We start from the raw sequence: 144,179 nt of genomic DNA, 5'->3' as shown, positions 1-144,179 counted from the left end.
GGGGTGGGCAGGGGTGGGCTAGGAGGTGGAGGAACGAGAAGATCAAAGTGGCGGAGGTTGAGAGTTGCCAACTTTAGTGATTACACCTCAAGGCAATTAAACGCGGCCTCGGTAGTGCAGGCAGAAAGAAGGAGAGAGAATATGAACGATGGAAGAATTTGACGAGAAAAAAAAATGAATTATGACTTTATTGGTGACCTGTGTCTGACCTCGTCTACTGATGATGGCTGTCTAGTGGGTCGAAAACTGTAAATATATAACCCCCCCTCACCCTCACTCCCTCACCCTCTCACTCCCTCATCCTCTCACTCCCCACCATCTCCCTCCTCACCCTCTCCTCCCTCATCCTCTCACCCCTCATCCTCTCACTCCCCTCATCACCCCTCACTCCCTCACACCCCTCTCACTCCCCATCACCCCTCACTCCCCATCCTCCCACTCCCCATCACCCCCTTCCCCTCACCCTCTCACCCTCCCCATCCTCCACTCCTCATCCCTCTCTCTCCCCACCTCCTTCACCTTCATTCTCCCACTCCCCTCACCCCTCTCAATTCTCATCCCTCCCTCCCCTCACCTCTCCTCCCTCACCCCTCTTATTCCCTCATCATCTCCTCCCTCACCCTCCCTCCTCACCCTCTCAATTCTCACCCTCTCTCCCTCTCACCCTCTCACTCCCTCACTAGTTCCCCATTTGAAGGTAGAGAGAGGAGAGAAAGAGACGAAGACAGCATTTGAAGAGCTGCATGTGTCCTGCAGTTCCTCCTGTACGTGGCCTTAAGTTCCTCCTGTACGTGTCCTTAAGTTCCTCCTGTACGTGGCCTTAAGTTCCTCCTGTACGTGGCCTTAAGTTCCTCCTGTACGTGGATGGTAATGGAGGAAGTATTTGTTCACATCATAACCTCAAGACAGTGTGCGACTGTGCGTGTGTGTGTGTGTTTGTGTGTGTGTGTGTGCATGTGTGCGTGTGTGTGTGGTTGTGCGTGTGTGTGTTTGCGTGTGTGTGCGTGTGTGTGTGTGTGCGTGTGTAGGAACATTGTATATGTATGTGGGTCTCAACTCTGTACCAACGAGCAGTATGACAAGTGGCTTCCCGCTCCTAATGACTTTAAATTCATTGCATGCATAAGTTGTAAGTTACCTCAGGATGATAGTTGGCCGCCTCCTTGCCACAGGTGTTGCCACAGGTGTTGCCACAGGTGTTGTAACGTTATTTGATATATGTTGCCATAAATTACATGTTCGGTAAATATTGATAATATATTCATAAGGTATAAATGATATCTCGTAGGTATAGAGGTTGCCATGGTTACTCCAGGTGTAGGTTGCCATGGTTACCACAGACGTCGGTTGCCATGGTTACCACAGATGTAGGTTGCCATGGTTACCACAGGCGTCGGTTGCCATGGTTACCACAGTGTTGCCATACACTGTTACATTTGTTGCCACCTCTATTAATGTCAGTGTGTGTGTGTAGAGGTAGGTGGGAGGAAGGGAGAGAAGGAGTGAGGGAGAAGGGAGAGAAGGAGTGAGGGAGGAGGGAGGGAGATCGACGGTGGGAAGGACTAAGGGCTGAGGTGGGGGATAGAGAGAGAGAGAGAGAGAGAGGGTAGGGGGGGCGTCGCATGGGACCACCAGATATGAGAAGTCGCTCCCATTGAGAGTTTCGTCAGGAGAGAGGCAACACCAAACTCTCTCTCCCAACAAAGTAAATAACCGGGAATTGCAAATGTGGATTTTATCAGTCGGCTGCCGGTGGTTTGTGTAGCTTATTGGACGACCTACTCAACACACACACATACACGCACACACACACACACACACACACACGTCGAGTGAACCAAAAGGAGACTATAGTGGTTAGTGAACAAGCATCAGTAAATAAACCCGCGCCAAACACAAGTACTGTAGTGTTATTAAATAGAGCCGAGAGAGAGAGAGAGAGAGAGAGAGAGAGAGAGAGAGAGAGAGAGAGAGAGAGAGAGAGAGCACCCACCTCATTATACACACTCGATGGAGCCTCTACGATCGCCCTTCAAGGTCATTAAATCCTTACTGCCGGGAGAAAGAACGAAAGAACGAAAGAAAGAAAACTAAGGAAAGGAAATAAGGAGCGAGCAATAACGAAACATAGGTAGATAATTAGTGATAATGGACAAATGATGGTGACGAAGAAGAGGAGGAGGAGGAAGAGGAAGAAGAACAAGAAGAGGAGGAGGAGACCTTGTTATTACACAAAGTGACTGTGGCATCGTCAGAATTAGTCCTCGGAGACGGACAGACAGACGGACAGACAGACAGACGGACAGACAGAGACGGACAGACAGACATACAAACAGACAGACGGACGGACAGACGGATGGGGAGGGGACAGAGCATGATGGCTGGCTATAGGTCACACACAAGTCAGGTAAGCACAGTATAGTTGGGTCATGTCAGGTCAGGTCAGGTTAGGTTAGATCAGGTCAGGTTAAGTTAGGTTAGGACAGGTCAGGTCAGGTTAGGTTAGGTTAGACTAGATTCTCAATGGGATATAGTTGGCGACTGAGCGGTTAGAGGAGACCTTATCCAGGGTTCTCATTAGATACACAGATGATCCAATTAGCTCACTCATTATATGGGCCTAATGAGGGGGAGGGTGAAGGGGAAGGGGGGGGGAGAGAAAGAGGGGAGGGGAGGGGGAAGGAGTAGCGGGAGGGACACCTATATTGGATTTTCAGGATATCGAAAAATATATATGTAAGTTAGCCTCTGTTTTTATTATTATTATTATTATTATTATTATATTATTATTATTATTATTATTATTACTCGTATTAATGATTACCAAGGTGTAGAAACGATCGCCAACACAATAACCACACCTTGAGTTAACGAGTTGTATGACCCAGTTGTATGACCCAGTTATATGACCCAAGAAGATAGGACATCTCACTAACTGCACTAGTTAACCATTACCCCGGAACACGACTCTGCCAACTATATATTAACACACACACACACACACACACACACACACACACACTCCGGGTTGTAGATTCCACTAAGCTCCTCGGCGTCACTATAGACAACAAACTAAATTGGAAACCACACGTCAGTGAAGTTGTCAAATCCTCCAGTTTCCGTCTTCACCTCCTCCGCCGACTCAAGTCCCTCGGAGTTCCTGCCCCCGAGCTCCTCAGTGTTTACTCAACATTCATACTTCCTAAGCTCACCTAAGCCTCCCCTACCTGGTCTTCCTCCCTAAATGCCACACAACGTAAACACCTAGAAAAAGTGAAAAAGAGGGCATGCAAGATTATTCTCTCCCCTTCCTACTCCACATATCAAGAAGCGCTCAACACACTGACCCTCTCGGCTCTCACTGACCATCACCACGACCTTGTCTGTAAATTTGTCGAGAAGCTTCTGCACCATCCTCGACACCGTCTCCTACTACCACCTGAGAGCCCTCGTCCGATAATTATAAAAATAATCAATAACTTGTAATCAACCAGTGTATTCACTCCCAGTCAATCTTACCTTTTGCACTGTCACTATGTTGAAATGCCCTGTAGTATGACCTTCTCCCCACCTAGTTATTATATATCATATTTGTATCACATATGTTACTTGTATATTGTTTGTAAATCAAGAGACCCATTCCCCTATTTTGTAACTGTATATTTTCAGCCTTCAGCCTGCCATGCTCTTTCAATAAACCGTTAAGTATTATTATTATTACACACACAGCTACTGCGGCCATCTAACATTCCACGCTTAATAAATGAAAGACATTATCCCCGGCATTAAAACCTTTTAAATAGAGTTTGGGATGTTGACCAAATAATACCACCATTGTTTACCCTCACACCATGTAAACAACAAATACCACCATTGTTTACCCTCACACCATAATCCGGGTTTAGACTATAGTGTATGTAAACAAATTTCCCTCTGTAATGTTTCACGAGTATTTGGTGAATATTTTGTATCAGTATTTTAAGCGGGGAATTATCGTCAACCATACACGTATATAGAGAGCTAGTTAGTGTTGGATTATGAGGGGAAAAAGTTGAGAATTGTGTTGCGTTTATTAGTGTTTTTTGTTGTTGTAATTGTTGATGTTATTTTATTGTTATTGTTGCTTTTATATTGGTATCATTATTATTATTATTAGTGTTATTATTATTATTATTATTATTATTATTATTATTATTATTATTATTATTATCATTGTTGTTGTTGTTGTTATTAACGTTCTTCTTGACTACCAGTGAGCTCATTAGCGTTCAAAGTTCATTCCCTCCCTCTATCTTCCTCTCCCCCTCCCACCCACCCCTCTTCTTCCTCCCTTCCTCCTTCCTTCCTGCTAGTAGTCACCACTCATCACCACCACCCCACTCACCACCGCCTCCCCACCACTCGTCACCACCACCTCACCACTCACCACCACCTCACCACTCACCACCACCTCACCACTCACCACCACTCACCACCACCTCACCACTCACCACCACCTCACCACTCACCACCACCTCACCACTCACCACTCCACCCACCCACCTCCCCATCCACTCGTCACCCCACCTCACCCTCACCACCACCTCACCCACTCACCACTCCACCACCTCACCACTCAACCACCACCTGACCACTCAACCACCCACTCCACCCCACTCCACCACACCACCCCACCACCACCACCACCCACCACCCACACCCCACCACCCCACCACCACCACCCCCCTCACCACCACCACCCCACCCCACCCACCACCCCACCACCACCACCACCTCACCACCACCACCACCCCCACTCCCACCACCCCTCCCACCACCCACCACCCACACCACCACCCCCACCACCACCCCACTCCCCACCTCCACCCCACACCACACCCACCACCACCCACCACCCACCACCACCTCACCACTCACCCACCACCACCACCACCCATACCCATATTTACCACACTTATATAAAAAAGTTTATCCTACTTATAAATGTATTTTTTTAGTGTAATAACGATAACCTTCAGCAAATTAATATTCATATAAAAAAAATCATATATTTGAGTTTCATTTTTATACTCTAGTTATCATAGAAAAATCCCCGTAGATTTTTTTTATATCCTTCAAGTTAAATAAAACTGGAAGAAGAGTTTTTATTTTTTTTCCTGTATTTAAATTACGATATGATGTAAACTTTTAATATTTTTTTAGGACAAGTGTAAAAAATAATTCCATATTCTAGAGGATTTTTTTGAGGATGTTCATTTGTTTTGTTCTATAAAATAAAAAGTTATGGTAATTTTCTGTTCATAAGGTTAATTTATATACTAGATTTAAATAATTAATGAGGTTTAGTTTAACCCTTTGAGTCCTGAGGGGTTAAATCATTGTCATTAAAGGGTTAGACTACCGTGATCATCGTCGTCAAAGGGTTAAAGGGCAGGGGTGGAAGTTGAAATTTTAGGGGTGTGGGTCGGTGTAAGTGTTGAAGAGTGTTGGTGTAAGTGTTGGTGAGAGTTAGTGTTGGTGAAAAGAGAGTGTGGTGTAAGTGAGTGTTGGTGTGAGTGTTGGTGAGAGTAGGTGTGGTGTGAGTGTTGGTGAGTGTTGGTGAGAGTGTTGGTGAGGTTGTGAGTGTTGTGGGAGAGTGGTGTAAGTGGGGAGGGTGTGGGGAGTAAGCTTTAATATTCAAGAGAAGACCGTCAAAGTTACCATCATTTATCATGGAGGGGAGGAGGAGGAGGAGGAGGAGGAAGAGGAGGAGGAAGAGGAGCTGCAGCTACCACCACAAATCACCTCCACCTCCCACCACCACCACCACTACCTCCACCTCCCTCCCACCACCACCACCACCACACTACCACCCTGTTTACCACCACTTGTTATGATGGCCCAGGCAGTCGTGTACCCTCACCCTCCCCTCCCTCCCTCCCTCCCTCTTCCTTTGATAAAACAACAAGAAACCAGCAACCATAATCTCAAACGTCCCAACTGAAGAAACATCGAACCAGCAACTTGAGAAAAACATCCCACATAAAACATGACAACATCTCAGGCAACATCCCACATAAAACATGACAACATCTCAGGCAACATACCACATAAACATGACAACATCTCAGGCAACATCCCACATAAAACATGACAACATCTCAGGCAACATACCACATAAAACATGACAACATCTCAGGCAACATACCACATAAACATGACAACATCTCAGGCAACATACCACATAAAACATGACAAATATCTCAGGCAACATACCACATAAAACATGACAACATCTCAGGCAACATCCCACATAAAACATGACAACATCTCAGGCAACATACCACATAAACATGACAACATCTCAGGCAAGGTTTGGGTGTTTGTTTTCTCTGATGTTAAGGAATAATAAGAGCAACATAATTATCTTACAAGGACCACAGGTGTATCGTCTAATGACTCAGGTAAATAAAGGTTGATGAGGGTTTGAAATGTGAGAAAGGGGATGGATGGATGGATGGATGGATGGATGGATGGATGGATGGTCGAGTGGATGGATGGATGGATGGATGGGTGGATGGTCGAGTGGATGGATGGATGGATGGATGGATGGTCGAGTGGATGGATGGATGGATGGATGGATGGATGGATGGATGGATGGATGGGTGGATGGTCGAGGATGGATGGATGATGGATGGATGGATGAATGGCGAGGGATGGCTGGATGGATGGATTGATTGAAGGGAGGAAAAAGGTAAGGATTTTAGTCCCTTTTCTTCCATATTCCCTACCATCCTGTTCCCTTTCTATTATACCTCTCCCTCCCTCACCTCCTCTCCCTCCTCCCTTCCTCCCCTCTCCCTCCCTCCCTGTCCGTCTTACTGAACACCACCCCATCCATCCTCCCTCCTACCACCACCCTCCTCCCTCCTACCACCCCCTCCCTCCTACCACCCCTCCTCCCTCCTACCACCACCCCCTCCTTCCCACCTCACCCCCCTCCCACCTGCCACCCTCCCCACCTACCACCCCCCTCCTCCCTCCTACCACCCCCTCCTCCCTCCTAACCACCCTCCTCCTACCACCACCCTCCCACCTACCACCCCCTCCTCCCTCCTACCACCCCCTCCTCCCACCTACCACCCCTCCCACCAACCACCCACCCCATCCCACCACCCTCCTCCCTCCTACCACCCCCCTCCCTCCTACCACCACCCCTCCCTCCCCTACCACCCCTCCCACCTCCCCTACCACCCCCTCCTCCCTCCTACCACCCTCCTCCCACCTACCACCCCCTCCCTCCCACCTACCACCCCCTCCTCCCCTCCTACCACCCCTCCCCACCTACCACCCCTCCCACCCCACCACCCCTCCCACCTACCACCCCCTCCTCCCACCTACCACCCTCCCCTACCCCCTCCCACCTCCATCGCCACGAGTGTGAGAGATGAAGTAGAGTTCATCCATCAGGTGAGGGGAAGGAGGGTGTTGCTCATACAGTGGAGCTTACACCCCATGATTTATCTTCCCTACCCCCACCACCTCAACCCCCCAGCCCCCACCTCCTCCCCCCACCTCCTCAACCCCCTCCCCCAGCCCCCCACCTCCTCACCCCCCACCCCCACCTCAACCCCCATCTCCTCACCCCACCTCCCTCAACCCCCACCTCAACCCCCACCTCCTCACCCCACCTCCTCAACCCCCTACCCCCAACTCCTTCCCTCTTCCCCCTTCCTCCTGCTCCTCTCCTTCTCTTCTCTTCCTCGTCCAAGAATAATTATAATGATCACTCCTTGACTATCAATCATCGTCGTCTGCAGGTGGAGTGTGTGAGGTGAGGAGGTGAGGTGAGGAGAAGTGAGGTGAGGTGAGGAGTGAGTGAGGTGAGGTGAGGAGAATGGGAGATGAGGTGGTGAGGAGGAGAAGTGAGATGAGGTGGGTGAGTGAAGGAGAAGTGAGATGAGGTGAGGTGAGGTGCAAAAATTATAAAAAGGAGGAAGAAAGAAACGAAGATAAAGGAAAAATCATAAAAAACTAAAAACTTCAACTATGAGTAACACACACACACACCCACACACACACACACACACACACACACACACACACACACACACACACACACACACACCACACACACACACACACACACACACACACACACACACACACACACCCACACACACACACACACACACAACACACACACCACACACACAACCACACACACACACACACACACACACACACACACACACACACACACACACACACACACACACACACACACACACACACACACACACACACACACACACCACACACACACACACACACACACACACACACACACACACACACACACACACACACACACACACACACACACACACACACCCACACACACACACACCACAACACACACACACACACACACACACACACACACACACACACACACACACACACACACACACACACACCCACACACACACACACACACACACACACACACACACACACACACACACACACACACACACCCACACACACACACACACACACACACACACACACACACACACACACACACACACACCCCACACACACACACACACACACACACCCAGATAATCTATATAAAGCGGAGGGAAGAAACAGACTGTCAGCATAAAGAAGAACCATCTCCGGGGCAAGACGGGGAGGAGGAGGAGGAGGAGAGGAAAGAGGAGGAGAGAGGAAGAAGAAGAAGAGGAAGAGAAGAAGAGAGGAAGGGGAGAGAAAGAGAGGGAAGGGGGAAAAGGAGAGAGGAAAAGAGAGGGACAGAAAGAGGTGAAGGAGAGGGAGGGAGAAAGAGAGGGAAGGGAGAGAGGAACTGTTCTCTGACCTTGTGTTACCCTGCAGTCGTGTAACTCTTTGGGGAGCCAGTGCTAAACCTCAGGGGAAGAGGGGTGGGGGGGAGAGGGGTGGGGGAAGAGGGGTGGGGGAAGAGGGAGGAGGAAAGAGGGGTGGGGGGAAGAGGAGGAGGAGGAAGAGGGGTGGGGGAAGAGGGGAGGAGGAGGGAAGAGGGGAGAAAGGAGGAGGAGGAAGAGGGGGGGTGGGGGGAAGAGGGGGGGGGAAGAGGAGAAAGGGAAACAGGAAAGAGGATGAGAGATGGGGCGTGGAGGAAGAGAGGAAGAGAGGGAGGAGAGAGAGAGAGAGAGAGGAGAGAGAGAGAGCATTACAATCAAAGGCTCCTGAAGGTGTGGGGGATGGTGGGGGTAATCAGGGAGTGTGTTCGGGGAGGTGGGAGTGTAGGGGTAGGGGTAGAGGCATGGAAGGGTAGGGGTAGGGGATGTGGTTGGGGAGGATAATGACATGCCTAATACCGTCATTAGTGATATAGAATAATAATGAGGCAGTTCTTTAAGGCGCCATTCTGTGTGTGTGTGTTTAGACTGACCAATAGGAAGCGAGTGATCAAGGGAGAGTGTGGGCAATTGTTCTTCCCTATTGCCTCTCTTCCCGTTGTTTCTCCCTCTTCCTCCGTCTCATCCGTCTTCCCTCCCTCTTCCTTCCATTCATTCTCTCCTCCCTCTTCCTCCAGTTTCAAATCTCCTCCCCTCTTCTCTTCCTCTTCCTCCCGTTCCATTCATCTCCTCCTCTCCTCCCTCTTCCTCGTCCCATTCATCTCCTCCCCTCTTCTCTCTCCCTCTTCCTCCCGTCCCATTCATCTCTCCCCTCTTCTCCTCCCTCTTCCTCCCCGTTCATCATCTCCTCCCTCTTCTCCTCCCTCTGCTCCATCTCATCTCCTCCCTCTTCTCCTCCCTCTTCTCCTGTCCCATTCATCTCCTCCTCTTCTCCTCCCTCTTCCTCCGTCCCATTCATCTCCCTCCCTCTTCTCTTCCTCTTCCTCCCGTTCATTCATCTCTCCCTTCTTCCCTCTTCTCCGTCCATTCATCTCCTCCCCTTCTCCTCCCCTCTTCTCCGTCCATTCATCTCCTCCCTCTCTCCTCCTCTTCCTCCCGTTCCATTCATCTCCTCCCCTCTTCTCCTCCTCTTCTCCTCTCCTCCGTCCCTTCCTCTCCTCCCCTCTTCCTCCCATCATTCTATCTCCTCCATCTTCCTATCCTCCCCTCTTCCTCCCCCACCATAGACTACTTCCTAAGTCACCAACACAAGCGCCACTAACACTTCGAGGACACACGCAACATAACACCAGGATACGTACTAACCACATAATAAATAAATAAATAAAATAAATAAATAAATAAACACTAAAATAAATAAAATACAATAACTAAATAAAAATACAATAAATAAATAAATTAAAAAACACACATTCATCTAGATTTGGTTCATAATGACTCTAAAAGGACACCATCATAAATATCATTATTTGGGTCGTATAAGACACTAATGGCCCCTAATACACCTGGCTAATTAACCTGGTGTGTTATAATTTGTCTTGTAGTTATGATTATTATTAGTCTTGAGAGTGAGTTATAGGTGTGGTGGACAGGTGTGGTGTACAGGTGTGGTGGAGGTGAGTTATAGGTTTGGTGGACAGGTGTGGTGAAGGTTTGGTGGACAGGTGTGGTGAAGGTGTGGTGATGTGGTGGACAGGTGTGGTGGAGTTGTCGTTATGTGTCACCCATACAGCCTACACTTTACCACACACACACACACACACACACACTCCCTACTTCTCTCTCCCACACTCAATTTCTCCTTCCTACTTCCTCCCCTCTCCCCCTCCCTCCCTACCCCAACTCTGTCAATAATCCCCTCCCCCTCCCTCCTCCCCCTTCCTCACTTCCCCTCCCTCCTCCCCCCACCCAACTCTGTCAATAATCCCCTCCCTCCTCCCTTCTTCCCCCTCCCTCTCCCTCATTCAATTGATGGTGGCCCCAGGTAACACACATATTTACATAATTATCTTACCTGCTCTGATAGGTCCTAAGTCAACTAATTAACGCCCATTGTTATTCTGGGCCAGAAGAAATCTAACAACAACAACAACAACAATAGCCTTATATAATAATATAATTATATAATAATATATAATAAACTTGGACGACCAAAACCAAGATGGTTGACGTACCCAATCGTTACACCGTCAATGATCCTCCTTCTCCTTCCTCTTCTCCTCCTCCTCCTCCTCCTCTTCCTCCTCCTCCTCCTCCTTCTCCTTCCTCTTCCTCCTCTCCTCCTCCCTCTCCTCTCTTCCCTCTCTCCCCCTTCTCTTCCCCCTCCCTTCTCTTCCTCTCCTCCTCCTCTTCCTCTTCCTCCCTCCTCCTCCTCCTCCTCTTCCTCTTCCCCCTCCTCCTCCTTCCTCTTCCTCCTCCTCCTCCTCTCCCTCTCCTCCTTCTCTTCCTCTCCTCCTTCTCCTTCTCTTCCTCCTCCTCTCCTCTTCTCTTCCTCTCTCCTCCTCTCTTCCTCTTCCTCTTCTCCTTCCTCTTCCTCCTTCTTCTCCTCCTCCTCCAAACATTATCATTCTCTTCTCTCTTATTACAACATGGCATAATATATACACAATCACATGAGGTGGAGTGTGAGAGCCATGCTAGAGGGGTGTGTGAGAGCCATGCTAGAGGGGTGTGTGAGGAAGCCATGCTAGAGGGTGTGTGAGAGCAAGCCACAGAGTGTGTGAGAGCCATGCTAGGGGTGTGGAGCCCAGAGGCAGGAAGCCTGCTAGAGGGGTGTGTGAGAGCCATGCTAGGTGGGAGAGCCATGCTAGAAGGGTGTGTGGAAGCCATGCTAGAGGGTGTGAGGAGCCATGCTGAGGGGTGTGTGAGAGCCATGTCAGAGGGGTGTGTGAGAGCCATGCTAGAGGGGTGTGGGGCCATGCTAGAGGTGTGTGGAGAGCCATGCTGGGGTGGGGTGGGAGAGCCATGCTAGAGGGTGTGTTGAGCCATGCTGGGGTGTGTGAGCCATGCAGAGGGGTGTGGTGGGAGGCCATGCTAGGGGTGCGGAGGAGAGCCATGCTAGAGGGTGTGTGAGAGCCATGCTGGGGTGTGTGGAGCCCATGCTAGGGGGTGTGGAGAGCCATGCTGGAGGGTGTGAGTGCTGGGGGTGTGGCAGAAGAGCCATGCTAGAGGGGTGCCATGCTGAGGGTGTGTAGAAGGCCATGCTGGGGTGTGGGAGCCAGTGCTAGAGGGTGGAGGCCATCAGAGGGTGTGTGAGCCACTGAGGGTGTGTGGAGCCATGCTAGAGGGTGTGTGGAGAGCCAGCTAGAGGGGTGTGTGAGGCCATGCTGGGGGTTGTGAGGAGCCATGCCTGGGGGTGGGAGAGCCATGCTGGGGGCGTGGAGCATACAGAGGTGGAGGAGAACCATGCTAGAGGTGTGGGAGAGCCATGCTAGAGGGTGTGGGAGAGCCACTAGAGGGTGTGAGAGCCATGCTAGAGTGTGGTAGAAACCATGCTAGAGGGTGTGGGAGGAGAGCCAGCTGAGGGTGGAGGAGAGCCATGCTAGAGGTGTGGTGAAGAGCCATGCTAGAGGGTGTGGTAGAAGAGCCATGCTGGGGGTGTGGTGAAGAGCCATGCTAGAGGTGTGGTAGAAGAGAGCCATGCTAGAGGGTGTGGTGAGGCACTGCTGGGGTGTGTAGAGAGCCATGCAGGGGTGTGTGGAAGAGCCATGCTAGGTGTGGTGGGAGAGCCATGCTGGGGTGTGGTGAAGCCATGCTGGGGTGTGGGAGGCCATGTGGAGTGAGGAGCCATGCTGGGGTGTGGGAGGCATGCACAGGGTGGGAGAGAAGCCATGCTAGAGGGTGTGGGAGGAGAGCCGCAAGTGTGGGAGAGAGCCTGCTAGAGGTGTGGGAGGCTTGTGCTGGGTGTGAAGGCTGCAGAGGAGGCATAGAGGGGTGTGGTAGGAGGCCTTCTAGAGGGTGTGTGAGAGCCATGCTAGAGTGTAGAAAGAGCCATGCTAGAGGGTGGTGGGAGAGCCATGCTGGGGTGTGGGAGGAGAGCCATGCTAGAGGGTGTGGTAGAAGAGCCATGCTAGAGGGTGGTGGGAGCCATGCGGGGTGTGTGAGAGCCATGCTGGGGGTGTGAGAGCCATGCTGGGGTGTGTGAGGCCATGCTGAGGGTGTGTGAGAGCCATGCTGGTGCTGTGGGAGGCCATGGGGTGTGTGAGAGCCATGCTAGAGGGTGTGAGAGCCATGCTAAGGGTGTGTGAGAGCCATGCTGGGGTGTGCAGAGCCATGCTGGGAAGGAGAGCCATGCTGTGGGGTGTGAGAGCCAGCCAGAGGGTGTGTGAGAGCCATGCTAGAGGGTGTGTGAGAGCCATGCTGAGGGTGTGTGAGAGCCATGCTAGAGGGTGTGTGAGAGCCATGCTAGAGGGTGTGTGGAGAGCCATGCAAGGTGGAGAGTAGAGGGGTGTGTGTGAGAGCCAGCAGGGATGTGTGGGAGCCATGCACAGGGTGTGGGAGGGAGCCATGCTGGGGTGTGTGAGAGCCATGCTAGAGGGTGTGGTAGAGAGCCATGCTAGAGGTGTGGGAGCCATGCTGGGGTGTGAGAGACCATGCTAGAGGGTGTGGTAGAAGAGCCATGCTGAGGGTGTGGTGGAGAAGAAGGGATGGTAAATGGAGGAAAGACAGAGATAAACAGAGAGGAGAGAGAGACAGCTATTTTATGGACGAAAATCTTCAGGGTGGATAGTGACGGCCAATTGACACTGGGGGACCGGTGGTACAGGGGAGGGAGGAGGTAGGGAGGTGGGGAGATAGATAAGGGAGGGGTGAGGAAAATAGCTCCCCCTACCTCATCTTCTCCTTAAAACTGGACCGGGATTTAACACTAAACAACCACACACACACACACACACACACACACACACACACACAGTCTGTGAGAGAGAAAACCGTACACCAGTTACTTCAAATATTTATTAAAACTTTCTTTAAATATTTCATCTCTCTCTCTCTTTCTCGTTTATTGGACATATATACATCTATGAAGTCTACGATCTATTCATAGATTTTATTATGACTTAGTAATGGTATGATATGAAGCCTAATAATAATAATATATAATAATAATAATAATAATAATATATAACATAATAACAACAATAATAATAATAATAATAATAATAATAACAATAATAACATTAAACATAATAATAATAATAATAATAATAATAATAATAATATAATAATAATAACAACAATAATAACAATAATAACAATAATATTTGTTTTATAACTTGTATATATTCCAGTTAAGTGGTTCAAGAGTGTACAGTGATGAATTTACTAATATTACAGAGGACCTTATGTGTGTGTGTGTGTGTGTGTGTGTGTGTGTGTGTGTGTGTGTGTGTGTGTGTGTGTGTGTGACTGTGTGTGTGTGTGTGTGTGTGTGTGTGTGTGGGTTTAAACTCCTCCAGCCAAGGGTCAAAGTTAGCCATTACTCATTCACATACTTTATTTTTTATGGGTCTGTGATCCCCTCCCTCCCTCCTCTCCAGTAGCCCGGGTGGGGTGAGAGGAGGGAAGGTGGAGGTGGAGGATAGAGGTGAAGGAGGTGGAGAGAGGGTGGAGGAGGAGGAAAGAGGTGAGGGAGGGAGGAGGAGGAGAGGTGGGAGAGAGAGGAGGAGGGCCTCAGCTGAGTTATACAAATACCTATAATAAAAAAAGTTATGGAGAACATTATATTAAATTATATTGTGGGTCCAGTCTATGTGGTAGTTAAGTGTCTCTCTCTCTCTCTCTCTCTCTCTGCCCAATTCCCCCACACACACACACGTCACTTCCTTCGCTTAGTAATTTGACGAACTGCCACAGTCCCATCAGTCGCTGCCAATGTCTTTGCATATGTGAAACTTGGCAATTATTCCTGAATCGTCACGTTGAGGACATCAACTCTTCATCACCTTCGTTCACATGGACGTGGAGGGGCGTTGCCTCTTCTGTCTAGATGACCTCGTCCGTCACGCCTGGGTGTGTGTTAGTCCCAGCAGATGAGGAAGCCTTATGGGGACGTGTTGTGACGGGCCCACCACGCCACACTGCTTCCATCATGTACTGTGTGGCATACCATCCACCTCGCTCACCACCACACACACTTATCAATCCTCATTACCACCTCAGCGTTGGGTACCCATATTATCAGGGGATTATAACGAAATTGACCCCACTGACATCCAGGACCAGCTGCTACTATCACAAGCTGTGAACACTGACTTAGCGGACCAGTACCAACCACCTCCAACCAATGCCTCCTATCAGGTGTAGCACACACCTATCAGTGCTCTGGTCTCTAGCTCCACTACCAGCCAGTGCAGAGACCAACATCAAGACCTACAGGCCGATATACTGACTACATGGGCAGTGGATAGTTCACCATCCCTGGACTGAAGTACTTAGTGTGGATAACGTGGACACCAAATGGATAAATTATACCAACACCACAGGAAGCTCACCACCACTTCTTCCCCGAGAAGTCCGTCAGATCCCACCCAGCTGACTTGCCCTGGATCACACCTCGGATCAAAAGACTTATGCAACAGAGAGACAGAGCCTTTTATCTCAATGACCACAACCACTACAGGTCCCTTCGCAACCAAGTCATCCGCGAAATACACACTACCAAGAAGTCCCACTACCCAACCAAGCTGCAGCACCTGAAGCAGACCAACAACAGTTAACGCAGCTGAGCAATCAAACAATTATTTCGCTACTATATGCCAGACGCTCCCCGGGCTTGACACAACCAGTCTCCCTGCTTACCTACTGGCCCTTTCCTGACTAGTAAAATTAAGAGCAAATCGCCTGGACAAACTGATGCTAAAGCCTTCCACCACTGTTAAATGCCAAGAAACATTAATATTTTACTTCAAATATTATCATGGTGGATTTGTTTCATAAATGGGATAAAAGACTGATTGTAAACAGCAAATATCGTAAGGTGGACGTGACGATAAACTGCTTCACTGTCCGTGCTGATACAACATTAACATTACTTTTGGGTTAAGATGGATATAAATTTTGGTGGGTTGACCCGAGGAAAAATACCTAAATCGTAACGCGGCCCATGACTGGTTTAGAACATGTCTTGTACTTACCCAGGAGTTATAATTACTGGCGCTGGGGTTATTAGTGAACAGGGTGATAATTTATGGAGCACTGGGGATAATTAGTGGTGCAGGTAACTAACATAGGAGGTCTCATTGATGCCGGGGGGGATGGGGGCTGGTGATAATTAATTAATGGTGCAGGAATGACTGGTGCCATTGTGGTGCAGGTGACCGCCATGATGGTATACGTGATTACGACAGCGACGCAAATTATTACCATAGTGGCACCACCGGGAGTTAAATTAATGGCACCACCCGGGGAGTTAAATTAATGGCACCACACCGGGAGTTAAATTAATGGCACACACCCGGGGAGTTAAATAGGCACCACACCGGGGAGTAAATTAACACACACCTAAAACACACACCGGAGAAACTGCACCACCCGGGAGAAATGCACCACAGGAAATTTGCCCGGGAGAAATTAATGGCACCAGGGAGAAATTAATGGCACCACACCCGGGGAACAATTGTGTGAGTCGAAATAAGGGCAAAATTTAATGGCGCTGTACCCTGACATGGGGAGAGAGGGAAGGGTAGGGGGGAGAAAAGAGGGAGGAGGTGGATAATTTAATGGCGCAGGTAGACGGTAATGACGTGTCCTGTGAAGACAATTAATGGAACAATAGTGAACTACTCAGGGTCATGTGTGTACTGGTGAGGGAGGGTGAGGAGGGAGGGAGGGAAGGTGAGAGGGGGAGGGTAAGGTGGGGCATAATGATGATCTGTCTAAGCCGTGGTAAAGCCAGGGTTTGGGCTTACTCTCTCATCCCTCTGAGACATGTGTGTGTGGGGTGGGCAGAGCATTAACCTCCAGCACCTATTCTTCTAACATAACCTAAACTAACAACCCTAAACCAAACAAAACCTATATCCTAGTCTTAAGCTAATCTAACCTAACCTAACGTAGCTCTAACATAACACCAAACCTGGACCTAACCTAACAAGCCTTAACCCTAACTCCAACCTAATTCCAAATAGCCTTAACCTCACAGAACAAGAGGAGACAATGGGAGGGGTTGTGGTAGAGGGGTGGAGGGTTAGAGGGAGGTGGGGGTTGTGTGGGAGGAGGTGGAGGTTGAGGTAGGGAGGAGGTGGAGGGTTGAGGTAGAGGGAGTGGGGGTTGTGGGTAGAGGGAGGGGAGGTTAGTAGAGGAGGTGGAGGTTGTAGTAGAGAGTGGGAGGGTTGTGTGGTAGGGAGGAGGTGGAGGAGGTTGAGGGTAGAGGAGGTGGAGGGTTGTGGTAGGGAGGGGGGGAGGTTGAGGTAGGAGGTGGAGGTTGAGGTAGAGGTGGGGGGTTGTGGTAGAGGTGGAGGGTTGTGGTAGAGAGTGGAGGGGTTGTGGTAGAGAGGGAGGTTGTGGTAGGGAGAGGGAGGCTGAGGAGAGGTGGGAGGTTGTGGTAGGGAGGAGGTGGGTGTGGTAGGGGAGGTGGAGGGTTGTGGTAGGGAGGAGGTGGAGGGTTGAGGTAGGGAGGTGGGGAGGGTTGAGGTAGAGGGAGGTGGGGGTTGTGGTGGGGAGGGTGGATGGTTGTGGTAGAGGGGTGGAGGGTTGTGGTAGAGGTGGAGGTTGTGTGGGGGGTGGAGGGTGTGTGGTAGAGGAGGTGGAGGGTTGTGGTAGAGGAGGTGGGGGTTAGAGGGGTAGAGTGTGTGGTAGGAGGGTAGGGATGGTGGGAGGCGTCATAGCTGCCTGTTGGAGATAAACGTTGGGTGAGGCTGTCTAGTGCCTGTACCGACAGACAATAACTACCCATGACACAACTAACACACTATTAAGCAATCACGCCCTCTTACATACATTTTAATTTCCAATTTACACTTCCTTCCCCACCTCTAATCTTCCTTCATTCATCCTTTCCTAAAAAAAAAAAAAACCGTTGGGGGTCCTGTGGACTGAGACAATTATACCAAGCTAACAGCAAAAGATAAGACGTAAACTTTGTCGTCAGGGTAAAATTGAATGTCAAGAGAGAGTGTATTAATAATAATAATAATAATAATAATAAATGATAATAATTAACGGTTTATTGAAAAAGTTCTGCAGCCCGAAGGCTGAAAATATACTTTACACAAAAATGACTTATTACAACAAAGACATGGGGTGGGTGGGTCGTTTAACAAAAGCTTACATTACTGAAAGGAGAAGGAACATGAATTGAACATTCAATTTATAGTTTACAGTTGATGGCCCGGGCCTGGGCTGGTCATGGAGCATCGTGTGGTGTGGTGTTCACGTGGTGCAGTAACTCATCCTCGGGTGTTGATATGAAGGACTTCACGTGGTCATGGAGACACCGTGTGGTGTGGTGTTCACGTAGTGCAGTAACTCATCCTCGGGTGTTGATATGAAGGACTTCACGTGGTCATGGAGACACCGTGTGGTGTGGTGTTCACGTAGTGCAGTAACTCATCCTCGGGTGTTGATATGAAGGACTTCACGTGGTCATGGAGACACCGGGTGGTGTGGTGTTCACGTGGTGTAGTAACTCGTCCTCGGGTGTTGATATGAAGGACATCACGTGGTCATGGAGACGCCAGGTGGTGTGGTGTTCACGTGGTGTAGTAACTCGTCCTCGGGTGTTGATATGAAGGACCTCACGTGGTCATGGAGACACCGGGTGGTGTGGTGTGGTGTCACAGTACCTCGCCCTGCTGGGTGGTGTTGTGTTATCTCGTAGTCGGCCGGCCCTCTGTTGTTCCCAGGGTGGACTGATTAGCACCTCCTGGTCAGCAGACAGTGGTCAGTTCCCAGGGGTGCTTATCTCACTGGTGGGTCACGGCTCTCACTGGTACTGTCTGGTGCTGAATTCACTGGCTTAAACACTGTTCATCACTGTTCAACACTGATCCCACTTCTTTCCGAAACGAAGTTGTCACTTTTGATTATGTAGATACCCCGGTGGTGAGGATGGGTCGGGGAGAGGGACTTGGGGAATGGGCCGAACATTGGCCAAGGGGGACAGCTGTTCAGCAGGAGCAGCGCCTGAATAGGTCTTGACCCTACGGTGGTCAAAGATGTAGTGTGTGTGTGTGTGTGTGTGTGTGTGTCAGAGAGGAGGAAGAACAGACGTCCCCTCTAACCATGTCTTTATATTATATCAAGGCAACAAATCATACAACCTGGACATGTCTGACCTCCCACACCAGCCATATACGGAATACATGTCAACAAACTCTCATGATGTAAACTTATGATGTAAACCTATGATGAAAACTCCCCGGACACTTATGGTAAATATTTCTACAACATCAGAATAATAATTAACATGGTGTAATAGTGTGTAAACTCGTAGATCATTCTGTGTAAACTTGTGAACTATTCTGTGTAAACTCATAGATCATTCTGTGTAAACTCGTGGACCATTCTGTGTAAACCATTTGGGCCTAAATTGAAAAACCAAAACAGTGTTAATTTTGGGGTAAACGAATAGTTAACATAACACATATTTGCCAACTCTAAAACATGAATATCATTACTTACATGTAAATAAATGGTTAGGGTACCACAAGGAAATACAAAATATCTATAAATCTGTTTATATATCGGTTATGGGTTGAAATATACAGCCAACTGCTAGAATATACTGAGTCCGGCTAATTTCCTTATTTTCATATTTGTGGAAGTACCAGTATGTTGGCGCCCAGATGAGAGAATACGTTTCATTTTCCGCCCAAATGAAATGCGCCCCAACAGTTATATATAAATGTAAATGAACGAACTGGACAATCTCTAAACCTAATTACTCCATAGGATTTATATTAATTATAGTGGGTCCCATAGGCCTGACAACCCGTGAGGAGCAATGTGGATGCAGCACACTGTATACTAAGACTTCGGTACACAAAGCGGTACGGTAGTGTGACCGGTAACTGTACTCGACCGCCTTCACTTTCCCAACTGTAAACCCAGGTACCCATTCACAGCTGGGCCAACTAAGAGTGCCCCTGGAGCGAACAAATAACCTCTCACATTGCTGCACCTCTAGAAAAAAAAACCGATTCTGTTGCTTTATATAAATTATAAGAATCTGCTACACTTTGACCATATAGGGGAAACATCCGAGGGCATGGTGTCAAAGTTCACACAAGGGGTAGAACTAAGCCCAGACGGTGGTAACATTTTGAAAAACCCTAAATTCAAGGGCAAATATCTATAGGAGCGTCCACAGTAACACCCTCCCCTCCCTCCCCCACCCCACTAGAAGAAAGCCAGGAGAAATTAGGGTATAAGTTGGGAGGAAGACTGAGGGGGACTGGAATATGGTCGAGGGGGGAGGGGAGAAACGTGAAGCATCTTTCAAAAGTTAAGCTGGACCCCCCTCCTCTCCTCCCCCTTAACACAACTTCAGTTACTCAGACAACGTAAATCAACACTTACTTTTATCCTGGTGGCCCTGAGATGGCAAGATCCCAGCCACTGAGGTGACAGGATCCTAGTCCCATTGAGATGACAGGATGCTGGTGCCATTCAGATGACAGAATCTTGGTGCCAGAATTTACTTGATCACAAAAAAGCATTCTTTCCTTATCCAGTAATTAGAGTAATTTACGACAACAGACAACACGAACCAATCAAATCTAGCGAACCTTGAGTAAGATTGGTTGGTTAGAGCGCCGTAGTCTGCCTCGTAAGGCGCCAACACTTCCCCTTAAAACTTTTTTTTTAAACTGAATAATGAAAGGAAAAAATAAACGTTAAGCTGGATAAAGGAAAGTTAAGCTTTACCTATATTTTTCTTAACTTGTTCTCTACAGCATAATAAACTGTCACTTTAATTCACTTATGTCATTTTATTTCACTTTGTCACTATAATTCACTTAACATCACTTATTGCACTTAATGTCACTTTAAATCACTTATTACCACTTTAATTGTATCACTGTCACTTTATTTCACTTTGTCACTTTAACTCAATGTCACTTTAAATCACTTTACCACTTTAAATCACTTAATGTCACTTCAGTTCATTGTCACATCACTTTATATCACTTTATCAATGTAATTACATCGTCACCTTAATTCATCTTATTACTTTGCTTCACTTTGTCACTTTATTTCACTTTGTCACTTGATGTAACTATATTTCAGTCACTTCACTTTATGCCACTTTACTTCACTTTCACTTCAATTTATATATCACTTTACTTCACCATACAATATTGTGATACTGATAGAGTATGGTGGAAGATGGGTAAAGGAATTGAAACTTTCCTACGTTTAGTTTTATAATGTGTTCAAGCTTAATATATTTCTCTGCCGCCATGAACTGTTTGTCATACACCCACCAAACAGTTTAAAAGAGAACATGATGGAATTACTGGAATGCGTTAGGTGTTTTATATAGTCAGCAGAAGAAGGGAGGCGAAGATGGTCGAACAGTACATATTTCCCAACAAAAATTAGTGAAAACCAAAAAAAAAAAAAAAATTATATAAGAAAACTGAACTTATCTACGTCCCATCACACTATATTAATTATCCATTTACTTCACTTAAACCTGACCTTCCTTTTACTGCACAATAGGTTAATTATCTTCACCTCACTTCACTGCTTCACCTCACTTCACTGCTTCACCTCACTTCACTTCCTCCTTCACGAGTAAGGGAAACACTGTGACACTGCCGGTTGTCGCAATAATTTTCCTTTTAATTAATCTTTTTAAATTACCAAAATCTAAAATATCATATTCAAGCTGATACAAATTTGTTAACTATATTCTAGAAGCAACTATAAGCTTGACATTTTTTGTAATTTATAGTTTATGGTCAAATTATAGGAGACAAGTAACTGGATGGTTTTAGTTCATGTAAACATAAATGCATTTCCCTGCACAAATTAAAAACGTTGCTTCATGGAAAAGGAAATTTAATAGGTCAATATATATGTGGGAAAAGGACTGCTGCATTAATTGTCGTTATTATCAATATTGTTATTATTATTATTATTATTATTATTATTATTATTATTATTATTATTATTATTATTATTATTATTATTGACAGTGGGTGATGGATAAATTATGAAAAATAAAGAACAGGAATGGAAAACAATAGTGTAGAGAGGTATAAAAGGAGACAGCAAAGACTGGAAGAACGGCCGAAATAGCCTAATGGTGAAGAGGCCAGTAATCCCCAACAACTTTGACTTTGACTGGAAGAACTGCAACACTCGAAACTTTGCACCGGACTGCCGAGTATTACCACGAAAACGATTCAGGAAAAAAAACTATAACTTTAATAAGAGGACGGTAACCAACACAACCTTTTCAACCTAACCAGAAAAAAATCTAGGGTCATTCAGCTGGGCTAGGTGAGGTTTAAGTTGTCTACTTAAAAAAAAATCATCTCGTCTGTATAGGCGTAAAGCGATGGTGCCTGTCTGCTTGTTGTTGAAATTAGCCAAAGATTCACGTTCAAAATTTAGTCAGATAAATAAATCTTCCTCAGTTTACCAGGGGACTTGACTCCCATCCCTTACCAAGGAACTCCCACCCAACAGCCCCACGGCAGCCACTCCTGGGGACACGGATTTTATTATTTGTTTAAGGTTCCATCCTTCCTACATCAAATTTTCCCCAGCTATCACTTACTCTGACAACACAACATACATGTACTTATAGTATATCGTTTCTCACTCGATCTTTTTCTCTTTTTTTTATTTATTTGTGGCTCTTTATTATTATTATTATTATTATTATTATTATTATTATTATTATTATTATTATTATTATCATATTAGCCCCCAGGCCCTGTTGTGGGTCAGTGACCTGTGCCCAGGTGGACTAATCCCCATAAAAAAAAAATAATAATCTGAGTGACTAGTTTGACATGCAGTTGAAAACACATGTTTAGTTTAAACCTTGGGTGTACTGGTAGACACATTACCTTCCACTGGGAGCACGAGGAGACGCACTAACTGCCACTGGGTGTAGGAGACATGATATATCTCCCGGGTCTATCAATACCCTTTGCCAGCATCACCCAGACCGTGTGATTGTTCTTTGTAAGGGTTTTTCCGCCCGAGGCGGCCACGACCACGGCTCAATTGTGAGAGGAGACATTGCTTTTCACGGCTACCGGATACGAAAGGCAGGCCGGAACGCTTTGGGCCAGATAATGACCAGCTACCAAGGCTGTCGTGAATGAAGTCCATTCCCGGCGATGTCCGGTGTGTTTACCCCGGCGGTGCTGTGCTTTGTTATTTGTGTTCATATTATTATTATTATTATTATTATTATGGATCTTCTGGAGTTTACTATGCGTGGCAAAAAAAAGGAGAGATTCACCCATACAACAACATACAGGTGTTTGCAAGTTGTCATAAACCAAATGAACAGAGGGAGCGCACTATTATTATTATATTAACCCATCATAATTTTTATCAGCATTAACTCATCATTCTTTTTGTAACTCAGCCACAGACAGTGGCGTAGCTAGAGTGTGTGCCGCCCGCTCGTGCCCCACAAAAAATACATATTGCACAGTGACTCACTCGTCGTCACGATGGAGACTTGTGCAGAACTGAAGTGAATTGCTTGTAACTGGTGGATTGGTCGGCTGTACATGAACTGATATGACCCGAGACTGCATGGTTTTGCAGTTACTTTTGACGTTAATCCTTCCCTTTGTATCGGCGGCAAGTTAATCCTCGTCGTGTCTGACCTAACACCTGACCCACACCACATGAGCTCACTGGCGTACTTGTTTGAAGTTGTTTCCTTAATCCTCAACAGGCTACAGGTTGTGTGTGTGGCGGGGGGGGGGGGGCGCATAGCAAGGGTGTAGCTCATGACGTGGCCGTGATGATGTGGGTCAGGTGTTAGGTCAGACACGACAAGGATTAACTTGCCGCCGATACAAAGGGATGGATTAACGTCTCCAGTAGCTGCAGATATGGGTGATGAGCAGACCCAAAAGTGCCGCCCCGCCGCCCCCCCTAGCTACGCTAGTGCCACAGAAGTACCCTGGGAGGCTGATGAAGGTACAACAGGAACGATCACACTCAACATCCTCCCTGTTCCCTAATCTCATGTCATAATATCCCTCAGCTTCGGACTAATCAAATGCCTCGCCTGACAGATTCTCTCAACTTGAGCAAATTGAATTATTAATCGAGTTTTGCCTTGAGGAAGAATTAGGTACTTTATGTTGAGGGAAGGTACTTTATGTTGAGGGAAGGTACTTTATGTTGAGGGAATGTACTTTTTGATGAGGGAAGGTACTTTATGTTGAGGGAAGGTACTTTATGTTGAGGGAAGGTACTTTATGTTGAGGGAAGGTACTTTATGTTGAGGGAAGGTACTTTATGTTGAGGGAAGGTACTTTATGTTGAGGGAAGGTACTTTATGTTGAGGGAATGTACTTTTTGATGAGGGTAGCCATGTGTTCTCTCACTCGTAATAATAAAACCCAAAACAATTCTTTAAACAATATTGCGGTACAAGTCACATGAGGATCTTATTATATACATGTTAACCAAATTCTTCAAGTAAATTAGCATTCCAGGTAAAAACCTCTTTTCCGGCCATTCAAATGAATTTCCAAAAGCTCGATTCATGCGCCAGTGTGTGTGTACATGTGCGTGGGATAGCTACTGTGCTTGGCTACTACTGTCACGTGATGCCTGTGACTGGCTGATGCATCTCCTAGTCTATCACCTCACACCCTAGCTGCATGATGCTATTAGTTCATAGTCTGCTGTCATTGTACACATTTGTTCACTTACTCTCTGTTGTTTTCATATATGATGTGTGTTTTTATACTGTACTGTACTGTACATTACTGTACCAAGATGAAATCAGCCAAGAATACAGGTCAATCAGTGTTAAGACAAAAAGTGATTACAGTTACTTATATTTTACTGTACATTCAATAAGTGAGACTACCGTACGTACTGTACTGCACTGCACTGTATGTACTGTACAGTACTTTACATAATGTACACCACTGTACAATCAAAATTCATATTTTTCATACCAAAGTGCTTTTCTGTGACTTGAGTTCAAAATATTTAATGCCGGAAGAATAACTATGATCTCTGAAGAATACATTACATGAAGTTACTGTACAGTATTGTAGTGTTAACACAGGAGATAACAAAATAATGTAGTTATTTATAAGAATTTATTATTTTCATCCAGGGTAATGTATCTATACACAAAGGTCTTTATACAAGTATAATGCATCAAAAAGAATATAGAAGAAATCTGATAGTACAAGGTTAGATTAACAATGAGTGAATTTTTGTCCTTGAAGTCTGAGACCCCATAAAACAGTGTTGGCTGAGGATACAAGATAGACTGAAATTATATACTATACATCAAAATGTGTAGAAAAATTGTCTTTAGAGAATGGCACTCATCATCTGCAAGTTACAGTGTTGAATATGGTCCTACCTGCTGCAATATCATGTTACACAAAAATAGATAAAACAGAATATGCAGTGATGCACACTTAAAATTATATGCTTAGCTTACTTATGAAGGAAGGAAGGAAGGAAGGAAGGGAGGGAGGGAGGGTAGCTGCTGAGCCCATTAGGAACAAATGCTCTATGTGGCCAGGTGTGTAACTGATGTATCATGGTCCTCCAGAAAGAAAACAAAAGTTTATGACTTCCATCAATCACACCTGTGCTATCTTTCATTCCAGTAAAACCTTCGTTAGATGGAGGGTTTCACATCTACCAGGCCCTTGATATAATGTACTTTCCTCTCCATATAGTTCATTAGATGGAGGTTTCACATCTACCAGGCCCTTAATATAATGGACTTTCCTCTCCATACAGTATAGTTCGTTAGATGAAAGGTTTCACATCTACCAGACCCTTGATATAATGGACTTTCCTCTCCATACAGTATAGTTCGTTAGATGAAAGGTTTCACATCTACCAGACCCTTGATATAATGGACTTTCCTCTCCATATAGTTCGTTAGATGGAGGTTACACTGAACTGTATACTGTCCACTCCCGAAACACCAAATCTACAGTTCTCTTCCAACAGGCCAAAATCCCTATATACAGTCTTCATCAACCTCATCAAGAAAAGGTATATAATTGAGATGGACTATATGCACATACACTGGTAAAGTACATCACACTACTGTACATAAAAAGATGAGAAACAATGCTATATACTTGACAATATAAAGAGGCTGATATGAATGGATGATCTTTATAAGTTTTTGCATTAGAATAATTTTAAAATCCATTGTTTCTCCATCTTGGCTAGAGAGTAATCCACCTTTATGCTACCACCTAAATTTGCATTAAAATTTAAACAAGATACTCAAATATTCTGGGGCATAACTAAATGCTGATTGAAACATATAAACATAAAATGTGAAACAAAAATCCTATACAGATTCATTTTAGTTAAAGTTTTAGAACCATCACTGATCCAGACCAACTGATCCCAGGGCTTGACATGATGCAAAAAACAATGAAATAAACTTTACAATTGAGGCACACAGAACCAATAAGTGCTGTAAATGAAAAACAGAGAAAAGATCAGTTAAAATTTACAAACCTTCAAATTACCATAAATTTTGAACCAGTGAAAGATATTGAAGTGATTCAAGTGACAGATTTTATCATTGTTAGTGCGGATATAATTGATACTAGTTCAAGACATCATACATATTGTCTTCAGGCATACCAGCGCTTGTCCTACTTTGGTTCTGTGCTCCTTAATTATTGCAGTATAACATATTTTAGTCAACTATGAGAAATTAATTATGAATCAAATCTGAGAGAAAATTTGAATAAAAATCTTACAAAATCACTTCATACATAGCTAACTTCTTTAGTAATGAGTGCCATCAATAAGAAATATATTTCCTTTATCTTGTTCCTGGAAATGTCTCAGACCTTTAATAATGTAAACTGGCACTGTAGTTAAAATATTCTATCTCTTAGTGATGGTGTGCAGAAAATCTATATGAATATACCTATACAGTACTGTACATACATGTATATACAATATGTACATACATACAGGTATATACTGTACTGTACACATAAATACAGGCATGCACACACACACACATACATACAGTACACTCTCACACACACTTAAAAAATGCAAGCCAATTTCAGCAGTCAAAAGCAGTTAAGACACAGTATCTTGCCCAAGTGGTTTAGTTACAGACCATCACCTTTACTCCAGCATTCAAATTAAATTTTTTTGTTTAAATATTGGTTTATACCGCCTAAGTGAAGGGAGCCACTACCTGCTAGAAAGAAGTAACAAATGATAGCACTGTGCAGTAGAGTGCAAGATAAATGTCACCTCACCAAGTGTATATTGGAGCAGGTGAAATGAATGCCTGGAAGCACAAGAACAGAGAGTAGATGAAATATGAGAAAAATATTGTTAAGTGGTAGCTTTAGAAATTTATGTGTGTGTGGTTTTGCAATTTGGTGCAAACGTTGAGTGAACAGAAATGCCAATCCCATTCATAAGGGCAAACAGAGCCAACCAAATGAGTAATTGCGATGGGTTTCCGCTGCTGAAGAGTGGTGTTGGGTTAAGCGAAGTGAGGTGACATGATGAATTATTTAGACCCCAAGAAGAATATCAAAGCAGAACACATTTATAACAGCTGTAACAATGATCAAATGTGTGCTTTTACTCTTGGTTCATCAGCCTGCATTAAGTGGGAAGAAATTTAAGCAGAAAAAGAAAGTCAAAGTAGCTCTTCTTGAGTAGAATATACTGTACTGTATAAAGTATTTCACGAATTATTGAGCCTTCATAATATCTTTCAGGAGGAATTATTTACAATTTATAATCTTTTATTACTTCTATTTTTGTTTCAATATACCAATAGTTTCTTAAGCAGCTCTCCCTCCCCATTAGATAACTCATCTAGGTGTACCATGCCAGGCCTCAGCTGTACTAGCTGTATACAATTCATAAATTTTGGTATGAACGACCAAACAGTTGTGCTGCACATGAATGTTGTAGCCACCAATACTTGTTAAAAAAAATCATGGACTCCATTTGCAATCATGTGATTTCTTTCTGTTGGGTGATAAATAGCATGATATGAAGTCACATGTAAAGAAATTCATCTTTTGTAATACTGTACAGTACACTTTATAGGTAATTTGGACCAATCAGGGTGCACCAAAATATTTGGGATTACCAAGTTTGAATTACTAGTAAAAATCCTTGACAAACAAATCACTCTGTAGTGTTTGATGCACTGTATACATAATACAGCACAGTACAGTATGAGCACAGTACTGCAGTGGATCTATGAGCTTTCTTTAACACATGACTTAATGATTTGTCTGAGCCAAGTCCTGGGTGACACATTCCAGTACTATGGTTGAGGCAGAGAACTAACCAAGGAGTGAGGCGGCCCACCAGGAAGTAGACAGTCTGTGTTCCCAACAAGATTTAGCCAACTGGTACAGTACTTTCAGTAAAGTAAGTATTATCTGTATGGTTTTTAAATGGACTCAAATAGATAACTGACTATATTTCATGAAAATACAAATACAGTATTAATTAATTTGGTAAAAGTGAAGGGACAACATAAAGTCTGAATAAAGTAAAGATGTGAGTTAGTGAGGGCCACACAGTTTGTATTACTGTGGTCGAACTGCCATAAATCTTTATGAAGGAGTTATCAAATTGGTAAATTTTTGTATTAAGTTGTAATGTTGTGTAGCGTCCATATTGATAATAACCAAGTACAGGTTGTACCTCTCTAGTCCGACAACCTCGGGACCTGACCGGTGCCGGACCATGGAAATTTCCGGACCATGAAAATTCACCCATTTCCTGGATAGATAGCGACTTTTGCTTACGCTTGGAAGCACTAGCACCACTTTCTCTGCTTCATGGTCTCTTTGAAGACATATTGAAGGGTTAAATGTCGTACAGTAGCTTCTGAAATTTCGCAAGTTTTTAATTCGACCTTTTCTATTTGAACACAAAAAAAAAAAATCAAAAATTTCGACGGCCCACCAACGTTCAGACGACGTGCACAATCGTGTAAACAGCGTCATTTCTCTTATGTACAAAAGATTCATTTTTGTTTATTACTGAAAGTCTTTTTGATTGAATTAATGTTTGTGTGTGCAAAATGAGCAATACAATTCATTAATAATACGTAGAATATTAAAACACGAGGAAATGAGACGGCATTGTTTTCGTTGATTACATAACCAGTGACTGACTGGTTCTACATATAAAACTGAAGAAAATAAGACCTTGGTTGTAGCTGTAGTAAAATTAATATGGTTGTTTTAAGTAATGTTATTTAATGTTTATAAATGGAACAAAAAAGTAGCTAACGATAATGGTAAAGAAAAAAAGAGAGATCGCGTATGAAAGTGAGCACACGTGAAAACATATCGTCATTACTTTAAAATAAGAATATGAAAGCAACACTTATTTACTGTTCATATATATTTTACTTGATGTTTCTGAATTTGTTTTTATTGAATTAATGTTTGTGTGTGCAAAATGAACAATACAATTTATTAATAATACGTAGAATATTAAAACACACAAGGAGACGAGACGGCTGGCGGCATTGTTTTTGTTTAAGCTTACAAAACCAGTGACTGATTGGTTCTACATATAAAACTGAAGAAAATAAGACCCTGATTGTAGATGTAGTAAAATTAATGTAAAAAAAATTAATATGGTTGTTTGAAGTAATGTTATTAATGTTAATAAATGGAACAATATAAGTAGCTAACCACTAATGGTAAAGAAAAAAAAGTGAGACTGCGCGTATGTAAGTGTGCACATGTGAAAACATATCGTCATTACTCTACATAAGAATATGAAAGCAACACTTATTTACTGCTCATATATATTGAAGGGTTAAATGTTGTACTCTGTATAGACAAGCAGAGAGAGAGAGAGCAGCCGAACTGCCGGATGTAAACAAACCTTAATTTCCCGCGGCTTTGGTGTTGTTGTTTTTTTACGGGGATTAGCCCACCCATGCATAGGTCACTGACCCACATTGGGGCCTGAGGGGGCAAAAATTTAATACTCCTGTAATAATAATAATAATTCAGATAAGTTAAAAAAAAAAAGCTGCCTATCTACCTATTGGGCAAACTAAAATCGTTCCGGACCACGGGAGTTTCCGGACCACAGAATGCCGGACTAGAGAGGTACAACTTGTACTGTACTATACAATTTGTTAAATGATAATTTTTAGCACAGTATATTTTCAGTTATGGCTTATGTAGTGTACACAGTACTTAGATTATTCTTATTTTATTATTTTCCTCTACTGTACAATATGTGTGTGACCTTGATGAGCACATCTGTCCATTACTGGAGCTCTTTTTGGGAACTATACAGAACAAGCTGAACACCTAACTGTCAGTTGTAGAGCCACATACAGTACACCCTTTCACCAATGAGTTTAAAATTTTGTGTTGTGCCAAGAATATTTAGTTTCAAGGAAATATTAAAAAAAATGTTTGTCTTATGAACCTGTACAACAACAATTATGCATAAATTCAAGAAATTTAAAACATAAAAAATGCAGTGCTGTACTAAGAGTCAGCTTAAGCAGAGTAATAATACTGGAAGGGAGATGTTGGTGCCATTCTTACCATCCTAAACAGTACTTGTACACTTAAACCTGCTTCACAACTAAGGCAAGATGTTGTACTGAACTATGTGCACAAATCTTAGATATCTATAAAAGCATAAGTACTGCCAACTGCTTTGAAATGTGGCACAGGTAGGAATAATTTAAACATAATTTAATCCACTACCTGTTGCAAGGGCCAGATGATGCTAAAAACAGGAACTTTTAAAATAAAGTTTCTCTGTATGTATATAAATGTTGTACCAATTTCTCTCATGACTGATAATCGTGTCAGTCACTTGGTACATTAAAGTTTAGACAGCCTGATGATAACTAGAATGACCTCAAGATGACAAGGTACTGTACATAGAACTAAACTTTTGTTATACTGTGACATGTTCATTAGTGACATATACTGTAAAGCGTGTATATAAATACAGGGCGTGTGTATGCATACACACACACTTTATTTACTTACTGTGTCAGGAATGACGACTTATATTATTATCACATTTTCCAGCTTTTCCTGTTTAATGCTGGCTGGCCAGAAACAAGAGCAAATACAGTACACACATTTCCTTCACTCTTATAGCAGTAAATCTGACTTATCCATCCCCGATTTCTCTGAATTTACCCCATATAGATTAAACAATGTATGACCATACACTTATCAAAACCAAATTAATACCATAAAATGGTTAAATATGTACAGTATACCTTAAATTTTTCAACATCTTGTTGTCTGATTTGAAACTGAACTGTAGCTTGCCAACTAATGTGCATGTGTGAATAGTTCACACTCAGGCTGTGCACTTTTTCCTTAATTGTTTACCATTTGGAGCTATCCAATCCTTTGCCATGCTGTGTCTTGAAGGCAAGCAAACTACGTCATTTCACATCAGCAATCATGTGGCAATGCCTGTGGAAGGTGCGAGCTTCCTTTCACAAAGAAAGAGAAGGAATCAAACAAAGATTACGAGGACAAAAGCAGAGAAAGTGGCAACGTGGAGTGTCATCAGTGGCTGTTGTATGATAAACACAAGAATCAGTGGCATTGCAACTTTTGCCATGTGAACTTGACAGATGAAAGGCAGCAACAATTGGGATTTGACGAGGGATCAAAACAGAGCGAAGGTAAACACAATCATCAGTGATTTGGTGAGTGGCACCTTGGAGTCTCTGATCATTTCAAACTTTGATCCCTACAAGGCAGTACTGTTCTGGTAGAATTCAAGAAAAGGAAACAAGATGCTTGAGTTTGGAGAAAAGAGAGCCAGCAACTGTAGTTCCAGAAGGACAAGTCAGCAGTAATTCAGAGTTTGATGTCAGGGAAGAAGACACTGAGGGGGGGATGTTGAAGAGGGGTGAGTTAGAGGACTTACTACTCTACCACATTCATTCGGTTTGCACAAGGATATTCTTTACAGAATGTCAGCCATTTTTGTTTCAAGCAGAACCTGTGTGAAGGTGTAGAAGATAAAATCTTTTAATGTAGTTGAAAAATAAAACAAGACAAAGATGATTAAGTCTTGCCTCAATAATAAAAACATGTTAAATATTGACAGGTTGTGGCAGTGATTATGTCTTGCCAGCCTACTTAAAGATCTAGTTAATTGGACTGGTGAACTGTACCGTCAGACGTGATGTAAAAATGATATTAAAACACTGACCAGTCATTTTTGGATCAATATTTTCCCACTCACTCACTCTCTCTCTCAACAAACATCATCACCAAATACAGAGACTATGAGACTCCAAATTCTTCAGCGCTTGATTCAGAAGAAAAGTAAAAAAAATTAGTAGAAAAGTGTAGGTGTACTGTACCAGAAGAATACTGTGATGTACCATAAGTAAGTAGAGCAGGGAGACAGGGTGAAGTAAATGTTATTTTAAATAGTGATCAAACAGAAGAAGTGAAGTGTTCCAAATATCTGATGCTAGGTTGTGTGAAGTTACAGTGTTAAACCAGATTTGGGGCCTTGTTGTGGAAGAGAATTATCATTGAAGAAGGCCGAGATGGTGAGAATATGGCCAGAGGATCAGAAACAGTTATTCAAGGAAATTGGCTTCAGTAACATTCCAGCAAAAGTGCTGAAGCTCTGAGAGTACCTGCAAGGAGTCATCCTTCATCTGCTGAGCATTTTTATGCTAGCAAGGGCTGGTTAAACAAGTCCAGGAATCTCCACAACATCAAAATGAAGGATGAAGCTGTCAGCGTTGACCACTGCTGTTGCTATACTGTATAATTGAAAGGACAACATTGTTAGAGACCCCAACTCTTACTATGTACCAATGCAGAATATTATTTCTAAGTGCCATCCTCTACTTGTTAAGCACTCCCATCTAGCATATTTTTCCAATTCATTGGAAAAATAACAAAAAGGCTACAGTACCTTTAAAACTCTTATGGTTGATATACTAACTAATTTGTGTATTAGTATCATGAAGCTAAGTCTAATACTGTACTACTTTTAAAGCATCTCTCTTCCTGGACAACATCCAGAGACACCCCACAAAACTGTCTGTTCCACATCCGATGTGGTCATTTTCTTATAGGTGGAAGCAACTGATGGACCAAATGGACCAGAGATTCAGGATTTTTGAAGCATATTTAACATGTACAGTATGCTATAAACATCATCAAGAGCATCTGGAATGATGTGAGAATCTCCACTGTGAATGCTTTGTGGAAAAGCCTTGTGGAAGGAGTGTGTGCACAACTTCATAGAACCTGTGAAGTTATTGTCACAGAAGTGCCCAAGATCAAGCTTGGCCAAAGGCAGATGTGAATGAGGTTATAGTCTCATAGATAGTAGTTATCACTTAGTACACCTAACAGAGAAGAGCTCGTCATTGTGGTAATGTGATGTATGAATGTGAAACTGTCTCAGTTCCTTAGGCACACTGATCAGCTGGTTAAGATACAGTAACTGTGGATATGGACCCAAATCTATAGTTTGGGAGGACACTGAACACTGTACCTTCATGGAGGGAGACACAGTGAGCTGTCAGGCAGTTACCTCCTCCATCAACAGTCATGTTTAGTCTTCTAAATTTCATCCTCCCTTCTAGCCCTCGATACCCACTGGTGTGTTAGCTTCTTGGAGCCAATCTGGTCTCCATTTGGCAGGAAGTTTATGTGCCTACCCAGTGTGTTGAGTCTGACCCAGACTCTCCTCACACCAACTAGGACTCCACCTTCTCCCAACACAAACAAGTTTGGTGTTTTATTGTCATTCCATTCAAGTGAATACACTAATTATCTTTGTGTTGTGCAATTTTATTTTACATAATATATACAGGTTTTACATATGAATTTGTGAAACAGGAGTGTGAATATTAGTACAGTATGCTGGGAGGGGGTCTGGATCATAACTCTCATTAAAGCTATGTTCCATCTGCATGTACTGTACTGTACTGTACTGTATATGCTTGCATTGCCTTTTCCAGAACCACAACTCATACAAAGTGAGAGTAAGGTGTATATATACATAGTGTAAACCCTAATTTCCTGTGGAGAAAGATGTGATCTCCATATAGAGAACTGAAGGAAAGTTGGCTTCACCTTAAACTGAAGAGAAACATTACTGTGAACTGCACATACTGGATGGGAGCCAGTCTGAATGAGTGATAGCAGTGCATATAATTGATAAACTCATAACTTATGATAAAAAAAAAGAAATTTTAAAGTTATAGAGGAAGTTAAACTGTGTAGTACTGCATGAACACTATAACTGGCACCTGTCACCTTCTAAATGTTGAGGCCCTACAATCATCACAAGCACACACACTACAAATATCAAATAAATGTACACTAGACAAAACAAGGAGCAAGATCTCTAATTACATTATCATGAGTCAATCATTGTCAAGTACATGCAGAAGGTCACATCTGGGATGGCTTTACCTAAATCACGAAAATTATGACGTATTAATGATGCTTCAATTACCACGATTTTTACATGTTTAGAGTTGCATATATTTTGTATCTGTAAATAAATAAATAAATAAAATCTCTTTAACTATAATATCCTTGAAATATAAAGAACAATATAACAGTTTCCATCCCTTAAACAATTACTCAAAGAGATAGTCCATAACCATTCTGTTAGCTTATTCTTAGTACAAAGTCTCTTCACTTTTCTCAAATTTCAATATTCAACATTTATCTCTTCTCTCTAACACACACACACACACTCACATACTTTCACACTTATATAACTAATGTCTAACAGCCATCTTCCCTTTACAAATTGAAACCCATTTCTGGATAATTTAGCATGGAGACCTTGCACTTTTGAATGATTTGTTTTTTCAAAATCCTGAGGTTGCATATTTATGTACAGTACATGATAAATTAGTACTCTCTAAAAGGCATTATTATTATTCAAAACTGGAGGGAAAAAAACTAAATACTGTGAAAAACACTAAAAAAAAATAACCAAAATTGTATATAATTATTTTTATTTAATTCCTCTCTTCCAAATACCATATTGCTTTCAACGTACGTGATATATGTCAACTATAAAGTACAGTGTATATGTACAGGTCACTCTACTGATGGCATAATGTAAGACTGATAGTGAAGAGGAGTCTTTCATGCAAACTGCTGAAAGGAAGAAGGTCTTTCCTGTCTGGGATTTAATCAAAGGACTAATGGTACATTTTTCTGACTCTATGTAAAATAAATAGTAAATGTATATATATAAATTAATGGTAAACAACTTGACATATTACATGAAGTTAATGCACTAAAAAGTTACCATTACCTCATTTTGAATTTTCCACAATAGTACAAGCTCTCATGGTTGTTGTAAGTGTTTCCCAGAGAAAGTCACGCTCAGAAATCTTGACATTACTTCTTAAAAGTTTGAAAAAGTCAAATAATTAGAAATATCGTATATTTGGGTATATAATCATATTAAAATAGATCGTCAATAACCTCGAGGAACATTTCTTAGAATAAGTGAAAATATCGCACAAGAGGGCACATGACTCATAACAAAGTATCAATTAAAACCTTTGTCATTACTGTATTTGATGCATGATCATTTTAAAAAAGCTAATCAGTGTAACTTTAAAACAAATCTGTATTAACCAAGATAAACAAATACTTGGAAGAAGTGACAAAAAATTTAATAAAAATTGCCCTAGAAAAACTTGACTACTGTATATGGAATAATAATCTCATCAATATATCCAGTCCAACCTTTTTATATGTCAACAAAACCAACCAAAGGAATAATGGGTCAACACGCTTAAACAAAAACAACAGCGAGAAATATAAACTGGAATGACTACATCAGATATTATGTGATCTCTACAAAAGCCAACAAGAAATTGTATAGATTATAGCTAGCTAAGCTGGTGTGCTAGTACAAGTCTGTAACAGAGAAAACTAGTCAACTTAATGTCATTAGTTTATGGGTAAATAGCTAAGTCAGTAACCCTAAGTTTTGAGAGGACATTACTCAGATTTTATAACATACTGTATAATAAACGACTTTTTAAATCTTTCTGGTGGCCCCAGAAGAGCACCAAACATATCTGTACAAATCTTAAAAGAAACAGGAATTGAGAGATAGAGAGAGAAGAGTAAAAATACCAAAACAGATAGACAGACAAAGAGACAAGGAAGTCTTTCAAGTTGTTGCAATAAGCAACCAAGACTTACAATTACTGATATCCCAAAGGTCTGTACCATTCATTCGTACATGGGTAATAACACCATTTATGAAATGTCTGTGTTGCTCTTAGTTGTGGCACTACAGCACAGCACGAGGCGGGTCACCACAGTGGGGAGAACAGGCCAGTGGTGCACTCTGAGGCATCACAAGCCTCTTAAAGTTTACTCTAAAAACATATTAATAAAACAAACCCCAAGACACCAGAAAATCACCCAGCCTAATGAAACAGATTTATTAGAATAGCAATATGAATATCAATATAAATCTAAATTGCATATTCGTGGTAATTTGCATTCCTCAAAACACCATTACTACTTCCATACACTGGTACAGCAGAGAGACTCGGAACCTGCAGTTTTGTGAGCACAAGTCCGTGAGCCCGTAATATGTGCAGGGATACATATATACAATATAAATATATATATATATATATATATATATATATATATATATATATATATATATATATATATATATATATATATATATATATATATATATATATATATATATATATATATATATATATACAGTGATCCCTCGGTTAACGAAATTTAGGTTAACAAATTACCTTCCTTAAGAATTTTCAACTAGATTAACAAACAAAAATTTGGTTAACGAAATCCCTACGAAATCGTGTCAACATGTTTTTGCTTGCTCACCAGCTGGGGTATTAGTCCGCCAATACAGTAATAGGTTCTAAGGCTTAAATTTGTTCTCATTTGAGTAAATATCAAGAAGGTTGTACTATTCAATAATTTTAAAAGTTTTATATTAAAATTTTTAGTCATTTTAAAAATTATTTAACATAATTGAAGTATAGGGAACTAGTTTTCAGAATGCCAAACAGCCACTTGACTCACCCAGAATGGCATCAGTTTGTGTCTCTGCTCAGTGGAGGAAGCATCTTGCTTGAGACTCTCTTGAACATAAACTATTTTTATGTTTTTACAGTACAATTATTGGTCATTCCAAAATTCATTTTACATATTGACAATATATAGTGCAGTGCAGTGTTGATTTAAAGAAAATAATCTTGAATAACACCAAGTGAACTTAAAATTTTATGGGTGAAATGGCGGCATGAAGCATGGGGTGAGTTCTCTTCCACCCCCACTTCCTTCTCTTCTCCCTTCTCCTCCACCCCCACTTCTAATTCCCATCATCATCAACCAGGAGCCTTCTACATGCACACCTCAAAGTAAGTGTACTTTACTGCATTTATTTTTAGTTTGTATGTAATTTTCGGTGAGCTGGAACCAATTACTCAAAATCCCATTGAAACAATGGTTTCGGTTAACGAAATTTTCGGTTAACGAACGACCTTCTGGAACGAATTGTGTTCGTTAACCGAGGGACCACTGTACACATAAATACACGAGTCTTTAATTATGTAATCAGATCTTATAAAACCTTATATTACACTACTCATAATAAACAGCCATTTCTCATTAACCTTTTTGCTAAGAATAAAGTATTAATAGCGAGCTCTGTGGTGGTGGTGTGGGCCTACGCTCAAGCCAAGAATGAGTAGTGTGATCCCCTGTACAAGAGACAGTAGAAAAGCTAGTAGTAACTCTGGCTTCCAAGTAGCAAAAAATATTACTTGAAGGTTATAAAACTATACACATAATAATATTAATAATAATAATAACAAGAATGCAGAGCTAGAAAAATTATCAATACCAGAGAGAAAAAAAATTGGTTGTACAAAGGTCTACATTCACCAACTTTCTGGTCTGAGAGACTCTTAGGTGACAAAAAAAAAATTACTCCCATTACATAAACTTAATAAATTCAACAGGAACATAACTCTCATTAAATTAAGCCTTTTCTGTTATATACTTAACTACTGTACTAAAAGTTCACAATATACATCTCTCTCAATTCATTTCTTACAAGTCATTCGCCTTTCATTAGTTTTATTTATGACTCACTTCTCCAGCTCTCCACACGGATACTTTGTAAGATTCATTATCATCAGGATCCCAAAATGGAATACACATTTGAGGGTTAGATTAATCATATATATTTTTTTTACCATCATATATTTGGTAAACAAACCTGTTTTAATTATGAAAAGTTAACAGCAATATATTGAAACAAAGCAAGTAAATCAATATCCAACTGAACATAACTAAAACAGGTCTTGTGAACCCTGTTACTGGGTCTTAAATTACCCTATCCCCATCCCCAACCTAACTGTGTCTACCTGGTACTGTATAGAGATTGATTGTCTACTACTGAGCGACTGGAACAGGCTCTTGTGTTACTGCCGACGAAGATTTAACTGGTTCCCGCTCGTCCACGTCCTCCTCCTCCTCCTCTGAAGGTAAACCTCCTTCAGCCTCTAAGAATTCTTCCTCGGGAGAATCAATACTGTTTGGAAGCTCCGTGGGTGGGGAGGGGAGCTTTGGGGTGGTGTCGTCATCGTCTATTGGCTAGAAAGTAAGGATGAAGAAAATAACAAAATTGATCTCACAAAACACAGGCATCCTCCCCATATACTTAATGTACAGATCCTAACAGAAAAAAAGGCAGGTGTACTTATATGGGTTCCTGCCTGCTATAACCTTAACAACAGTGTGTGTGTGTGTGTGTGTGTGTAGTGTGTATAGAGCCATATAAGCACCACACAGTGTATCAATAGAGCCATATAAACACCACACAGTGTATCTGTAGATCCTTGTCTACACTGCACATCATTGAGTATTTTTTCTTTTCTTTTTTTCTAAATTACTGTGCATTTTTCTGCCATAGATGATTTTCATAATTTTTATCAATATTTCCATTCTCCTAAAATATATGATACACTGTACTGTAATAATTTTTCTGATATGTTTATTTAATCAGTGAGACAAGTCTTTGCATAATTCTGTACAAATTAAAAGATAACTATATTTATGGAAAATTCGTGAGTGTTGGTGTCCTTTTTGTCCCTTTGAAATTCTTGAAATACATCTTGTATTTAGCTTTTAAAAATCATAGTTAATAAAGTATATCTAAGTTTCAAAAATAAGCATTATGAGTTTTACACCTCCAAATATGACAACAATACAGCACACAAGTCATAAATTAGACAAACACAAAGTGAACACAATTACACCCCCCCCCCCCACACACAAAAAAAGAAGCAACTTATAAATCTTATCTTACCTCTAATTCTGGTTCTGGCTGTGGAGGAGGGGCTATAAAGTGCTGTTGTCTAGCCTGGGGCTGTGGAGAGGGGTTTGTGGGTAGTTGTTCTGGGGCCTCTTCATGCATAGGAGACTGTGACTGTTGTGGGGATGGAGGCTCAGCGCCTGCAGCCGTCATTTGGGGAGACTGAAGAAAGATCAAGGAGAGAGATGCTGAGTTTCTATGTACAGTACTGTCAAACTTAAGCTTCTAACATTTTAAAACTGAAAACTTTTGGTTTAATCTTGAAATCATACCTTAAAAGTCAAGTACAGATGTAAACTTAATAATCCAACATTTAAAAAACTGACGACTTGAAACTGGTAATTTCTCGTTGGAAAATCTATCTCTCATATACAGTATACAGAACTTCCCATAAAACAGTAACTGTTAGTTGTGTACAGCTTACCTCTGCTTTATTTTATTTATATTACTTATTAATCATTATTATAATGTCTTCCAAAAGACCAAAATCAGAAATTTAAATTGGACAGCCAACAATACAAACATATATCACTCACCAATATAATATTAGATGTTAATTATTACATGTATCTCATTTTTGAAGTGAAAACAAGGGAGATCATTGGGTAAGTCAAAATTAAAACAATTATTTCACTGCACAACAATGTTTTACAGAACAAGAAGATGTATTGAGGTTACACCTGTAGTTAATGTGAACCTTTTCACACATATAGGAGACTGGTGCAGGGGCAACAGAGGCCCTGTACTGGGCATTCGAGGAGCATCAGAAAAATCAGAGAAGGGTTCATCATCATAATCAATGTTTTATGGCCACTTTCCACGCTTGCATGGGTTAGCCGTGATTACCTGATGGCAGCTCTCAACACTGTGCAGTTTCTTACAGTCTCTCTCATTGGGTTCTTCACTTACAAATTCTGGTGGCTGGCCCTGTGGGTGTGACTGTGGGAATTTGCTCTGTTGGTTGTTGAGTGACATCTGTTGAAGGGTCTGTTGTTGCGCCATTAGTTGCTGTTGTAAGGGGCGTCGTAACCGCTCCCCTTTGCGCCACAGTGTGATTTCCTGATAACAAGAAAAACTAATGTAACCGTTTTGCTGACATCTGACTTCTCCGTGTAGATAACCTCACACAGAATCATCTAAATGCAATACAGTGTGTTTCTAAAAGTTAAGCAACCAACATGTCTCAGGGTTGGCTGATTTAAACCAAATGGTTTTTTTAATCAATGCCTTTTTTTCTTCTATGTAACCCATTGCCTCTATTGAAGTTGTTAATTCAATACCATAGTAATGATAATATTGTCTACTATACATTATTATAGAGGTTCTTTGACTCTTTACCACCGACTAGTGTATTAAACTTCAGACTTTTATTCTGGCATCATTCTATTCAGCTGAAGGAAACATCCAGGAGCCAAAAAGTTAAACTGTTATATATTCATGATATAATTTTGTATCCTATTAGATTTATCTCATGTGAAACACTGGTACAGTATCTCAACAAATAATACACATCAGGAATTTAGTTACAGTTTGAAGAATACCTTAAATGGTGCATGCAAATGCCACTTGTACTGTACCCCACACACACACACACTGCTCACCTCACAACACTACAATTTGCCAGTTCATGGAAAGGATCAAATCTAGACCTACTGTAAGTGAAAAAATAAAATATAATAATAATAATAATTTTCATGTAAAAATCTGAATATAAGGAAAATAATTAAGAATGAAACAAGCTCACACCTTATCAGGCTACGAGGGGTCTCTCTGTGTTGAATAAAATTGACTGACGATTACCAAATTAAATATTAAATGTAACGTCCTGTAGTGAAGGGGTCTTACACACCCTATCAGTCACACACACACTTAAAGGCACAATATCTAACCTGTTGTTTGAAGTAGCGCCGTTCCTCTTCATCTACAAGGACCAGGTTCAAGTAGTATCTGACCGAGAACTTCTTGTTTATGTCCCTCATGGTAGGGGTGAGGTCATAGCCGGCCAAGAACACTCTGATGGGAATGCTCTCCCCACGTACAGGAGCTCCATCCATTATTTCATACTTGGCAATAGTTTCATTTTCATTGAAGGTGTTTGGTCCTGTTGACGAAACGTATGGTAAGAATCGCCGTTCTAGAGTGAAATAAACAATAGCTACCACGAATGAGTCAAAATCATCCCCGTGTTATCTAAATTTACTTCTTTTTTGGGGGGATCAGTTTTAATATATTTATGACAAGCATTTCATAAATTAGTATTGGTTTCTTTGATTAGTTGAGTATTGTATATATATTTAATCTGGTTAGTTTGGGTTGTGTAAGGTGCCTGAAATTCAACACAGATGCATTTCCCTCCATTTATATCACTATCGTATTTCTTTTTTTTACATTACACACAACTTCCACAAAACACATTACTGTACTGTCTTATAGTGAGAACTGCTGTAAAAAAAAAATCTAAATATGAAGTACTGTACAACTTTTAGACATTACATTTAGGTGTCATAGTAATTAATGACACAATAACATAAGAATTAACCATGGTAGTAACACAAGGCCTTCAACATGACCCATAGCTACACCAGGTCATCATATATAGTATTAATATATATGGACATCTCCCCTTACACACACCTGCTTCATTAACAGCACAATAAGTGTTAGATACCTGAGCCTGTGGTTTCCCTTTTAATGATAGCAATCTCCATGTGCTTGATCTTGATGCGTACTAACAGGAAATATATCTTGCCAACAATAACATCTTTTAAGTGGTATCTGAAATGACAGAGTAAAGGGGCACACATAGAGTAAACAGTTGCCTTTATATATGGATGAGGGCAAATCTAAAGTGACATGTAACAACAGTATGACCAACAACAATGGGGGAAGCTCTTAACATGTGCCTTGAACATGATACTGTACTGTACAGAATATATAAAAGCTTCTTAATGGGATATTCTACAAACATGATCATCTACCATACAGTGTTAGGCAGAGACTCAAGTTTAAGGACAAAGGATTTAAAAGCAACTATACAGAAGTTACTTTTTTTAGAGTAAAAAACTTTACACTTACTGTACTATCTTTGTATATAATAAGATGTAAGATGACAATGTCTAGTAATCCTGAGTAGTGTATATGTAATGCTACAATTTTAATATATTTATTTCGTATTGTACAAGTTTCTGAGTCATGAAATAATGCACATTAAGTCATAGTTATCACTGATACTTTTCACAGAGAACGACTTACTTGGATTTGTTGTATTCAAATTCAATGTGCAAGCAATCCTCAATACCAACTTCCATCTTAATGGAGTTGTTCATCTCGGGATAGGACGAGAGCGTGTGTACCAGCAGATCCATTTCTCGTGCAATGTCTGACAATCTTCTGACAATTGTTACTCTGAGGAAGTATCTGTAAAAGAAGTACAGTAAAGTCAATATTAAATAACTAAATCAACATTAGCTTCAAGTAAAAATGTTGAGGAAGACCGTGAGTACACTGGGTGGAGGTGACGGTACAGGTACTATATGGTAGTTTAGATGCTGCTGTAAACACAAACAAGTATACAGTAATATCTCCTTCCCGGAACACAATTACTCACCTTAGTCTAACATTTGTTCCAGAATAAGACTCATATGGTTTTTCCACTTGGTTAAATTCAAAATCAAAGGAAGTGTTGTGTGGGAGTTCTCCAGGCCTTGCTAACTCCTTCACCAGTGAGGTGAACTCGTGGTGATTCCCTCGGTCGTAGTAAAGTTCAATTTGACCGACGAATTCTATTTTGACACCTTGATGTTCTAGACGACTGCCAGGCTTTTTGAGATTGACGTTCACCTGTGAAAAGACTGCAGTTAACTTATGAATTATACAGTGTTCAGATATGAATGTCACACAGAGGCTGTACCATAAATAAATATGAATGTTGTCTCCTTAACAGCTGCCATTTCTTGCCATTATAGAAGTGCTCTAAGTACAGTATGTCTATTCTCATGTACAGTATACACAAGGATAAGGTCCCACCTTAGACACAAGTACACTCTCATTATTTCACCTTTCTTACATTTCATCTAAGAGATCTCACTTATGTTCCAAAAGTTTGTCCTTCTTTCCATAATCTTTCTCTCCAACTGTTCATATTAACTCAGGAATCACCTTCTACTTTACCTAACATTTAATAATATTTTTCCTACTTCTTTCTCAATTTTGCTCTTCATACATTTCCTACCATTTACTTTCCTCAAAAAATATATCAAGATTGTCTTCACACAATTAACACACACACACAGTTTCCTTTTGATTAACAGTAAGACACATGTGGTGCCCAGAGCTATTCAATGTACTGTATCAATGGCTATAATCAAGAACTCATGAGAAGGACTTATCAAGGTGTTCCAGGGATAAAAATTTGTCAGTGATGAGTACCTGGGAATATACTGCATCTTTCTCAGTTATCTCAGACACTGCCTGAGGGCGTACACTGCTGCATATATTTGTGCAGGTTTCTGTAAATTATTTCTTCCCTGTGGTGACTTAATGGCTGGCCAACCTCAATAATAAGGAGTGCAAAACTACTGACTGTCATCATCAATGTTTTACGGCCATTTTCTACACTTGTGTAGGTAAGCCACAATTACCAGACGGCAGCTGTTAAAACCACACCAAGATGACCCCCCCCCATCACGGCAAACCTAAGGTGCCAGCCCAGAACAGGGGATGGGCACTGCTCTGGTGAACCAGATGCCAACAGGCATGTTGAGTCAAGTTTTATAGCTGGATGACCTTCCTAACACCAACCCACAGGGTGGCAAGCCAGCAAGGCAGGGTCGCAACTCCTCAAGATAATCAAACACTACAAGTAATGATGTATATTAAGTGTTTTCCAAAAACCCTTCCTTGGGAAAGTGTAAGGAATTTAAGATGTACACTACAGTATTACAAATGGCAATACTGTACTGTACTGTTTTTATAGTGCAATAAGATTAAATTTTCCATGTTACCCTACCCTTTTAGTCACAAATATTTTGATAGTGCTAAATATTAATAAAATAATAATAGTAAGAAGAAACACTTCCCAGATTATTAAGATAATGAGTTCTAAGGCTATTTGGGTGTTATCATAAGTATACAATACATACAGTAGTGTACAGCACTTACACTCAACCCTAGCTAAAATACTAACTCTACAATACATAGTTAACCAAGTTACACACCTTGCCAGAAACACTTTCACCGTCATAGTACAGAAAATATCGCTCCTTCTTGCCATCTTCTGTCTTCATCTCTGCCATCTTTCGGGTGTCGGAACCGTCCAACTGTATTTCAATGTCGGCACTTTGGCCGAACCCAAAAAAGCTCTGAAATTAAAAATACAGTAGATGTGTAGACTATACAGGTAATGTATTATGAATGACAACAGTTTACTGCTGAGAATGTCTACTCTCCTCACATCAGGTGACAAGGATACTTACTCATGAAATTCCCATACAGTATGTTGTACTGAAAGGAAAGTTCATTAAAACTTACAATACTTAACACTGTAGCTGCTCATGTTGCTGGATAAAGTGTTAACAGCATCCACTCTTTCACCTGGACAAACTAGTACAGTTCTGTCAGCTGCAATTAAGCCCGATGTTATTGACAAATATGTGCAGTGAGTGTGGAAGGTGGGGAAAAAATGGTTGCAGTGTTGCAGATTGCAGGATGCTGCTGAACCTAGTTCAGTTGCAAAAGTTAGAAGTGGCTGGAAGTGTAGGAGTTGTTGCCTTAATTGATAGCAAGAGAAACTTCTGTTCACTTGAAAGGAAAACTACAGTAAAGTATATACAACTGGCATGAGGAGTGTGCTGTTTATGGCAGTGAAACACGACCAGTTAAAGAAGATGACATACACATGGGGAGATGGATGTGTAGTATGACAGTGTGACAATGAGAGATAAATCCTGTTGAGAGCTACAAGGGCAGCTGGGTATTGGTGAGGTTTTGTGTTGGGGTGGGCAGAAATGGCCTGGACATGTGGAGAGAATGAAGGAGACCAAATGAGTCAAGAGATAAGAGAGTTTGAGGGGAGAGTTGACCAAGAATGGTAGAGGGAAAGGTTGTGAGATATGACATCAGAGACAAGAACCCGACAAGAGAGGCTGTAAGAAAGTGTCCTTCAGGTAACCCACATAAGCAGGGAAAATGGCAGAGACACAGTGATGATTACTATGATTGTATTTTGACTGAAAAGTTTTACTTATGTAAATAAAAATAATATACTGTATTGTGGTTTGAGACAAAGGCAAACCCGATGAAAGTTAAGATCATTATTGTTATTTTTATTTTTCTGTTTTCATTCAGGAGTTTGAAATAAAAATGGCTTCTTAATTCTCGACTATATTTTAATACACAGGCAGCTCTCCAAGTACAGTATTGGCTCTTTGAGAAATGTTTAAATATATAAGAAGTTCTCTCTAGTTGTGTTCACCAATGTATTGTAAGTATTTGTTCTAAACACAATACCCTACTGTCCTGTATGTTTCAAGTACCAAGTATGAGATCCAATTACCCTGTACAGTACTAATTATCCTTAGACATGTTCAGTTGTAGTGTTAACAGGGTGAGCTGCAGGTACAGTACCTCTTACATTACCATACCGTACTGTACTGGTTTATCAGTATTGTTTGTTATCTGACACAGTCTATGTTTTCTGTATGCATGAATGTCTTATCTTATCAGTATCATACTGTACAGTATTAAATAACAATGAGTTCCTGATCCATGAGGAGTAAGTGCTTGTTCACTGGTTATTCTGACTGATTGAAAAATGGTGGAATGACCCTTGTGCTGTAATAATTAGCCAAGCAGCTCTCATAACACAGACTCACATACAACTGGGTCTTGACTCCACCAGATAAGATCTTCCAATGCCAACTTGGGTTAATCTGTTATTCCCTCGGCTAAGCTGATTACTGCTCCCTTACCCCAGTACTGTACGGTACCACCAAGTCCAGATAAGCAGGACATGAGACAACAGTTAATCCAGAGAGCTGAAGATCTAATCAATGCTGTGACAGCTAAACTACCATTCACTGGTCTTGACAATTTGTTTTGCATTACAAGTGAACTCTTGTCAAGTCAATCACTTTTACAGCAACCCAATGACCAGTAAACAGGAGACATTTCTGCTCCAGAGGTATGGTAGCCATCAGCCTATAGGGAGTCTTACAATCATCTACCATTGTAAGCCAGACAAACCTGAGGATAACACAGACAATAAATTCAAAAGGGATCAACATCCCATAGATTAAATAACACTTATATACTGTACTGTACTATCCTGTCCTGCACTGTATCCCCAAACAAACAACTGCCTGAAGGACCAATATTCTGGCAAGGAGCATTGAAGGAAGCTCATGACAGCTCTTGCAACAGAAAACATGTTCCTCATAATGTGAAGCTGTAAATGTAGTGTTCTCATATTAAGAGACTACCTAAAACAACCCCTAGGGATGTGAAAACTTAAAGATAAGACCACTCTCCCACTCCATCTTAATTTTAGTTAATTTAGGCTAAGTTAATTTTGTTCATGTTATTTTTCATAACTGTTTAGCCCTTTATTTACCTAATGACCACCCACTCAAGGTCGTCATGGTGAGGGAAAGAGGATAGTGGCCTGTGTAGGATCCCTTCATTTTTCTTGACAATTTTGTCGAGGGCAATTTTGAAGCCCGGTACTGTTCTTGATTCCAGAGCTTGGGCTGATACACTGTTCCATAGGTCTACTAATTTCTGTGTGAAGAAGTATTTCCTTACACTGCATTTGTTCTGCAGGATAACTGTGGTAACATTCTGATATGTTCTTATTACCACCATGCTATCTAATATACTGTACTATAGGAATAGCCGTGTATCTGTGTGTCTGTTCTGGGCAGCCGAAACGGCACAATCGTTTTTCATCAAACTTGGTGGAAAAATCGCAAAAAATTCGTAGAGTGGAGCAAACCTGGTCCCACGTCGATGGTTCCTTAAGGAAGGCATTAATTAACCATTTTATTTATGATGGAAAACGATGCAAGTCTACGGACTTGGCGCACCCTAATTAACCATGCAAGTCTACAGACTTGGCGCACTCTCATTCGCTGTACGCTAGCCAAGCATGAGCGTTCAAACTTTCACCGGGCATGAAGGTGCCCACGATCACTAGTGTACGTTCCAGATGATACAGTATATATCAGGTGCCTACAAGAGAGCTCAGGCTCTCAATTGGCTCAGCCAAGTTAATAGTGTTATTATTATTCACTCTGTATCTGTATTTTTCTTGCTAAATAAACTGTTTCAATATCAAATAAAGATAACTTGGCGAGCTTGTAGTTATATGCCCCCGTGTTGGTGGTGTGTGGCATCACAAACAAATGTCCAGGGATCATGTTTTCATCCCTTTCAGGATTTTGAATGTTTAATTGTGCCTTGTCTGAAGGATTGTTAGTCCTAAGGCCCTCAGTCCACTTGGGTAATCAAGATGACAGTTCCAGAATCATCTAAGTCACTTTGTGTTCCACATTTTCTCAGGATGTTAGGCCTTTCTGGAGGTAGGGTTTCCATGTCTGCATACAATAATCTAGACTGGGACGTACTTGACATTTGTACAGTTGAAGGAGTATTTTTCTATCTTTGTATTTGAGACCATTTGAACAGCTCATGCAGGTCTTTCTGCATTGTTGTGACATCACCTTGACTTGCTACCTTCCCAAACATCTTCGTGTCATCCACACCCTTGATAATGTGGTTCGATATACAGTATTTTCATCTAAGTCGTTACTGTTTAGGATGGTGATGACAGCTCGTGGTCAATACCCAGTTTGCACTTCTTATGTTGACAAGCACCTCCCAGCAACTGACCAAACACAGTACAGGGTATTATTTTAGTTTCAGTCATTCGGGGAATATGAGGAATTAATTATTGGAATCAGTAGTTTAGGCAATTCTAAGACACTTTTCTTTTATGACATTTCCTTCACAAATGACACATATGCTGGGGGGTCAATGGGGGAGAGCCCACGGTTAGGTTAGGTTAGGTCATTTCCAAGAGAAACATCATATTAGAAAAGTGACTTACAATTGTCTAAACTACTGATTCTAATAGTTAAATTCCTAAGATTTCCTCAGATGACTGAAACAAAAATTTTGTGCAGAACTTCCTAGTGACCTTTCCATACCTAACCTAACCTAACCATAATTCCATCCAAGGAGAGTTAAGTCAGGTTGGTTCATTCTATCTTACAACAAATTATATACTGGAAACATATCAACAAGGTGTCGACAGAAGGTAACACACTGACCCAGATTCGTGTTCAAGATGAAAACAGTTGCCAAAACAAGCAGTTAGAAATGTTGCAAAAGTTTCTGGTTACCACAAGTCTGTGTTGCAGAGTGTAGTGCCATCATGCGTCAACAACCGTAATCCTTGTACGTATTTAACATGATTCTCGGTTAAATTCCGGTTAATATTGACGAATGACCCGCGGACGAGTTTTTTGTTTTACATTTTCTTGCTTTATTTTCATCAATGAGTTGTGATATGATAATCATTTCTTGTGCAAATGCTTCGTTTGGTAGATAATTAGTTGCCTAGAACCGCACTACTTTGTCTTCTCGGCGGTAATGCAGAGGCGACGTATTTCAAAACACTCCGCTGCCTGGGCTTGAGCAACGCCGATGCTCAGTGTATGCTAAATATACCGAGCTAGGAAGTTAGGTAAGGTTAGGTTAGGTTTGTTTGGTTAGGTTAGGTTTGTTTGATTAGGTTAGGTTAGGTTTGTTAGGTTAGGTTGGTGAGGTCTTCTAACAATGCTTCTGCTACTTGTTATCATATTAACTTAGATTAGGTTAAGTTTAATTTAGAAATAACCACTTTTTTCACACATTTTTCACAAACTACAACAGTGTCCACTATAAAACTCGGCCACAAGTCAGTCATCAATAATTACCCACATTCAAACCATCTCTCAGTAGGCTCCCTCTCCTATCTCACCATTAACAATCACCATCTCATGTTCCTGTACAAAATATAGGAGTAAATGTGTTATAGATACTGACACTTATATCATCCCTCTAGTAACATATTATGCATTAAAATATACATCTGTAGTTATCTCATAATACATGTTAAAAATAAACCAATGGTCTTGTTTAATTTTTAGTAACAATTTACATAAAAAGATTTAAAACCAGAAATATATCTCATTAAATATAAAGACACAAGGACATTTATTAACTCAATAGAACATCAGAATAAAGAACAAACTTTTACTTGAATATTTATATAAAAATTAAGTATCATGTAATGTTGTAATATGTTCTCTCTGGCCCCCTGGCACTCTCATTATCTACTACCATAAAGTTACTACCCACTGCTACTTCCCTATAATACTTACAAGGGTTAATATATTATGTATGTAAAATAAACGAGGTTAGTATAAGTGAGAGAGGAGGAAGGGGGGAGGAGAGTCCATCACACTCCTAAATCAGTAACGGAAATTATCTCCTTTTAACCCTCCATTATCCCTTTATTTAACACTTAACTAAGAAAGAATCCATCTCCTGACTCACCATACACAGCCAAGACTCCTAAACAACTAATAATAAGTTTATACTCACCATTTCTCCAGGTGTGTTTGGACCAACTGGCAGCTCCCTCAACAATCATATGAAAGTATAGACGATGAAACCTGTTGATGTGTGAGTCCCTCCTCCCACCCGACTTGATCCTTTATCCGCGGGGTTTATTACCTTATAACTCTCTTTATTAGTATTGAATACCTTTTAACTCTTAGGTCACATATACCAGCAAAAGTATAGATGGAGAAACCTGTTGATGTGTGAGTCCCTCCTCCCGCCCGACTTGATCCTCTATCCGCGGGGTTTATTACCTTATAATTCTCTTTAGTACTATTGAATACCTTTTAACTCTCACTTACACCGGTATTCTAACCCTAAAGAAATACTCCTTTGATTTTATAGTAGAAATTAATGGTTTATATTCAATAATTAATGTAATAATCTGACTAAAATATATAAATTAACCCAAATGGCCAGACACTTGCCTCAACATGTCAACCCTAAAGGAATTGTCTCATTAAATATTACTCATAATAATATTAGTAAAATATAATATATCTATTATACTTATCCAATTAAATTAAAAATTATATTAATTCTATACGAGTAAATAAACATTTTTATTCTCATAGGTTAAATAAAAATAAAAATTGTAAACATAACCATTCAAGTTTACCATAAAGGTTAATTAATCTCTTATTAATATATTTCCAAAGGAGCATTAATTTATTTATAATAATTTAAAATACTATTTATCTATATTCTAAAGTAAAAAAATCATTTAGTTCATATAATTATAAAGAAGAAGTTACCAGCACCAAGCGGCCGCCACCACGCTCCCATACAAACGTTTGGCTCTACACTATATTCCTTCATATTTCTCTACATTCACCTTTTTCCTCGGCGTAAGATAACTTAATTTATATATGAGGTTATTATTTAGTGTTTAATTAACCTAGATATTACCGAATACTGTTAATAGAGTGGATATTCTAGGTGATGCTACTGTGTGTGTCATTATTTAAATTGTTCTCTGATATTTAATTCGACTATTATCCTTCTATATCATTATTACTCAGTATATTTTATTAATATTAATTGATAGTTTTGCTGTAGTTATTGGTTTGGTCCTTGTTATAGTGACCGGTATCCTGTATTATTGAGTTAACTAAATATTAACATGTTTAAGGTAATGTCTGAGACCACTGTTAAGTTTGGTTCATTTATTTCACTAATGTTCTTATTACAGTATTTTAAGAGGAAATATTTAATTGAACTTAATAGAATTGGACAGCCTTAGCCCCCCCCCCCCCCATGCCTGGTACATTAGAACTAACTGATGAAAATATTGTAAGAAAATAAACTAATTATAACTCACTCATGGGTTAGTTTTATATATTAACTCAATGTATGAATTTGAAGGACCAGGGATAGGTTCAGGGTCAACCTCCTCCTCCAGGTGGCACTGGTTTTTATCCTTTCTATATTTACAAGGCAACTTACAGTGCGGGCACCCAACAGACGTAGGGAGAACGCCGTGATTATGTAACAATTGGATAGAATGATCGTCTTTCTCGTAAAACTCGGCAATAGACTTGAAATAATCGTGGGACCGCGATTGACACCCAACCTCTACCACGGCCATTGTTACACTGGTCATTGAAATTTAAATCGGTACCCGGGCTGCTTCCTTTGAAAAAAATTAAAATGTGATTCGTCGAAGAAAAAAATCGCGGGATGGTATCGATACATCATTGGTCACGACTGGATGACGTCGGTCAGTATTGCGCCGAAAACATCTCCTTGCAGACGAAGACTGAAAGTACGGATAATCAATTAAATTCAATTGTGTCGCTATTATCCATTTCCACCTGGTATATGTGGGGTTCAAAATGTTCAGAATAGAGAGATGTAAATGTTTTAGTGGTTTATAACTTTGGGGTGCATTATGTCCTAAAGTAAAATAATACCAAGAAAACTCTGTATTGACCCTCTAGAAACTTCCATGGGGCAGCAGTGGTAGAAAATGGCAACGCAGAGCGAGGGAGATAAAGGGACGGCGGAAGAGGCAAGACGTTGACGGACGACTCCGTGGTGACGGGCTAATGAGTATTAACCGCACTGAGCCCACCCACGCTACCGTGCGTGTGGCGTGACACTGAAATAGTCATGCTGGAACCCGATAACCCGCGTTGGGCATTCAAACGATGCCGTGAAAAGGTGCACTTTCCGGAACGTCAACCAGGGCGCCCTAGATGATCGTTCAGGAACGAAAACCAGGGCGTAGGGGTTAAGGGAAGTTGTTGGGTGGGGGAAATCACAGAAACAGGTGATTTCCAATGGAGAACAAGGCCAAAATCCTTCAAAGGTCATCAAAAACCATAAGAAAAAACATATTTCTATTACCGAAAGAAATATAACCTAACTTAATGTACCCCATTTTCTGTGTAAAAAACCATAGAAAATCACCAAAAACCAACCAGACCTAACCTAACCTAATCAAGGGGGCAGACCCCATGTTCATGCCCCCACATCTTACCTTACTCTGAAGAAGAATCAGGTTCATCTGGGTCGTCAATGTTTAAATCGATGAATTGAAAGTGGTGCTCTGTGAGTCGGTCACTTTGAGGAGGGTACAGGCTGGCTGCTTGAATGCAAAACCTGTACAGCAAGTCATGTTTATTGTTTCAAACAAACAGATAATGTGCTAGATTCTGTTACAAATACTCTGCATAAATTCCAGGCCGTTTCACATAACCGTGTTTTCTAAAAACTACAATGGCCTCAGTATTTTTCTGATGGACATCGGCAATAGATGTAAAATAATCGCGTTGACAATGTCGGCACAGATCTTCCACCTATTCAGCCTGTCGGCACAGCTCTTCCACCTATTCAGCCATATCTGGTACTGAAATTCAACATTTCCCTCCCGACGCACCCACGCATTGCTCATTGGCTAAGACAAAAACCTCCTGCCCAATAATAAGTCTCCCGTCGCTCCCCAAAAATAACGTTAACCTCACCCTCTACTTACACTAGCCAATAAGAACTCCCACACCACCCCCACACATGCACTGTAGACGAAGAAGAAGCGAACAAACGAACACACAGGAGCAGGAACTGAGAGGGGAAAGAGCGTCTCCGCCCGACGTAAACAAGGAATGGGGTGACACAAAAGATAAATGATATTGGACAAGTAACATCTCGGTTATCCTTAATTTCTGACAAAAATATCATAGAAGAATAATGTCTTAGAATTGTCTAAACATTAAAAAAAAACGTATTTCTAACACAGAGATAGAACGGTGCACTAATATAAAAAGACCCTTATTTTTATATCTGGTACCAACAAAAGCAATTTTGTTGAATTGTCATGGTGTATTTGTGCGTTTTTTGGACGTGAGAGTACGCTCAGATCGAGCGGGTTGGTTGTAAACAAACTGAACATGCTGCACCGACAGATTTTTCGGAGGAGTATTTATGGTAAATAATTAATTTCTTTACAATACAAAGCTTGTAGAGGCATCATTTTTGTGTCATATGATCAGTTTTCACCGTGTTTTTACCCCACAATTTCCCTCATACTTCATGCCCTACCCACTACAGCTGATTTGTGATTATTGTAGATAGAAAAAAAATACTTATGATTAAAATAAAAACTTGTCACCTCTTAAAATACTTACTACAGTATAATGATAAAACATCTGGGGGAAAAATGAACCAAATTGAACAACTCCTTCTGGTGGTAGTGCTGTTGTCAGACATTACCTTTTATTTTATTACTGTATAAGTATTTTTTTTAGATTTCCTCTGTGATCATAAATCACCTGTAGTGGACAGGCCGTGAAGGATGAAGGAAATTGTGGGGTAAAACACGGTGAAAAAATGATCACGACACAAAAATGATGTCTGTACGTGCTTTGTACGTAAAGAAATTAATTACCATAAATACTCCTGCAAAAAATCTGCCGAGTGAGAGGTGATCCTGTACACAAGGGTTTACTGTTAACTCACTCCATTTCTAGTGATATATTGATACACTTTAGCCAGTATCTACCATGTCCCAGCCAACCTAGTGACCAGATGTTAACATACTGCTTACTGGAACATACTGTACAGCATTATTAGCATTAACAAACCTTCACATGCATTACTGTGCAGTAGTTTGTTCTGTGAAAAAAATAATGTTTCCTGAAGACTTACACAGTGTAGTTTGTACTTTTGTATGGCCTCAGGAGCCTTCAGAGCGATGCAAACATTACTACATAAAATCTGGCTGGACAGTATACAGTGTTGAGAACCTTGTGTCCCATTGAGAGAGATGCCAAAAATTTTTGTACTGGACATTGTAACATTAAGAAAAAAATGTGTGGTTGACTTGTTATGTAATGATAGGCAATAGTATTTTAAATATTTTTCTTACATACTGTATGAGAATACTGGATGGAGGTGAATGTGTGTTATGGATTATATAAAAAATAAAGTAGAGAAATATACTAGCAAGCCCGGCTGAGTGAGGATCTCTTGAGCTAGAGCTATGCAGTCTAGCACCTAACCTTGCTCGATCTTACTGCTAAACTGTGAGCATCTGCACATATTTTCTAAATTATAAACATGTCGGGCGTTTAATCGCCGTCTTTTTTATAAACGTGTTTATTGTAACAGGCAACAGGTAGTGGGGAAACATATTCAGATGACCTACTGTAGTTATCTTCCTCCTGTTCAAGCACTCCAGTACTGGCTTAAAGGTCATTGCACTTAGCGAGGTTTGTGTGTACGTATATTATTTAGGTTTGGTAAGGAAAGGAAAGCTCACTGAAATCGTTTGGTTGCTGGGAAGTATTTGTCAAGAGTACCAGTGTAAATATGGCATCTTTTTATTCTCTGTCATCTCTATTGTTTCCTTTGAGTCGGCTGTCCTTTGCTGCCACCATAGTGTAATGGTCTCTTATTATTCTGGCCCACATTTTTCACCTCCATTGTCTACTTATGGTCATTGTTTCCCCCCACACTAGTGTTAGTTGCTGGGCTGTCTGGTGAAGTTTATCTCACTGTGTCTGCTACAGTATCATGTTATTATTCACCACTAAACACAGATGTAACCTGTTGTCTCCCTCATTATTATAGAACATCAACATCAGACAAATGGACTTGTATCATAGCTAACATGCAGTACTTAGTAGGTTAATTGGGAGGAAACATTTAATATTGTTTAAACTTAAATGGCCAAACATTTTTTCATGTTAAGTATGATGTACCGTAGCCCACCTGTAGGTAACTGTAGCTATATTAATGAGATTCTTAATTTTTCAGAGGTGACAATACACAACAATGTTGGACATCCGACCAAATCATACTATTTATGTGAATAACCTAAATGAAAAGGTTAAAAAAGGAGGTAAGACTCTTTTGTTTATAATGTATTACTTAGTGTACATGTGAAAGGAGAGATGCAACTAGTGTAAGAAGTGTGATGTTGTATGGCATGGTAATGAATCATGGGCAGTGAAAGACGATAACTACGGTACATCTGGTTTGAGTGAACTGAGATGAGTATGGTTAGATGGTTGTGTAGTGTGGAACTGAAAGACAAGAGAGACTGTTCAGAGCTAAGAGAGCAATTGTGTAGTGACAGTACAGTATAATCTTGACCAAGTTTTATGTAGAGGTAGACTGAAATGTTGTAGACATGTGGAGATAATGGGGAAGACCAACTAGATCAAGAGATTCATGAGTTTTACTGTGGGAGGAGGAAGAGCCAGGGGTAGGCCAAGAATAACATAGAGAGAGGTTGTAAGAAGGTACCTCAGAGATAAGAACAGTGATGAAGATGAGGGTATCTTTATTAGTTGCTGCCACTACTGGATCAAATGCCTATGGTAACTAGGGATGCACCGGAATCAGAACTTGTCAGAACTGGAACTTAGTGTTATAGCTGTATTTTTTTTTCAAGTTGATTTTAAGTACATGACATTCATATATCTTAGTACCGTATGATATTGGTCTATGTTCAATTTTTTAAGGTCATTTGTCAAACTAGAGTTATGAATATGAAGGTTTAGGTTATTGTTTACTTGTTGCAGTGGTTCCCAAACAGAAGGCTACAGTGTTTTTCAGAGGTGAATCACGCATGTACTGTACTGTATAAGTTGCTGATAACTTTAGCCCCAGCTTCCCCCAGTCCTCTGTAGGCTCTACCTAAATATTTACTGTAAATCATTAACTTGACACATAAGAGGTTCTCACTTGATGGTTGGTGGCCAAATTGTTTTATTAACTGTGTTTTGTGGTGGCCATATTGTCTTGTTAGCCATGTTTGGTGGCTATGTTGCCTGAATAGCTATGTGGGGTGGCCATAATATCTTAATAGCTGTGTCTGGTGGCCATGTTGTCTTACTAGCTGGGAAGACAAGAAAACAAATGCCAATATTGTTGCTGACACCAACTGTAGGAGCATCGAGGCTACCATTATCCATGAACAACTACATTGAATTGGCCATGTTACCCGCATGGACGACAGTACACTGCCAAAGCAGCTACTTTACAGTCACCTAACAAATAGCAAACATAACGCTGGTGGGCAACTGAAAAGGTATAAGGATAGTCTTAAGACAAACCTGAAAAGGTACCAAATCGGCCCCCTCACACTCCACACGGTAACGCTTGGAGGAGCACCACAAGAGAAGGTGTCAATACTTTAGAGTTAGCCTGACTGCAAACGGAGGCAGACAAGCGCCAACGCCGGAAAGACGCTGCCACCGCCCCTCCCGCTTTAGATGTAGCCCTCCACATGTGCAACATGTGTGGACGACTCTGCCGGTCTCATATTGGCCTCTTTAGTCACCTCAGAGCTCACCAACGAAGGTGACATCCTTAATAACTCGTATCATTGCTGGATGATCTTCATACTCGATTCCGAGGGACAGCAAAGTAATGCAGTAGCTTGGTGGCCATATTAGTAGCTAAATATTCCTCTATTTGTTAATTTCAGATTTATACTTTTTTTTTCTTTGAAATGAAGATCCTTCAGACAATGTTGTATATAAATTGGATTTTGGGTTTTAATCCTTTTGTGCATCATAACATGAATCACGTCAAATTGGGTAGCACTGCAGGTATTTGCATTGGACACAAAGTGTCGTTAAAATTTAAAATTTCACCAAAAAGGATTATTTGAAGATATTTGCATTAAATTATCGTGCGTCAAAGATGAATGCATGGTCTTCCAAGTGAAGCTTCCAGAAAGTACCAATACACTGGAGTTCCGCTTGCCATCAGTTTCCTCCAGTCAGTTGTGATGGCAGGTCACGTTTGTCTCTTTCCTTTCCTACCTTCCCCATGATGATGAGTCATATAAAACTCCAAAGTCGCTGTTAGAAAGCTCATAAAATTCTACTTCTCTAACTATATTCTGTACAGTACAGTGGTAATCCCTTGGTAGGTTTGTGAAAATATATAAGGTATGATGCTGAAACAAATAATTTTTTTTCTTTATTCAGAGTGAAAATATATAGTCCTATCCTCATCTTTTTTTCTGATTATGTTAAAGCCAAAACAATAATGGAGCCAGTGATGTATAAATCACGCTAAAAAGAGGGGGGGGGGATAAATTGGCCTCAAAACAAAAGATGACCGGACCGGACCTCACATTAGTGGTCCCATATGACTTTTGTTTTGGTCACAGAAACTTATTGCATGCATGAGAGGGGTAATTTATGGTGATGAAATGAGAACAATTAGTGTGAAAACTGGTTAGTTAATGAGTACTGTACGTTGATTTTGTTACTGTATAAGGTTGTATTATTACTATATTCTGGAAATTATTGGTATATTTTTATAGTCCTACTATAATTCTCTTTAGCGTGTGAACTGATTGTATGTTGTTTTCCCCCCCAGAATTAAAGAGGTCTCTGTATGCGATATTCTCCCAGTTTGGCCAAATTCTCGACATAGTTGCACTGAAGACTTTAAAAATGCGTGGCCAGGCTTTTGTGATCTTCAAGGAAATTCAGAGTGCTACAAATGCCATGAGAGCTATGCAAGGCTTCCCATTTTATGACAAACCTATGGTAAGTAGCTACTGTTGTGTAACTTTTATTCATGTATTTCTGATCAGTAATGCAACGTGGAGATGAAATATGCATTCTTGGTTTACATACAACACCCAAACCTGCATAACTCACCTGGAAAAACCCAGCACAACAAAGAGAGTGCTGTACTGTAGGTGAAGCTCTTAGCATTTGTTAATACTGTAGGCAGAGCCAGGAACATGTATTAACCTGGTGAGGTGGAGGCTGCTGGTGTAGATGGTTCTCCTGCCACTCAGTGTAGGAGTAGTGCTCATGTCCCTAAAAGGCATTTTCAGATTCTCAGACCATTTTCATCTGTCACAAGGGAGTTGTGCTGACCATCAAGTAAGCCCCAACTGCTACATTTAAGACTTCCCTGGGTTCCTGTGGGTATATTCCTGAGCCATTTTTCTGGGGCATTTGGTCATGAATAATTATGTATTGTATAAATTACTGTTAATATTCAGTGAAGATGTCCCAGGTACTGTACTGTAGGAGACAGTTCAGTAAAACTTTTATAGTTGATTCTTACAATCCAATCTTGGTTTAGTTCACCCAAAATTAGATTAGATAAATAACTAAAAACTTTGGTAGAAATATTTAACAACGGAAATGGCAAATAATTTTTTGGTGCGATGTGAAGAAGAATCATCATATGGGAAGACAGAAGCAGTCGAGTAGTACCAACTTGTGTACAGTTCTTAAGGCTCAGTGGAGAGCGGGCTTTATCGTTTATGTCCCTAATGTACTGTCAGAACTATGAGACCCACTGTCTTTTCTTGTTGGACACCTACACATCCAAAAAGTCAATAGCAAATGACTTGAGAAACATGACACATGGTGGAGGCAAGTACCGGAAGTATCTGATAGTGGGAAGACTTTCATCTCTGACTAATTTTTTTAATTTTTGTGTACATGTACTTTTGAAGGTTTCTACTGTAGCTGTTAAGGAAACTGTTTAAGCCAAGTGTTGTATAATATATATAGGAGCGAGAGTGGTGGTTTACTACACATATTTGTTCTGTGGTGAACTCAAGATAAGCATAAGTACAGTAGCTAAAACAACTATCTGTGCAGGTGTGGGTCAATATGCTCCAAAATTTTTCGTGTGACTAGTGACAGCCCTCATATACCAATATTTATCTTCCATGGTCTCATATTGTTTCCCACAAAGTATGCACAGATATATGTTTTAGCTACTGTACATATACAGTAATGTTAAGAAGAGTAAGGATAAATTGTGTGGTTAGCTACCCAATGAAACATGAGAATCGAGGAGAAGCCACAGTCATGAGGGGTATTGAGTGTCGCCATCACAGCTGTTTGGTTCACAATCATAAGTCCTTGACACTGTTATTTACTGTGGCCTTTAAAATACTGTATATTGTTTTATTCCATTACTTTATTCTTAACATTTCCTGTATTTATTATCCTGAAAGTGTCTGTAATTGTTTTGATTATTATTTATTTATCTAATTCACATACCTGATTTTCTAATGCAACTAACACACAATTATTTAATACAAAGTGAAGCTGTGACACCCTTCTTAACTAACATACCGTATATACTCGTGTGTAGTTGAGTTTTTAAGACCAAATTTTTAGGCAAAAAATTGGGGGTCGACCTCTACATGGGTAATGGTTTTGTTAGGTTGAACCCGTGCATGATGGGAAGGGCGAGGAGCAACTTTTAGCTTCAGACATGAAAAATATTTACCAGTTACTGCCAGTAAACAATGGAAATGTAAAATATGTACCAATTAGTAATGAAAAGTTGTGTAGTTCCTTCAGCAGATGAAGCTCACCAACTTACAATAGGCTAAATTACCTTACAACGTGCTTTCAGTAGTCTATGTTGAAGTTCTTAGCACAGGCTAACTTATCATATCATATACGGTATCACAGTTCTCATTGATCTACAAAAAATACCGGTAATAAAAACCTTTTCGATATTTCACACTTAATATAATACCCGGTAATCTACTTCAACCTCCTATTGTTTACAACGACACATGACGCACCACCATCTGTTGTGTATCAGCTAGACGGTACACGTGTTTTTCGAATCGTTTTCAGTTAAGAAACTGTTACATCACATGTATATTTTACCTTAACTGTGCCTGAATGAATATATTCTCGGAAATAAATAGTAGTTTTGCTGAAAAGTGATGTATTTCAATGTAAAATAGGATAAAATACATGACGAAAACAAAAGATTTTACCTAACCTTCCAATGTTCAAGAGAAGTTACTCGTTTTTTTTTAATAGTTTTCTGTTAAAATACTGTTATATTACAATGATATTCTATTTATACTGTGCTTGTTATAATGCATTCATGGAAATGTAATATTTTTTTCTGAAATGACATACGTATTACAGTGGAAAGTGGGATAAAATCATGACAAAAACAATCGACTTTCGCTTTCTTTCGTTGTTCAAAAGATGTTACAGTAATCGCTTTTCGAATGGTTTTCAGTTAAAAAAAACTGTTGTATTACAATAATATTCCCTCCTAATTGACGTGAATAAATACTTGAATGGAAATATACAATATTTTTGCTGAAACTACTCGCGTTTCAGTGCAAAGTGTCGTAATAATGGTAAACAATTTGCCTTCGGCGCTCGGTGTTTCAGGCACGGCGAGCCTCAGTTTATAGGACGTAGAGTGTTTTTAGTGAAGGTTTTGCTGTTCCATTACCCTCAAAAACTTGGGTCGACCTATAAACGAGGCATATCATAAATTAATGATTTCTTGGTCAAAAATCAGGGTCGACCTATAAACGAAGCATATCATAAATTAATGATTTCTTGGTCAAAAATCAGGGTCGACCTATAAACGAGGTAGAAGTATAGACGAGTATATACGGTAACATAGATTAGTTAAATTAGGTTAGCTCTAATTGGTTCAGGTCATCCTCAATAATTGCTTAGCATTATACAGTAGTCTAACAGCCATCACTGGACCACAGACGGCAATGTTATCCAAAATACTTACACTAATACAGTATAAAACCAGTTTGCCGTGCTTGAAGGGCGGTTCACTTACAAGGTTAAGCCCTGACGAGTTTCTAACCTAACTATATATGGGGGTTGTGTATCACCAACCACTATCATTCTATTCCTCCTTGTTTAATAACTATAATACTTTTCAGTGTAACTCAATAAATGTCTGACTGTCAGGGGTGTGAAGTGGTGGTGTTAACGTCATGTGAGATGTATGGCTGGGTCATGTGTGCCCAGTTAGAGGCACCTGATACAGCTCAAAGCCTAATTTTATAACTTATACCATTATACCATATCAGGGTTAATAGTGTGAAGGGTGTGGATGATTTAAGTTAGAGTGAGGTTACTTGAAGTGATTGTATGTCACCGATTGATTGATTGTGTGGGGAAAAATACCATGATAATAATGTACAGTGTTTGAATGGAATAGTTAAGAATGTGTAGTAGTGGCCACATTTTCTCTGTGGTAAGGCCATGTGTGTCTAATTATCTTACTTTGTTACAGATCTGTATGCCTAAGTCCTTTGCTGAATAAAGCCTTTTAGAGGGAGACACCAGTAAAGAACTTAACCATAGAGATCTGTAAGAATGAAAGACAATTAGGCACATAACGCAGGCCTTAACACATCCTCCTTGTGTACCAGAGGCTTAGTTCACATGCTGCGTCTACACTAATGTCTCTGGGAGTCAACTTCACCTTAGAGAGAAAATAACATGAGTAGATATGTGGAAGGAGAGAGTTTGTTGAAGTGTACAGCAGAGAAGTGTACAGTCATACTTACTCAGGTTATAAGTTTAATGGATTATTGTTCCCACAGAAAATTGCTTATTCCAAGACTGACTCAGACTTGATAGCAAAACAGAAGGGAACGTACAAGGAGCGAGGAAGCAAACGAAAGGAAGAGGAAAAGAAGAAAAAGAAAGGGAAGGAACCCAAAGGAACAACAGTTGTGCCTGCTGCAGGAACACCTAGTGTTACTGGTAATTATTCTCTTTCTCTTCTGACTGCTGACACACATATGAAGGTCCCACGACTCCCAACGTGTGTAAATATTTGATGAAAACTTATAATGATGAAAATATCCTTGCACTCGTAGACTGTCAGGTTTTTTAAACTTGAGAGCTGCTGAAAAATTTTGGCCCCTCAGAAGCATGTGGCTGTCTGAGGCTGATTATTAAAAGTGTACTTACTGTACTGTTACCCATGTTCAACACATCCTGACCATTTTCTTCTTTTTTTTTCCCAGCCAAACCAGGAACAACTGTGGTACCTCCACGTCCAAATCTCTTCAACCAGCCACCTCCAGTTCATGGTGGTAGTGGAATGGGTGTACCAGAACAACCTCCTAACCAGATTCTTTTCCTAACAAATCTTCCAGATGAGACTTCTGAAATGATGTTGTCTATGCTTTTTACACAGTAAGTCTCTGGTGTTTAAGATTATTATCTTTTATATACAGTACTTGGTGAAAAACAGTTAAAGTTAAGAGGTAAGACCTACAAATATATTGTTCATGTTGTGGTGGATTGAATAGTGTCAAGCTGAACAAGAAGTTACTCAGGGGGGGGGGTGGGTTAAGTCTGGCTGTAGCTCATGTATGGTGTGGCATCATAAAGCAGTATAGTGCTGTACTGTATGTGGGGTCACAGTTAGATGTTTTCCAAGGCATTTTGTTTGTTGTACTGCTTCCAGTAGTTTGTCTGGTCCATTTGTTTCCTCAAGCTGCAAATAAATCCTATAATATGAAGGTAACAGTCACTCCTTGATCTGTACTGTAGGATGAACATTCCTCTAGTTGCTGCGGCGTAAAAGTCATAAAGTTTCAAGACTTTCGTAGCAAGTTATTTAAAAATTAATGTCGGCTGAAATACTCATTGTTCATGGGACAGTATTGATAAATTTTGGATGTTAAAAAGTAAATTGTTCCTGGGAATTTGTCACAGAGGCTGGCATATGAGAGGGATGATTATATAGCACCCTGTACAGTATGAGAGTGAATGTAACACTTACAGAGGACATAGTGTTGAGCATACCAGGTTAAGTAAGTATTTGGTCGAGTGATTAATGGGAGGAGGTGTATCAAGGGGAGAGCAAGTGGTCAGTCAGGTGAAGATCTCTCACATAACTTATATCTGTACCTATTTTATTTCGGGTATATATTTTTATTTTTTTTTTTATTTTTTATTTTTTTTATCAATATTTTAAGTGTTTTTGTATGGAAAGTTTTCTTGTGATAGGCAGTGAGAAAACATGACATTGTTTTAGGACCTTTGTATGAACAACAAATTTTTTTAGCTATCAGCCCAAAATATAATACAGTACAGTGAATTTTGCATTACACTCGACTTATATAAGTAATTTTGGCTTGCAGTGCAATTTAATTTATATTTTAACCAATCTACAGTACTGTACTGTACTCTGTTCTGCAAAAATGACAATCCCAGCCAACAGTGTACATACAATATACTGTATACAGGTATGGGACCAATTATTCAGCATCCCGGTATCCAGAATACAGTGCTTAAAAAAATGCTGTTACGAAACAAATTATTAACCCATCGTTAGTCACGGTACCAGGAACCCACCACCCCCCATTCTCACCCACTGATCACAAAAAAAAAAAGTAGAATTTCCCAAACCATTCTAGATAGGTCCCACATCAACAAACAAGGGAATAATAGTGAAAAAAGTTCTTAAGTCAATTTAATGGGCCCATGGGATGACATATTGCCCAGACGGGTCTGGTGTGTTTGCTGGCCATCAATAAAGCTACTGAAACTTACTCAAAACGGTATACAATACTCTACATTCACACACAAATGCACATACTGCAGGGTTGTTTCAAATTTCTTGCAGTGTGTGTGGTACTTGCCAAAGCAAGGAACATGACACATCACTCTCACTCACAGGCAGTGGTGAAACACCATATTGTCCTGTCTCCCCACCACTATTGCACTCCCTTTCATAACTTTCACTCTAAGTGATTTACCTCAATATAGTCAGTGTCACGGTCACTGTCATCAAAGTCACTTACCTAGTCTGTATCAGTGTTGTCTATTTCACTGTTATCGTTCTGTTCTGCCACACTCGCATTTATAAACAGAATGTTAGAAATTTCCTCATCTGTGCAGAAGTGTTGTGTTCTGAGCAATGTCTACTCGCCATGGTGGCCTCATGGTTAGTGGGTCAGGTCAAAGGCACAAAGGGTAATAGTAGTGTGTGGGTGTGGTGGGGGGTGGTTGCCAAACACCAGCATACAACCATAGGACCCATCAGAGGAAAATTACATACCCATGTACAGTACTGACATTATTATAGACAGTATATGTACGTGACAACCAGGAAAGTCTATGGCATATCTCCCATACAAGTACAGATCAACTAACTATGGGTTAAAATGAGCTCTTAAGTAATTCCCTGGCTGAGTGGGGAGATTTCTAACCATTCTCCACCTTTGAGCTATATGTTATGGTATGGTTACTTTTCAACTCATAATTTCGGGTAGATACACATGATTTTCTAAATTTGTTTACTCCGAAAGAATCACACACAATCTTACATACAGACAGTGGAAAAAATGATTATCATAAGGTATAAAGTCTTATGTTTCTACGGGTTTCCACCATGAAGCCATGTAAGTGTGTGAGTGTGTGGAGATTGGGGGGTCCGCAGTGCAGAGCACCGTTGCTGGGGACACTTGTTGCATTGCTAAGCCAAGCATCAGTGGGGATTATGACGCAGTTTGTCCAGTAACTTTTACTGTATCATTTTGCTCTTTTTATGCTTTCATTATTGCAATTTATATGCCTGCATTTTTTAGATTTAATGTTACCGTGTACAGTTAAAGCTACTTTTAGGGGTGAATCTAGTGATCTGAACAGAGGCTTCTCAGCCAGTTATAGATGGTTTAATGTACATTTTAAGCCTGTTGCTCCAAATTCCTGAAAAAATCCTTATCTAGCAAACCCCAGATCCCAAGCATGCAAGATAAATGGTCCCATACCTGTACATGGAAATATTGAGACTATAGTATGTTGATATTGTTGGGATCAAAGGTCTCAATATATTGTAAGATTTTGACGAGTCTCGTGAGAAGTTTAGCTAGTTGGGGTTGAGAACTTACCATTTCTGTAATTCTGACCATTGTAGATCTTAATTTACATTACTTCCCCAGGGATGCATGTGATAGTTTGTATTGTTGTTTGATTTGTTGGAGTAAAAAGTCCCAACAATGATAAAGTACTGTAGTGGTTTTGAAGGAAGACAAAGGTCTGCAGTTGAAGTTAAAATAGTTATGTTCTTATCAGTGATGTTCCTTAATGTCATAATTATACCTAAAAACTTTTTCCTCAGGTTTCCGGGCTTTAAAGAGGTGCGTCTTGTCCCTGGACGTCACGATATTGCCTTTGTCGAATTTGAGAACGAGATGCAGTCTGCAGCGGCAAAGGACGCTCTACAAGGCTTTAAGATAACACCCACACATGCAATGAAAATTGCTTTTGCGAAGAAATAAGATTGATACAAATGTTTGTGTGTACCGTACTGTAGTGTTTAAGGACAGTTTTGCCACATTTTCATCTTAAAAGGTGACAAGTTTGGGAAATGAATATGATTTTAGGTATGTATTAAAGTTCGTAATTTATACAATTGTTAATACAGTGAAAATAATTTTGATCAATTTAAAAGTCTTTGAATTTACTCTTGAGAATATTTTTCATAATGTAATATATACACTGCCCCCTCACTTAACACAGATTCACTCAAACACAGTCTTTTTATTACTACCCAGTATCGTTCAACCAAGGGTTAATATTTGCTTTAACTTCGGTTGTGCTGGACTAACACGGGAAAATTCAAACGAAAGCAGTCGGGTACAAACGTTTGGCATAGGCCAGCGGTCAAGTCCATTACATTCCACGGGTAGCATCCCCATGGCTCCACCTAAATGTTCCTTAAGTGCCCCTCTGCCTGGAGACACTCAAGCAAAGAAGAGTAGGACCACATTTACTCTAGAAAGTAAGTTAGACAGACATTATTCAATGTCTTGGGAGAGTGAAAACGATCCACCTAAGACGGCTTCACACGGTTGTTAACATCCTACACCACCATCGTTCTTCATACCCTTCTTATGTGAGTACAGTACAGGTAACTCACTTTTGATTTTGTGTTTTTGGAATAAAGCGATTGTTCAATTAATACCAAAAGTTAATTAACGCACACCTATTTTATAAATAACTCACTCAAGACAGTTTGAATTTGTCCCGTGTATTCACCTGGGAGCGGAGTTGCGTGTGATGCCTGGTGAGGTGCTTGTAAGTTATTACTAAAAAGTCGCAGTCATATCAACATCAATGAGAGCACTGTTCATACTCTGAACGGTAAATGATGGTTCCCGTAATCTGTACCATTTACATGTACAGTGGTCCCTCGGTTAACAAGCACAATCCGTTCCAGCAGGTTGCTCGTTAACCAAAACCATTGTTTCAATGGGTTTTTGGGTAATTGGTTCCAGGTCACCAAAAATTGCCTAAGTTCAACAATAATGTTAGAAATTGACACTTAGGGGTTACTTTGAGGTGTGTATGTAGATGGCTCCTGGATGATGATGATGATGTGAATTTGAAGTGGGAGGTGCAGGAGGAGGAGGGAGAAGAGAAGGAAGTGGAGGTGGAGGAGAAGCATTTTACTGCTTCTTGGAAGGTGTCACTTCCATGAAAATGTCAGGAACCTCTGGACTGACAGATTCTCCACCATGAACATCCTCTCTCCTTGAAGTAGAAGGCTGAGGGCTAGCATCATCCTCTCTCCTTCTTGAAGTGGAAGGCTGAGGGATAGCATCTTGTTCCTTCTGCCTTTTACTGAAGAAAGTGTCAATTGTAGTCTGTGGGGCATCTCTCCTCCTCACCATTAACTTATGTTTAAAGAAGGAGACCACTGAGTCCTCAACATGACACAAAGTTAGTTAAGTTTTTTCCACATCTGGGTGCCTTGAAGCCAGTTCCCTCAACTTCTCTTAGTGGTAAATCACATCTTTCAACTCTTTAGTTGACATATGGTCATCACTTTCAATTTCCTCCTCACCACTGTCAGCCTCTAACATCTCATCCAGTTGCTTCAAGTCATCAGGAGTAAGTTCCTCCTCATGAGACATCACAAGCTCTTCGACATCATCCTCTTCCACTTCAAGACCCAATGACTGACCAATGGACACAATCTCCTGGTCCAACTCTGTGTCATCCTGAAATCCCTCAAAGTCATGGATTACTGATGGCCACAGTGCTTTCCATGAAGAATTGAGGGATCTAGTGGAGACTTGTTGCCATGATGATACAATCAATTTTACGGCCTCAAGTTTCCGCCGTCAAAATTGAAAATTATGTCATGTTTTTTTGTGTCGAAATAAAAAACGTCGAATTAAAAACTCGCGAAATTTGAGAAGCTACTGTACGACATTTAACCCTTCAATATGTCTTCAAAGAGACCACGAAGCAGTGAAAGTGTTGCAAACGTAAACGCAAGTCACTACCTGTCCTGGAAAAGGGTGAATTTCCATGGTCCGGCACCGGTCAGGTCCCAAGGTTGCCGGACTAGAGACGTACAACCTGTAATACTTTACAGTAAATAACAATGATATTGGTGACAACAGTTGTTGACAACTAGACTTATGTCTGATTTTTAACCCGGAGAGTTCTGTTTCATATTTTTTTATTGTTGATGTAATATTCTTTTAATAACCTTGTTATACACTTAAAGACCTTAGTTGTTGAAGTGCAGTAATAACATAACTGATTTGCTTTAAACAGTGACCCCCACACACACACACACACACACACACACATTTATTAACTTTTTTCGGACTAGGGTCTGCCCTATTTAGTCCAATTTATCGAGGTTCTACTGTATGACCAAAAAATCGGTTATTAAGATTTTCAAAAGAAAAAAATTGCTATATAGAGAACAAAAAATATCACCCAAATTATCAAATTGATTTTGTGTGGATTCTGGCGCAGCTCTCCATCTGGTAGCAACCACCACAATAATGGTGCAACTCAGTTTGAATTCTTTCCCAAGTTTGTATTCAATTATGCATCTGTGTTACTGTGTACCATTATTCAAGATGAGTGGATAAAGACCATCAAGTTTAAGTGAAAGCAATGGGGATAAAAGATTCTGTAAAGGAATTGCATTGGACATTAAACTTGATGTTTTAAGGAGGTAACTCCCAGTAACTGATCAGACCACCTTACCTCACCACCACCTGCAGCACTCAACATTGTTTCTGGTAAGTAAAATTTGAGTGTTTTGTTCAGTTATTATCATGAATGACTCACTGTATGTGGGTAAACCCGTCAAATGTCATACATATACGTGCAAGAGAGCTCTGGCTCAGCCATGTTAATATTATCAACTGTGTTTTTCTGGCTAAATAAACTGTTTCAATCAATCAAGTGGAGGTTAAATTATAGTTATTTTTCAACTGATAATTTCAATTAGATAAACTTAACTTTCTTCATATCTTTTTTATTCAGTTACATGGATACACAATCCTACATACTGTTCAAAAATAAAAAATAATAATCATTTGGTCAAAAACATAGAATGATTAAACTGCTTCATGTGGCAGCGGGAGGTGGAGTGGTGCTGAGGGGATTCTCCAGCTAGTCCAGTTTGGTACAGTAAAGCAAAGCTTGAGGGAATCCTTGTGTGATGCAACCAGTGTCTGCAAATGGCTGTGGTGTTAAACTTTTGGGAACTGATTTTATGAACATGTTGGTGCCTCCACAACATCATGTTTAAGTGAATTTGTAGATGTATTGTATTGTATGTGTACAGGTGCTCCTCTACTTAATAACGTTCAACTTACAAACTTTCAGAGATACAAACATCATCACTGAGGGGGTGTTACCTGCCAGAACAGGTGTTTAATGTGGATGAGACAATTATTTTGAAGAACATTCCAGATAGAACAAACATTACCTAAGAGGAGAAGAGTGAGCCAGGTTTTAAGGCTGTATTAAAGGGTATAGCTGTACTAAATATCCATAATCTTTTTATTTTTTACAAGATGTTTGGTATCTACGAGAGTAAAGTTGGACTTACAAACAATTGGACTTACAAACAAGCCTCAGGAACGTAACTCATTCATAAGTAGAGGAGCACCTGTATTCGTGAACTACTTTAGAGCTGTACAATATTTTTGGACTTTGGATTTGGTGTGGTGGTGGGGGGGGGGTCCTGACACAGCGCTCCATGTTATAATTCTTTTGCTCTACACATCATTTTCCAGGAACGCAACCCCTGGGCTAAGCGAGGGGGCAGTGTACTGTACTGTCCTAACAACTTAATGTGAATATAAATAGCCAATTTGTACCTGATGCATCATTTACTGCATTGTCAAGTGGAAAAGCAAAACTTGTTAGGACTGTCAGTGGCTACACATTATTACACTGATTAAATTATAGTTTAATTAAAAATCATTTGTATTTTATGACCAAGCAGAACAATGTGGTAACAAATATCCAGGTTTCCTATTGTGTAATTTCCATTACATCCTAGTTCTGTATATGTGCACTAACGGAAAGTGTGCACATGCCTCTCAACCAGAATTCTGTATTGTACAAATTTTATGGAAAAAAATATGGAAATGTTTAATAAAAATAATTTGTACTGTGACTTTTCTAACACTTACATATCGTAGCTAATAAATTAATAAATGTAATAGTAGATCATCAAACTGATTATTAGTGGTAATGTTATATATGTGAAAATCAATAATGAAATCAATTTGCTTTTCGTGTATTTTAGTATCAATTAAAATGTTTCTGCCTTAGAGAGTAAGTAGCTTTGGGTTATTTGTGGCTACCAACCAAAGTTACTACCATTTGCCAGTGAACCCTCATTTATACAGACTAATTGGGGGTATGGGGTTAAGATTAGCTGAAAGTCTGGACTTGACATGGATAAAGCAGGATTGGTTGTCCATTCTGTGGTGCTAGGTGAGGACTGATGAAGATGCCAGGGGGAGTACTGGTGCCAGCCAGGAAGGAAGGCAAGCTGGTGGTGGTTAGGTCATGGTTAAGCTGCTAACCTTTCAGTTGCAGGAAAATCAACTACATCATCGTCACTATCATTGTGACGTGTATGGGAAGGTTCCAGCCGAGACAACACTCGTGGTTTCACTACCACTACGGGCTGGGGCTATTTTCCAACTCTCTCTCCCCTTTCCTGTTCCCGTTCCCCATCACCTTTCCTCTTCCCATCACCTATATTTCCTGATCTATCACTGATAGACACTCAACAGAACATCATGAACACAAAAAAGAACACCCAAAGCTGTCAGATGTGTCCGTCTCAGAGGAAGTGGTTGGGGCGACTGTTTGAAATGGACAAGAGGGGACCGTGTGTCCCCAGGCTGACTTGGCTCTGCCCACTGCCCATTTGGATGATTGGCCTAGAACAGGTGAGCACTCCTGGCCTGTGAGAGTTGATATACAATGTGGTGTCTTTAGATTGATGCACATCTGTTTGTTTATCTTTATCATCTCTTGGAACATTCACAGCTCCTCTCTCTCCTTTATGTTCATGTCCTCTCAAACAAAAGAAGTGCACTTTACACACTCAACAAAATGTTTGCCCATTACATTTAGATATAAAAGTAATAATCTCCCCTCTGGCCAGAATAATTGGTGTAGAGCAGGTCCAGGTTGAGATATTTCTGGGTTCTGGATATTAAGACAAATTTTCTTATCCCCGGAAAAATCTCAACTTTCCCAGTGTCATTCAAAAGGTGTCCTATCATGTATTGTAGTGGTGTTATAGGCCAGAATGATGGGCTGTATGAGCAAAGTGGTGTTGGGTGGCAAAATCTCTACTTTGATGTGTCCCCTTCACCACTTTAATTCATCTTGAGGGTAGGCAGGTGCATTATCAATGATGAGCAAGGCCTTGATGCCTGGGGATGCCATGGACTGCTCTATGGTATTGTCTGACTGCTTGGACAAAAACATGGTGGAACCAGCCTTCAAATATTTTCTGGGTGAATCAAGTCTTTTTGTTACCATGCCAGGATACAGAAAGAAGATCCATAGAACTGTGAAGCATTTTAAGCCTCTGGGCATCTCCAACCACCATGGGTTTGATTTTGTGCAAAAATTTAGAGGAAGGAACTATTACTCCTGCATACAGTATAGATGCCCTGGAGTATGTCGCACTAAGTGTAGACAGCGCTGATCCGACTGAGTCTTCTGCTGCGTGTTGGCTGTTTGCTTACATTTGGGAAGAAGACTGCAACATGTTCAACCTGTCAAAAGTGTAAATAGTTCCCAAGACAAGTACCCATGACTGTTATGTGTGGGAAAAACAAGAAATTATTTTTTCCCTAAGATTAAAAAAAGAAGTAAGTTAATTTTAATATGTGTTTTGTGGAAATTAAGTGATGTAGCCACATTCAGTGCTGGGTTAATATTCATTGTAGCACATGTCCTTAAAATGAAGGTTTGAATCAGAACAAAACAGTGAAGAACACCAGCAATCACGCCAAAGTCCAGGTCATATTCTAACAAATAAATACCCATTGCTGTACTTAGGTATTCTCTGATTGTATTATATATATTTTTAATTGTCATACATGTTCAACAGTTACTTGGAATGGCTGCACACACTTAATATGGTGTATTTAATAGATAAAAACATTGAAACGGCTCGATACATCTAACGTGAACTGTAGCAGCAATTTTACTCCAGATCATTATACAGTATACAGTCTATGACCCTCTTGTTCACACAGTTGTCCCAGCAGCAGGGAGTACATCTTGTAATGTGCTTATCAACTTCTCCATTATAGGAATGAAATTTTAAAGTTGATTTGGATCCTGAAGTTCATTCTTAGTGTTCCTACCAAGGATGCAGTATTTAAAAACAATTCTAATACTGTAATTAATTTAGTTTTTTGCATTATCAGTGTCAGTATTATGATCAGAACTGGATAAAGTACAGTATTTTTATTTGCAGATAACAATGACAACTTACCAGAGAAATGGTGACAAACTGTTATCCCTTAATGTAGAGCCTATCAAGGATGGCTGTGGTAAGTACAATATGTGTAAGAAGTAGTACAGTATGTGTGAAAAGTAGTACAGTATGTGTGAGAAGTAGTACAGTGTGTGTGAAAAGTAGTACAGTGTGTGTGAAAAGTAGTACAGTGTGTGTGAGAAGTAGTACAGTATGTGTGAGAAGTAGTACAGTATGTGTGAGAAGTAGTACAGTATGTGTGAGAAGTAGTACAGTATGTGTGAAAAGTAGTACAGTATGTGTGAGAAGTAGTACAGTATGTGTGAGAAGTAGTTATGTGTGAAAAGTAGTACAGTATGTGTAAAAGTAGTACAGTATGTGTGAAAGTACAGTAGTTTGTGTGTAGTTGCAGTAGTACTGTAAGAGTAGTACAGTACAGTGTGTGTAAGAAGTAGTACAGTATGTGTGAGAAGTAGTACAGAAGTAGTCAATATGTGTAAGAAGTAGTACAGTATGTGTGAAAAGTAGTACAGTATGTGTGAGAAGTAGTACAGTGTGTGTGAAAAGTAGTACAGTGTGTGTGAAAAGTAGTACAGTGTGTGTGAGAAGTAGTACAGTATGTGTGAGAAGTAGTACAGTATGTGTGAGAAGTAGTACAGTATGTGTGAGAAGTAGTACAGTATGTGTGAAAAGTAGTACAGTATGTGTGAGAAGTAGTACAGTATGTGTGAGAAGTAGTACAGTATGTGTGAAAAGTAGTACAGTGTGTGTGAAAAGTAGTACAGTATGTGTGAAAAGTAGTACAGTGTGTGTGAAAAGTAGTACAGTGTGTGTGAAAAGTAGTACAATGTGTGGCTATTCACCTTACCTAACCAAACCTAACTATAATTTATCTAATTGGTCAATCCTGATCTAGTTTTATTTCCTCTTTCCAAAGATGCCATTAGAAATTATCTGAAATGAGTAGGAATTTGTTACAGGGTTAATTGTATTTAAAGTAAGGTTTGTTTACTTTTATTATGTACGAAATGGCAGTGCGGTCCATATGCCACTTATCATTATCAAGGGGATATAATACTGTTACAACGATGATTAAAAGTAATTTATCGAGTGTCTTAACAAAATTATGAGTCCTCTGTATTTATAACTGTACTGACGTGTTGGAATAGTGTGAGTTTGGTGCCAATTATATAAAAAAAATTATTTCAAGTTTGAGACTGAGGCAACGCTAGTTTGTGAGGCGTCGTGCACCTAAACCTGAAATTTGTTTTAGATATCTGATGAACAAGTGTAATGATTAACCGTATTTCCTACTTTGAAAACATTACTTGTTGAAGCACAGTAATAACATAACATTAATGGCATAAAACCCCTGCAAAGTATTTCTTACTAGCATCCCTATTAATTTTCTGTTATAATTACACAGGTAATTTTATACTCAGGTATCTGTAAAATGATATTTGGTAAAAAAAATTACAAACACAAAGGCGTCCAATTGATCGCTTTACGATGTCTGTGAGGCAAGGTTGAGCCGCCTGTACAGTATATGACGAGAACAATATTGAACTGTTTATGTGGCTTTAAACACTAATCTAAACCAACACCCAGCAACTTGTAGAGGTTCACAGTATTCAACACTGTCATCGAAGGTTACTTTACTCAGTGCACCAGAGGACAAAATTATACCTGTTGTGCCCTTATGATATACTGTACAGCTCTGTGTCATTGGTGGAACACACTGGTGTGCCACTGGTTGTATTACCATGACACTCTGGTATCCCTCTAGTTCCCCCCCCCCCCAGTGGGAGCCACCTTACTGCAGTATGGGGACTTGTGAGTCCTGATGATCTAGTGAGCTCTACCAGAAGGGGGCTTGGCCCATTTCCTTTCCTCCTGGGAGGGAAGAGAAGGGATTCCCAAACTGGGTTGGGTCAGTGGTGAGGGTCCAGACAAAATGGATCCTATTCTCCTGCCAGTTTTTGAGAGCAGACTGGCAGCATCGTCCCCAGCCGAGACCACCGGAGCTGGAATGCTATTCCACGTGTTTGCCGTGTGTGGTGTCCCATAATGCTGGGAGACAGGAGTCCTGGAGGTTGAGCGATGCAGCAAGCAACACACATCTTCGGTCCTCTATTCCAGTTAGACGGGCGGCTTGGTTGGGCCCGATCATGTGAATAGGCTGGTCACTGTGGCTAGGGTCAAGCAGGCATCAGTGGGCCTGGGACCCCTATGGTCCAGAAGCTACCATCTTGGCTCCTGGTGGTTACCTGTGTATACTCCCCCACTACCCCTGATGTTGTTAGGGTCTTATCTCTGGCATTGACCTTCCCCTGTTGGGATCTGTGGGGGGTGAAGTTATTTTGTTTTGTTTTTATGAATGACACAAACCACATTAGCCAGCCTGATATTCCCCCTGACGACCCTGTACCCATCCCTGGTCCCTCCTCTTAATCAGCAATTGCTACATTGCAGCCATATCCAATAAAAGAGTGATTCTAGATACAGTGGTCCCTCGGTTAACGAGCGCCTTGGTTAACGAGTTACCTTCCATAAGATTCCTAACTTCGGTTGACGAGCAATCCCTCGATTAACGAGTTTCTTAAGAGCCGACCTGAACATGATTTCGCTTGCATTTGGCGGTCCACCAGCTGTAGTATTAGTCCGCCAATACAGTAATCAGTTCTAGAGCTTAAATTCCTTACCATTTTAGCAAATATCAAGAAGTTTATACTATTCAATAATTTTAAAAGTTTAATATTAAATTTGTTAGTCATTTTAACAATTATTGAACATAATTGAAGGTAATGAAACTAGTTTTATGCGCGCCATCCAGCCTCTCAACACACCATACAGGCGTCAGTCTTTGTGTCTTTTCAGTGGAGGTAACATCTTGCTTGAGACTCTTCAACTAAATGCTTTTTTCTGTGTTTGCAAGCAAATTATTGGTCATTTTGAAATTTATTTTACATATTGACAATATATAATGCAGTGCAGTGTTGATTTAAAGAAAATAATCTTGAATTACACCAAGAGAACTAAAATTTTATGGGTGAAATGGCACCATGGGGTGACTTCTCTTCCACTCCAATGCCTTCTCTTCTCCCTTCTCCTCCACCCCCATTCTAATTCCCATTATCATCATCATCATCATCCAGGAGCCTTCTACATACACACCTCAAAGTAAGTGTACTTTTCTACCTTTTTTGTTGAATTTAGGCAATTTTCGGTGAGCTGGAACCAATTACCTAAAAACCCATTGAAACAATGGTTTCGGTTAACGAGTTTTTCGGTTACCAAGCAACCTTCTAGAACGGATTGTGCTCGTTAACCGAGGAACCACTGTACCAACAAATGCTCAACTGTAAGAGCCACAGGTGGCCTGCTGGCCCTGACACACTCCATAACCCTTCTACCCATTAAATTTTATTCGGTGTGTTCAAAATCTCCACCCAGCAAGATGGTAGCCTCCTAGTGGAGGTCTCCTCCAAGTAGAGTGCTGGACTCCGTACCCTGTCTGAGGTACACTCGGTAAAAAACTATCATTACAATTCTTGTGTGAAACAAATGACACCACCAACGAAGGCTTATGATAAAGGCTTGATAGCCCTGTGTGTGGATTGTTTAATTCATGCTGCTATATTCTTGGAGTGAGCTCTTTGGAGTTTTTATTATATGGTGATGAATTGTAATAATTATCAAATTTTGATTACTTTTTTTAATCAGACAAATGAAAAGTGTGTGTATATGTAACCATCTATTTTACTATAATAGCAAACTATCATAGCAAGGAGAGAAAAATACTACATAACACTTCTTAGCCTAAAAAAGTGCAGTACGCTCAAAACCAAAACAAAATCACGGTCGCTGGGTGTCAAACACCCAAAACTCGAAAAATAACGCTTATTTGCATCTTCTTGAATTCGTGGAATGTCTTCTCCAACTTCACTGACGTTTACACTTAGCACATTCCTGATCCGGCTATGCTTCTCGAGGTCGATGTTTTCTGGAAAATATCTGTCCATTTCTTCCTTGGCACACGAGTATTGGACGTGAACAGACGCTTTGTTATCCACAACTTTTCTACTTTAGTTAGTATTGTATTTCAAGAATTCTTCATATTGTGCCAGTGACATGATACAATTATAATATTGTAATATTTCATAATTTTGCTTTTTTTCAAGACCGTCCCGTGACCCTCAGGAGCACCCTCACGACCATGGGTTTGGGAACCACTGCCCTAGACGATGCTTCCATTGTCAGATGTATGGCCATGTCAGCCGCACTTGTAAGTTACAGCTGGGTGTTCTTGCAGTATGTATTAACTGTGGTAAGGTCCATGAGGGTCAGAAATGTCCAGGTCCAATCTGCTGTTTTCACTGTAGTGAGGCGCACCCGGCCTCCTGTAATGAATGTGTCCGATTCGAGAGAGAGATACTCCATATCATCACAAGACAAAGTGAGCTTTGCTGAAGCCAGAAGCACAGCACTAAAATCAATCTCAAGTCATGGAATTCTGACTCTATGCCACCAATCCTCAGTGGTCAGACTTCTCTTGTAGTGGATGAGCTGGGTACATCTGATACTCCTCATCTTTCCTCCACCAGCCGTCCAGTAAACCGGAGAAAAACCTGCCCCTGGATGCAGCATGAGTGAATGGAAATACTGATGGCTCTGGGAGACAGGAATTCCCATGGTGCTAGTGAGTATAACTACTGTACAGTGTATACCTGCTGAGTATTGGTGCTGATTCTTCTACTGGGTGCCTTCATCTCTCTTCAACTATGAGTGTATGTGGTTTGTTTAACCAAGGCCTGGCGTGAGGTTGATGACCCTAATGGTTGATCTTACACTCTGGACGTGAGGGTTCTAAAGGATTGTCTTGGTGCTATGCATGTGGTGTAATTTTACTGTAATGGTGTATTTTGGGCCAGTGTCGTTGTTTAGTGGAGGAAGCACGCATGACTTATGAACTCAGGAGTAAAGTATAAAGAATAGGTTGGTGATCCCCTCCACGACAAGTCATGAGTGGTTTGGTTCTCACACAATTTTGGGTCTTATACATTTGTGCATGATGATTGGGCTCTGATATCAGGCTGTTATGACATTTGCTGATTATTTTGTGGGGTTTCAGACCATTATACTATTTTATGAATATGTTTGCTGAGGTAAGGATCCATCAGGTTGTGTTTTTAATGGGAGAAGAGCTCAGGGAGGCGTGACCCTTGACCTCAGTAATTCCTGAGCTGATGAGGTCATATCACCCATTTTGTTGTGACGTCCAGTGCATACAGGGACGTGCACAGGTCTTGGGTAATTATTGGGTCATAGTGAGCTGACATTAGGACCAGTGTCATACTTTCCTATACTGATCATCAGCCACATCATCCAGCATTTCTTCATCGTTCTTCTAAAGCATCTTGTTGATCTGTTCTGCATCCACCTCACAGAAACCAGGTGCTGGGACACTCCTTGCACTTTCTACTGCAGCTTCTAATAAATCTGCCTGACGCTGCACAGCCAATCTTGCGTTACTCGGGTTGGGAAGAGGGGTTTCCAAGCACGTTTAATGGTTGCCAATGTGATTTTGTTCCGTGTAACTTACTATGTGGTCCACAGCATGTTGGATCTGAAATTGCTTCCAGAATTGCTTGACAGAGAGAGCACATTCTGTTGAGTGGTGTCACGACCGGAGTTGCTAGCAGGGCCTTGCAGCTTCAGAGGTGCCAACTGAAGCAGGGTCGTCTTCCACATCGCTATCATTAGTGTTGTTGATTTCGTTCACTTCATCTTGAGAGTCTGTGGCTTTCCTCATTCTGTCGTGAACTGCCTTATAGTAAAGCAACTTCACATTGGCAATTATTTCTTGATCAAGTGGTTGCTGTATAGAGGTTGTATTGGAGGGGCACTTGAACATTAGGATGTCTGCCAACCAGATACCAGGCATGGCCAGGAGCATTGTCCATAAATAGACGCACTTTAAAATCTAAATTCAAGTTCCGGCAGTTACGTCGTGAGTTGGGCACAAAACACTTGTCAAACCACTCGTGGGAAATATTTTGCATCATGTAGCCCTTGTGATTTTGTTTCCAATACACATTCAAGTTATTCATGTAAAAATTGCGGTAGGCACGAAGCTTCTTTGATCGGTAGATAACTAAGGGCTTCATCTTATGCTGACCTGATACATTTGTGGTTAGTAAAGCAGTGAATCGGTCTTTAGCCATCTTTACCCCACGTGCCTGTTAGTCATCCTCTGATATAAAAGTAGCACGGGGAGATTGTTTCCAGTAGAGACCCGGTTCATCACAATTATAAGTTTGATCCAACGAGTATCTACCTTCTTCTACAAGTTGCTTTGCTGTCTCTGGAAATGAACTTGCGGCTACCTCGCTCTCAGACGAAACTTCTCCATGGTACCGTGTATATTTCACACCACAACGTCCCTTAAAGTTTGTCAGCCAGCCAACAGAAGCACCAAATTGAGGGAGATTATTTATGTTTTTCTTGTGACATATTGCAGCATAAAAGATCAGGGCTTGGTCTCGAATTTGTGATCCATCAACACTTGCATTTTCTGTCACACTGCTGGCAAGCCACTTACTCAATATATGTTCTGTCATAGCCATCAGCCTGGTTTTCAGAGGATTCATACACAACTCTATTTGACCACCAACATTTCCACCAAAGAACTTCTTTGCCACCCTAAAGACTTCTTCTTTATCTCATCTTATTGACCTGACTGTGCTTTCCGGAAAACCAGTAATCTTTCTTATCTCACTAGTTTTAGGCCTTCAAGTAACTTAATCACACGCTGCTTATCCTGCATTGAGTACTTGGCAAACTTAACTCCCTTATGATAGTCCCACTTTCTCCTTTTCCTTATTTGGCCATTTAGGTGGGTCTCTCCCACCCCCACCAGCACCAGTAGGACCCCCAGTAGAGGTAGAGGCCCTTATCTTGATTCAACAGGTGGTAGCATCACCAAAAAAAGCACACACTAGCAGCCCATGCAGTCGGTAGGATGGCAGGGGAATAACTGGTATGACGGTTTTGAAGTCATTCAAAACGGTGGCCAGCGTTCAGCTGGCTGGATCTCGCGAAACTCACGATATTTTACACCAAATATAAGACTTGGTTACATTAGGTAGTGCTTGTGAAATTAAAAAATGCGAAATATGAGATTCTACTGTATATTAATTTCGTTTGTGCTGATTCAGTATTTTGAGGGGTTTCCACTGCATTACCATCCATTAATCAACCGCAATGTATAACTGATCGGAATTCTATTGGGTGATTAATGGAGTGTGATGCAGTGAAAGGGCTCCTCAGAATACTGAATCAGCACAAAAGAAATTAATAAAATGTATTTACCGTGACCTGGACCGGTGTTCCTGAGATTGGGGTTAAAGAGACGCACTGGTAATGATATGACACTTGTATTAATCATCAGCACCGCTCTTACAGCACCAGAAAATTATTAATTACATAGGACAATAGTTCATTTGGTTTGATCCCTCAATGCATCTTACATATACATATACTGTATAAAGTAAAATATAACATTAACATCTATAATTAAAAAAACAAAAACAATATTACAGTGTATTGCATCAGAGTAGACCAGTTTCCATTAAGGCATGATACAGTTTTCTTGGATAATTCCCAGGTTTTTAAGACTTCTATGGAGCCTGGAAGAAGTTTACAAGATGTTGAATATTGAGACTTCCATAGTTGTCTAGTATTTCAAGAAGTTGAGGCACACGACTCTTCACGTTTACGCCCTTGAACTTATACTTGTCAATGTACAGGTCGGTGATCATACCTGGAAAAAAGAAGAAATAGCAGTTTCTATTTTTATTTTAACAATTTATGAAACAAGAATTTACCAGGTAATTCATCCAAGATAAGAATCACTAAAAATCATCGTCTATAAATTACTGGAGCAAGAGAGAGATGCATAAAGGTTTCCCATTAAAGATCAAAAAGAGAGAGATAAGAATCATACCATAAAGGCGCTCCAAATGACAAGGCTGCTTTCTGTACTGTGCTTGAAGATCATCAGCATTGTCTAGAATGTGTTGATACTCCGGGGACAAAAAACTGGTGTTGGACCTGCAGATCCCAATTCTCTGAGAGCGTCAATGTTGACACCTGAAAGAGAAATATTTACACTGAAGATTCCTTTATCCAAAGCAACAATGAAACATGTTCACATAATAATTAAGTCAAGCACAATATACGGTGATATCTTTGTGAGCCGAACAATTGGTGCAGAGCATTTCCGGGAATGAGAGACATCCAAGTAACGAGACGACTCTCTCGAAGCCGGATAAAATCCTCATCCCTGTAATTTTCCGGGTAACGGAAAACTGCTCTTGGAAGTTCCAGAAATTCCCATAAATTATCTCTTGAACCCCGAAAAATCCTCATCCCCAGAATTTCCAGGTACCAGGCAATTTTTCTCGGAATTTCTGGAAAGTGCACTGATTTTCATCTCTCAAACCCAGAAAAAACTCCCCATCCCCAGAATTTTCCGGGGACCGGGAAAATTTTCTCTGAATTTTCTGAAAAATGTGCTCCTCGGAAAATTATTCACCAACCGAATTTTTCGGAAAATTCCAGCTTTGGGAACGATTTTTCGAGAAAATTTCAATTCGGCTATCGGAGAGTTCCGGGTTTGAGGGATTCCGGCTAATGGAGATATTACTGTATGTAGTGTCACAAACATTATACAATACAGTGCACCTTTTGTTTTCACAGATTGTTTTTATTTGCAGTTTTGACTTCACCTAATTTTCATCAGAAATATATATTCATTGCCACAGGTATTACTGATTTTGTATGCGGTTGAATTGCGCACGTGAATTAGTTTTTGCAAGAAACCTGCCAGGTGTCACCACTAGAGAGTGTGCAGCTTCCCCCCTCCCTCACCATACTGTGTATACACCTTGCTGTGATCCCGTGTTTGCGGCTCGTGAAAATCTCCGTCATGGCTCCAAAATGTCCTTCTAAAGGTGGTAACAAGAATTGGTAATGCATCAAAGAAGCCTAAGAGAGAGAGAGAAAGGTGTTCTTAAGTGAGAGTTGAAATAATAAAGAAACTTCAGAGTGGCGAGGGCATTTGAGATGAACGAATCAACAGTTCACTACAGATTAATCACCATCATTCATTCATCATCAGCTGTGATGTACCAGGGAGAGAGTTGGGAGGGAGGATCAAGAGGACATCACAATATTACTGGACTGATCAGCACAGTATTTCATGTGTGTTGTATTTTTTTAGGAATGTAATATATAAAATAATTTGTACAGTACTTTTATTTATGTGTTTATTATGTCTTTAATGATATGTGAGAGGGAGAGAGGTTTACAGATCAATAGAAACATGTTGAGGGCTATACAAGAGATTAGGGATAGGTTACAATATTGAGTATTATATGGTAAGTGAAAAACAAAGGACCACTGTACTGTACAATTGTATCTACAGTGCTTCCATAAATAAACTCCATTACATTACCTGTTTAGCCAACATGAGCTGGGCTTCTAAACGTGGATGAAGGAGATGGAGAGCATGAACAACACTCTCCTCGCTAACTTCACAAGAAATGTCAAGACGTACCTTAAAAAATACAATTCATGAATGCCTGAATTTCATAATAATAATAATAATAATACCGGTAATATTAACAAAATACTGTATACACTACCAACTTTTTTTTTTAGTATACTTGGTAACTTACATCCTGCACTTATTTTCAAACTTGATCTATGCATTATAAGACTTTAGGTACTGTAATGTCTCTCAGGGGTCACTTCCCCTAACCTTTTCTATCTAGAGTTGTGACTCTGCCTTTCTAGCTAAGAGACACTTGGAAATCCTACAGTACATGTGTGTAAAAGTGGGTTGACAATAGGAAGGGCATCTAGACAAAACATGTTTCAACTGGGACACCATGCCTTCAGCTAACCCACACAAGTGGCCATAAGATGATGATAATGATGAACTCTTTTAGGATGGTTTTCCTTATATACTGTACTGTACATGTACAGTATTGCACCAGCAGATCAAAACTACAGTAGACGATCATTTTACTGCCGATCGTTTATCCGGGCCGGGGCTTTACCATGTTTTATTAATTGAAACCAATACTACAGTTTAAACGCATCAAACGCCTCTTAACCACATATGGAAGATATTTCATTTTCAAATTTCCCGCTGCCATGCGAGCGGGAATTACGCCGAGGGGAGTAAGTGACCTACACTCAGTGTCTCACTGTCCGTTGTCACAGATCTAGGCTACTTACTTTCGTGTTGTATTGTACGATGATTTTATAGGTTAAGAGTTACGAAAGATTGTTGCATATTGTATTATTTGTTTTGATAAATATCTCTGTATGTCGTGTTCTTAGATAATATCGCCTTCAGTACACGTTGAACCAATGTGAGAAATGTATGATAATATAACTCAATAAATCTATCTATCTAAACTAAATAATCAGTGCATTTTCAGAATTAAAAGTACTGTACTGTACAGTAATTACAAGATTTGACCTTGTGTTTGAGAGTTTGACCACATTACATTCCGTGTGCTGCTGTCACCCACATGGAGGGCGAGTCAGCTGTTCAGTCCACACACTTTAATGTACTGTAATAGATTGCTTTATATAGGTTGGCTTGGCAAATTATTATTAGTAACTCATGTATCATTTTTTATCATCTATTGATTTTTTTAATTGCACTATTTTATTGAGTTATTTGGCCGATATAATTTTAATAACAAATGTGGCAACTTAGCAGCAGTCAGTCAATTGTACGGACTGTGATTGGAGAAATTTATTTTGCCGATTCATAAATATTTATAACTTGATGCAGCTGCTGAATTTTGGTATTTTAGAACATTCAAACATGAAAATAATATATACTACCAATAGTTATGAGCTGTATCAAGTGCCATAAATATATGTTAACACCACCACTCCACACCCCTGACGGACAGACATTTATTGAGTGTCTGAACGGTATTATAGTTAGTTATTAAACAAGCAGGAATAGAATGAGAGTGGTTGGTGATACACAACCATCATTTATGGCTGCATTAGAAGGTTGTTATGTCTGTTTTATCTCTGGGGCCAACCGTGGAGGTGAACTGCCCTCAAGCACGGTAAAATGATCGCTTACTGTATTATGAGAAATGTGACTGAAGAGCATGACCCTTTTCCAATATTTAGAAGTACAGTAGAGGAATATGCATATAGTATTAGGTTATTCTCACACGCACAGCAAATGTTACGAGCATTTGGATTACCATATTAAACCCAAATGACATGTGCCTTTGTAACCCCCATAAACATTGAGGTTCATCAGTACAAGACATGCATTACAATAAATAATATACCTTTTTCCGGGTACCTTTCTTTGAAAGCACGTCCTTCAGTATTGAGATGGTTGAGATGTTGTCTGACTTGAAAACTGCTTCTCCTGCACCATACACACACTGTAACTGTTGAAGAACTACTGTATAATAATAGTACTGTACTGGGCTAAATAAAACTAAAACCTAACATCAGAATAAAATAAATCTCATTTATTTAAGCTTGAGTAAATGGATGTAGCCTTCTGATGTATAAACAACAGAAATCAACAGACTTGGAAGCAAGATATATGCAACAGTCACAGAATCCTGATACTGTACTGCACCTGTGTATCTAGGAATGTAGAAACAAATGTGAACTCTGCTTGGTCCCCTGCAGGTGTGCGTTCAGGCAGCTCAGGCAGGCAGAACACCACCCATGCATGTATTTCTGGCAAAGTAAACTGTCCTTTCAGAGTTAAGATGTTGTATGGACGATTGGGATCAAAATTATGAATCCGGGAGTGGAGAGAGAGAGGCTTGATGCGGTACTGGCGGACCTGTAAAGAAAATATGATAATTTTACATATTAGGTTGAAAATACCTGAAGGTACTCTTGAGCATGCTGATTCCAAATCTATGGTCAACAATTCGATTGCAAGGTAATTCGTGGTCACAATGATGACATTTTTCTCAATGCTAATTATATATACTGTATTTAGTAACCAATTTTTTTTTATGTATGTAACCCCAAAATTTAGTTTTTCTATATCTGCATTTATTCCATATATATGTATGTTTAAAGGATGTTTTTAATTCCAGTTGATATGATGTACAACAATGCATACTGTACTATTTTTGTTATTGACTCAATTTTATTCCGCGTGACCATTGTGTTTTTATTCATTCTACATGCAAATTTCTTATGTATGTGATAATTTGGTTGACATGTTATTAAAAGTGTATGTACACTATTGTGAACCAGTGACCAAGAGAAAGGGGGAAGCTGTGTCATGGTCACAGAAGTACCTATATTATATTAACATCCACACTTATTCATACTCTGCTTCATCGTTCATAAAACATCCTGTTTAATTGAGTTATCTACATGAACGGTTTCTCTCTAAACTGTATTGGAGTAAACCCATAACTTGACAGCTGTGTTATATTAAAGTGTTCAAATAGAATACCCAACCCTGTACAGTATAACCATGTATGTTTAGTATTAAGATATATAAACCAACAGATAGATGGGGCCTTCAACATGAGAGTATATGTTGAACGCCTTAATTGTCTGTAATTACTATGTAACGTGAACAAGTCTGAACCCCCACTGAATCAGCCACAATGTTTTGCTTTCTGCACGCTGTTGTGACATCTTTGAGTAATGATTACATTAGATTTATGCGTTTATCAGAGAACGTCATGAATAACATGAATAGTATGAAAAATAGTAAAGCTCGAAACTCTGTTTATTACTGAGAATATCCAACGGTTTCTTAGCCCGTTTTCACCTGAAACTTAATAGTTAGAAACACGATGTCCACTTCGTATTTGAGAGTTTGTTGGGGTCAATGAGAGCTCAGACATTGATTAAATTATAAAAGATATATAGTACAAAAAATTAGCTCTCTTACATTGCCACTGCTTTAACACTAACCTGGCAGCATTTAGGTTGAAGTCTTGGTGTGATATAAGACTGAAGTGTACCATACTGTCCTTCAATTGTCCTGATGCGAACCTCTAAACGAGTTGTGTTGGCCTGGCACCGGTAAGTTGCCAGCAGGAAATTTCCACTCTAATAAAATGAACAGAGTATCATTAATATTTACACAACTCTCTTTTAAGCAAATTTCAAGGAACTATTTGTAAATTATAACACAGCATATTGTAATTTGATCTATTAGGAAGAAGGCAACAGGATTGATGAAAATGTAAACTTGACAGCTTGCTATGTATGTAAACTATATTTCAGTACAGCTGACCATATAAAAAGAGTAAGTGCATTTATAGTACAGATATATAATTTTATGCCAAATGTTCAACAAATTTGTAATGAAATGATACTTGATAGAATTATTGGGAATATGTTCCTAAACAACATCCTGATCATTCCTCACCCCACACCCTGCCTCCGCACCTCGCCAATCCACACCCCACCCTTCCACACCCACCCCACCCCTCGCTCACACCCCACCCCCCACCCTCACCCTCCACACCTTTTTGCATTTGGTAACTATATCAGTTCTCATGTACAACCAACACAATGTGCTTGAATACTTCTCACGTAACTGTGAATAACAAAGTGTGAGGCCAGACATACTGCCTCACACGCCTGTTCTCACGCAGTTGTGAATAAGCACCTTTTTATGTATAGAACTAAACCAATAATGTAATTGAAATACTGTGTAACATTCAGTGCCATAATATCCTGACAACGGGTTAATATTATGACCCGCTGTAAACTCTACTCTGTAACCTTTTGCGCTACCGCTCACAGGATGAGTGGGTGCACACAAAGTAGCCGCTAAGCTGCAAAATAAAAATAAAATCACACCCCCACCCCTCCTCTCCACACCCCTCCCTCGCCCTCCACACCCCTCCCTCGCCCTCCACATCCCACCCTCGCCCTCCACACCTCCCTGCCCTCCACACCCCACCCTCGTCCCTCCACACACCCCACCCTCCACACCCCACCCTCACCCTCCACACCCCCACCTCCACACCCCACCCTCACCCTCCACACACCCCACCTCACCCACACCCCACCTGCCCTCCCACACCCCACCCTCCCTCCACACCCCTCCCTGCCCCCACACTCCCCCACACCTCTCCCACATCCCACCCCTCCTCTCCACCCCAACCTGTCCTCCCCACACCCCCAACCCCTTCCCCCCCACCCTCACCCTCCACACCCCATCCCTCACCCTCCACCCCATCCTCACCCTCCACACCCCACCCTCACCGTCCACACCCACCCTCGCCCTCCACACCCCACACCTCGCCATCCACACCCTCCTCCCCTCCACACCCCACCCTCACCCCTCCACACACCCCTTCCCGCCCTCCCACACCCCACCCTCGCCCCCACACCCCCACCCCTCGCCTCCACACCCCCCCTCGCCGTCCACACCCCTCCCTCGCCCTCCACACCCCCACACCCTCACCCCTCCCACACCCCTCCTCCCGCCCTCCACACCCCCACCCTCCCCTCCACACCCACCCTCCCCCTCCACACCCCACACCCGCCGTCCACACCCCTCCCCGCCCTCCACACCCCACCCTCACCCTCCACACCCCTCCCCGCCCTCCACACCCCACCCCTCACCTCCACACCCCACCCTCGCCGTCCACACCCTCCCTCGCCGTCCACACCCCCCCCTCACCCTCCATCCCACCCTCACCTCCACATCCCACCACCGTCCACACCCCACCTCACCCTCCACACCCCTCCTCGAACTCCACACCCCACCTCACCTCCACACCCTCCTCGCCGTCCACCCCCTCCCTCACCACCACACCCCACCCTCGCCCTCCACACCCCCTCCCACCTCCACACCCCTCCCCTCACCCTCCACACCTCCCTCGCCCTCCACACCCCTCCCTGCCCTCCACACCCTCCTCGCCGTCCAACTCCCACCCTCGCCCACCACACCCCTCCTCCCTGCCCTACACACCCTCCTCGCCCCACACACCCCTCCCTCGCCCACCACTCCCTGCCCACCACACCCTCCCTCGCCCACCACACCCCTCCCTCCCCCACCACACCCCTCCCCTCGCTCCCACCACACCCCTCCTCGCCCTCCACACCCCACCCTCACCCACCACACCCCCCCCATCCCTCCTCGCCCTCCACACCCCTCCCTCGCCCTCCACACCCCTCCCTCGCCCTACACACCCCCTCCCTCGCCCTACACACCCCCACCCTCGCCCTCCAAACACCACCCCCCCTCCACACACCCCTCCCTCGTCCTCCACACCCCACCCTCGTCCTCCACACACCCCACCCCTCGCCTCCACACCCCACCTGTCCTCCACACCCCACCCTGCTCACCACACACCCTCCCCCACCACACCCCACTCGCCCACCACACCCCACCCCACCCCACCACCACACCCCTCCTCGCCCCACACACCCTCCTCCCTCGCCCACACACCTCTCCTCGCCTCACACACCCCCCTCGCCCCACATCCCTCCTCGCCCCACACACCCTCCTCCCCACCACACCCCTCACCCACCACACCCCCCTCCCACACCCTCCCTCGCCCACCACACCTCCTCGCCCTACACACCCCTCCTCACCCTCCCTCCTCTCGCCCTCCACACTCCTCCCTCCACACCCTCCTCCCTGCCCTCCCCACACCCCTCCCTCACCCACCCACCTCCTGCCCCACACAACCACCCTCCCCTCACCCTCACCCACCACACCCCCCTCACCACCACACCCCACCTTCTCCCACACCTCCTACCTCTCACCCACCACACCCCTCCTCAACACACACCCTCCACCTCACCCACCACACCCCCTCCAGCCCACACCCCAACCCCCACCCTCACCCACCACACCTCCTCGCCCTGTCCCACCTCAACCTCCCCTCCACCTCACCACACCCTCCCCTCCCAAGCCTCCCACACCTCGCCTCTTCACCATCTGCCTCCCACACCTCCCTCGCCTCACACCCCACCTCGCCCTCCACACCCTCCTCACCCACCTACCCACTCGACCTCCTCCCACCCCCCACCCCAATCCCCAACCACCCACCCCCCACCCTCCCACCTCACCACTCACCACCACCCCCACCCCCACCTCAGCCTTCACCACCCCCACCCTCACACCACCCCTTCCCTACACCCCACAACCATCTCCCTCCACCACCTCACCCTCCACACTTCAGCCCAGTAACAATACTACCAGCCCTCATGACCTCATAGAACCAAATACACACGTGCTTCGAATATTCCCACGTCTTGTAATCAAGTCTTGAGCCAGACATACCGCACCACACCTTGAACACTACGCCGGCTGTGCGAAAATGAACCATTTACAGGTCCAAGCCACTGCTCGTGTGAATGCACAACACTTCTAATAGCAAGAAGACATATTGATTGCACCACTTTCTTGCACCTAGAACTATCACAGCGTACAGAACCAAATACCAATGCTTCGAATATTCTCACGTAACTGTATCAGTCAGTGAGGCCAGACATATTGTTCACACGCCTGTTCTCACGCAGTTGTGAATAAGTTACCCTTTATGTACAGAACTAAACAAATAATGTAATTGAAATACTGTGTAACATTCTCAGTGCCAATATCCTGACAACGGTTAATTATTATGACCCGTTGTAAACTCTACTCTGTAATCCTTGCGCTACCGCTCACAGGATGAGTGTGGGTGCATTATAAAGTAGCTCGCTGTAAGCGGCAAAATCAAATCAAAATCAATCAATCCTCCTCACCACCACCCCCACTATTTGGGAAAAATATTACCAATTTTCCGAGCAGATTATCATAGAAAATGGGAAATATCTACTTTCTGGGAAAGTTACATTCTTCCAAAGGAGATTATCTACTTTTCAGAAAAGGAGATTATCGATTTTCTGGGAAGTAGATTATCGACTTTTGTGAAATATTACCTAATTTTCCAAAGTAGATTATCACAGAAAACGGAAAATAGTTTCATAGAAAATGGGGAAATATCTACTTTCCGAGAGTTGATTATTCATTTTCCGAAAAGTAGATTATCTACTTTTCAGGAAAGTAGATTATCGAGTTTTCTGGGAAGTAGATTATCGACTTTTTTGAAATATTACCAAATTTTCAAAGTAGATTATCACAGAAAACGGGAAATTTGTTTCATAGAAAATGGGAAATATCTACTTTCTCGGAGAAAGTTGGTTATCTACTTTCCGAAAAGTAGATTACTTACTTTTCAGAAAGTAGATTATCGAGTTTTCTGGGAAGTAGATTATCACTTGTGAAATATTACCTAATTTTCCAAAGTAGATTATCACAGAAAACGGGAAATTTGTTTCATAGAAAATGGGAAATATCTACTTTCCGAAAGTTGGTTATCTACTTTCCGAAAAGTAGATTATCTACTTTTCAGAAAGTAGATTATCGAGTTTTCTGAAGTAGATTATCGACTTTTGTGAAATATTACCTAATTTTCCAAAAGTAGATTATCACAGAAAACGGGAAATTTGTTTCATAGAAAATGGGAAATATCTACTTTCCGAGAAAGTTGGTTATCTACTTTCCGAAAGTAGATATCTACTTTTCAGGAAAGTAGATTATCGAGTTTTCTGGGAAGTAGATTATCGACTTTTTGTGAAATATTACCTAATTTTCCAAAGTAGATTATCACAGAAAACGGGAAATTTGTTTCATAGAAAATGGGAAATATCTACTTTCCGAGAAAGTTGGTTATCTACTTTCCGAAAAGTAGATTATCTACTTTTGAAAGTAGATTATCGAGTTTTCTGGGAAGTAGATTATCGACTTTTTGTGAAATATTACCTAATTTTCCAAAAGTAGATTATCACAGAAAACGGGAAATTTGTTTCATAGAAAATGGGAAATATCTACTTTCCGAGAAAGTTGGTTATCTACTTTCCGAAAAGTAGATTATCTACTTTTCAGGAAAGTAGATTATCGAGTTTGGGAAGTAGATTATCGACTTTTTTGTGAAATATTACCTAATTTTCCAAAGTAGATTATCGAAAACGGGAAATTTGTTTCATAGAAAATGGGAAATATCTACTTTCCGAGAAAGTTGGTTATCTACTTTCCGAATATCTACTTTCAGAAAGTAGATTATCGAGTTTTCTGGAAGTAGATTATCGACTTTTAGAAATATTACCTAATTTTCCAAAGTAGATTATCACAGAAAACGAAAATTGGTTTCATAGAAAATGAAATATCTACTTTCCGAGAAAGTTGGTTATCCACTTTCCGGTAGACATCTACTTTTCAGAAAGCAGAATTTCCAGATTATCGACGTGAAAATTACCAATTAGCTTCAAATATTTCAATGTCACTCCAAAAATTTTCGATTCGAGTATATCGACTTTTGTGAAATATTACCAAACGAAATTTTTCATAGAAAATGGAAATATCGAGCAGTTGTTTATTCACTTTCCGGAAAGTAGATTATTACTGCAGATCGATTTTTCACATTTGATTATCACAGAAGAATTTGTTTCATAGAAAATGGAAATATTACTTTCCAGAGTGGTTATCTACTTTCGAAAAGTAGATTATTCATTTTCAGTAGATTATCGAGTTTTCGGGAAGTAGATTATCGACTTTTGTGAAATATTACCTAATTTTCCAAAGTAGATTATCACAGAAAACGGGAAATTTGTTTCATAGAAAATGGGAAATATCTACTTCTTCGAGAAAGTTGGTTATCTACTTTCCTGAAAAGTAGATTATCTACCTTTTCAGGAAAGTAGATTATCGATTTTCTGAACAGATTATCGACTTTCGATCGAAAGTAGATTAATGACTTTTTGGGAAATATTACCGTTCTTTCCAAAGTAGATTATCAGGGAAATTATTCATAGAAAATGGAAATATTCATTTTTGAATGCATATAAAGTAGATAATCTACTTCAGAAAGTAAAGATGACAACTTTCTCGGAAAGTAGATATTTCCCATTGTCTATGAAACAAAATTTCCCGTTTTTCTGTGATAATCTACTTTGGAAAAGTGGTAATATTTCTAAAAAGTCGATAATCTACTTCCCAGAAAACTCGATAATCTACTTTCTGAAAAGTAGATTATCTACTTTCAGAAAGTAAGATAACCAACTTTCTCGGAAAGTAGATATTCCATTTTCTGTAAACAAATTTCCCGTTTTTCTGCCGGAAGTAATCTACCTTTTTGGAAATTAGGTAATATTTCACAAAAAGTGCGATAATCTACTTCCCAAAGCTCGATAATCTACTTTCCTGAAAAGTAGATAATCTACTTTCGGAAAGAAGTAGATAACCAACTTTTCTCGGAAAGTAGATATTTCCCATTTTCCTATGAAACAAATTTCCCGTTTTCTGTGATAATCTACTTTGGAAAATTAGGTAATATTTTCACAAAAAAGTCGATAATCTACTTCCCAAGAAAACTCGATAATCTACTCTGAAGAGTAGATAAATCTACTTTCGGAAAGTAGATAGCCAACCAACTTTCTCGGAGAAGTAGATATTTCCCATTTTCTGAAACAAATTTTCCCGTTTTCTTAGCGATGATAATCTCGCTTTTGGAAGAATTAGGTAATATTTCACAAAAAGTGCGATAATCTACTTCCCAGAAAACTCGATAATCTACTTTTCACCTGAAAAGTAAAAGATAATCTACTTTTCGGAAAGTAGATAACCAACTTCTCGGAAAATAGATATTTCCACATTTTCTATGAAACAAATTTCCCGTTTTTCTTATACGATAATCTACTTTGGAAAATTAGGTAATATTTCACAAAAAGTCGATAATCTACTTTAGAAAACTCGATTATCTACTTTCTGAAAGAAGTAAGATAAATACTACTTTCCTGAAAGTAGATAACCAACTTTCTCCGGAAAGTAGATATTTCCCATTTTCTATGAAACAAATTTCCGTTTTTCTTGTGATAATCTATTTTTGGAAAATTAGGTAATATTTCACCAAAAAAAAAATCGATAATCTACTTCCCAGAAAAAGTCGATAGCCCATACTTTATGAAAGTAGATAATCTACTTTCGGAAAAGTAAAGAATAACCAACTTTCCCGGAAAGTAGATATTTTATTTTCTGTATTTAAATTTCCCGTTTTCTATGATAATCTACTTTGGAAAATTAGGTAATATTTCACAAAAGTCGATAATCTACTTCCACTTCCCAGAAAAGTCGATAATCTCTTTCGAAAAGTAGATAATTCTTTTCGGGAAAGTAGATAACCAACTTTCCCAGAAAGTAGATATTTCCCATTATGATAATCTGCTCGGAAAATTAGGTAATATTTCCCAAATAGTGGGGGTGGTGAGGAGGATTGATTGATTTTGATTTGATTTTGTGCTTACAGCGGCTACTTTATTGTGCACCCCACACTCATCCTGTGAGGTAGCGCAAAAGGATTACAGAGAGAGTTTACAACGGTCATAAAATTAACCCCGTTGTCAGGATATTATGGCACTGAATGTTACACAGTATTTCAATTACATTATTTGTTTAGTTCTGTACATAAAGGGTAACTTATTCACAACTGCGTGAGAACAGGCGTGTGAGGCAGTATGTCTGGCCTCACACTTGTTATTCACAGTACGTGAGAAGTATTCAAGCCATTGTGTATTTGGTTCTGTACATGAGAACTTATATAGTTACTAAGTGCAAAAAAGTGGATACAATCTTAATATGTCGGCTATCTTGCCATTAGAGATGAAGTGTTGTGCCATTTCACACACAGTGTGCTTGGACCTGTCCCTAAATGGTTCTATCTTCACACAGCCGAGGACGTAGTGTTCAAGTGTGAGGCAGTATGTCTGGCCTCACACTTTGTTATTCACAGTTACGTGAGAAGTATTCAAGCACATTGTGTATTTGGTTCTATACATGAGAACTGATATAGTTACCAAGTGCAAAAAAGTGTGGAGGGCGAGGGTGGGGGGTGTGGAGGGCGAGGGGTGGGATGAGGATGAGGGTGGGTGTGGGAGGGCGAGGGTGGGGTGTGGGAGGAAGGAGGTGGGGTGTGGGAGGATGAGGGGTGGAGGGCGAGGGTGGGGTGGGAGGGCGAGGGGTGGGGTGTGTGGGAGGGCGAGGTGGGGTGGGAGGAGGAGGGTGGGGTGTGGGAGGGCGAGGGGTGGGGGTGGAGGGCGAGGGTGGGGTGTGGAGGCGAGGTGGGGTGTGGAGGGCGAGGGGTGGGGTGTGGGAGGAGGAGGGTGGTGTGGAGGATGAGGGTGGGGGAGGAGGGCGAGGGTGGGGTGGAGGGCGAGGTGGGGTGGAGGGCGAGGTGGGGTGTGGAGGGCGAGGGTGGGTGTGGAGGGCGAGGTGGGGTGTGGAGGGTGAGGGTGTGGGAGGGCGAGGGGTGGGGTGGGGAGGGCGAGGGTGGGGGTGGGAGGGCGAGAGTGGGGGTGTGGGAGGCGAGGTGGGGGTGGAGGGCGAGGGGTGGGGTGGGAGGGCGAGGGGTGGGGTGGGGAGGGCAAGAGGGGTGGGGTGTGGAGGGTGAGGGGTGGGGTGGGAGGGCGAGGGGTGGGGGGTGGGAGGGCGAGGTGGGGTGGAGGCGAGGGGTGGGGTGTGGAGGGCGAGGGTGGGGTGTGGAGGGCGAGGGTGGGGGTGTGGAGGGCGAGAGGTGGGGTGTGGAGGGCGAGGGTGGGGGTGGAGGGCGAGGGTGGGGTGTGGAGGGCGAGGGTGGGGTGTGGGGGGTGTGGAGGGCGAGGGTGGGGTGTGGAGGGCGAGGGTGGGGTGGGGAGGGCGTGGGGTGTGGAGGGCGAGGGTGGGGTGGAGGGCGAGGTGGGGTGTGTGGGGTGGAGGGGGGGTGGGGTGGGGGCAGGGCGAGGTGGGGTGGAGGGCGAGGGGTGGGGTGGAGGGCGAGGGTGGGGTGGGGGTGGGAGGGGGGGGTGGGGTGGAGGGGGGGTGGGGTGGAGGATGAGGTGGGGTGGAGGGCGAGGTGGGGTGGAGGGCGGGGTGGGGTGGAGGAGGGTGGGGTGTGGAGGGGGAGGGTGGGGTGTGGAGGGCGAGGGTGGGGTGTGGAGGGCGAGGGGTGGGGTGGAGGGCTGGAGGGGGGGTGGAGGTGGTGGGGTGTGGAGGAGGGGTGGGGTGTGGAGGGCGAGGGGTGGGGTGTGGGAGGGGAGGGGGGGGTGGGGAGGGCGAGGGGTGGAGGGCGAGGTGGGGTGTGGAGGGCGAGGGGGTGGGGGTGGAGGGCGAGGGTGGGGTGTGGGGGTGTGGAGGGCGAGGGGTGGGGTGTGGAGGGCGAGGGGTGGGGGTGGAGGGGAGGGTGGGCGAGGGTGGGGTGTGGAGGGCGAGGGTGGGGGGGCGTGGGGTTGGAGGGTGGGGTGTGGAGGGCGAGGGTGGGGTGTGGAGGGCGAGGGGTGGGGTGTGGGAGGGCGAGGGTGGTGTGGAGGGCGAGGGTGGGGTGTGGAGGGCGAGGGTGGGTGGGGAGGGGAGGGGTGGGGTGGGAGGGCGAGGGTGGGATGTGGAGGGCGAGGGTGGAGGGCGAGGGTGGGGTGTGGAGGGCGAGGGTGGGGGTGGAGGGCGGGGGTGGATAGCAAGGGTGGGGTGGGAGGAGGAGGGTGGTGTTTGGAGGATGAGGGTGGGGTGTGGAGGGGGGTGGGGTGTGGAGGGCGGTGGGATGTGGAGGGCGAGGGTGGGGTGTGTGGGTGAGGTGGAGGGCGAGGGTGGGGTGGAGGGCGAGGATGGGGTGTGGTGGGTGAGGGTGGGGGTGTGGAGGGCGAGGGTGGGGTGGAGGGCGAGGGTGGGGTGTGGAGGGTGGTGGGTGTGGTGGGTGAGGTGGGGTTTCTATGATAATCTACTTTGGAAAATTAGGTAACATTTCCACCCTCGGTCCCACCCCACCTCGCCTTCCATACCCCCCTCGCCCTCCACACCCCACCTCACCTCCCATCCCACCCTCGCCTCCACACCCCACCCCGCCCTCCACACCCCACCCTCGCCCTCCACACCCCACCCTCGCCCTCCACACCCCACCCTCGCCCTCCACACCCCACCCTCATCCTCCAAACACCACCCTCCTCCTCCACACCCCACCCTTGCTATCGACACCCCACCCTCGCCATCGACACCCGAAACTCACCCTCCAGACCCCAAGGGTGGGGCATGGAGGGTGAGGGTGGGGTTTGGAGGGTGAGGGTGGATGACGTGGACACCAAATGGATAAATTATACCAACACCACCACGGAAGCTCACCACCACTTCTTCCCTGAGAAGTCCGTCAGATCCCACCCAGCTGACTTGCCCTGGATCACACCTCGGATCAAAAGACTTATGCAGCAGAGAGACAGAGCCTTTTATCTCAATGACCACAACCGCTACAGGTCCCTTTGCAACCAAGTCATCCGCGAAATACGTACTGCAAAGAAGTCCCACTACCCAACCAAATTGCAACACCTGAAGCAGACCAACAACAGTCAGTGGTATGGTAAGCTGAAAGAACTCTGTGGTGTATACAATAAGACACACCCCCTCCCCTTCCTTACCCAATCTCACTAATGTTGACGCAACTGAGCAATCAAATAACCATTTCGCTACTATATGCCAGACGCTCCCCCGGCTTGACACAACCAATCTCCCTGCTTACCTACCAGCCCCCTTTCCCACTGACTTAGTAGAAGAATTTGAAGTAGCAAAACGTCTGGACAAACTGAAGTTAAAACACTCCACCACCCCCATTGACTTACCAATGAAACTCTTCAAGGAGTTCTCCCCGGAGCTTGCTAAACCCCTCTGCTCCATCATCAATGCTTCCCTCAGTCATGCCAGATGCCCAGCTGACTGGAAGACTTTTTGTGTCACCAGTGCCCAAGTCAACCAGCCCACAATCCTTAAATCAGCTATGACCCATTGTAATCACCCCAATACCCAGCTTAATCTGTAAAAGTTTTGTGTTTAACTGGGCAGGAGCCGTAAATCCTCAACAATTTGGTAATTTGAAAACTTCCTCCACCACTCGCTGCCTTGTCAGCTTTCTCGACTACATATACCGCCGTCTGGAGAAACGAAAAACGTCTGAAGCTGTCGCCTTCATTGACTTCACTGAGGCATTCAACCAAGTCGACCACAATTTAATCATCAACAAAGCTATTGACCTCGGGTTTCGAAGAAGTCTTATACCATGGCTTACAGACTTCCTCAGTGACCGACGTCAAGCTGTACGCTTCCGAGGGGTTGTCGCCACCTTTTAGTCCCTCACCTGTGGCGTCCCCCAAGGCACCAAGATGGGACCACTATGCTTCCTTATGCCTATCAATGATGCCCTAAGACAAACCCCCGCTCGCTGGAAATATGTCGACGACTCCACCATTGGGATCAGCGTTAACAATTCTGCTCCCGACTATACCGCCCTTCAGGATTTATTGAACAGTCTCCAAAACTGGCCCACCAACAACCACTTCACCATCAACCATACCAAGACCATGGTTATGCACATCAACCTCTCCTCCGACATTGTCCCACCCCCTTCCATTACTTTAGGTCCCAACACACTCCAGGTTGTAGATTCCACTAAGCTCCTCGGCATTACCATAGACAACAAACTAAATTGGAAACCACACATCAGTGAAGTTGTCAAATCCTCCAGTTTCCGTCTCCACCTCCTCCGCCGACTCAAGTCCCTTGGAGTTCCTGCCCCCGAGCTCTTCAGTGTTTACTCAACATTCATACTTCCCAAGCTCACCTATACCTCCCCTACCTGGTCTTCCTCCCTAAATGCCACACAACATAAACACCTAAAAAAGTGCAAAAGAGGGCATGCAAGATTATTCTCTCCCCTTCCTACTCCACATATCAAGAAGCGCTCAACACACTGACCCTCTCGGCTCTCACTGATCATCACCACGACCTCAAAGGCAAATTTGGTGAGGAGCTTCTGCACCATCCTCGACACTGGCTCTTACTACCACCCGAGATCCCTAGCCCGATAATTGCTGTTCAACACCACAACCGCATCCAGCCCATACGAGCACGAACTGATCGCTATAAGAACAGCCCAGTCCCAACCATTGCAAAAATTATCAATAACTTGTAATCAACCAGTGTATTCACTCCCAGTCAAACTTACTTTTTGCACTGTCACTATGTTGAAATGCCCTGTAGTATGACCTTCTCCCCACCTAGTTATTATATATCATATCTGTATCACTTATGTTACTTGTATATTATTTGTAAATCAAGAGGCCCATTCCCCAATTATGTAACTGTATATTTTCAGCCTTACGCCTGCCATGCTCTTTCAATATGCCTTTAATTATTATTATTATTATTACTAAACTGACCAGGAAACCCCTCAACCCACTGAACCAGGGTATTGCAGCCCACGGAACATTACTCTCTGGACTGTTGAACCTTAACCGTGCATCAGTTTATTTCATGCACGTTCACATACTAGTTTACTCACATCTGGGTCACAGGTGCTGTAACTAACGACGGCAGAGTTTTTTTCCACGTCCAAAAGATCAATGGGAACATCACTTTGTAGTAACACGTTGTCAATAGCAGTCTGAACCTCTAAACTTAACAGGTAGGAGGCATCACTGCGATTTAGGGTCATCTTGTAAAGAAATAACAATACATTAATAATGGAAAATGGTAAATAATAAAACTCTAAATGGCCAAATAATTACATGATCCTAAGGTTAAGGTCTTCATCCACATAATTACTCAGTACAGCATTAAGAAAGGAGCCCTAAACATAGTTCTTTGTGTAAATAAAATGATCAACAGTGTTTTATCCAACTATTAGTATAATTAAATATCAACTCCCAGTCCATCGTGGTTAACTATGTTCTTGAAACAATAAAAGGTTATCACCCACGTTGATAATGGCTCAGGAACAGCATATAACACTGCATTATCCCTCTGTTCCTTGCTGATTCATTTTATAAAACTATCTTGTCATAAGACTTAACTTGTAATAACCAAACCATAAACTGGACAACAGTACAGTATACAATACTGTAAATCTCTTTGAGAAGTAAAACTTGATATGTGAGGTACAGTATTGTGCCTACATGAGGTGTTTTCTTCTAAGAAACATCTTTTGTTCCAAACACTGATTTATACTTCCTAAATCAGTACTGATTACAATTATTATAAACTTCAAGTGTTGACCAGTACTGTACTGTACTGTACTGTACTGTATTAACCTGTAAACTTGAACTGTATTTCAAACATTTATGATTGTCTACATACGAAAATAAGAAAAACATAAATACACTACAGTACATCACAGTATACTGTCCAGATATAGTGTCTATCAACACTGTACTAACAATATCTGAAAATTATAAACAAAAATATATTAACACTGTACACTATTGTTCTACTTGATGATCAAACAACTGATGACTGACACAGGTGAGGGTGTACACAACTGATGACTGACACAGGTGAGGGTGTACACAACTGATGGCTGACACAGGTGAGGGTGTACACAACTGATGACTGACACAGGTGAGGGTGTACACAACTGATGACTGACACAGGTGAGGGTGTACACAACTGATGACTGACACAGGTGAGGGTATACACAATTGATGACTGACACAGGTGAGGGTATACACAATTGATGACTGACACAGGTGAGGGTGTACACAACTGATGACTGACACAGGTGAGGGTGTACACACACTGACAGGTGAGGGTGTACACAACTGACACAGGTGAGGGTGTACACAACTGATGACTGACACAGGTGAGGGTATACACACTGATGACTGACACAGGTGAGGGTATACACAACTGACTGACACAGGTGAGGGTGTACACAACTGATGACACACAGGTGATACACAATTGATGACTGACACAGGTGAGGGTGACACACTGATGACTGAGGGTATACACAATTGATGACTGACACAGGTGAGGGTATACACAACTGATGACTGACACAGGTGAGGGTATACACAACTGATGACTGACACAGGTGAGGGTATACACAATTGATGACTGACACAGGTGAGGGTATACACAATTGATGACTGACACAGGTGAGGGTGTACACAACTGATGACTGACACAGGTGAGGGTGTACACAACTGATGACTGACACAGGTGAGGGTATACACAACTGATGACTGACACAGGTGAGGGTATACACAATTGATGACTGACACAGGTGAGGGTATACACAATTGATGACTGACACAGGTGAGGGTGTACACAACTGATGACTGACACAGGTGAGGGTGTACACAACTGATGACTGACACAGGTGAGGGTATACACAACTGATGACTGACACAGGTGAGGGTATACACAACTGATGACTGACACAGGTGAGGGTATACACAACTGATGACTGACACAGGTGAGGGTATACACAATTGATGACTGACACAGGTGAGGGTGTACACAACTGATGACTGACACTGAGGTGAGGTGTGTCACAATTGATGACTGACACGGTGAGGGTATACACACTGATGGACTGACACAGGTGAGGGTGTACACAACTGATGACTGATGCAGGTGAGGGTGTACACACTGATGACTGACACAGGAGGGTGTACACAATTGATGACTGACACAGGAGGGGTGTACAACTGATGACTGACACAGGTGAGGTGCACACAACTGATAACTGATGCAGGTGAGGGTGTACACAATTGATGACTGACACAGGTGAGGGTGTACACAATTGATGACTGACAGGTGAGGTGTACACATCTGATGACTGATGCAGGTGAGGTGTACACAATTGATGACTGACACAGGTGAGGGTGAAGCACACTGTGTACACAGGTGAGGTGTACACACTGATGACTGACACAGGTGAGGTGTACACAATTGATGACTGACACAGGTGAGGTGGTGTACACTGATGACTGATGACTGACACAGGTGAGGGTGTACACATCTGATGACTGACACAGGTGAGGGTGTACACAACCGATGACTGACACAGGTGAGGTACACATCTGATGACTGATGCAGGTGAGGGTGTACACAATTGATGACTGACACAGTGAGGGTGTACACATACATCGATGACTGATGCAGGTGAGGGTGTACACAATTGATGACTGACACAGGTGAGGGTATACACAGTTGATGACTGACACAGGTGAGGGTGTACACAATTGATGACTGACACAGGTGAGGGTGTACACAATTGATGACTGACACAGGTGAGGGGGATGACTGACACAGGTGAGGGTGTACACATCTGATGACTGACACAGGTGAGGGTGTACACAATTGATGACTGACACAGGTGAGGGTGTACACATCTGATGACTGACACAGGTGAGGGTGTACACAATTGATGACTGACACAGGTGAGGGTGTACACATCTGACTGCTTCCCTCCTTTATCATATAATGTATATCAACTCCTGTAAAATATGTATATACTTATAATATAAATGTACAAAAGAAAATAAATAAATAAAATAAATAAATATCGAAGTGATGATCTTGATAACATTCTGATATGTTGTTATTACCACCATACTATGTGTATTATTCCAGATGATACTAAATGTTACATGATACTTCCTTGAGATAAATGTACAGTATATATCAGGTGCCTAAAAGAGAGCTCAGGTTCTCAACTGGCTCAGCCATGTTAATATTGTTATTATTATCGACTCTGTATCTGTGTTTCTGGCTAAAAAAACTGTTTCAATATCACTAACAGGTGTGGCATGTAAACCGTACTACAGCACATTGGGATTTTCTTTACGTTGATCAAGAATAATGATGTTGAGAGTTATTCATGAGCAACACAACAACCAGATATAAAACTAAAACTAAAGGACACATAAATTACTGAGGTGACAAAACATCTTTCCTGAGACATGGCATCATCATTTACTTACCCTATCATTTACAGAGAAGAAAGGAACAGCTGAGATGCCAGGGAAGGTACTCTGAGTGGCAGCCTGGTACTGATCTCGCTCACTTAGAACTCGCTGCTGCAGTTCATCTATTTCAGTCCTGAAGAGATTGATAAGAAAACTCACACATAAACCCATAAAATATTGAGTTCTGCATCAAGTCAATGGATTAAAGAAGAGACAATAGAAGCTTTAATAATCCAATTTTATTCAGTTGTATTTCCTGTCACATAAAGAATATAATCTATTACAGTAATTACCGTACAAGGCTTTGACGACTGTATAGTGAAGCATCAGTCTAAGGGTGAGGATAATGTGATTCCATGCACATACAAAACATGAGAGAGAGAGAGAGAGAGAGAGAGAGAGAGAGAGAAAGCACATCAACACATTAAAAACAGTAAATTAACTCAATAATACTAATAAAACAAAATAGAAGGTGCTCACAAAAAAAAAACATAAATGAACAACGTCACACTGCAAAAATAAATAATAAGTGGAGTAAAGACACAATATGATATATGGAGGCAGGCACAGGTACCTCAATCTCTGTATCTTGTGTTTTGAGTCTTGGGAAATATGAACAACCCCAGACTCAGAGGTCATATGGCGATCCATGGGCTCCGACGTTACACCAAATATCCAGCCTGGCAGTTAATGTTAGGGAGAATTAACACAAGTAACATTTAAAAGCTTCTATATTCCTTGATACTTACCAGAGAAAGACCTGTATAAAGCTCCTAATACAATACAGTATACTATATAAAGTAACCAACTAAACCTTCATAACTACCTAGGTACATCTGACACAATAACTCTAATGAGAAAAAATATGAAAAACAAATCATGATCGATAAACAAAGAATTAACATATTGCTACGAATGTCCGCCATAAGTTTCTGTTCTGGGTGTGAAATACGTCGGTTCGGAGGGTGTGTGGTTGGCTTGAGCAGTTTCGATCATTACTCGCCCACACTGACTGAGTAAATATTAAAGTATTAAATTTGTTTATTTATTGTATCATGTATTAGGTTTGTATATAGGTTAGATAAATGGAATTAATGTCAGTAGGGTAATTTACATAAAGTCTACTTTTTGACCAATCAGGATATGTTACGTCAGTATTTGGCGGTAGAGAAGTGACGTCGGTGACTGGCTGGTAGTCAGTTGTGAGTCTAGGCACAGCTGTCTTAAGTTAAGTAGTATATCCTCTCTCTGATGTTTTGGGAGTTGGCATTTGACTGTTGAGATTTGTTTTCCTTGATATTGATTTTGTTGGCTCTTGATAAACCTTCAGTCCTTATGCAGCCACTTCCAAACATCTTGCCGCAGTATTATTATTATTGTTTATTTGGTGGGAATAAGTTAATAAATGTTCATATTTTTATTGACTTAAGTGATTTGTGTTTATGTAACGATCTACCGGAGGGTCATAACACACATGCAAGTCTCTTTCCTATTGTTATCATGGTTGGCTTCTGTTGATTCCAGACACACATGAGAAACATTTTGAGACACATCAGTTCAGGCGATACATGTCTCACCGACTGAGGGTTACACAGTATACTAACAGACACTACTGTACAATGCTAAGAAGAACAGTGAAGGAGAGCCAGAGTAACATTAGTCATAGTCTCTTAACCAATGACATCCAAGTTCAGTCTCTTAACCAAGGTGTAAGTCCCCTCAGAAACTCTCCCTGGCTACATGATGATCACAGACTAAGATATTCTTAATGGACGACTGCTACCATAAAATACACCAGGGAACAGCTCTTGGGATAGCTACAACTAGCACTGTACAATAATGTCTTTAAAATAATTACCTGACTTAATTATTCTACTGATTTATATTGACCAATCAGTGTAAGAGTTTGGCAGAGGTCATGATAGTGGACGAAGGAAACACTCAGGCGGGTGAGGTTGGAAGACAGCAACAACAGTTAAGAAACATCTACAGTCAAATAATCAGCAGTAAGGTTTAACATTAAAGATAAAATGAGATAGAAATAAATTACACAACATTGAATAACAACTATTGAAAAGTCTTGGGACATTTTGTTTTGTCTCCCATCTGAACAACTCTGTCTCTGGCCAGTTAAAAAAGTTGTAAATAAAAGTAGCTCACCAGTATAGGTCGATGCAACAATCTCATCATAACCTGCATTGCCCACAACTCCGCCCTGCACTGAGGTAACACTCTCGCTGCAAGCCTACAGTAAAGGGGGAAGTCTTGATGTTAGTACTGTTTGTGTTAGCATGGGTAGAGCTGTAGTGGGAGAATAATAAGATGAAAAGGTGATAAAGGAAAGATAGAGAAGAAAGGAAGGGGTAAGAGAAGTGAGAAGTAGGGAAAAGTGGAGAGGAGTTAAGAGTAAGAAGAATTGAGAAAAGAGAAGAGAAATGAAAAGAAGAATTTGCAAGTATACATTTGTGTGTGCATGTGTATGTGTGTGTATTCTAAAGTTTCATTACTTTAGGTGAAAAAAGTACTGACACACATGTAGCACTTGTTATACAGCTTAAGAGTGTATGGTGAGACAGCTATGAATCCTGGTACAGAACCTCAACACAAGGGAAGACTTTCTTAGAATCTCACAATTTATTAAAAGTTTGTTTTCATATAAATTAAAAGACAAAGGTTCATGGTCAGATACAATAATAAACACTTAACACTAACATTTGATTTTTATAAAAGAAATTTCTAAATTATTCTGATCCTCAAAATCATCTCAATGAAGACCACAGATACAGTAATTTTGATACAGAGAATCCCAGCCATTACAAAATGTCTAACCTACACTACAAAACACTATACTGTACATTATAGGTACTGTAGTTTGACTGAATGATAAGAAATGTTTAACTCACCATGGAACACTATACTGTACATTATAGGTACTGTAGTTTGACTGAATGATAAGAAATGTCTAACTCACCATGGAACACTATACTGTACATTATAGGTACTGTAGTTTGACTGAATGATAAGAAATGTCTAACTCACCATGGAAAACCTGAGAACAGGTTCTGACTCATCCCCGTCTTCATAAGAAAACACTTCAATAGATCCATCGTCTCTCCCAACCAACAAATCTCGTACCCCGTCACCAGTCATGTCGTGGTGGTCCATGCACGTTATGCCGCCGTGTCTTAGAGTGCTGGCATTCCCGGCACTACTACCGCTCTCACAGACCCAGCGGTGTGAGGCAGATCCCCTGAAATAAACAGCCATGGTACTTGGTTCTGGTGCCAAGTAAACTTATGAAGATGTTACTCTTACCCTAACATCACATACAAACAATGTACACATCACTTGTCCTGCATAAACTAATAATAGAAGTAAAGGACAAACTTTAATAAACAGGTTTATCATTTAAAAAGTTGTGTCCCATTTCACAGTTTATTCATAAATCATATTTTGATTACTTACCCTGAACAAAGTTGGTCATCCATTTTTATGAACTAATTAAGTGTTGTAAATGTTCAAAAACTTCTTTTCCAGAATTATTAAAGGAAACTCCTTTTGTCAAGCGAAAATCCTGAAAGTCAACTGTGTATCTCTATAACAATGACGACACAAAGCAGTAAATACTGTACAAGATGCCTTGGCTGGTGGACCAATGGTAGGCAAAGGAATGACCCAAATGAAAATATACTTAGCACTTATAATATACAAATAGTATTTCTCCAGGGCCTTGGAATGCCTCTACATTCTGTATTATTAAAGAAGCCACGTGAAGCTCACATCATCAGTACCAACCTTCCTAGCTGCACCAGACCAATCTTGCCATCAGATGTGCCATATAATAATTGATCTCCATTTTCACCTCCATCATTGTAGAAGAGCTGAAGAGTAGATGGTGGAGAAGGAAGCTCTACAGAGTACAACACCTCAGAGTCTCTCATAACCCTGAGTAAGCGATCTTCACATGCCAACACGGGCACCAGGTACTTCATCTGTTAATTATACCAGAAACAGGATCAAACATTTTAGTCATCTATACAGTATTTCAAAATATTATTCTTTCAAACACATTTTTTAACGTTAAGAAACAGAAGAGCTAGAACGTGTGGAAAGAGGACCAACATAATTATCCAGTGAACAACATACAGCAGCTGACAGAGGCAGTTGATTAACCAACTACTGTACACTCTTAGGTCACTGAGAAAGATGTAACTAAATAAAAAGAAACTGTTTTGTTATTGAATATGATTATTGACTTATTTGTTGACTTTATATTGTCCAGCATAACACCAAGAACAGCTTATGATGGAGCTGCTCCCAAGAAGTGACAACAATGAGGAGGATATAACAGAGACCGTGTGAAGAGTAAACAGAGAAAAACGGGGTAATTTATACAATGACGATACGGTGAGAGGTTATAATAATTACTACAGGTATAAACACTAACAAGGAGAACATCTACTGTCTTGTATTACTAAATCTAATGCTAACAAGAGCTCCCAAATCACGGCATATACCCCAACACAAGTGACAGTTTACACGATTATGTTAAGACTCCATTAATAATCTCTGGAATGGATCAACTCATAATTTGTACCGAGTTGTGTAAAATTCCACCGAAAACTGATGGAAAAGTTTAATTTATTGCATAGTCTTACGCTCACAGACAGACAGACACACACATACACATCAACTACAGTTAGGTCCCATTAAAACGTGTTCATTAGGTGATTTGTTCAACAGATAACCTTTTCCCATAAGATCCTGTGTTAACCGCTAAGATGTGTTCCAGGACCAATACCTTTGACCCTTAAACGTAAACTAACATGATTAAATATTATTTTTGTATACTATACTATAATTATCAGAGCTGAAGAAGAATGCTGCTTGTGTGTGAGGGCAATGTTGACATGGAAGAGGCACTGTACAGTATTTTCTCGATTTAAGGAATTAATTTGAGCCGCCCCTTTCCGTTAAATCGAAATTTTCACTAAATCAAACTTTCCGTTATTTTCGCTCAATTTAGCAAACTACACTAGTTCACTAAATCGTGCACAATTGTTTACACCTGCTTAGTCTGTGTCCTGCCGCCACCACGCGTGTTGTTCACTGCTACATCTTGCTCAACTTGCTACTGTGCTTAGACATCATGCCAAAAGTGTCTCAGAAATCTCAGAAAGGAAGTGGTGTGGGGGTGAAAGTCAAAAGAGTGCAGCTAACAATTGGAAAAAAGTTTGGAAATAATAGAAAAATTGAAAACAAACATCATCAATAATGTTTCTAATGTTTCTATGTACTGAAGAGACCGTATCATGTGTCCGAGGTGTCTCCTGTATCACGTGTCCGAGGTGTCTCCGTAGGTGTGAGCGTATTAACGGAATTAATCTCGATTTAGCGATTTATCGAGCAAAAAATAAACGGAAAAAATTCCTTCCGCTAAATCGAGAGTAAACTGTAGTACCCACTGACAATGGTGGTACAAGAGTCCCCCCTGGGAGCTGAACACACTCAGGACACACACAAACACACACAAACACACACACAAACAGGCACAGAAGGAAAAGAATGAGATATGAGAACTTTCCTGCAGGAGAACATGATCATGGAGGACTAATGGCTCAACTTATAACAAACCAAACCTAACCAAACTCAATGAAGGTCAAACAGAAAGAAGTCATATAATATACAAATGATTTTTCACAATTCCTCATAATTTAAATAAGAAAACAATGAAAAAAATTAACTATTACAAAAAATAATAATGTTCACAGAGCACAGTATGGAGACCCGACATCAAGTAACTGCAAATGTGGAAAATGCCCGCTAGATGATGATGATGATGACATATAAAACAACATGGGTAATCCTTATCAAATCTTTCCTTAAATAGAATGGGAAAATAAGTAATTAATTTCTTCTTACCGAGGGCATTAATACTCTGTACATTTCTGATGAATTCTACAATGTGTGATATGAAGACTTTTGAACAAATTCGTTCTGGAATATGACAATATATTTTCTTTATACCACACAAGAGTAATGTACCATGCTCTACATACACAGAAAACGATAATATGCATTACGGTAACTACATAATTTAACATATTCAACATTCAAAAAAGAAAAAAAAATGGTTTAGTAAAAATCTCTCAAAATTATGTCTACCTGAATGACAATTAACCCTCTTGTGGTCTTTCAACACAAATTGCATCACTAAGCGCTCCCCTCCCTCTTGGGTGTACCTCACACTGAGGACACCCCTCCCATGAGCATAAAGGCAGGAACAGTGGACCGGCTCTATCAACCACCTAAGTTACTCCCACTAGCCTCGTGGGTTGGCAGAAGCGTCTCTAAGGGTACAATTTTGGTCTGGGTCGCTCTACCCAATGTTTAACAGAATAGAAAAACTGTTCCTATTACCGACACAACCTGTGTCAAAAGATTGAAAGAGGTTTAGATTTCCAACCATGGCCAGGGTGCATGTTAAGTCACAGTTCTGCATAATCAAGAACCGGCCTCATTCTCCAGGTCCTTCCTTGTGGTAACACGTCATACAACTAAGCTTTAAAACAGCTTTACTACTACTACAGGTACCCTCATAGCCACTACTACAGGTACCCTCATAGCCACTACTACAGGTACCATCATAACTACTAATACAGGTACCCTCATAGCCACTACTACACTACTACAGGTACCCTCAGAGCCACTACTACAGGTACCCTCATAACTACTACTACTACAGGTACCCTCATAGCCACTACTACAGGTACCATCATAGCCACTACTACACTACTACAGGTACCCTCAGAGCCACTACTACAGGTACCCTCATAGCCACTCCTCAAAAGCTGGCCACTTTTTCTTCTTTTTCACTTAACGTGGGAAAATCTAACCAGCATGAAGCAACGTAGCTTAATTAAATGCTATAATTAAATAAAAAATAATAAGCTATACAGCAAAAAAAGTGAAAAGTACAGTACAGTATTTAGTTGTACTGTACTGCCACTCTTTAAGAAATACAAACATCACAGGTATACAGCATAATGATCAAACCTGTGAACTGTTCCTAATACTACATAATGGCTTCATAGTTAACTCAACCATGCAAACAGTAAGTCATGAGGCAAGCTTTGACAACTGGGAAATGAGCTCTAAAAAAAGCCAATTCAAATACAGTATAGAGGAAAATTTATATAACGGTTTCTCAAGCAAAGGCAATTGATCTATGACAAGGAGTGAAAATACTAACTACATGGCTACTTAAATGCAAGTGAAAAATAGTTATATATAAAAAAAATCACAATACTGTAGTAATTTCTAATGAACCAGATTTTAGGGTGAGACAGAAATGTTGATATAAGTTAGGGAAGGTAGAGTACAATACAGAATACATTATAACATGTTTCAGTATCTAGACCATCAAGCAGTGTGACCTTAAGGGCATAAGTGTAGTCCTGGCAATATATCTTGTGGCCAAAGCTGTGTTTATGAAAGCATGAAATCTATTACCTGGTCAGCAAAGAGTGTTGCCTTTAAGTATTCACACTGGGAAGGTAAAGGAAGATATTAATCCTTACAAGTCATTTATGTTTGACAATGGGCACAATGCTGATATCTAAAAGTCGTTCAACACCACACACTGTAATAAATGTCTCAAGATGAACAAATAGTCCTCGCATTCATGTTGATTCAATGTTCATTCTTTGTACAGTACAGTGATGCATCTATGTATGTACACTCGCAACAAAAAAGTATCGACCCCCCTGGCCTGATGTATTTGGAAATGAACACAACACGTGCACAGCAGTCTCGGTTCGGTTGGTGTTCCTGATTGTGAGTTCCACCTTTCATTCTTTCTTCTTGCACCTGATAATCACCATGAGATCTGCAAGTATACCACCTATTCTCATACATAATACAATATAACTTTACCTGTTAATCATCTCTGAAGTTCTGCATGCTTTAATCTTTCCTGCTTATGATTCAGCATCTCTCAAAATAGTCAGACTTGAGGATATGATTGAACAAAAATTTATCAACTTCAGAGTTTTGTATCATAACGTCACATATATAAAATACTCCGCACTCTAACTTACCTGTTACAAAAACTGACTATATTCTAATCTTTCTCCTTTCACTTCAGCTCTTACTTCCACACCAACTTGAGTCACTTGTATCATTGTCTCCTCCTGCTACTCTTCTTACCTTTCTTATACCTTCTGCCATTTTCCTTTCATTATTTCCTATGCTAGAACTTCTCTTTCACCTGTTAAACAACTGTTGTACACTCCAGGGGCAGAGTACAAGTATGAAAACACAAGCTACTACAAAAATATGTGTATCTTTTAACACAGAAGCTAAACAATTTATCAAGATCATGAAAGCTAAAATGTTTTGGAAGATTTAGACATCATATATGTATTAAGAAACTACAGTGTTAGTCCCTCTCATTGGTCTTCAGTGCACAGTGTTAACAAGACCTTCCAGCCATTGACAAGTGTTATTGACCACATATGACTTGTCACCAACAGTTTTAGCTCTGTGAAAAAGCCAGCAGTAACATGCTACACAACGAAAGAGTACTGTACTATGACCATCACTCCCAAGTCATTACTATACTGTGACCTTAACAAAGTCCATTTTACAGCAGTCCTCGCTTAAGGATGGATGGACACTGAGAGCTGCATGTTCTTTGCAGTCAAGGTGGCCAGGGTATGCTTCTCTCTTCACTGTATGATTCCCTTACCCACCCAACAAAATATATCTATATACAGTGCTGTACTGTATATAATTATGTAATTCTATAAATTTTTTTGGTGGAGGTGAAAGAACATAATAAATTAATTCACCTCCCCAAGCTACTCTGCCCATCCTTACACTTGTGTAGATCTATCTGCTCTTGATTTAACCACAAACTGTTTTAAATATAGTATTGGTGAACTCAAGTCTGGCCAATAAAATCTTATTCCAGTAACAACTGGTGGGGACGTCACAGGCAGAGGCTCTGGGTGCTGGAGACTTTCCCTTATTATACCCATGTGATAGTTAAGGTTCTGCAATATTCAGAATTTTTGGTTTCAATGAAATAATTGTTGATAAACAATTACAATCAGTACTTATTTCATTATGATACAAGTTAGGGTAGTTGCTGCTGTGTTAAAAGGTACAAACACTCCAAAAGGTATCTTTATTATTTAGTGTGAGACAATGACACAACCAACAAAGGATTTTGACAACCCTACCAAGGCAACAGGAGCCGCAGTTTTCATTTTGATATTCACCGGACCCTCCGTAAAGATACCTCCTGGAGTGACTGTACAACTGTCTGCAGATGGAAGACAACTTAATTCAAAGGGAAGAAAGTTATCGACATGGTTAATGAAACGCTAATCCCATATACTGTACTGGAGAATGTAAAGACTTCAACATAATGTATTGTTTGTATAACATACTTGATAAATGTAAGTATGTATATGTGAATACTTTTTCTTTTTAGTACAGAATATAAAGAGCGTGCAAATGTATCTTTATCAAATAAGTTTCTACTTACTTTTTCCACAGGAAGTGTAATAACATCATTGATCATATCAGCAGCTAAGTAGTAATTTGAGTCTTGACAGTCATGGTAATGGTTGTAGACATAGTCACCACACACAAGAAGGTCACTGCCACTGATGTGCCTGTTGGCGAGAATGATTTACTTGTATTAACTAAAGATTATGATTGTTTTCACATAGCTTTTGAAATTAATACCCAGTACTGTATTGGTCAAATTAAACCAGAGACTCGAGGTAACTTGTGCCAGATACTACTTGTTGTCACACAGACTCATAAGATAACATGTACTTTGTGGGATCATTTTTTTCTGCTGTACTTAAACAAAGCTTGTGCCTCACTCCTGCATGGCTCATAGTCTCACCCCTGGATGGCTCATGGTCTCACTCCTGCATGGCTCATAGTCTCACCCCTGGATGGCTCATAGTCTCACTCCTCCATGGATCATAGTCTCACTCCTGTATGGCTCATAGTCTCACCCCTGGATGGCTCATAGTCTCACTCCTGCATGGCTCATAGTTTCACCCCTGGATGGCTCATAGGTAGTCTCACCCCTATATGGCTTATAACAGAAGTAAATAAGAGCTCGAGGAACTAACTTAACTTACATAGACTTGATCTCTTCAGTGAGGTTGGTGTCAAAACCCAAGAACTGTTTTCCTTTCTTTGTGTAGCCTCTGACTTCATTCCCTGACGACACAAACACTTTATCCTTCACTGTTCCTGTTTGGGGAGAGCCTTCATCAAGTACCTGTTTTTTTATAAAATTAAAATATTATATGAACTTTCCAATAACCTCCAACTACAGTAGTGTGTCAAGGATGCATAAGTTAGTATGGTCTTGGCACAAACATAAGCTATGGTACAGTACATCTATTTTAACTGCAGTATAATAAAGGAAGACTGACAGGTTGTTTTAGTGAAGATTAAATTGCGGTACTGTACTGTACACACCATCACCAAATATAGTGTATGACACCACAAGTATTAATACAGTACATGAATGTAATAAAGTAATAATAGACATATGCGATAAAATATTAAGGTCAGGTAAGCAATAGCCCTGATGCCTTCATCAAGTGAGACATAAAGACATAAATAAAAGACCAGGTCGTATACTGTTTTAGAAACTGTGTCAACTTACCCAGAGCTCCTCCCAACTCTAGGCGAGATATGCTTTTTGGAGTATCTGTCCTGAAACCAAACTGCACCTCCCCGTGCTTCATGTTGAACAGCTGAACCATACCATCATGGTCTCCTACCACCACCTGCATGAATGTGTAACATCATTTTTAATATATAAGGCGTATTCTTGGTTGCCCCAAAACACATAACTAGTCATGTTATCTTCTGCACATCTGCACTTGGCCGTACCCGGCAAAACTTCTCCCGAGTAGGTACCTATGCCTTCAAAGGCAAAACTAGTTATGGCTTTTCCTTATTTGGAAAGTGGGTGGAAATGAAGGGGAACTATCCAATCACATTCGTCAATCCATACACTCTAGACAAGATGAGGCCTATGTGTGAAAATTTTTTTCAATAAAATCACAAATTACACACAGGATAGTAGCTGTACTGTGTATCACTTGAAAAATATATTGTGTATAAAATTGCTTTAAATGAAATGACAATCAATACCTACGTGCATTGAACTGGGAATGGAGAAATTTCTGACACCTGAAAACTCTGTGGGCTTCAGTGAGAGTGAAGCACACGTGTCAGAATAGTCTCTCTTTCGTTTCTTACTTGAAACTCTCATTTCTTTGGTATAATGTCATAAAAGACATTGTTATTAATTACAGATATGATAATTTTTAATTAAAAGTACACAATATTGAGTATATTGCTATGTACCTATGATAATCTTTTAAATATGGAGACACATCTGAAAACAAATTCATGAAACCGGACGTACGGTAACCGAAACATGGACGCTGGCTGCTCCGGACAGATCTCACAAGACGCATGTTGTTTACTTGAAGTTCCCGGGTTATCGTGCCCTCATCTCTCACAATGGAAGAAGAAATGTAATTATATTAGAATATAGTTTTTGCGAACACACGTATTATGTTGGGCCATTCCCCGAGAAAGAGTCCGGCAGCGCTATTGGCGTATTCTTGGTGGTCATCAGTAGCCAGAGCCAAGGAGCATAACTAGTTATGTGTTTTGGGGCAACCAAGAATATGTTTATACCCTGTATACATATTGGTTAATACTGTACTGAAAAACATTGCTTTATCGAAAGATCAAAAGATTAATAAAGCTGAACCTCAATTTATAGTGTACAGGATAAATGATCTTTTTGGGTAGTTTTTGTAATATACCCATTAAAAAAATACTGTACACTGCGCTAACACCAGTCCATAGTTTTACATTAAATAAATTTTTAAATAACCTTTGAATATGTTGAGCAGACTCATCAACATTAAGTTCTGTACTCTGAACAAAATAATTCAAAGTTCCAGAAAATTGGAGAAATTCTTTAGAAGCAGTTTATGAATGACAGGACTCTAGTGACTAAGACCAAATGTGTCATCCATGTTACCCGAGGTCAAGTCAAGCTTTGCTCACCCCCCCCCCCTCCACACACAAGCTCAACTGAATGGTTGTTTTACTTCTTATATAACATAAAAAAGATTATCATTACAGTACATGCATATTTTAAATAAATAAATAAATAAAATAAATACTATACTATAGACCCTGTTTAGAAGTTGAGAGTTTCCTTTAAGCAAGTTAACCCCTTCACTACAGGAACACCTCTTTTGGTATTTTATTTGGATAAAAACAGACGACTTTATTCAGCTCAGAGGTGACACCATACACAAGGGGTTAATGGGCTGACTGTCTGCTAAGGACCTCATAGGTGAAATTGCTTACCAGACATAGTGACTGAGCATCCCAGCTGTCCAAACCCTTGGGAGACTGAAGGATGCAGTACTGTGCTGTGATTGGTCAAGGGCTCCTACAGTCACTTGTGCGTGGCTTTTCAGTCTTCTCCTATGTCTATGTTATTGTTTTCTTGTGCATTCCCATGTGTGAATCATCATAGTGAAGTGACAATACTATATTCTATATGTGATACAACACAGTACTGCTTAAACTAAGTGACCTTGGCCGACATGAGGCCAGTGCTTCTGTATACTTGACACAGGTAATACCCCCAGGGGCATCAACTGTGCCAGGCCAATATAAAGAAGTACTGTAGCCCCATAGTTCAAGTAAGCTGAATACATTTTAGTACAGTAAGTGCAACGGTGATGGCCTGGAATTATGTGTGAAATTTTATTTGTTCATTTTCCTTTTGTGTACACAGGGAAAAAAGAAAGCCCTCCCTTTAAGAGAACCTACTCATAAAATGACAGCACCAGCCAAAAATATTGTATTCAGAAGGCTAACTGTACAACACTTGTACCTGGAACTTGTGTTGTAATTTCATGCTTACTAAACTGTATATCCATAAAGACAGTCTGATATATTTCAATAAGGTACACTAGCTTTAACCAAACTGTCAAATTTGTATGTATTTACCACTATAAGAAATTACACCACTTATAACCCTCAATATTTTTTCTATTGAATTTATATTTAATTTATAATTCTTTTTCATACAATTCAGGACCAAAGTTCTAACTGTACATAGAATAACTTTTATACACTGTACTGTACACCTCAAGAACAGTCCACAACAGCACAAGTTAGAGGGAGCAACTTTAGGAAAAACAATAGAGAAAATTTGTTTTTTACCTTTCAAATGGTAATAATAATAATGTTAGGACCTATGAAGAATTGGGCTCATTATAAAAACCCCAATTCCCATAGTACTGACTGTATAACCATTACATTATAACTATTACTATACTATATAACCATTATTATACCTTCTGTTGATTCTTGGGAGCACCGGAGGGAAGGACTCTTAAACATCGTGGGGAGGTCAACCCTACTTGAAAGTAATCCACTCGTGTCAGGTTCAACTCCATGGTAGTAAACGAGAGTACAGTTTGTCTGAAAAAAACATACAGTATATTGCCTTACTTGTATATATACCAGTGATCAATAAGCTTGGGGGTAGACGTTGGTTTAGTTTAGGTAGCTTGTTGGTTTTATTTATTATTAGGAGGGGAGAAGTGCCTCGATAAATTAAACTTTCAGATAACTGGGCAAGGCCGGAGCCCCGTATGTGCCGAGTTATCGAGGGGTTACTGTACTTGAAGAGAGTGGTCCAGCCTTAACACCAACTTGAGCAACTTTCTCTGTTAAAGTTAAAGTTTTCTTACCTTGAAAACTGTCAAAAATGATGAATGAACAGTTATACACAGTATTGTACCATATATTTTGCATAATTTAACTTTCATGATATTTACATTCTATAATCAAATCTTGATTCATTTCATAGATTCTTTTCTAGACACAGAAACATTCTACAATTTAACATTCATAACCTAACCTGCCAAACCTAATATGAAACACTACATATATTTTCTATTCATTCTTCTAAAATACCGTAAAATAAAATTTATTTCTATGAAAAGATCCATTCACACAGTCCGAGCACAGTGTGCATGGCAAGGTTAGGTTTGCTGTCTTCCTCCGCTGATTTCTGTTGTAAAAAGTGGTATTAACAAAACACTTTCCTCGTGCACTTGTTGTCATTTATCTGCTATGGAGAATCTTCCTTAAGCTGATGCTTAGGCCGGACCACTCTCGTCACATATTACTCAGACAACTACTAAACTCAGTTATAGCTCACGGTAATGTCTGATAACACCACTACCACCAGTACGAGTTGTTTGATTTGGTTAATTTTTTCCACAGATGTTCTTATCATTATCCATATTAAGTAATTTAAAAGAGGCAATGTTTACTAGACCTTTATAGAACCTGACCTAACCAACCAAAGAAACCTACCTAACCTTACCTAACTTCCTGGCCAGGAGGTGGTCCCCCTGCCATATTAAACAGAAAGTACTTATTTTGATATCAGGTACCAATGAAAGCAAAGATATTGAAACATCATGGTGTAATTGTACATGATTTTATGGATAAGAGAGTAAGCTGGGACCAAGAAGGTCAGTTGTAAACAACCGCAGATTTTTTAGAGAAATATTTATGGTAAATAACTAATTTCTTCACATACGCACGTAGAGACATTAATTTAGTTTTATATGATCAATGTTAACAGTGTTTTACCTCACAGTTCCCCGCATCCTTCATGCCCTGCCCACCACAAGTGATTTATGATTGCAGATAGAGTAAAACTAAAAAATTTAAAAATGCATATAATTAAAATAAAAAGTCTTTGCCTCTTTTAAAATACTTGCCAAAATGATTAAAACATCTGTAGAAAAAATTAAGGAATCAAACAACTACTTCTGGTGGTAGTGCTGTCCTCAAACATTACCAAATTTATTAGTTAGGTTAGGTTCGGGACTGACAATTTATTGATGGTTTAGTAGCATCTCTTGTCACACACCTGAAATAAAATAAAATTCACAAAACTCAAATCTTATAATTTTACAACACTATAAGAAGTAGATAGTGAAGAGTACACATAGTATTAAGTAAAAAATATTTCACCTACCCACTTATCTTCTTCCCACATAGTTTTAAACAATAACTTACCTCTTATATAAATAATGTCAATATTCTTCTTTTCTAATATAAGCACAAATGTTTTAATAAGCCCCTCTTTAAACCAACTGGTCGGGTCTGGGTCACACCTGGAGTATTAACCAGAAAGGAATGTTCATTGTTACTCTTCCTAACCTTACTACTCCAAATAATAATGAATATAATGTATTTGATATTGATTATGAACTACCTAAGATATTGACATTATTATATCTAGTTTTAATTTACAATGTATATAATGTAAATATTTGTATCTACTTGACAATGAAAATAAAGAAACGAACACAATGTCTGAACACGTAATTTAAAGTAAAATAATCCTAAAGGTGTTTATGTCAGTTTCTACAGGGAAATTTTACACAGTTTAGTTCAATTTGTTATGGCATAAATTAATTAAACCCGAAGTTCCCAAATGTGGGTATAGTACACATCAATGATAAATTTTTCAAGCAAAATCTTATTGACAACTTTACCGGTATAAAGCTCATCTATAACAACAAAACAACAACAACAATAATAATAATAATAACAATAATAATAATAATAATAATAATAACAATAATAACAATAATAACAATAACAATAACAATAATAATAATAATAATAATAATAATAATAATAATAACAACAATAACAATAATAACAATAATAATAATAATAATAATAATAATAATAACAATAACAATAACAATAATAATAATAATAATAATAATAATAATAATAACAATAATAATAATAATAATAATAATAATAATAACAATAACAATAATAATAATAATAATAATAATAATAATAATAATAATAATAATAATAATAACAATAACAATAATAATAATAATAATAATAATAATAATAATAATAACAATAACAATAACAATAACAATAACAATAATAATAATAATAATAATAATAATAATAACAATAACAATAATAATAATAATGCTTGTTTTCATTAACTTATTATCGCTATGTCTTAGTTACGAGGTCTAGGGGGGCGTGCTAGAGTGATGCAATTTATCAGGGCCCAATATCTTTCAAAGTTGTATTAATAACATAAAGATAACACGCTAATAGGGAACAATACATGATTTAGAACAATTTTGAATGGATGTTATATGTTTTTATACAATTAATACTTTAGCAGTTATTTTGAAGGATATTGGGTGTAAGAGGATGCACCTGGGGCGTGCCAACGGTAAGGAGGCGTATCATACGTCCCAACGGGATGAAGAAACTGTACTAGTTGAGACTGTGTGTGAGAAGGACCTAGGTGTGTATGTTGACAATGAGCTGAAGTTCTCGGGCCATTGTGAGAAGAAGGTAAATCAGGCAAATAAATTATTGGGTCTTATAAGAAGGTCGTTCAGATATCTACAATAGACGGTCCGGACCGTCCCTCGTAACGATCTTCAAGAGTGAAGTGCTTCCCCGTCTGGAGTACTGTCACCCCATCTGGTCCCCGAGATATGCTAGGGACTGTCAGTTGGTTGAAAATGTTCAAAGGAGGGCCACCAGACTGGTGCCTGCACTTCGGCACCTCAGCTACCCTGAGAGATTGGAGCGCCTGAACTTGCCTAGCTTATACTACAGACGGGCAAGGGGGGACCTAGTTGAGGTGTAGAAGCATCTCAAGGGGCACTACTCAGTTGAGTGTCCTTACCTGGAGCTGGCGGACGCTCGCCCCACAAGGGGTCACAGCTCAAGATTGAAGAAGCCGCAAGTCCAGAAAACCGTGAGGGCAAACTTTTTCGGAGTGAGGGTTGTAAACTCTTGGAACAATCTACCAAAGAGTGTTGTGACGGCACCGAGTGTGAGCTCTTTCAAGACCAGACTTGACCAACACTGGAGCAGGTTCAGGTACATTCAAGAGCCGGTGCATGCCCAGTACGTGCCAACAGTGCCTGACGGAGACGTGACCGATCGCCCGGGCGGCTAGCGAGCCGATCAGTGGCGAAGAGGATAAAAGTAAAAAAAAATAAAGTAAGATAGAGTTGGCGTCATGGGTCAGCGTGTTAGGTCCTATATAACATACCCGTCCTAGTTAAAACCTTCCGTGTCTTCCTTACATCAAAGGCTTCCACAAGTCTCTGCAAAGTAGGAGTCATAAAGTTAGTTGAGTATATCGCCAGGTGTGTGTGTGTTAGTTGCGTTCTGCCTTCAGGATATCCGGAAAGATGCAGAAGACTACCACAAAGTTTGTTCTCAGGCTGTGGGGAAGCCTGTTAGAAATGTTGCCAACTAGGGGATTTAGTAAAGAAACTAACCATTTAGATATATTATAAGAGATTGACCCAACTGAGCTGATGATGGGTCTTGCTGGGTTATTGGGCTTGTGGGTCTTGATTACACCGTACATGTATGGCAGTGGAGGGGACGTTGAAGTAAGATGTTTAATGAGAGTAGCTTTGCCTCTCAATAGGGACTTAAGTTTTTTGTTGAACTGGGTGTTAACTGTGTTGAGAGGATTATTTGTGAGCTTAGAATATGTTGCAGCATCACATAAAAGGTCATTCATTTAGAAATATAGTCATCTTTGTTTAAAATCACTACTGTGTTGGCTTTATCTGCTTTAGTGACATGTAGATCCTTATTTTTCTTAAGGGCTTGGATTGCTTTGATAAATCTTTCTGGACAGTTTGGAACACAAGGCTTAGACATAGATGCATACACAACACCTTTACACATGTTCACTTCTTCACTTGTCAAATTACTGCAAATTACCAGGTGAGAAGGTTGGGTCACCTTACCCTCTGACCTGACTACCGACTGGTGCGGTGCTTTTTGAAGACTTGTGGACTTGATCTTACCCTCCTCTGTATATATATATACCTTGTTATGCACTTCTCCTTAGTCTTACTCACCCCTGAAAATGTGAATTACACGAAAGCGCTTGGGAACTTCGTGTTTTCTTCTTTCCTTGTGGTTATCAGCATATACCTAGATCACGCGCACCTACAGTGATTTACTTGCATATATATATATATATATATATATATATATATATATATATATATATATATATATATATATATATATATATATATATATATATATCATGTAGATCCACAATGAAAACGTGGATAAGATAAATCTTGATAAAATCACACAGTTGCCTCTGAAGAAGTCTTGAATAAAGACGAAAGCTCAGGTGCTCCGTTGTTTCCCTTTTCCCGTGTGATTTTATCGATATATATATATATATATATATATATATATATATATATATATATATATATATATATATATATATATATATATATGCAAGTAAATCACTGTAGGTGCGCGTGATCCAGGTATATGCTGATAACCTGTGTGTGTGTGTTATTCATTATCAAAGTAAACAATGGGAACATTACTAAAAATTATTTTCACAGACTCCAGAAAGTGTTCGTCTTTCAAACGCTGCGACACATCTTTCAGCGGTAGGGGGGCGGGGGAGGGGGGAGGAGGAGTCAGTTACCTCCTAATATTGGCGTTGAGAGAGGCCAGAGGTGGTGAGTGCCCCCCTGGGTGGTCGGCCCCGCGGGGCACACTGGTTCCCACGCCCGAGGCAACACAACGTCCTCCACTGGAGAACTAATAAATTCAGTTTGTCCAGCCAATACAACCAAGTTGACGCATATATTATACTCAAGCTCACACGGCCAAAAGGCGTTTGAGGAATTTAAAATATTTGGTTATAGGATCCATAAATCCAATCTATCAGAGGAGCCAAATGACGGTGTGGCCATCGCCATAAAAGATGTTCACCACAGAATCATAGACGACTTCACCTCTGAAACTCTCGCTGTTCAAATCAACTTGACCACAGGACCAATCATAATGGCCCCAACCTACCTCCCACCACGCAGGGACTACCTGCCTTACGGGGACTTCCACAGACTCCTATCATACCACCACCCAACCTACATCATTGGAGACATGAACGCCAGACATCCTCTACTAGATGGTAAGAGGACAACTAACAATGTTGGAAGAGGCCTCGCTGGCTTCATAACAGACAAAAAAGCCCAACTAATAGCCCCGGACTTCCCCACGTTCTACAGTAGGAACTCAGCCACTACTCCAGATATATCAATAACGACAGATGCTTCCACAACTATCTCTTTGAACAAGGCCCTGTAACCTCCAGCGACCACCTACCAATAATCAAGACCATCTCAGCAACACCAATAACTATACCAGCTCCACCACGGAGGATCGCCAAGCAGACCGACTGGGAACTATTCAACGAAAAAGCTACAGCCAAAATGAAGCCATAAGATTCGTCACAGGTGAAAGATACCCCTTCACCAGAACCACAGCCTAGTTACATAGACCTGAGAATGAAACCCGTCAACCAGCAGCTGCACACCCTGGCCAGCAGAATCTGGCAAAAGATAGAACGATCAGAGCAAGAACTCCTTCAAAGACCACCACCAGATAACTTCAACAACCATACATGGTTCCCAAAAAGTTACCAAATCTCAAAAGGTCCATTACCACCCCCGATCTAAACGGCCAGGCAATAGACAACTTCCCTAGACCAGCATCCGCCAGTAGGGTCGGCGGAATATGAAATAAGGCCCTCAAAACACCCACATGGAATAGGGTAGGCTGTCTAGTGCCTGTACCGACAGACAATAACTAACCCATGACACAACCCTAACGCACTATTAGCTTAGCTAGGCGGTCAGCCCGCCCTCTCTTACCTCTTCCTAAATTTCTTCAATTTCCGAACTATAACTTCCTTCCCCCACCTCTAATCTTCTATTACTCTCTCTCTCTCTCTCTCTCTCTCTCTCTCTCTCTCTCTCTCTCTCTCTCTCTCTCTCTCTCTCTAAAAAAAACTACCCAGGCTCCACAATCGTCTGGGGTCATGTTAACACCCCCTCCCCGACGCCCCCAGCCATCCAGCATGACAGCTCTACCCCCTGTGACGTGGACCTACAGAACGTAAACACTATAACGTTTCCCATTATTAACTACTGTAGTACGTGACGTATATAACAACACAACAACAACCGTAACCCTGGTCACTGTTCGTCCCGCCCTGGCGAAGAGAGGTGTTGCACTCACGATACACGGCATGTTTGTCTCACGTCCACACTAAACACTACCTAGCTATCTCCCACACTAAACACGAGCAACGGAACCACATTATCAAATCGTTGTGTCATTGGTGAAGGTTTAAAGTAAGACTGTCATCCTAACCTAACCTAAACCTAACCTACCAAGATAATAATGCAATAAAACTTAAAGATGAAATTATTTATGAGACGCAAGATGTCGACCATTAATAAGGGGCGTCAAGAGATCCAGCCTTTACTACCAACCTTCTTGACGTCCCACACACACAGGAGTACTTGGCGCCACACATCCCTCAGAAAGGAGTGTGGGTGGCGGGGTAGGGAGGGCGTGGGTGGCGGAGGGAGGGCGTGGTCGCGGGTGCCAAAGAGATGTACAGGCGGCGACGCTGACAGTGGACAGTGCCTGTTGACGGCCGCAGCTAAAGATCAAAGTAGCCGCGTCGGTCACTCAGAGGACAGCGGATGGAAGGGCGGTGGGCGGCTGTCTGCGTTAGACGTAATACTCCACTGGTTCTGGACACCCAAAGTAAATACTGCCTTACTGGTGAGGGAGGGTGAGGGAGTGTACTGTCTTACTGGTCAGGGAGGGTGAGGGAGTGTACTGTCTTACTGGTGAGGGTGAGGGAGTGTATTGTTTCACTATGGACACTCACTGAACACTCTACCTCCTGAAGAAAGTATCGGAGGTTTGTCTGTATAAGAAACTAACTAAGTACCGTCTGTATTGTGTTCACGGTGAGTCTTTAGTTTAGGTGCTCGTCAGGCAATGTTTACGGCTTCACTTGTATCAGGGGAGTAAGATCAAATATATAACACTGATATAGTAAAAGACAAATCGGTGTTGTATATAATGTTCTCGCTACGGACAGTAATTCTTAAAATAAAATAGAGAGAGAAATAAAGGAACGAGACTTACAAAGATTCTTATTGTTCGGGCAGTTGTTTGTTTAGTGGTCAGGAGCCTCACCTGAACACTGTCTCACCTCCTCAACCAACTGAGGGAGATGTGGCACTTAATGATGTCCTTATTAGACCTGAGTCCACGGCTAAGTTCCTCTCAGATGCCGGAAGTAAACCCTGAAACATCTTCCTCCATCACAAGTGTGGCAGCGGCGGCAGTGATGGCGACGAACGGCGGTGGTGGCGACGACAGCGGCGGTGGTGGCGACGATGGGCGACGGCCAGTCAGTTAGCCAGTCGGACGCCGCCACGGGTCCGGTTACAAACAACCCGACAGTCTCTGTTGGTTTTGCGGGTAATTTTGTGTAATTTTCGGGTAGAGGAGGCCGGGAGGAGTGAGGCAGACTGACGGCCGTTACTATGCCAGGAAACACGAGATTCAAACACCAGAGTCTCGATAATTGGGTGTGGCAGCACGCTGGTGGTGGTGGCTGCTCTCAATCAGTGAGTTTCATTCATTTTTCCTAACTCAGATTGTCTTCATTCAGTCGACACGGTGAACCAACTGTAAACTTTCTATGGAATTGTAGTGAATATCTATCTATCTATCACTACACTACACTACACTACACTACACTACACTACACCACACTACACCACACTACACTACACTCATCAACCAGACACGTTCTCAAGCTCTTCCCCAAGAAGCTCGAACTTGGAGACAAAATAAATCTTATCTGAAAAAACTTGAATTTGTAGTTTCCTGGTGAATTATTTTTGATGATGATGATGATGATGATAATGTGTGATGATGATGATGGTGTGTGATGATGATGATGGTGTGTGTGTGTGTGTGTGTGTGTGTGTGTGTGTCAACTACCCAATATAATCCTATATAATGACGAAATTACTGAAGAAAAACCAATCATGACTTATATTTTTGTTTCTGCCTCAAGAGACGGGGACGACCTCACGCTGGGAAGAACACCATACACTTAAGACCTTCTACAGTAGTAAATCAGGCGCTACATACCTGGCGAATGGAGGAAGACCAAAACTGTTAAAAACATAAATTGAAGTAAAAATGAGAACTGAAACACGGTCCAATAAATCCCATCTTCTTGACCACCAACGAGCGACGGTCAGCAAGTGAGGACAGCCGCCACCCGCACCCCAGCTGACACTCTCTCTCTCTCTCTCTCTCTCTCTCTCTCTCTCTTGCCTACACTCATGACCTCTCACTTATTAAATTTCCTTTCCATCATAATCTATCTCCCCCTCATTCACCCTTCCTTGTATGATGCACCCCGCCCCTCCCTCAACCCTCTCCTTCCCTCCCTAATCCTTGAAGAAACTCCGAGTTACATATTTACAAAACTTCCTCCAAATAATCCAAACTAAATGACGATTATTTATGTGTGTAGTTGGATTCCATAACACTGGTAGAGATTTAGAGACAATGTTGGGTGGCCACTGTGCAGATGGGTCGAACTGGGGCGCCTCCGTCAGTACCCATTTACCCAGCCAAGGTGTTCACTGGTGTCTGTCTTCTGTTTCTAGACATTTATTTGGTTGGAGGAGGAGGAGGAGGGTTATGTCTGATAACCTGACATCTCTCACGTCTTGTCTTCCCACTGTCTTGTGACCCAGGGTGGTGGTGGTGTGTGGTCGTGGGGAGTGTAATGTGGTGTGGTAATGCGTGGTGTGGTGCAGTATGGTAGACGTTCTTCCATCATGAGGTATGGTTGAGGTCCCCCCCCTCCCGTGGTCACCCTGGACGTCCTCTCAGCACGTGCTAATGTGCGTCTTCCGGACACCGATTTAAAGATAGGTTCCTCAAGGGGATCTGGCCGTCGCGTGAAATTAAATGGCGCAATAATGGTTAAACCCGCTAAACTTTTGTGATCTGAAGCAGTAAACATTATGTGCTGCTGCTGCCTGCCTCCCTCCCTCTACCCCCTCCATCCATCCTTCCTTCCCTCCCTCCCTCCCTCCATCCTTCCCTCCCTCTCTCTCTCCCTCCCTCACACCGGTGCAAAAACGCTCAAGCATAACCACGAAAAGCACTAACTCTTCCTCCTGCTCCTAACTCACAAGTCTCATCGTTGTGTTTCGAAGTCCTCCCTAACTTAACCTAACCAAACACCTACCTACCCCTATGCTAACTCTGACATAATCCATTTTAACCCAATTACGGGAATTATTTCACGCACAGAGAGTCACATACAACTGAAGATTATTCGACGATGCATGGGTGAAATTTCAGTGGTATGTATGACCTGTAGTCTGGACCCCACTGTGTTATGGTGAGTTTATGTTAACTTAAATAATCTATCTTATTGATTTATAGTTTAAACCATCGACCTCAGAGTTATTATTATTATTATTATTATTATTATTAACTGTTCCTGCATACTAAAATACTTGCAGCACCTTCAATGGTCCACAAAATTATTATTCACAGGACCACCACCACCAACAATGGCCCTCATCAACACACACCCCGGGCCACAAGCTCCCACGTATTCAAAAGATTTCTTCGTCAATTTTTTTTATGGTCCTCTGAACTGGGACTATGTAAACACCTCAAGCTTACGGTAAGGTCTCAGTGATGTTTGTGACTGTATTGGGTGTTAACTTCCCATTACGACCAGAGTCACAACAGAGGCGTTCTCACATCTACAGGAGGGAGTAACATAACCTACTGTGTGTTCCTTGTTGCTCCTGTGAAGATAACATTCACCCCGCGAGTCTTCTACCTTATGTAAAGGCAATATAATGAGCGTATCTCTCGGAATCTAACCTGGATGCAGATACCATACTCGGGAAGCGTACCATACTCGGACACGGCCACCATACATGGGACGCAGCCTTCACCGCTTACTCGGGACGCGGCCACCATACTCAGGACGCAGCCACCATACTCGGGAAGCGGCCACCATACACGGGACGCGGCCACCATACTCGGGACGCGGCCACCATACTCGGGACGCGGCCACCATACTCGGGACGCAGCCACCATACACGGGACGTAGCCACCATATTAGAGACGTAGCCACCATACTCGGGACGCGGCCACCATACACGGGACGCGGCCACCATAACACTGCACTGGACGCGGCCACCACTACAACACAACGCGGAATACATTAAGCAAATCCAACATGAAGTCGTTTACGAGACTGTGAGAGGCGTACCGATAATAAAATTGACATTAAGATTCTCTCGCCCGCTTGTATAACCTGGTGGTCGATTAACCCCTTCCGTCAATCAGGTGGTACAACGCTAAATGCCTCGTTCCACATCATTAGAGGCTCGTTAAGGGCCGTTTGATAGGCCGCGAACCCATAGAAAATGGGACCGGGACAATTGCTCATAGAAAAAGTGTGTGAATGAGGTGTAAATGATATTGTTGTTGGAATTTGCATCTAAAAAGCGATGCCCTGTCACCATGGGTGTCTTGCCTCACTGTTTGATGGTAAATACACTGTGTGTCCATGTTTACACACCTGCACACACACACACACACACACACACACACATATATATATATATATATGTCAAGAGGATAGAGTGAGGGCAGAGGCAGAAAGCGAGACATAGACGGCATTTGGGTAAACAGGGCGCCAAGGGAGCAGAGGGCGTGTGAGTTAGAGGGCGTGTAGGGGAAGCAGAGGGCGTGTGGGGGTTAGAGGGCGTGTAGGGGAAGCAGAGGGCGTGTGGGTGAGGGGTGGCCCAAGGTCATAAAACTGTGCCAACAATATTTCACGCGTTACTGACTCGCAACCTCACCAGACAGGTCTCCGTTGACTCACCGTTAATCCCTTCCTCCTCCTCCTCCTCCCCCGTCCTCCTCCCTCCCTGCTATCTCGAATTTTTACTCTCCTTCCTCGTTATTCCCATCCTCCATTTGTTCTCCACTAAATCCCTCTCTACCACTCCTCCTTCTTCTTCTTCCTCGTCTCCCGCTTTCTTCATTTTTTCCTCCTCTCCTTCCTAACCCTCTCTCTTTCGCTCGTGCCACTGTACCGGTCCACTGTACCGGTCCACTGTACCGGGCCATTGTACCGGTCAACCACTAACGTATTACACATCACACAGTCATCTCAGGGGTGTGTTGAAGAGTCATGTCAAGGGTGTGTTGAGGAGTAATGTCAGGGGTGTGTTGAGGAGTTATGTCAGGAGTGTGTTGAAGAGTCATGTCAGGGGTATGTTGAGGAGTCATGTCAGGGGTGTGTTGAAGAGTCATGTCAGGAGTGTGTTGAAGAGTCATTTCAGGAGTGTGTTGAGTCATCTCAGGGGTGTGTTGAGTCATCTCAGGGGTGTTGAAGAGTCATCTCAGGGGTGTGTTGAAGAGTCATGTCAAGGGTGTGTTGAGGAGTAATGTCAGGGGTGTGTTGAGGAGTTATGTCAGGAGTGTGTTGAAGAGTCATGTCAGGGGTATGTTGAGGAGTCATGTCAGGGGTGTGTTGAAGAGTCATGTCAGGAGTGTGTTGAAGAGTCATTTCAGGAGTGTGTTGAGTCATCTCAGGGGTGTGTTGAGTCATCTCAGGGGTGTGTTGAGTCCTCTTTATTCTCCGACACGAGATCTGCGAGGACAAGAGACCACGAGACAACGGTGGTGGTGGTGGTGGTGTTCTCTCTTAGGCCCGCGTCCAGCACCACGTGGGGTCACACACACACACACACACACGCCAGGTAAATTCTTGTGGATGGTGTGGGCGTAGCCGGGTGGTCGTACATCACGGTGTGGGCGTGGTGTGGGCGCCACCACTTCATTACCAAACGTGTGACTCACATTAGTCCTCTTCAACCAGCTGTGTGGTGCATTGACCCTCCCTTACCTGCCTCACCATACACCACCCTTACCATACACCACCATCACCATACACCTCCCTTACATACACCACCCTCACTATACACCTCCCTCACCATACACCACCCTCACCATACACCACCCTCACCATACACCTCCCTCACCATACACCTCCCTCACCATACACCATCATCACCATACATCACCCTCACCATACACCTCCCTCACCATACACCTCCCTCACCATACACCACCCTCACCATACACCACCACACACCTCCCTCAACTCATACAACACCATATTCATAAATACTTCCTTACTACGTCGTTAAATCTTTGTGTATCTAGTAAACTGTATTTATTTATAATGTGTGTCAACTGGTGGCGGTGATGATGATGATGGTGGTGATGGTGATGATGGTGTGGTGGTGGTGGACGGTGGTGATGGTGACGGTGGTGGTTGTCTGAAAATTTTGGCTTTTTTTGCTGAATTTTCCTGCTGAGTAATTATTTTTTCCGCCTTCCTCACAGCTTGGATACTTTCCCTGTCATCTCTCGGTCAACTTGCCAGACAATATTTCCCCCATCAACGTGTGTACCAGTGACCGCTTCTTGGCCGCAGGTTTTCACTCACTTGACAGATTTTCTCCCGTCCGAGGGCAAAGACGGTTTTCTATGATGGCGGATGGGGAACTAAAATAAACGCAGCTTCACATTACAGTAACTTGATTTTTATTCCTCGGGTGAGCCATTGATGCACCATTTCGGTTTTAGTATAATAGTATTTCTTGTTATCTAAATGTTTACAATAATCAGAAGGCTGGGTAAGGCTGTGCTCAGATGAAATTAGGAAATAACTCGACAATACGGACTGCCTTTAATGGTGGCGGCGGCGGTGTGGATGGCAGCTGGTACACACACGCAAGACAGCGGGGGACGCTTTTCAGCCTCCCTCCCTTCCCCTGCCTCCTCTCCCTCCCTTCCCCTGCCTCCTCTCCCTCCCTCCATCCCTCTACCTCACCCACCCTACCTGAATGGTGTCTACGTAACCAATATATCCAGTTCAATGGTCAGTCTTAGCATCCATTTACTGGGGTTCAAGAGAGAGAATTTAACCTAATCTGTCCACTTAACCTCTGACTGGTCAAGAAGTTACGTGTGACGACGGAACTATTTACCACCACAATGCCATCTCACCATGCGGCTCACCAGGGAAGGTCTCTTATCCTCAAACTCTATTTTTAGTTTTATTGACCAGATAAATAAATAATCTAAACAAGATATCTTATTATTTTATCACGAGATATAAAACACAACAGCCATGACTCTTGGAATGCTTCAGGTCGAGGCTAATCGCGATGACCGAGAACATCTAACCTAACCTAACCAAACCAAATCTAACCTAAACTAACCCACTCCTCGCCCACGATACCCACTTCCTTCCCTCGCAACCCACTTTTCGCCCTCCCCCCTCCTACCCCCGTCATCCATGCCCCGCCCACACGCCCACCATATATTTGCCTAATTAGTGGGGTCCTGCGACTACCTGAACGAGGGAGTGGAGAGGTGTGTGTGTGTGTGTGTGTGTGTGTGTGTGTGTGTGTGTTATATCTCTTTCTTAATGTCTACCTATCTGTCCATCTGTCTCCTTGTCTGTTTATATAACTCTGTCTCTCTCTTCCCGTCTATCTTTGCAACTCTCTCTCTCTCTCTTTCTCCCCATTATGACCGAGCCTCCACCATTATGACCGAGCCTCTACCATTATGACCGAGCCTCTACCATTATGACCGAACCTCTACCATTATGACCGAACCTCTACCATTATGACCGAACCTCTACCATTATGACCGAACCTCTACCATTATGACCGAGAACAAGGCCGAGCCTCTACATTATGACCGAACCTCTTCTACATTATGACCGAACCTCTACCATTATGACCGAACCTCTACCATTATGACCGAACCTCTACCATTATGACCGAACCTCTACCATTATGACCGAACCTCTACCATTATGACCGAACCTCTACCATTATGACCGAACCTCCTCACAGCTCCCGGAGTCCTCATAGCTACGAGTTAGGTTAGGTTAGGATAGGTTAGGTTAGGTTAGGATAGGTTAGGTTAGGATAGGTTAGGTTAGGTTAGGTTAGGTTAGGTTAGGTTATCCTGAGGTGGAACAGGTCAGTTATAGGATAATACTGAACACGGAAGTCCTGTAGGGTGAGGGAGAGTGATCATCGGACACCTAGGACCCCTCATAGGATACCATATGGTGACCCGTGGTGAAAAAAAATTGAATGAAATTGTCAGGTAAAATATTTGTATTCACTCAGTAGCTGTTACTGAGAGCTGCAGCGTGTGTAGGGCAGACGTTGTGACCTACTCGTTACAACACTACACTACACAACACAACACAACACACTACAACACGTCACAACACACTACAACACGTCACAACACACTACAACACGTTACAACACCAGTACGGGAAGCAAATATGTAAAGAAAGTGTTGTTGTGGTGGTAACTGTGGTGGTCTACATGGCAATACAACCCGTACTGTAATCCTCTAAATAATGTAATTGTTGTGAAATATTTATAACTGTTCTTGTATCTATACTGATTAAATTACTTCAGAATATATTAAATGACACACACACACACGGTAAAAAGAAACTCGGTAGAGATAAATTATTAATATTTCATAATTTTCACTGCCTGTGCCGTCGGAGGGAGTCAGCTGGTCATTGGGGTATTGAGCCTCCCGGAAATTCCACCAGAACTGACTGACATCGTTCACTACTCAGATTAACACATACACACACCATAACACCATAACACCATAATATCTACATCACCATAACACTCCAATAGCTACATCACCATAACACCATAATCGCTACATCACCATAACCTTGAACATGGTATTGATACACACTTTACTAAACTAAGGCCTGTAGTTACACCTTCCTACACCACACATTACATCGCGAGAGAATAATAGTTATGGTGGACGAGAGGGTGGTGATTATGGTGACCCGGAGTTGTAGTAGGCAGCACCGGCAGAGAAACGCCAGACGTAAACGCCGGCGGTGGTCAAGGAGAACATCACTGAAATCGCAACAGCAGGCACGCGACCACCTATCTCTTCACCCCTCCTCCACCCCCCCCAATGTCAGTCAGCCACGCGACTCTGAATTAGTGATTAATTTTCACAAACTCTTCACACAAATGTAATAATAATAACATTTTTAACCAACCGTGTAATATAAATAATATGTTTTCTTTGTTGTAATATGTTGGTATGTCTAATTTGTATCGTTTATGTGAATCTGAGAGCAAAAACAACATTAACATAAAGGAGATAATTCCTAACTGGTATCTACTTTAAGTGTTGCCATCTCGAGAGTCCAATAATAATATATAGGTAACCTTGGAGGCAAAGTCTGTAGCTAATTTCACCTACCTAATGTACCTCTGTCTCACCTCCCTCTCTACCCCACCTGCTGCACACCTGCTTAAGACAAACCTGCTTAAGACACACCTGCTTAAGACACACCTGCTTACGATATACATTTTGACACCTGTTTAATACACACCTGTTCAAATACCTGCTCTCTTCTTTCTATCTAATTATTTCATTATTGCCACTAACTTAATTGTCAGTCCTCCATCCCACCCCCTCCCCTTCCTTTCCTCTCCCTCCCCTTCCCCTCCCTTCACCCTGCTCACATTACCACTTTTAACCCCATCACCTCCATCACCCACCACCCCTCTCCCTCCCTATCAATCCTACCACCACCTCCCCTTCCCTCTCCTCCCATTTCTCCCCTTTCCACACCACCTTCACCCACCACCACCCTTATAACACCACCACCCTCACCCTCACCACCCACCTACCCTCACCAACATACCACCACCCCTTACCAACACCACACCACCACCCTTACCAACACCACCACCACCACCACCACCCCTCACCACCCTCCCCCCCACCCCTCCCCACCCCCCACCACCCTCCACCACCCCCACCACCCCACCACCCCTCCCACCACCCCACCACCACCACCACCAACCCCTCCCCCCCACACCCCCACCCTCACCCCCCACCACCCCACCACCACCCTGCCACCCCCACCACCACCACCACCTCACCCCCACCACCCCCTACCTCACCCTCACTACCACCACCACCCTCACCAACACCTGCCACCGCCTGGCACCACCACCACCGCTACCCAGCACCACCACCACCACCCTCCCACCACCCCTACCCTCCTTACCACCCTCCACCCCCACCACCACACACACCCCACCACCTCACCCCCCACCACCACCCACCACCTCCACCCCCCACACCTCACACCTCCCCACCCCCCACCCCCCCACCCTCCCCACACCCACCACCACCCACACCTCCACCCCCACCCTCACCCTCCCACCACCACCACCCCTCTCCAACACACCACCCCCACCCTTGCCTACCACCACCTCACCACCACCCACCCCTCACCCCACCACCCCTCACACACACCCCTCCACCCACCCCCACCACCACCACCACCCTCACCACCCCCACCACCACCACCACCACCCTCACCACCACCACCACCCTCACCCCCACCACCCACAACCCCCACCACGCCCCCGCCCACAGTAGAACAAAGAGGGATTGAAGGAAGCGTCATAATGATGGTAGGACTACGCCCACACTACGCCCATACTCTCAATAGTGGGCGGTCATGCTTGAGGGGAGATTATCACACCTGTACACGATGGCTGCTTCTAGTTAAATGTGGTGGTGGTGGTAGTGATGGTGGTTGTTGTGATGGTGGTGATGGTGGTCGCAGTTAGTGGTAGTGATGGTGGTTGTTGTGGTTAGTGGTGATAGTGGTAGCTAGTGTTGATGGTGGTGGTCGCAGTCAGTGGTAGTGATGGTGGTTGTAGTTGGTGGTAGACGGTGATGGTGGTAATAGTTAGTAGTAGTGGTGGTGATGGTTGTAGATAGTGGTAGGTATTGACAATGGTGATAGTTTTGTGGTAGTTGTGGTAGGCGTTTTACTATCTATCTATCGGCATATGAAGGTATTAGTTGTAGTAATTGGCTAAATCACTTTGGTAGTGGTGGTACCGAGAGAGAGAGAGAGAGAATTGCTTTTTTCTCAAACTCAGTCGCAGGTTAACTCAATATCTTGGGTACTGAAAATAAAAATAATCAGTACAGTACATTTATTTTATTTTTTTCACAAATATTGTCTTCAGTTTTAGTTCATTCAAAACATTTAAATCTTGGTGTATATGTCATCACCATATAAAGTGGTGGACGAGGGTAAGGGATCGCTTTCACCTCGAACAAAAGACGATCGTGAGTGTCGCCAGTGGGTTAGGATCCCACCGTAATAACCTCAGCCCTTTGTATGTGGATTTTTGTTCTTTAGGCTCCTTCCTTCTCGCGCTGTCCATTAATCTTATAAATTCTACATGTAAAGCATCTTCACATCTTTCTAAATCACATTACTAAAAAAACCATAAATAATGTGATATAAAAATGAGTCTACCTACGAATAATTCACTCTGATATATAGTTAAATGTCTTCACTACACAAGAATCATCACCACTATTTCTTCCGAGTCGTCCCAACAATGGAGCTACAATCGGGGTCGGTGAACACAAAGGCGGTCGTGATCATCAGCTCACCTATCGGATCTCGCGCCTGTTTTTGGCGGCAACCAATTGGGCATTACATTTTTATACCCGCGGAGATACACACTACCCCAGGGGGCATCTATGTTTCCTTATTTACACTGTTTCTAAACACGTTTGGTTATGGGACTAATATATATTATACTCCTCTGTACCACCTATGTACTCTACCATCTGACCAACACAGGAGAAGAAATAAGTTAGTGAGTTTTAACATTTCGTTGTGGCTGGTCTGTCTTAGTGCTGGTGTATGAGAAGAATAAGTTACATTGACAGGAAAACAAATTGAAATATACAGAAAAAAATAGATACTTTGGTCATATAATTAGGTGAAGGAATAATAACAGAACTATTACTTGACAATGTTGATGGTTGGAGGGCCAGGGGAAGGTAGACACTGGGAGGGTGAATGATATTAAAAACTTGGTCCCCAGAGAGATACAAAACCTTAGAGGATTGGTAACAACAGCCTGAGAACGTTTAGTGTGGAGGACTGTGGGGTTAAATCTGAGTGGGGCCGTGTAACCAGTGGGGTTCCCCAGGGGTCAGTACTAGGCCCACTCTTGTTCATAATCTACATAAACGATCTAGATACTGGGATCAGCAGTGACATAAGCAAGTTTGCGGATGACACCAAAATAGGGCGGCAGATTAATTCAGGGCAGGATGCAAATGCACTACAGGAGGATCTAAATAAACTGCAGGGGTGGTCTGAAAAATGGCAAATGAAATTCAACACCAGCAAGTGCAGCGTACTTAATATTGGAAGAACAAATACTGATAATGTATACAGCCTTAACAACATCAACCTAGAGAAGTCGACCTGTGAAAGAGACCTAGGGGTACCTGTAAGCCCGGACCTATGGCCAAGAAAACAGTGCGTTAATGTTCGAAATAAGGCAAACAGAGTATTGGGTTTTATATCTAGAAGTGTAAGTAACAAGAGTGCAGAGGTCTTATTGCAATTATATCTTGCGCTAGTCAGGCCGCACCTCGATGAGTCGGTGCAGCGAAGAATGACAAAAATGATTCCGGGACTTAGAAACCTTCCATATCAGGATAGGTTAAAGAAACTTAACTTGCATTCCCTAGAAAGACGAAGAGTGCGGGGAGATATGATAGAAGTATTTAAGTGGGTGAAAGGAATCAATAAAGGGGATATAGATAAAGTTCTTATAATATCCGAGCAGGATAGGACTCGGAGCAACGGATTCAAGTTGGATAAGTTTAGGTTTAGGAGGGAGATAGGAAGAAACTGGTTCACAAATAGGGTGGTGGACGAGTGGAACAAGCTTACCAACTTTGTAGTAAGTGCGGGAGCTCTGGAAAGTTTCTAAAGGAGGTTAGATAGATTCATAGATGATAGAGAGTGGTAGTAACTCTCGACAGGAGCTGCCATGCACAGGCCAACCGGCCTATTGCAGACTCCTTATTTTCTTATGTTCTTATGTTCTATGTAACCCTCAGATAAAAGGGAGGTACTCTGATTGATTAAGTAGAATATAACTTTACGACTTAAGAACATAAGAACATAAGAATGGAGGAAACTGCAGCGGGCCTATTGGCCCATACTAGGCAGTCCCGTTTACACCCAACCCCTATCGCTCATATATCCACTCAACCTATATTTGAAGCTGTCCAGCGTATTCGAGTTAATGATAATGTTTGGTAACTTGTTCCATTCATCCACTACTCTGTTTCCAAACCAATGTTTCCCTATTTTGAGCATAAATCTAAATTTGTCCAATTTAAAACCATTGTTACGAGTTCGCTCCTGATTGGATAGTTTGAGTACCTTTGTTATATCACCTTTGTTTAGCTCTGACTTCCATTTATACATCTCTATCATATCGCCCCTCGCTCTACGTCTCTCGAGGGAGTGCAAATTAAGATGCTTTAACCTGTCTCTGTACTCAAGGTTCCTAATGCCTTGATTAATCTCGTCATTCTCCTCTGAATTCTTTCTAGGGATTCTATATCCATTCTGTAGTACGGTGAACAGAATAATTGAACCGCATAATCCAAGTGAGGTCTCACAAGCGCAAGATATACAGTAGTTTTAGGTTGACCTCTCTAGTCTTTTAACTAACACTCCTTTGTATGAACCCAAGTACTTTATTAGCCTTGTTACTAGCAAAAACACATTGTTTACGTGGCTTAAGATTCCTACTTATCTTTACTCCTAAATCTTTCTCACAGTCGGATTTCTCTATTACATCGTTGTTCATCTGGTATCTGGTTTCCCTGTTTACATCTCCTATACTGAGTACTTTACATTTGTCCACATTGAATTTCATCTGTCATTTTTCAGACCATTCGATTTTTTTTTTTAGATCTTCCTGTAGTTTTGCGGAGTCCTCGTCAGATTTCATTACTCGCCCTATTTTGGTGTCATCAGCAAATTTACTTATGTTGCTGTCTATGCTGATATCTACTCGTATGTCGTTGGAGGTAAGTGTGTGTTGGTGGTGTGTGTTGGTGGTGAGTGTGTGTTGGTGGTGTGTGTTGGTGGTGAGTGTGTGTTGGTGGTGAGTGTGTTGGTGGTGAGTGTGTGTTGGTGGTGTGTGTTGGTGGTGTGTGTTGGTGGTGTGTTGGTGGTGAGTGTGTGTTGGTGGTGTGTGTTGGTGGTGAGTGTGTGTTGGTGGTGAGTGTGTTGGTGGTAAGTGTGTGTTGGTGGTGTGTGTGTTGGTGGTGAGTGTGTGTTGGTGGTGTATTGGTGGTGAGTGTGTTGGTGGTGAGTGTGTTGGTGGAAAGTGTATGTTGGTGGTAAGTGACTGTTGGTGGTAAGTGTGTGTTGGTGGTAAGTGTGTGTTGGTGATAAGTGTGTGTTGGTGTAAGTGTGTGTTGGTGGTAAGTGTGTGTTGGTGGTAAGTGACTGTTGGTGGTAAGTGTGTTGGTGGTGAGTGTGTGTTGGTGGTGAGTGTTGGTGGTAAGTGTGTGTTGGTGGTGAGTGTTGGTGGTAAGTGTATGTTGGTGGTGAGTGTTGGTGGTAAGTGACTGTTGGTGAGTGTTGGTGGTAAGTGAGTGTTGGTGGTGAGTGTGTGTTGGTGGTGAGTGTTGGTGGTAAGTGTGTGTTGGTGGTGAGTGTTGGTGGTAAGTGTGTGTTGGTTTATGTCATCTCATTATTTATTAAGGACTTTCCCTGTAGAGAAGTTGAGACGAGGAAGCTGCAATCCTCTCCCTCTCCCTCCCTCCTCCCCCTCTCCCTCTCTCCCTCCCTCTCCCTCTCTCCCTCTCTCCCCCCTCTCCCTCCCTCCCTTCCCCCCAAGACACATCGCTACTTCGCTCTCATGGCTGCTCAGTTTATCATTATTCTTAATTTTCTTTATCAATTATTCAAATATTTACTTCAGGCCAGATACTGAACTCATCTGATAAAAAATTTCCTCGTAATTTATTTAAAAAGTCGTAGTTCAATAATTACTTAAATATGTTGACGTGATCACTGCGTTTATCTTCCGGGTTCGGTCTGTTCTCACCCACCCTAAATAAATCTGAACTTTTCCTGAGCGGTGTTGTGATGATCCCTAACCTTCGCCACGACATCATCATCACTGTAAGCGTCAATGGCCTAGTCTTGCCCTCACCATGAGTTAAATAAACGTAAATATTGCTCCAGTGTTTACTTGATGTTAGTTAGACAAGTTCGTATATTAGCTTCTCTCTCTCTCTCTCTCTCTCTCTCTCTCTCTCTCTCTCCGTCTCACTCCCCCATTTGACGACCGGCCTGAGACTGTCAGTTGCTGGTGTAATCTGGATTAAAAACATTAAACGCCATCTGGTGAGATATATGTGAGAGTGTGGGGAGGCACCTGGCAGCCAGGTTGACTAATGACGCTCTGATTGCCGCGTTATTGCAAGCCTCATATTGTAGTGGTTCGCCTTTTTTAAGCCCTCCGGGGCCACAAGTGTCTAGGGTCGAAATTCGTAAAATAGAGGCATTCATGGCCGCCCTTAAAAGGAGTGTATGGGGTCAGCCATTTACCCTGCCTCCCCCTCCCTCCTGCAATTGCAAGGGTGAATTGGTGGAGCTTTGCAACGAGGCGGCGGCACAGGTCGTAAATAAGACCTCTGGGGGACTTAGTGGGTCATAAACGCTGGGAAGGACCTCTCGCTCCCTCCTCCCCAGACTTTCATTTACATGATAAATGCAATTTTGTGAAATAATAAAGGCGGGAACGACGGAGAGATAACGTGATTATCGGCCGCTGGTGTTAATCTCCATCCTGCATACCAAGGCTGTGAAGGCCCCGACCCCAGCGCCTCTACCAGTGATGTGTTTCAATAACCTCAAAATATCTCAACAACTGTTCCACCATTTCCATTTAAACTTGACTCACTCGTTTCGTAAGATTTTGGGTTGAAGTTGGACTGATGTGAAGGTCAAGAGGCGATGGGTAAGAGCTGCCCTGAGGTGTACAGTGGTCGTGACTGCCGTGGGTGAGGTCCCGTCACTGTGAGCAGCTGTGGGGCGGCGGACACACAGCTTTTATTGGTGTTTAACCTGTTGACACCTTGTTGGGTAGTCCCTTCACCTTCCTGCTGTGGTGATTACTGAGCTAATGCAACCATGGTGGTGACGGTGGTGGTGGTGGTGACGGTGGTGGTAGTGATGATGGTGGTGGCGGGTATACATACAGTATACCCACGTAACATACAGAATACCCACGTTACGTACAGCTTAACGCGTTACATATTATAAAACACGTTCATGATAGTATTGAGACACACGTTCGAACACTACATGAATGAACGAAGCTTGAACGGCAGGGGGGGGGCCTGAGTAGCTGACGGGCTTTAGATAGAGAGCTGACACACAGAGCATCGCCTTCAACACAGCTGACGAAATAAAGATACAGTGTCTGTACTCTCAACGATTCGTATCCAGTTACAATCGATTCTTTGTGTGTGCAAATCCGAAGATAGTGTGATCGAAAAGTCTCTGTGCACCTGCAAAAATTAAAACTAGTAAACTTACATTGATTTAGTTCTCATTGTGTGGGTCGTTGGGTTTTGCAGGTGCACATTGACTTTTTGATCACCCAGTTAGCAAGATATTCATATTACGGTTTTTCAATGACCATCCAACGAGTGAAGACCTAGGCGTGAAATAGAAAATAATGACGTGGTTTATAAGACTCCTAGCTGTCGGGATAAGATCTAGACGTGAAATAGATGAGACTTGCCATCTTCTATGAACCTCAGTCGTGGAGAGAGGAAGTGTAGCCGTCATGAAGAACAGCGTCGGATATCCCCCTTGGAGTAGAGGAACCCCCGCGCACCAGCCTAGCGAGTCACTAAAGCCTCTGTTGTTCGGTGGTGGTGAACCAGTCCTTGTGTCGCGCTTCTGATGATTCACGAATCCTCTCAAGGGCTCCTCTCACCCGCCCACCCTCAGGAAGTTGTTCTTACTCCCTGGAGGTGCGGGCGTGTGGGCGTGTGTGTGTGTGTGTGAGGGCTAGGGCGAGAAGAAGGAGGCGAAGACGAGGAAACGCAGGAGCCAGTGGTTGATGTTAGATGACGAGAGAGAGAGAGAGAGAGAGAGAGAGAGAGAGAGAGAGAGAGAGAGAGAGTAACAAGGATGAATGACAAAGAAAGAAAAGTAACAATAAAAAAATGAAAACATAAGAGATTTTTATGAATGAATCTCTAACGCGGCCGGATGTGTGTGTGTGTGTGTGTGTGTGTGTGTGTGTGTGTGTGTGTGTGTGTGTGTGATGAGGATAGTTCAGAATTCCACAGATAAAAGTATTGATAACTAAACTAGGGGATGAAAGGTAAACAAGCCGGGTGTGTTAAGTTGCCGGGTGTGTTAAGTTGCCGGGTGTGTAAAGTTGCAGGGTGTGGAAAGTTGCCGGGTGTGTTAAGTTGCCGGGTATGTAAAGTTGCCGGGTGTGGACAAACAGTTCCTGCATCAAGAACGGTATATTTAGCATGGCCTCCACTGCACCTGACCTCCTCCACTACACCTGACCTCCTCCACTGCACCTGACCTCCTCCACTACACCTGACCGCCTCCACTGCACCTGACCGCCTCCACTGCACCTGACCTCCTCCACTACACCTGACCTCCTCCACTGCACCTGACCTCCTCCACTGCACCTGACCTCCTCCACTCCCCCATTTAGTTGGACTGGGGATACCTAGGGATCAAACTAACGTCCCTTAGAATAGGAAACAAGTTCTGTATCCACTCGGCCACCTCACCCCATAAATACTTTGCCTTAACTGATGTAATTTTGCTGAATTTAGAAATCCTTGAAGGACTTGTGAACATACATGAAAGCTCCCGTAAAAGTTGTAAGCATCCGTATCATTCGTAAACAATTATTAGCTATGAATTGTTGTATTTTGTAAGTGTTATTGATGAGGTTTGCTGAAATATGTTAACAAACGAACTTTAGATAAACACTTGACTTGGTACGTTTGTAAATATAATTTGTAAGGTAATTTGTTTTCGTTCGTGTGACTTAAAACCGTTCGTGAGTTTTTCATTATTTGTGAGGTTCAAACTATTCTTAAGTCTGAAAAAATTACTCAATTCTTTGAAACGTTCGTAAGTTCTGGTCCGTGTTACGTGAGATCTACCGTGCGTGTTTGTCCGTGTTACGTGAGATCTACCGTGCGTGTTTGTCCGTGTTACGTGAGATCTACCGTGCGTGTTTGTCCGTGTTACGTGAGATCTACCGTGCGTGTTTGTCCGTGTTACGTGAGATCTACCCTGCGTGTTTGTCCGTGTTACGTGAGATCTACCGTGCGTGTTTGTCCGTGGGAACATCTGACACATGTGCCCAAACCTTGAACACACCTGTGATTAAGTGCTACTACAGGTGTTAATGAGGACTGACGTGCACCTCTGCCAAGTAGGTCATCAGCTCATCTTTGTTTACGTGTGGTTATGACGTTATAGTAGGGTGTCTCATGGCCGCCAGCTGATCACCTCCAAAAGTGGGTGTGGGAGTAGAGTGTGTGTGTGTGTGTGTGTGTGTGTGTGTGTGTGTGTGTGTGTGTGTGTATACCACCACCACAATTCGTGACCAAACACTCCTTACCGCCGTAGATGTTTGAGGTCTGTCTCTAAAAATAATAGCAATACATATATATACCCAGCTAAGAATATCTGCATTGCCACTATTTTTCCTTAATAATAATAATAATAATAATAATAATATCATTGAAGATAGAAATGATCAACGAACACACAGATATTATTATTATTATTATTATTATTATTATTATTTTACACACCAGCAGTGATAAACGTGGTGGTGGTGGTGGCACAGGTAGTGACTCCATCTTCTGAAATACCTAGTGGGTCTCTCACCTTCACTTACCTACCCCCTCCCCCTACCCCCTTCCCCCCTCCCTCCCTCTGCTCTATTTTGGATGCTTCATAACAACCAGCACCTAACTGTGTGTGTGTGTGTGTGTGTGCGTGCAGATTTCGTGCATGGATGACTACGCACATAGTGATCCCTGGTGTTATGCCCACCACCACCTACTCCGCCCACCACCACCCATTCCGCCCACCACGAGTTCCACCCACCTACTTCCTCCTCTCTCTCTCCCTCTCTCCTCACCAAAATCCCTCCCTCTCTCTCTCTCTCTCCCTCATACTATCCATCTCCTCTCACACGCCGCCCCTCCCTCTCATTACTTATCCCTCTCACCTCATCCCTCTCACCTCTCACCTCATCCCTCTCTTCCCTGGTTCTGCTGTTTGAAGAATCTTGATTATATTTTTATTAGTTTTCGTGGGTGAAAATCTATCGTGTTGTTTGTGCTAATTGGAGGTCAAATGAATCCCAACCTGACCTGACCTGACCTGGCCTGACCTGACCTACTCTAACATGGTGATGACGTCATAGCAGACGGATTTTATTTTTTTTATTTTTGTTAAAGCTTTTATTTATTTTTATATATATATATTTTTTTTAAATTTGGGAAAATTTTTGGAAAACTGGATTTTGGGGGGATATTCTTCCTCTCTTCCCCCCTCCCACCTCCCTCATCCTTCTCCATCTCCCTTTCCTTTCCTCCCTATTCTCTTATCCCACCCCGCCCACCACCACCCACCCCGCCCACCACCACCCACTCTATCCCTCCCTCCACTAAACTTGAACGAAGATACAAGAGGTCACTGAGGCGATGAAGGCCGCGTTATGGCCTCCCCTCCACTACTTATAGTGCTCACACCACCACCATTACCAACACTACCACCATCACCACCACCACCATCACCACCACCATTACCACCACTGCCATCACCACCTCACCATCACCCCCACCATTCCCACCACTACCACCCCCACCATCACCACCACCATTACCACTAACATCATTACCAACACCACCATAACCACCCCCACCATCACCACCACCATTACCACTAACATCATTACCAACACCACCATAACCACCCCCACCATCACCACCACCATTACCACTAACATCATTACCAACACCACCATAACCACCCCCACCATCACCACCACCATTACCACTAACATCATTACCAACACCACCATAATCACCCCCACCATCACCACCACTACCTGCATCATCACCACCTGCATACTACCCCCAGCAAAATACAATCACGCGCACTAGGAAAGGACATCATCGAGACATTATCACACACACACACACACACACACATATACTCAGTGACTTTTCATCTGCATTAAAGGTGGATGCTGCTGACACTACCATCAACCACAACTCAACCAACCAACCAACCTCTTATAGCACACACAGATACTCACAGGCTAGTATTCTGGGATGGTCGTGATTGATTGATTGATATGTACAGTTAACTACTACAATCCGATCGCTTGTCACCCTGAACCATAAACCCAGAGAGATTCAGACTCGTGAACCCGAAGCAGTAGACTGATACCTTATTCTGTGGCGCCTTTCTGTACCTACACTGAAACCATAGGACGGTGGAGGAAGATCACTGGACATCTACGGTGACAAGTAGGCCTATGTACTATATGAAGGAGAGGCCGTCCAAATGTTCTGCAAACTGGCTATTGGTATTATAAACTGTGTGTAATAATAATAATAATAATAATAATAATAATAATAATAATAAAAGGCTTATTGAAAGAGAATGGCACCCGGAAGGTTTAAAATATATAGTTACAAAATTGGGGAATGGGTCTCTTGATTTACAAATAATATACAAGTAACATAAGTGATATAAATATGATATATTATAACTAGGTGGGGAGAAGGTCATACTACAGGGCATTTCAACATAGTGACAGTGTAAAAGGTAAGATTGACTGGGAGTGAATAAACTGGTTGATTACATGTTATTGATAATTTTTACAGTGGTTGGGACTGGGCTGTTCTTATAGCGATCAGTACGTGCTCGTATGGGCTGGATGCGGTTGTGGTGTCGAACAGCAATTCTCGGGCGAGGGATCTCAGGTGGTAGTAGGAGCCGGTGTCGAGGATGGTGCAGAAGCCTCTCACCAAATTTGCAGATGAGGTCGTGGTGATGGTCAGTTAGAACCGAGAGGGTCAGTGTGTTGAGCGCTTCTTGATATGTGGAGTAGGAAGGGGAGAGAATACTCTTGCATGCCCTCTTTTGCACTTTTTCTAGGTGTTTACGTTGTGTGGCATTTAGGGAGGAAGACCAGGTAGGGGAGGCATAGGTGAGCTTGGGAAGTATGAATGTTGAGTAAACACTGAGGAGCTCGGTGTGTGTGTGTGTGTGTGTGTGTGTGTGTGTGTGTGTGTGTGTGTGTGTGTGTGTGTGTGTACCTATAATAAACACCTATAATAAACTTTGACTAATATTCCTCAACACAATATCTGCCTGTGGCTCTGATACGGTCATCCCTCGCTGCTACACCACAAACAAGTGATCCTGCGACACAAGAGGCTCAACGAGGGACACCCCAGCCGTGTAAGAGGAGCCTGCTGGTCACAGAGCCACACTAATCAGGCGCCGACAGATTAATTCAACCACCGACGCCAGCTGTGATGGTGTGCGGGTAGACAGCGGTTAACCCCATCCGCTCCTCACAGGCGGTAAGGGAGGGGGGCTAGTGGAGGACGGGGCTAGTGGGGGAGGGGGCTGGTGAGGGAGGGGGCTGGTGAGGGGGGGGACCGATGAGGAGGGGGCTGCGGTGAGGGGGCTGGTAAGGGAGGGGCTGGTAAGTGGGAAGGGGCTGGTAAGGGAGGGGGCTGGTATGAAGGGGGCTGGTAGGGAGGGGGGCTGGTGAAGGAGGGGGCTGGTAAGGAGGGGCTGGTAGGGAGGGGGCTGGTGAAGGAGGGTGGGGACTGGTGAGGTAATTACACGGTAAGTTACTATGTGTCCAATGTTAATGAAACAGTGATCCTGCAATGTTTCCAGTATATATGACTCTCAAATATAACATTATAAATTCCACAAACACCTCAATTCTCATAATAAATCATTCATAAGCACTGTAACTCATTCATAAGTACTGTAACTCATTCATAAGTACTGTAACTCATTCATAAGTACTGTAACTCAGCCCATAAGCACTGTAACTCATTCATAAGTACTGTACCTCCTTCATAAGTACTGTAACTCATTCATAAGTACTGTAACTCATTCATAAGTACTGTAACTCATTCATAAGTACTGTAACTCATTCATAAGCACTGTAACTCATTCATAAGTACTGTAACTCATTCATAAGTACTGTAACTCATTCATAAGCACTGTAACTCATTCATAAGTTAAAACAGACTGGACCAGATACCTAACAGGTGTCAACAAATGACTTAAGTTAATCGATTACCTGGGAACCTTACATAGAACCTTACGATATAATTCCAATCTCCACTGAAATATTTATCTAAATTATGTTTATTTAATCACAATTACAAAATGAATATATATTAAAATGTTCAAATAAAATAAAGTTATGATCTGTTTTCAGTGGTGACTTTTATATAAAATTTTACTTGGGAATTCGTTTTTTGTTGTCCAGGTAATGAGTTAACTTTTGGTATAAGTGAAGGCATTTTATTTATTTTTTTGTTTACCGCCAGTCCTGAAACATTTGAACAGGTCTGGACATTAAGTTGAGACTAAACACACGCCACACACACGCAAACACACGCCACACTCACCCAAACACACGCCACACTTACCCAAACACACCCTCATACACCTCACACACAAAAACACACCCCGTCTCTCTCTCTCTCTCTCTCTCTCTCTCACACACACACACTACTACTTTGCTGTCACTCAGAATCAAGTATGACGATCCTCCAGCTATGAAACAATTATATGAGTTACTAAGGAGTTCACGTAGGTTGGTGAGTTTTGAGGTGACTAAAGAGGCCGATACGGGACCTGCAGAGGCATTCACATGAGTTGTTGCATATGTGGAGGGCTACATCTAGTGCGGGAGGGGCGGCGGCAGCGTCTTTCTGGGGTTGGCGCTTGTCTGCTTCGATTTGCAGTCGGGCTAATTCGAAAGTATTGACAGCTTCTCG

General features: G+C 41.9%; 3 protein-coding genes across 5 annotated transcripts; 1 reads left to right on the top strand and 2 right to left on the bottom strand.

The window, feature by feature from the left end:
• Positions 1 to 37,914: 37,914 nt before the first annotated feature.
• Positions 37,915 to 50,146, bottom strand: LOC121869189 (vacuolar protein sorting-associated protein 26B-like). 2 transcript variants are annotated; one of them, XM_042370418.1, is made up of 9 exons: positions 50,091 to 50,146; positions 44,663 to 44,806; positions 43,054 to 43,286; positions 42,699 to 42,863; positions 42,115 to 42,221; positions 41,336 to 41,547; positions 40,293 to 40,505; positions 39,441 to 39,608; positions 37,915 to 38,725 (listed from the first exon to the last, which is right to left on the bottom strand). In XM_042370418.1, exons 1-9 carry the CDS (start codon positions 50,091 to 50,093, stop codon positions 38,525 to 38,527), a joined length of 1,446 nt encoding a protein of 481 aa, XP_042226352.1. In that variant the 5' UTR covers positions 50,094 to 50,146; the 3' UTR covers positions 37,915 to 38,524. The 2 variants fall into 2 exon arrangements, with proteins under 2 accessions (XP_042226352.1, XP_042226353.1); XM_042370419.1 differs by having other exon boundaries at positions 40,356 to 40,505.
• Positions 50,147 to 50,864: 718 nt separating this feature from the next.
• On the top strand, positions 50,865 to 66,559 carry LOC121869188 (U1 small nuclear ribonucleoprotein A-like). Its single transcript, XM_042370417.1, has 6 exons — positions 50,865 to 50,956; positions 55,365 to 55,449; positions 57,948 to 58,120; positions 61,942 to 62,104; positions 62,371 to 62,542; positions 65,478 to 66,559. The coding sequence occupies exons 2-6, from the start codon at positions 55,383 to 55,385 to the stop codon at positions 65,635 to 65,637; spliced, it is 735 nt and encodes a 244-aa protein (XP_042226351.1). The 5' UTR covers positions 50,865 to 50,956; positions 55,365 to 55,382; the 3' UTR covers positions 65,638 to 66,559.
• Positions 66,560 to 81,127: 14,568 nt separating this feature from the next.
• Positions 81,128 to 116,446, bottom strand: LOC121869186 (Bardet-Biedl syndrome 7 protein homolog). 2 transcript variants are annotated; one of them, XM_042370415.1, is made up of 16 exons: positions 116,184 to 116,446; positions 114,440 to 114,566; positions 111,703 to 111,826; positions 111,167 to 111,281; positions 110,554 to 110,683; positions 108,513 to 108,548; positions 104,796 to 104,992; positions 104,040 to 104,250; positions 103,161 to 103,245; positions 101,575 to 101,680; positions 101,016 to 101,133; positions 97,589 to 97,741; positions 85,146 to 85,283; positions 83,833 to 84,045; positions 83,531 to 83,635; positions 81,128 to 81,753 (listed from the first exon to the last, which is right to left on the bottom strand). In XM_042370415.1, exons 2-16 carry the CDS (start codon positions 114,539 to 114,541, stop codon positions 81,643 to 81,645), a joined length of 1,944 nt encoding a protein of 647 aa, XP_042226349.1. In that variant the 5' UTR covers positions 114,542 to 114,566; positions 116,184 to 116,446; the 3' UTR covers positions 81,128 to 81,642. The 2 variants fall into 2 exon arrangements, with proteins under 2 accessions (XP_042226349.1, XP_042226350.1); XM_042370416.1 differs by lacking the exon at positions 108,513 to 108,548 and having other exon boundaries at positions 81,130 to 81,753; positions 116,184 to 116,445.
• Between the last annotated feature and the right edge of the window lie 27,733 nt (positions 116,447 to 144,179).

This window comes from Homarus americanus, unplaced genomic scaffold (assembly GCF_018991925.1).
Source record: "Homarus americanus isolate GMGI-L3 unplaced genomic scaffold, GMGI_Hamer_2.0 scaffold25467, whole genome shotgun sequence".
In the NCBI taxonomy this organism is placed as follows: Eukaryota; Metazoa; Arthropoda; class Malacostraca; order Decapoda; family Nephropidae; genus Homarus; species Homarus americanus.
Note: the sequence above shows the minus strand (reverse complement) of the source record. Positions and strands in the feature narration are given on the sequence as shown.

Coding starts and splice junctions, on each gene's coding strand:
- LOC121869189 (XM_042370418.1), bottom strand. Junction 42,864..43,053: donor GGAACAAATGTTAGACTAAG/GTGAGTAATTGT, acceptor CTTCTTTTACAG/ATACTTCCTCAGAGTAACAA. Junction 42,222..42,698: donor TTTGAATACAACAAATCCAA/GTAAGTCGTTCT, acceptor CTGTCATTTCAG/ATACCACTTAAAAGATGTTA.
- LOC121869188 (XM_042370417.1), top strand. CDS start 55,383: ATGTTGGACATCCGACCAAATCATACTATTTATGTGAATAACCTAAAT. Junction 58,121..61,941: donor CATTTTATGACAAACCTATG/GTAAGTAGCTAC, acceptor TTGTTCCCACAG/AAAATTGCTTATTCCAAGAC. Junction 62,543..65,477: donor TTGTCTATGCTTTTTACACA/GTAAGTCTCTGG, acceptor CTTTTTCCTCAG/GTTTCCGGGCTTTAAAGAGG.
- LOC121869186 (XM_042370415.1), bottom strand. CDS start 114,541: ATGGAGTTGAACCTGACACGAGTGGATTACTTTCAAGTAGGGTTGACC. Junction 110,684..111,166: donor ACTGAAGAGATCAAGTCTAT/GTAAGTTAAGTT, acceptor TCTCGCCAACAG/GCACATCAGTGGCAGTGACC. Junction 81,754..83,530: donor AGAAAGGTACCCGGAAAAAG/GTATATTATTTA, acceptor GTATTTTTTAAG/GTACGTCTTGACATTTCTTG.